The sequence below is a fragment of the Hakea prostrata genome, unplaced genomic scaffold (genome assembly GCF_041222555.1).
Source record: "Hakea prostrata isolate BN-2017 unplaced genomic scaffold, UWA_Hpros_2 contig_13, whole genome shotgun sequence".
In the NCBI taxonomy this organism is placed as follows: Eukaryota; Viridiplantae; Streptophyta; class Magnoliopsida; order Proteales; family Proteaceae; genus Hakea; species Hakea prostrata.
This window is the reverse complement of record NW_028291132.1, coordinates 867,351-1,011,529: the sequence shown is the minus strand read 5'-3', so window position 1 is coordinate 1,011,529 and position 144,179 is coordinate 867,351. Positions and strand designations below refer to the sequence as shown.

At 38.9% G+C, this 144,179-nt stretch overlaps 3 protein-coding genes and 1 pseudogene across 9 annotated transcripts in view; 2 read left to right on the top strand and 2 right to left on the bottom strand.

Moving 5' to 3' along the window:
• Positions 1-607, bottom strand: part of LOC148999361 (rop guanine nucleotide exchange factor 7-like) — a 3,648-nt gene extending 3,041 nt beyond the window's left edge. Inside the window, exon 1 of the mRNA XM_089141231.1 lies at positions 1-607. This exon is cut by the window's left edge and continues 447 nt beyond it. The gene's annotated coding sequence lies outside the window, so the exon portion shown is untranslated.
• A 55,752-nt stretch (positions 608-56,359) lies between these two features.
• Positions 56,360-56,979, bottom strand: LOC148999360 (nuclear transcription factor Y subunit C-1 pseudogene; annotated as a pseudogene).
• A 609-nt stretch (positions 56,980-57,588) lies between these two features.
• Positions 57,589-114,083, top strand: LOC148999359 (guanylyl cyclase 1). 7 transcript variants are annotated; one of them, XM_089141222.1, is made up of 11 exons: positions 57,589-57,970; positions 58,459-58,562; positions 59,287-59,578; positions 59,779-59,903; positions 61,078-61,189; positions 81,233-81,307; positions 83,532-83,620; positions 89,395-89,456; positions 90,027-90,099; positions 90,465-90,540; positions 113,227-114,083. In XM_089141222.1, exons 3-11 carry the CDS (start codon positions 59,408-59,410, stop codon positions 113,257-113,259), a joined length of 816 nt encoding a protein of 271 aa, XP_088997348.1. In that variant the 5' UTR covers positions 57,589-57,970; positions 58,459-58,562; positions 59,287-59,407; the 3' UTR covers positions 113,260-114,083. The 7 variants fall into 7 exon arrangements, with proteins under 7 accessions (XP_088997348.1, XP_088997344.1, XP_088997345.1 ...); XM_089141218.1 differs by having other exon boundaries at positions 113,232-114,080; XM_089141219.1 differs by having other exon boundaries at positions 58,459-58,575; positions 113,232-114,080.
• An 11,448-nt stretch (positions 114,084-125,531) lies between these two features.
• On the top strand, positions 125,532-135,379 carry LOC148999358 (uncharacterized). Its single transcript, XM_089141230.1, has 4 exons — positions 125,532-125,823; positions 131,444-134,104; positions 134,196-134,437; positions 134,552-135,379. The coding sequence occupies exons 2-4, from the start codon at positions 131,543-131,545 to the stop codon at positions 134,553-134,555; spliced, it is 2,808 nt and encodes a 935-aa protein (XP_088997356.1). The 5' UTR covers positions 125,532-125,823; positions 131,444-131,542; the 3' UTR covers positions 134,556-135,379.
• Positions 135,380-144,179: the final 8,800 nt, after the last annotated feature.

The window sequence follows — 144,179 nt, the reverse complement described above, 5'->3', positions numbered from 1 at the left end:
CAAAAGCCTAATGCAGAAAATAGACTGGCGTTCAAAGAGCTTCTGAACTTCACTGGTTCCTGTTCTTCCTTCGCTCTTTCTTATCGTCGTTTCTTGCAAGAAGAGAGTTCTATCCATCAAGACTTAACCATTTTGAAGGGTAAAAGGGGGATAGCATATTGGGATTTTGTTTTTGTTGGATATTTATATTGTGGGGAGGGAAGTGAAGGTAGTCATGATGACTAGAGCTTGCTCTAACACATGATCTCTGTGAGAGTTTAGGAGATGAAGAGCCTTCACCGTCGCTTCTTAATTTCAAGCTGCAATATTCTCTCTCTTTGCTTTAAAAGGACTCTTGTCTTGAAAACACAGAAAGCCAAAAGATATTCCAGAAGTCCTAGTTTCAAAAATTATTAGTTAAGACAGCAGGGGAATCGTGAATATAACGGGAATCAGGGAATGAGAGCCAGAAATTTATTACCTGCTACCCTTTACATTTGAAACTTGAAACTTGAAAGTGTTTTTTAACCGTTTCTGTTTGGCTTGAACTTGGAATGACCCCTATGGGTCCCGGCTGTAGCATTAGAAAACTGTTGGGGCTCAAATGAAGTTAGGTGGTTCAGTACACAAAAACAGCCAAAGAACAAAGAAGTTGCTGAAATGATCGAAGTAGGGTTCTTTGGTAAGGAAACTCTGGTATTTGTAAATACCCCTGAACCCTCTGATCTGATACCCTATGCGTGGGCCCGCCAGAAGTTGCCGTTATATGTTTATGAGTTTATCTTTCCGTAGACGTAATTCTAACTGTCATAAACATAATACAGAGACATTTTGGTAATTGTCTTTTTTTTTTGTTCACATTTTGGTAATTGTCTATCGCGCAGCATTATACCCGCCATGTCCGCAATATATTGCCGACACGAGATGATATATTGTTGTTTCCGTAAGTACCAATACGGAAAGGAGGTGCGACATGAGGTTTATAATTTATTGACGATATATCGCGAGAAATCAACGATAACTTCAAAATACGCTAGGAAATTGCCGAACATATGAAATGTCAATCAAAATCGCTTTCAAACTTCTATGTTTCGAACATTTAAGGCTTCTTCACAACGAAAGACAACATAAACCCAAATGAAGAGGAGAAAGAAATAAAAAAATGGAAATAAAGAGAATGGCTTATTATAATTGCAGAATGAGACGAAGACCAAGTATCCCTCTACATCATCATCTCTATGATGAATATCAAGGACAACAACAATAATAAAATTATGGAAAAAGATTGAAAGAGAAGCAACAGCAGCGGCAGAAGACCCCGATTGATAGAGAAGGAGACGGAAACCCTCGTTGGAACCACAATCTGCAATGTCGAGAACTTTGGGCAAATTATCAGCAAAATTCACTGTCTCGCAAGAGGGCGAAATGGCAAACTTCATCAAGAATTCGCACCTTGTTTATGCCTTGGAATAGGTGATTTAGGGGGAAAAAGAAAAAAGAGGGAGATGAAATCTCATTAGGAGTGGTGGTGTTATAGTAATTTTCATTTTTTTTTTGTCGTCATCAAACCAATTATAAAGATAGGGCCCATAGGCTAGGAGATGAAAGGGAGGTTGACTAATAAGTTCATAACACAAGTGCCCCATCTCTTATGGGAACATTCTTTGGTCTTTCTACATGTAAAGCGTATGAAGTGTGGGGTTTTAGGCTATAATTGTCCCTTTGATCAATAATCGAAAAAAAATCCATTATAACCTATAGGAATTGTGAGGAGAGGTTAAATTTTGAGACCATCTTGGGGGATGAAAGGAAGGAAGCCTAATATCACCAAAGTGACCACATGGTTGATGGCTCATGGTCTTTGATTGGATTGGCAAGCTTTGACTGTGGACTACATCAATATCACTCGTGAAAATATGCTGATAGGGCCTATTGTGCTCACAGTAGAACAACTTCATGTATGTGAATGCATGTGAGAGATATCTAGATGGAATCTACCAGGCATCAATGGTAGTTTCACATATTAAATTTCATTCGAATGTCTCACGTGCATCAACAAACATGAAGATTCAATGGACTCACTCAATCATATTCTATAAGCAGGTCTTTTGATGGATCAGGAAATTTAATTGGATCACCAAATTCGGTCCAATATGGGTTATTGGCTCAAAAGAACTCTGAAATGACATTCCACTACTAAAAGTTTGTTCACTTGGCAACGAGAGACACCTCTTGATAAAGAAGTCACGGATAGTTTTTCCAACAGATCCGTCCAAAATTTGAAATTATACAGGAAAACCTCATTTCCCATTAACAAAAAATTAGTAAATCACCACCAAACCCACTAGTCCACAACTTTGTGAAAACCGCTATAATTTGCTGGTAGGTCCTAAAAAGAATTTGGTGAACATTCACTAATACCTCAAACATCTAGTATTTTTTAGCTTTGCTTGTAAGCTTTTAATTCTCCATATCTTCTCGTTGCTTCTATTTTTCGTCATGATGCTGGTAGTTCTAACAGAACCCCGCCTAACTCCCCTCAGGGCCACATTTTCATAACGGCTACCTGGTTTTGTTTTTTCAGATAAAACTTAAAAGCAAAAAAAAAGAAAAAGAAAAAGAGAGACCCGTTTTGTAGCCGTTCGTAAAGCTGCGGCTTCCATTTTCAAAACGTTAGTTTACTCTTTTACCTACCTGCTCTCCTTTACGGTTGAAATTTGAAATTAGGAATACCAAAAGCGTGGGAGTCATTCAACTCAGTTAGGTTTAGATTTTTGAACTGACGTTTGCTCTGGTGGTCCCGGGTCTGAAAAAGTGTCTAGCTTAAAGTCCCACATTGTGTTAGTTACCTTGCGGATGTCTCTTGTGCGAGATCAAACGAAAAATCCATCGTAGAGGGAAAAATGACCTCTTTGATCCAAGTGAGTTAAGATCCGGAACCCGCAACTGTGAGGGTTGAGAACTGTGTTTGTACACCCTTCAACTATATGAACTAAAGGTGAGCACCCTAAACATGTGATAGAGGGTAAAACAATGATAACATGCCAATGCAGGATTGTTCGATTGGTAGGACACGCCTTAGCGAAGAGATTGTGGGTTCAACTCTTGGTGATGGTATTTGTTATATTCTCATCCCCTATATATAAAAAAATAAGTCTTGTATAAAAAAAATGATATATAAAAAAAGATTATATTCTAAATTTTCTGGTTGAGGGATATTTCCTAAATTTTAGGTTTGATTTATATTTTTTATTTCAAAATTCAAAATGGTTTCCATTAGTGATGGAAGATATGTTGCCAAGCTTATTAGGAAAGATATCATTGACTTTTATCTCACCAACTTTAAGTGCAAAATTACTTCTCAATCAACCTTTAATTATCATTTCCTTTCTTAACTAACATAATCTCACCAACTCTATTATCCATTTTATTAATGTGAGATTTTTGCAATTAAGGTACCTTACTTTATGTTTATTACCACAAAAAATTACTCCGCCGTTATTTCCATGAAAATTGGTTTCCTTTAGAGATCATTACCATTATATAAAAGATTACCCTTTGACTTATGATTACAATTAAAAGTTTATTGCCATCCAAGAATCTTGCCAATTATGATTATTCAATCAAGATTCATGCCGCTAAAGATTAAACAATCAATTTATGTTGCCATGTAAAGATTATGACCGTTGTGGGCACTACCCTATAAATAGAGGGGTTGATTGCTAAGAAAAATCACTGATACTCTCCACTTTTTTTGACTTTATAACGGTTCTATCTTCTCTTATTTTTCTTTTCTCCGAGTTTGATCAAGAGAGTGTCCCTGTTCTTCCTAGAGTTCCTTTGATCTTGCGCTTGGATCTGAGGGGCTATTGCTATTGAATCCTAGAGGTTATTTGGTTGACCTGGTAGCACTGATACAAGGATCGAGGGGCTAAAATATTCCTTAAGGTCATTGACTTTTACGCCACAAAAAATAAGATAAGTTGTTCCAATTGAGTCTTAGATTACTTGTTTTGGTTGTGTCTCTAATCTACTTCCGTTTTAAGATTTGGATTGTCTTCTCTAAGCTCTTGTCAATTCTGGTTAATTTTCTAAACCTAACAATCTTAAGGGATATGGCTTCTGGTGATTCTACAATGCTAACTACCCTTAAGGCTGTAGGTAAAACTCTATATACCTCTATTCAATAACAGAAGGGGAAAGATCATTTACCTAGATTCACTTTCTCGAAATAGAATTACCGTAGCGGAAGTTAATTTGGATTCCACGCCCTTGTTCTTCCACGAACTTGTCACTGGTTTGATTCCACAATCACAAGGAGAGGAAATGTATTCCACAACCCAAATGCTTTGTGGATGGATGGTATAAGATTGAGATCCAAAATAAGAAGAAGAAGATCCTCGAACAATCCCTCATTCCTGCGTTTCTTGAAGAGAGGGAGAGAGAGAGGGAGCCGCCTTTTAGGAAATCTCACGTATGAATAATGTGATCACCCTAGTGATATGGTGGTTACGAAAATATATAACTCTATATTTTGTAACCGCCCTAAAAGTGACTTTTCAATTTTGCCCTGGGCATATAATTATATTAGTAATTAATAAATCCCAACATCTCCCACTTGCACAAAGGCAAGTGTTAATCTCTCTTTCACTGTGTGTCCCAAACACACATGTATATCCTAGATATACATATTTTGATCTCTCTTCTATGTATCCCAGATACATAGACATCTTGTATCACAGACACCAACATCCACAAGTCATACTGGCAAATGGGTTGTGTGACCGGTGATATACCCTCACACGTGAGCCCCAAACTAGAAACCTTCCCAGAAGGCCAAAATGGCACATCACTCAAAGAAACACATCAAATAAGAATTACTATATCACAGTGTCCTAGGTTTATTCAAACTCACCAGACTAAAGGTATCTCGATCCCTCTGAGAGATCACCTTCTTGTCCTTAACATGTTCACTAATGTAACACATACAGTTGGCGCCAACAAACACTTTTAGGATGCAGTTGAATCAAACATTTCCTTTCGCCCCAGACCATCACTACACTTAGGATTGACTCATTTCCTAGTAATGCCCTTTTAGGTCAAATCAATCATGACCATAGGTAACACCCCAAAGTAGCCACATCAACCCTTCGTTTCATGATGTCGTCGAAAGTCACTAAGAACACTAATGGACCATAAGGTCCAGGACTCACACAATGAAAGGAGCAAGGATCCGTCCTCTCATTTCCTATGATTGCCAAGCACACATAGTATAATATACGTGCTATACTGGAGCATTCTATACACAATAGAATGTATGTCCCTCTCAACACCATATAGGTCTTAGTCAAGTCGCAACCCACTGTGCCTAACCTGAGTTTATTTATTGTCGCACCCTAGTGCCACATAAAGTACTCGCACCTGGCTTCTATAGGCAACATAAATAGTGGGAACAATTGTCACATCCCGCCCGGCCGAGTCCCGGTTACCCCCCGACAACCCGTGGGTGCGATCCGTCACAGGATCCACGGTTTTAGTCTATCAATAATAATAAATACAAATACATGTAATCAAGAGCAAGAATAGTGCAATAATCAATTAAAAGGTTAGAAGAGTCCAAAAACTCAAATAAATATCCAAGAACGAACGAAAGAGGGAAAATCAAGAATCAAAAGTAATATCAAGTTCAGAGGAAGCAAAATAAATAACTAAATAATCTTCTTTCTGGTTTTCTTTTATAAATCCAAAAACTAGTTTTCTAACTTAGCAAATAAAGATGTCCTCCAATCTTTCTCCATACGATCATCAAAATCCTGGCAATCTGCCTCCGTCGGCCATCAATGGTGCTAAAAGTGCACACACGCATCTTCAGGAGGCTTCATGCTCTGCAAGTTCATGTACCACTGTCTGTCTCACATCAGCTTCATACGAGAAGGCTCTTTCATATGAATCATCTCCAACTTCGTACATTGTGCAACCATCTCATACGGTTTATATAATACATACAATGAAAGGAATGAGTTCCAACGAACTCGCAAGGAACAAGCAATTCTCATATATATGTCAATACAATCCACGAATGCACGAGATGAAATGATATAGATGGTATGCGAAATATGAATGCTACTAAGATCTAACTATGCAAGTCTCTATTAGCTGACATGCTTTAAGATATACACCAGTTCTCCTCTGGGTAAGTCTCATCACTCTGATCCAGCAAGAACTGGTTACCTATGTAGGGATCTGGGGCAAAAGGGAAAGTCCACACCTGGCTCTCAAACCATGGCTGGTGGTTAAGTCAACACTCTCTCACCACGACCATTGGCAATGAGTACTGGCGCATGTTGGGGTTTCTAATCCAATGCAAGTCATAATGGTAACATACTATATGGAGTCCAGATACCTCCCCTATGGCACCAACCAACTCGGTTCATTATCCTTCGCAACCTAGGAGTGAGAACCCTCATGGACTGGCTACCGCTGTTGGACTCCACTCCTTAACCCTATGGTCATCCACATATTATTGGGGCGGATGCTCTCATGAACCCTCACGACACCCGGTCCGTTCCTTGGACGTCCATGAGCCCAACCCTAACATATGCAACCCTACCATTGCATGACCAACAGTGGACCACTGAGTCTCCGCACGGACTGGTTACCGCTGTAGGATGAAACATAGTCATGTCACCATTGTCACAGGTCACCCGGCTTCAATTCCCCTGCCGAAAGGGTAATAGCATGTGGGGTACCTAGCCATGCAATTCTATACTCTCCTAAGTATGTCATCCAGTAATCATGATAGTTCTAGAGGCATCAGTGAGCATGTGTCCCATACCACAGCACTCTAATATCTCCAGCCAAGATATCCCAATGGAATACCCCTTCCATCACAACTACACTACATCACTCTTTATCATATCATGAACAGTTGTGCAATATCATAAAAGATGAAGTACATTAAGGAACACTACAAACAACGAGTATACAATAAGATTCACATGCTTTATACAATTACAGCAAGTTATATGATCAAAGAATAGTAAATAGAACAGCTGAATCATCATGTATATGTAATTGCATATAAACAAGAATGCATATCCTTACTTGTAATTATGTAAAATTCCTCTAACTTGAATTCCAGAAACTATTATAAGACTTTTATTTGAAACAGAGAACACCTAGGCATAGGGTTACAAGAATATATAAGAGTCAATAGTCAAAACAATACAAAAATCAAACTTACACAGACACTGGAAACCGGCCGGTCGCTTAGGTTGAGCGACCGCCACTAGTGACTGCCCCAAAAACAGAGAGTTTCAAATCAGAAACTCAGGCTTCTGATCATCCGTTTTCAATCCGGATTTCGAGTGATCATGGCCTAAGTCTCGAATCTAATGCTCCTAAAGACAATAGGTGAAGGGAAAACTAACAATCATAAAAAATGGATTACCCAGAAACTCTCCCCTTGACTGGATCTATCCATTAACAAATGCAGGGATTCGTTTCTGGACAGGATCTCATCAAGAACATTGGAAAGGGAGTACAACAAATCAATTGGGTAACCACTAACAAAAAGGGGACGGGTTCATATCAATCAGAGGTTAAAAAGAAGAGAATAGCAGATGGAGATTCATTACCTTAATTAGAATCACCAAGAATAGAAGAGAAAAGGTTCCATATCACTAACAACACTTCAGACCTGAATCCCGCACGTTTCCACAGCCGTCTAACCTCCAAACATAGCAACCACGAATAAAATATTCGTAAAAGAGGCAACGAGGGATAGGGCAAAACCCCGAAAATAGATCGGGCGGTCGCTCCAGGCGGTCGCTTGGTTCAATCGACCGCCACGAGCAACCGCCCCCATGTATATTGCTATACAAGGGTGCTTTGCTCATGGGGTTGAAGACCAAGTACAACCTAACCCAAATGAAGACATGAGGGAGATCTTAGTCCGAAAATGAATCTCAATAGGTCTATAACAAAGGGGTTAGGATTTCATCATACATAACCTATGGCTCTCATGGAAAGGCTAGGGAGAATCAAGATTCACCCTAGGGAAAGAGAAACAAAGAATGCACAATCTAAAAGGGCGTTGGGGAGTTTCCAACAGATAAAAGAACATTAGGGTTTCAGATATGGTTACCTCTGATAAGAGTTGGTTACCTCTCATGAGAGTTACCCATAATTAACTCTCACAAAAATAACCCAAGATAGATAAAGGAATATCTCATTAGTATTTCAAAATCAAGAATGGAATCAGGAAGGGTCTACCAATGAGAGAAAATAAGGTTCTCAATTAAAGTGAAAGGAAAGAAATTCAAATCATACAATTAAGGATTTACTAACAAGGATCCGTGTATCCCACTAAAAGACTAGGGAGAATAAAGATTCACCCTTAGGGCAAAGAATTTACAATCAAGAAAGGTTTTGCGGAGGGTCCAATGAATTAACAGAAATAAAAAGGGTTCCCAAATGGTTACCCTCTCATAAGAGTTACCCAAGAATTTCCCCTCAAAATCTCTCCCTTCTGGTTTTCAATGATCTAAGGAATAATAGGGATCAACTCCTCAATCATGAGGACACAAGGGAAGGTCATGGTAATAATATGAGACCTTCCCCATAATCATAAAGATAGGTAGAAAATTAGGGAAAGTGTCATCAAGATCATTGGTGGAGTCAAATTCAAGGATCATCGCCATATGGCTTCAAGATCATAAAGTGAATTGGGGGATTCACTCTAGGGCTAAAAGAATTTGACAAGAGGTCATTACAGTAGTGTAATACCCCTCTCATAATCAGAAAATCAGAAGTAGAGAAGAAAGAATGAATTAAAGAAGAAACAAATTGAATACCAACCTCATAGAAGAGAAACCGATGAAGAAATCAGAACAGATGCTTGAGGATCTTCCTTGGCTTCGAAGGAGAGGTTCTAGGGCTTTTCCCACGTTCTCCAAGGCTTAGAAACAGATTGAGAGTGAAACACATGGAGTTCCCCCTTTTATATAGCACAAAGAGTTCAAGAATTACTAGGATTTCACCAAACTGACCAAACTGACCCTGTTGGTTGATTGGTTGCCAAAGAGGAAGTTCTAAGGTCCTTCCCTCGCCATCAAGAGGTTTAGAAACATAGTGGGATAGCTTAACACGAATTTCAAAGAAATAAAGCTTTTTAAAAACCTTCAAAACAGAAAATTACCAAAATGCCCCTGCCTGGACAACTTATTCAAAACAAAGGATTTAAAGGGCTTAACTTCAATATTTTTGGATGGGCTTCTTTCAACACATCATACAACTTACCTAGTATGGAGGGATGTCTTCAAACCAGGTCCAACTAAGCTTTAGGCCCATCAACCAAGTTCTTCTTCGCAAATAAATAGTTCAACTCCAAATCAAAAAAGGTTTCCATAAAGAAACACCATCATCAATATCCATGGGTTTTGGGTCAAACACCATATCTTCTACTAAGATGGCCCACAAAGACATCTTCCTCATTTGGGAACATTGGATCAACCCTAAGGGAAAGGTCTGACATGGCTTCCTAAGATTTTCAAAGATAATAAAACTGAAATCACGGTCAAACTTCAAAGTCAACATTAAACAAACCCTACTTCACCCAAAACAGATCGGGTCTTCGGGCTAGATTTGGGCTGGGTGTCACAACAATCATGTCGATTCTCTTCACAATAAAGAAACTCATCTTGTTCCAAATCAAGGCGACATCATGATTATGAATTGACCTACAAAAAGTCATTCACAATCCGTTTCATCTTTGCTTGCCTCCAAGGCGCAAGAGGTGAATGCTTGTGTGAGTGAGCCATTCTCTTGCCTATTGACATATCTTGTTTTATGCTAGAAAAACACAATCACACAGTAAGTGAAAAATAAATCCTAGAATGAACTCATATTACTCAATAATAAAAAAGTTTCAATACAAAAGTAAGTCACAATCTACGCAAGCCCAATGATTTTACATGAGAAATAAAAACATCCTTGGCTACACGTTTGATAAGAGGGTCAGCTATCATCTGACTAGTAGATATGTGCTTAAGTCAACTTTCTTCCTTGATATAATGTCTCTAACAAATGATATCTTAATTGTATATGTTTGGTCTTCCCATAATACTTGGGGTCATTGACATAACTAAGAGCTTTCGTACTATCATAGTAGACAAGGGCAAACTCTTTGGATGTCAACACAAATCTAGTATGTCGTAGGAATCTCCTCAACCAAACATCCTCTTGATCATCAACTGAGCATGCCACATACTCTGCTTCCATGGTCGAGAGTGATATACAAGTCTGCTTCTTGCTACACCACGAAATGGCCCCACCATTCAATAAGAAAGCATATCTAGAGGTTGATTTGCGCTCATCAATGTCTCCAGCCTAGCTAGCTAACCGCAAATTCGATCCTTGGTAACACAGCATGTAGTTACTTGTTCCTTTGAGATATCTCAATTGACTGCTTTCCAGTACTCTATGCCTGAGTTTGATTGGTACCAACTAACCAAACCCATTGCATAATAAATATCCGGCCTAGTACACATCATAGCTTACATAAGGCTACCCACTGCACTGGAATATGGAACTCTTTCCATCTTGGTTTTCTCCTCTGGAGTCTTAAGACCCATATCAAGGCTCAAATGCAAACCCTTCTCCACTGGAGTATCAATTGGTTTGCAGTTGTGCATCTGGTATCTAGTCAAGACATTGTCAATAAGGTCTCTTGAGATAAACCCAGTAATCTCTTTTGCCTATTTCTGACAATCTTGATACCAAGCACATAGCTTGCTTCACCCATGTCCTTCATTTCAAATACGGAGGACAACCATTTCTTAATGGTTTCCAATAGCTCCTTGCTATTGCTAGCCATGAGTATATCATCTACGTACTGTGTCAGTATGACATAATTACCATCAAATCTCTTGGTGTAAACACAATAGTCTTCCTCAAGCATGGAAAAACCATTTACATCATAGCTTGATGGAAGTGCACATTCCACTGTCTAGATGCTTGCTTTAAGCCATATATGGACTTCTTGAGCTTGCACACTTTGTCCTATAGTCCATTGGTTTTAAAGCCTTGAGGTTGATCTATATAGATTTCCTCTTCAAGTTCTCCATTGAGAAAAATAGTCTTTACATCCATCTGATAAAGTTCTAAGTCCAACTGAGCAACAATGGCTAGTGTTAATGACTAAAATGGTCATTCTATATCTTCCGGTCAGAATCCATGACTGCACGATCCGACCAGGTTCGTTAACTAATATGGTTCGACCAGACGTTCATGGTAGGACCGACCATACAACAAGCACATTCACCTAACAAGTTTAGGGAACCTGACAAAGGTAGACTCCTACCATCTATCAACTTGATGGAAAGATAAGTTAGGTAAAGAACTCTGTGTAGAGTTACTTCCCTAGAGCAACTCATCTTAGAGTCACATTCCGAATATAACTCTATTATCATACACTATATAAACACCTCAGGTAAACACTATGGGGTAAGCATTCATATCTTGTGTGATCAATTACTTGAATTCTCTATTGAGCAGTTGAGATCGTATCATTGGTACTGACTTGCTCGTCGGAGACGTACCTCGACCACACAAGGTCGAGCACGTATTCTGCAGGTTCGTGACTAGGAAGGACGAGCGAGATTCCGTATCAACAATTGGTGCCGTCTGTGGGAAACGCATCAAAAAGTCATGGTGCGAGCAAGATCAAAGATCTTGAGCGAAAAGGAAGTCGGGGATGAAGTTGATAAACAAAATCCTATACCAGAAACATTGGAGATTCCCAGCAAAAGGAGAATCCCGACCAAAGGAAGGAGAATCCCAATCAAAGAAAGGAGAATCCTGATCAAAGGAAGGAGAATCCCGAACAAATGGAGCAGTCTAACCAATTCATAACAATGAGTCAGGTTGATAATCTCCAAAAAGTATGGCAAAAGGAACAATCCGAGCTTCGAAAGGAAATCACATCCTTGAATGAACTGATGAGGATGACCATGCGACACCTAGTCGCCCCGGGAGCAAATTCTCAAGAAAATCCAAAGATACCAGAAGGAAGCAAGAATGACCTCCAAATCATTCCTGACCAAACACCTCGACCATCTCAAGGAAGTTGACAAAAGCTAAAAGAGAAAGTGGGAGAAAAGCCTCGAGCATCGAATGAAGCGATTCCAAAGGAAAATTCTCCAACCGACGAGGATAATGATCGAGGTAGCAGCACTAATCTGGCCAAAGAACCAAAAGACAAAAAAAGTGACCTCGGACCGAGTAAGTGTGAGGAGCACATGAGCAAACAAATCAAAGAATTAGATGAAAAGTTGAAGAAGTTGAAGGATCCAAACAAAGACGAGCTATATGCTTTTCTAAAAGAGGATCCTTCATCCGAGCTATCTCCGAAGTTGAGATGCCAAAAAGCTTCAAATGCCCTACTTTTACCTTATTCGATGGATCGCGATGCCCAAAACATCATATTACATACTACAAGTCAACAATGTCCACATACAGACACAATGAAGCGGCTATGTGTCAAAGTTTTCCGGCTTCTCTAACCGATGCGGCATTGGATTGGTTCTTGGCATTACCAAACGGCTCAATAAAGAGTTTCGATCATCTAGGTCGAGTATTCATATTACGCTTTCAGAGCGGAGTCGGAACGAAAAAGAAAGACGATACTTTGTTTTCTATAAAACAAGGTCGAACGGAGTCCATACAAAATTTCCTTCAAAGATTCAACAACCTTACCATGCAGATTGAAAGCTTGGACGAAAAAATTGCTTTCCATGCGTTGTACCAGGGACTTACCCATGAAGGATTGCTCGAGCGACAACTCCTGGATATGCCAAAAACATATGCAGAACTATCCGAAAGATGCCATAAACAAGCGGAGATATTGGAAACCCTAGAATCTCGAAAGAGAGAGCCAAGGGCTGAAAGAAGGAGCAGTCGAGAACGAGCACCTCCGACCAGGATGCTAGGGATAAGCTCGACCAAGAATGGTTGAGCAAAACCCCCCAAAAAAATCAAGAGATCGGTAATCTCCCACTTAATGTAAGAATGTCAGAGATCTTGATGCAAATCAAAGATCAGGGACTTATAAAATGGCCAGGTAAAATCTGAGCACCACCAGGAAATCGTGATAAGAAAAAGTACTGTGAATATCATAAAGATCAAGGTCATTGGACGGACGATTGCAGAAACCTAAAGATGGAGATAGAAAATTTAATTTCACAAGGATACTTGAAGAAGTACATCCAACCTAAGCAGGAAGGCTGACCACATGACAAGTCTACCATGAAGAGAGGGAGGTTGGATAACAAAGAAGAAAGAGGAAGTCCGGCCAAATGCCAACCTGAGCGGATGAAAATCAAAGAAAAAGAAGTCCAGTATACACTGTGTTCGGCGGCCCGGTGGAAGAATCAAGTCGAAAAACAAAGAGAAAGGTACGATATATTGGAAATACTGAAACCAATAAAAATATATCTACTGAGTCAATTACTTTTTCCTCCAAAGATCTATAGGACATCACAATCCCTCATGCTGATGCTCTAGTAATCAAAGTTATCCTAGAAGGAACTGAAGTCCATAGAGTTCTAGTAGATAATGGATCCTCGGCAGACATATTATCGTTGGAGGCATTCAAAAAGATGAAGTTAAAGGAGAATATGCTCATCCCATGTGAAACCTAGCTTTATGGTTTTACTGGATCGTCCACCCGAGCAGAGCAGAAGGCACGATTTGATTAGAGCTGCGTATCGGAGAACATCCAAGAGATAGGATCGTACAATCAAATTTTATGGTTGTACGAGACTTATCGGCATATAATGCTATTCTAGGACGACCAACTCTCTGCACGCTCGAAGCAGTAGTCTCCTCACTACACATGAAGATGAAATTCCCGACCATAGAGGGAATTGGAGAATGTATGGCTGACCAGAAAACTAGCCGCAAAGTTACAACAACTACATGCGAAAGAAGAGAAGGACAAATTCGACAATGACTATTGAAGTCAGAGATGATCGCGATGAAGAAACTTTGCAACGAGATGAGCTAGTGGAAAAGCTAGAAAGAATCCACCTCAATCCCGACTAGGAGGAACAAGGCACCATGATCGGGTCTGAACAAGAAGCAAATTTCAAATCGAAGCTCACGGAGTTTCTAAAGAAAAATTCTGACGTATTCTCTTGGTCGGCTAAAGATATGCCAGGGATTGATAGGGAGGTTGCTGAGCATAAACTCTATATTGATCCACAGGCAATTCCTGTGGTTCAAAAAAGAAGAAATTTCGCCATCGAGAAGCATGAAGCCATTCAAACTGAAGTGCAAAAAACTAAGACAATCTGGCTTTATAAAGCGCACATATCACCTCAAATGGCTGGCTAATGTGGTGATCGTCAAAAAAGCGAACGGGAAGTGGCGGATGTGTACTGATTACACAGATCTCAACAAAGCTTGTCCGAAGGATCACTATCCACTCCCGAGGATCGATCTTCTCATAGATGCAACGGCTGAGCATGAAATGCTCAGTTTTATGGACGCATATTCAGGATACAATTAGATCCTTATGCACCCTGAAGATGAAAAACACACAGCATTTATGACTGACAAGGACAACTATTACTATAAAGTAATACCTTTCGGTCTAAAAAATGCGAGAGCAACATACCAAAGAGCAGTAAATAAAATCTTCACACATCAAATTGGCCGGAACATGGAGGTGTATGTTGATGACATGCTGGTAAAAAGCATCTCAAAGAAAGATCATTTGACTGACCTAGCGAAAGTATTCAAAGTACTTCGAAAATATAAGATGAAACTTAACCCTAAAAGTGCGCTTTTGGGGTGTCTCCGGAAAGTTCCTCGGATTCATGGTGTCTCAAAGAGGAATCAAAGCCAATCCTGAGAAAATCAAAGCAATCTTGGACATGAAACCACCAAGAACCATCAGAGAGGTCCAATGTCTAACTAGTCAAGTGGCAGCACTGAATAGATTTATTTCTAGATCAGGGAAAAAATGCCTGCCATTCTTCAAAGTTTTAAAGCAGGCAGCGAATCTAAAAGGCAACATCTGGAATGATGAGTGTCAGGGAGCATTTGAAGAACAAAAAGAAAAACTATCCCGACCACCTTTGCTCATGATGCCGACTAGCAAAAAGGAGCTATAGCTATACTTAGCTGCTTCATCGGTGGCGATTAGTGTGGTTCTCGCGCAAGAAGAATGTAACATACAACAAACTGTTTATTATGTCAGTCATGTTCTAAATGACGCAGAGACTCGCTATCCAGAAGTGGACAAACAAGCTTTGGCACTAGTTGTAGCGGCCAGAAAGCTCCGTCCATATTTCCAATCTCATCCCATTACAGTGATGACAAATTTACCACTCAAAAAGATTCTTCACCGATTAGACCTGGCTGGGAGGATGGTGACATGGGCGGTAGAATTGAGCGAGCATCAAATAGAATTCAAGCCCCGACCAAGTATCAAAGCTCAATCCCTGGCAGACTTCATTGTTGAAACACAAGAAACAGGCCAGGATGAGGTCGAGCAATTTGTAGATTCAATTAAAATATGGACTTTGTTTGTGGACAGATCAAGCAATTCACAAGGAAGTGGAGCAGGCCTATTAATGAACAGTCCGGGGGGATTTGAAATAAATATGCCCTTCGATTCAAGTTTAAAGCATCTAACAATGAGGCTGAATACGAAGCCATGTTAGTAGGATTGAGAATGGCCAAAGCTCTAAGCATTCAACATCTAGAAATCAAAAGTGACTCACAACTGATTGTAAATCAGGTCAAAGGAGTCTACGGAGCTAAAGAAAGAAGAATGGAGAAATACCTGAACCTGGTCAACAATTACAAACAGTACTTTCAAGAGTTGGAAATAACTCAAATACCAAGGGTTGAAAACGACCAGGCCGATTCATTATCTCGCTTGGCCACAGATGAAATGGATGTTCGAGCACCTGTGGTCTACCTAGAAGAGCTTGCTAGCCCCAGCATAAACATGGTCGACCACATGCAAATTTCAACCAAGCAAGGTTGGATGGAGCCGATCATACATTATCTAGAGAACGACCAGCTTCCAAAAGACCAAAAAGTTGCTCGATCAATAAGACAAAGAGCAGCTCGGTTCACACTCAAGGATGGATTATTATACAAAAGATCCTTCACCCGACCACTGCTAAGATGCCTGGGACCATTAGAAAGTAAAAAAAGTCTTAAGAGAAGTGCACGAAAGGATCTGCAGATCTCACGTAGGATCACGAACACTCTCTAATACAATTTTACATCAAGGATTTTATTGGCCGACTTTAGAAGAAGAGGCCAAAGACTTCTTTAAAAAATGCGACAAGTGCCAGGCACATGCAAAGGTCGTCCACACACCAGCTGTTCCCTTGACATCAATTTTATCCCCGATACCTTTCGCAAGATGGGGAATAGACTTGGTAGGGAAGTTACCAAAAGCCTTGGGAGGAAGAGAATACCTGGTAGTAGCAGTAGACTATTTTACAAAGTGGGTAGAAGCTAAACCCCTTGCAACAATCAATACCGAACAGATGAAGCACTTTGTCAAGCATAACATATTATACAGATATGGAGTCACAAAGATATTAGTGACCGACCACAGCAAACAATTTGAGAATGCAGCATTCACAACATTCTGCAAGGAGCAAGGGATCGAGCACAGGTTTTCCTTAGTAGCATATCCCCAAAGTATCGGCCAGGTTGAGGTTACTAATAGGACCATGCTCGACGGGCTCAAGAAGAGGCTCGACCAGCTCAAAGGATGATGGGTGGACGAATTACCTAGTGTATTGTGGTCATACCGAACAACACCCCTGACGACCACTGGAGAGTCAACATTCCGACTAGCCTACGACGCAGAGGCTAGAGTCCCGGTAGAAATCCAAATTGGATCACTTCGAGAAATAGAATTCGAAGAAAGGGCAAACATCGAAGGAATGCGAACCAATTTAGATCTGATCGACGAGGTAAGAGACAAAGCCCAATTTCGACTTGAAGAATATTAGCGAAGGATAGCAACATATTATAATGCCAAGGTTCGAAACGAACAATACTTGCCTGGTGAACTAGTGCTTCACTGAATGGCTGCTTCAGATCCAACCAATCAAGGGAAATTATCCCCAAATTGGGAGCGATCATACATAGTCATACGACAAGTCGCCCCTGGAGCATATCATTTACAAGATCTAGAAACGAGCGACAAGATCCCTTGATCATGGAATTCAAACAATCTTCGAAAATACTATCAATAAGCATAGTCACCAAGAACGTCGCAGACACGACAAATTTTGTTATTTACTTCAGTCTTGTTATTTACTTCAGTGTATAGTCAACATGGGAGACTCATAATTCCAATATTTCGGATTTTTATTTCATCAAATAAATGAAGACATTCGTACAAGTTACTACTTGACTTCAACTAGACGTACAGAAAGACCTAATTCTCTTAGGCAGATAAGACCTAAGATTCTTAGGCACAAAGACCTAATATATTTAGGCAGAAAGTCCCAAGATTTATTCTTCGCCAGAAAGTCCCAAGATTTATTCTTAGACAGAAAGGACCTAATATAAATAGGCGGAAAAGACTTAAGAATGCTGAAATGCTATGCTTAGGCATAAAGACCTAAATTATTTAGGCAGAAAGTCTTTATTCTTCGGCTGAAAGTCCCAAGATTTATTCTCAGGCAGAAAAGACCTAATATAATTAGGCGGAAAAGACCTGAGATTCTTAGGAAGGCCCTCCGAATCTTAAGACATAAAAGACCTAAAATTAATAGGCAGGAAAGACCTAACATTCCTTAGGCACGAAAACTTCAAATTCAAGATTTTTTCATCATACCAAGTTATCATGCCCAGGGGTAGGGGTTATGACCGAGCAGTTGTTGACGAACAGCTACTTAGTTCATGACCAAACAAACTTTACCTAACCAAACAGTATGGCTTCGAATGATGAATGGAATTTACTTCACATGTTCGGTATCAGCAAGACAATGGTCGGATTTTTTCCAAGGGGGTATTACCGACCATATGTTCCAACCCAACTAAGCTTTTACTTTGGAAGGATGATTGCAACAAACGACCAAGTCACAACATACCGAGCAAATGTACCTCATCGAACAAGTATACTTGGTGGAAAAGAGGATAAATACCAATGATTACAAAAACAAAAATACCAAGCAAAGGTACCAACAAAATAATTTAGTACTCAATATACAAAATATTCAAGTACTAAACATAAAAAAAATTCATTGTTCAAAGACGCCCACAGGAAACTACTCGACAACCACATCATCTGAAGATCCCTGATCGGTGGCTTCAGTGTTCATCGACTGGCCGGCTTGATCTTCCTCCTCAAGGGCCGGCTCCCAGTCGGAGTCAAGAAAATCCTGGACGTCTACATCCTTCAGCCACCCAAATGATTCCTTGCCTACCGCCCAAGCCGGCCGAGGAATTTTCAAGTCATCGTATATGCTCGGATCAACATACTTCTCAAACTTTTGAAGATCAAGATCCCGAAATTCTCCAATAATGCTTAAAAAAGCAGCACGATGACCATATCTAAACCCGGGAGCAACAACTTTAGCTACAAATTGCTGACAACCCTTTGTCCGGACCCATCTGCGAATTACTTCATGACGCAGTTCATTTGGCAGATCCTGAAATGTGGCCGGAGAGGACTGGGCCAGTTGATCGGTCAAATCTTTAATGAAGTGATCCTTCTCAAGCTTTTCTTGCTCGGTGGATGCTATACGAAGATCTTTACTTTCCAAAGACGCCTTAAGGTTATCAACCTTTGATTTATAGGCAGACATCTGATGTTCGGCAGACTTAGCCCAAGCATCTGCTTCAACCTTCTCACCGGCCAACTTTTCCACTTGAATGCTCAAGTCCTTAATCTTATCCTCTAACATATGAATGGCGGACACATCTCATTTGGCAACCTCCAAATTTCCAACCCACGCTTGTGTCAGGGCACACACCAACCTAATGGAGAAAGAAGTGGTCAATAAATCAGTACATAAGGGAAAAGCATAAAGTTGTTCGGGAAGTAGCATACCTCGTGATCATATCTTGTGTATGGGAAGAGCCTATGCCCAACAAAAACTTCTAATTGACAAGAAGAGTTACTCCCGGCAACCACTCCTTCACCACTTCAGTCCCATCTTTTTGATTACTCAAGACATGCGAGGAAGAGTTTAACGACCATGACGGAAAAAGTACCGAAAAAGGGGCGGTTGAAGAGTTGGGAGGAGAAGAGGAGGATAACACATTCTCCTCCAACGAACCGGCAATAAAAGACATAGGACCTTTCTTCTTGCTTGCCTGAGGAGGAAGCTCGGTAGTACTGGTAGGCCTCTTTAGCGCCGCAGAAGCAGAATCCTGTTTGCCTTTAGCACAAATCCGATCAGGTTTGGTTGGAACCCTTTCTTCGGCTTCTGCAGCTTCAACTTCGGTGGCTTGCTTAGTAGCTTTAGGGAGGAGCTTCACTGCACCAAAAAATACATACACTGTTAATCCTGGACAAAGTGACATTCTATAAATAAAGGAATTTATTTATAGAAGTATAACTCACCGGGAAGGAATCCCCAATGACGCAGAACATTGGGATATTCTGAACAGTACCCATGAACAGCAAACATGTTTCTGTCCTCGGAAGGACGATGGCAAATCTTCTCCCTAGCACGCTCCTCGGCTCCAGTTAGCGAGGGAAAGTCATTTGACCACTGAATTGGCCCTCTGACCCAATATATAGGAAAGGAAGGCTTGGAAGAAGGACGGACAAAGAAGTATTTTCGGCGCCACCCTCTGGTGTTGGACGGGAGGGTACTAGTCCCGACAAAATTCCCTTCCCAACCACACTGAGACACTGTTCGTTTGGATAAATAGAACCATCCATCTTGTTCTTGTTTCTTTGCCATAAAAAACGTAAGAAAAAGGGCAAGGGATGGTCGGACATTAACCCTTTTATCCTGACAAAACCCCAAGAAGCAGATAACATTCCGCCAGCTGTTCGAAACGAACATCCCAGGACACATCCCAAAAGGAATCATGATTTCTTGAAACAGGGGATGAACGGGAAGGCAGAAGCCACTCTTAAGGGCATCCTCATATAGAACAAACTCCCCGGGCCTTGGAGAATTGGCTCTTTCTTCAGGGGTCGGCACTCGGAGAATATATTCAGAGGGAATTTCATATTTTTGCCTAAGATAATCTAGTCGTTCCTCACTCATTTGAGAAGGAAGTCTGGACCCGTGGAGTAGGGATCGTAATCTATGTGATCGGGAGTCAACTCTTTCGCTTGCTCGAGCTTATACTCCTCGAGAGTAAGGTTATCCTTCCATTTTTTACGATCGGCTTTGAAACAAGCTCGGGCACTCAAGACAATAGTCCTAGGTCGGGACTCTATTTCAAATTCCTCACCATCGTTACCGGAGGGTTCTCGACCAGTACGATTTTCAACAAGTTCATCGAACCGTTCATTAGTACTGGGTTCGGGATTGCTGGGATGTTTGGTGTCTGTGTTAACCAGAGAAGACGAACTAGAAGGTTCTTTGCCTAAATCTCTCCTAGGTTTCACTAAGGTAGAGCCCTTCTTCACTATTACCATGACTCTCTGTTGGGTTAAAAGGAAGGCGTGAAGGGGAAATAAGAAGGAAAGCACAGACAGAGGGAAAAAATAGAATGGAAAAAAAGCAAAAAGGAAATGAATAAGGTTCTATACGTTACTGTAAACAGAGAATAAAAAGAGAAAAGAAACAAAGACTTACTTGTTTGCAGTCGTTTGGAGAAAGCGAAGAAGACGAACAAGGTAAACAATAAGCCTCCAACAAAGAAAGACCAAAACTCAAAGCAAGGGAAACGACAAGTCTACACAGGGAAAAATCCACAGTTGCAAAAAAAGGATACCCGGAAGCAAAAATGAGAAGAAGAAAGTTGGTTATTGAATTCTAGTCTAGGTTGATTAGAATTTGTTGCTTGGGTGCTCTTGCCCATGAACGAAGATTACTTGGGTGCTCTTGCCCGTGAACAAAGATTGATTGGGTATTCTTGCCCCATAAAAAAGACAAATTTGGATGTTTATATGCTTCAATATGAAAACTTCAAAATGTTAGATAATGAGGATATAACTCCTTTGTACTAGGTTTTCTAACATTATAAATAATAAGTTGCATAGCCTTGGCAAGGAATTTGCAAATGAAGATGTGACAAGAAGAATCCTATGAGCTCTTCCACCATCTTGGAGACCCAAGAAAACAGCAATTGAAGAAGTAGGAAATCTAGAACACATCACACTTGATGAGCTCATGGGATCTCTACTTGCACATGAGGCAAAACTTGAGGAAGACAAGAAGTATGAAGAAAGCCATTCAAAAGAGCAAAAAAAGAAATCCATCGCTCTTAAAAGCTCCATCAAAGATGCTGAAAGTGATGAAGAAGAAAGTGACTCCGACAATGATATTGCCCTTATCACAAGAAAGTTCAGGAAATTTCTAAAAGAAAGGAAAGGAAGATTTCCATCCAAAGGACAAGGGTCAAAAGAATTCAAAGGTAAAAACTCATCAAAAGGTAAAACTCCAACTACTAATAGTCAAGATGTTATTTGCTTTCAATGTAGAAAACCAGGACACTTCAAGAACGAATGTCCTACCAAAGGAAAAAAGAAGGCGTACAAAGCCGAAGTAATCTACACTACAAGTGATGATGATGAAGAAAGTGAAGAGTCCGATGAAGAAAATATCAACTTAGCCTTGGTGGCTAGATCACATGAAGAACAAGATCATGAGGTAAATTCCATATATGATAGTCTTGATTCTATGCATGATCAGAATGATATAGATAACATTGATGAAGAAGACTTAGCTAGTGGTTTTGAAACTCTATATAATTTCAGCAAGAAAATTGAAAAGAAAAACAAAATCTTAGAGGCAGAAGTACTATCTCTAAATGACACCGTAAGTGACTTACGAGAGTACATTAAGAAGATAGAAAAAGAAAATAATGACCTAAACAAAACCATTATGAAATCCACAAGTGAGCAAGAGGACCTAGATGATCTTCTAGGAGAAGTACATTCTCTCAACAACACCGTAATTGAATTACGAGAACACTTTCATTATTCAGTTTTGTTAACAGATTTCAATCTTTAAAATATTATTCTTCCTTGCCATCTTCTTCTGCAAATTTCTTTGTAAAATTTCCACATAGAAGAAAGGAATCAATAAACAAAATTAAGAATTTTTACCCAAAAAAGAATCAAGCATTCATATCATTGAAAGAACTGGATTATGTTCTTTCTACCATTTATCTACTATGCTTTTCAAATGTAGTTTTTCCACTTCTTCAATGTCAAATTTAGTAATTCTATGGTCTATGATCTTGAAATCCAAATCAAATTACCGGATTTATCTTCCTCATCTTCAATTTCTACTTTGAGTTTTCTTCAATCACGTTTTTCTTCAATTCGGCCATTTCTTTTTAGAGAAGAAAATAGATTTATTTACGTCATCTTCAATTTCTATTTTGAGTTTTATTCAATTATTTCTTTCATTTATTTGACTAGAGAAGAAAATAGATTTATTTTCTTAATCTTTAGTTTATATATTTTGAGTTTATTCAATCATTTATTTCCTTTATTTGACAGTTTATTTTAAAAAAAGAAAACGATTTATTTCCCTCATCTAATTTTGAGTTTTATTTGACTAATTCTTTTTAGAGAAGAAAAAGAATTTATGGTTTATTTCCCCTATAGTTAATTAAGGATAGTTCTGTAACTTGATAGAAAAAGACAAATAAGTACACAAAAAATTCCAAGGTTATTTTGGGGTGTTTGAAAAAAATATAAAGATGTCATATTATTAGTAATCTAGTAGAGCTTAACAAAGGGGAACATTAGTAATTATAGATAAAATTAAAGACTACATTATTAGTTGTAAAAAGTACAAGGAATAAAGTAGTAATAAAACCAAAGTATAGGGGGCAAAAATAATGTTGGGATTTAATATTTATTAATTTAAATATATGCCCAAGGGAAAAATTGGAAAATCACCTTTAGGTGGTTACAAAATATAGGGTTATATATTTGTAACCACCGCATCACTTGAGAGTGAATAATTCATGCGTGAGATTTTTTCCAGAGAAAGGCGACAACCTTACTCTCTCTCTTTCCCTCTTCAAGAAAACGCAGGAAGGGTCTTCTTTGAGTAGATTTTTTTCCCTTTGCTTTAGATCTCTATGCCATCCTTCCATAGCATTTGGGTTGTGGAATTTATTCTCTTTCCTAGAGATTGTGGAATCAAAGTGGTGGAGCTTTGGTGGAGGAACGAGGACGTGGATCCAAATTACTTCTGCTGTAGATATTCTATATTTAGGAAAGCGAATCTAGGTAAGAATCTTTCCCCGTCAATTATGTAATTGATAGACATGGAGTATAACCTACATTGGCATCAGAGCCATGGTTCCCACGATTCTCGATTCCTCCCTATTGTTTGTTTTTATTGAATGGATCCAATGGGACGATCCAAGGTTTAATAGGAAACCCATGGGAGAATTGAGAGGGTTTTTAGAAACCCTTATTTTTTGTTCAGATCCGAGAGGGAGGATCCTTTGATTTCCCTTATGAAAAAAATTGCATGAATTGGTAATCCATGAAAATGCATAGTTTTTGTTTAATGTTTGTTGGATTTTTCCATGCATATTTTTGGATGAATTTTTGGGAGGAAAAAAAGTGATTTTCTGTTTTTTTGAAAAAAAATTCATTCAAGAGAAAATGACGCCATTTGGTCACTGTGGACCAGACGGACGTCCGTCTATTGGTCTGATCACAGTGGATCAGACTGTCGTCTATCTGGGCCAGACAGTTGTCCGTCTGGGAGATGGAATTTTTGAGATTTTTGGTCTGTCCAATTCAGAATGTGTTTCTAACTTACTGAACACCAATGGCCCGACAATCTGTATGATGTTTGGGCACTGAGGGCCTAGTGGGAGCTAGTGAGGTAAAAGCATTCTATGTGAACCACCTTATAGCATTAACATGATTGGATGTTTTATTTTATTAAAATTGATTTAATTTTGGGTCTATTAATCATGTTTCTTATACAGAATGAAACTAGTGTATAAGTCTATGTGGGTTTGCGTGAGAATTTGATTGAATGTTTGTTAGCATCTCTTTTGGTTTAAATGCTTATCCCATAGGTTGAGTATGTTAGTGTGATTTGTTGTTGCTTGTGTTGTATTTTATGCTAGAATAGTTGAACTCATCCTTGTATATATTGTCTTTAGTATAATGGCTGCTAAAAAGAGCATAGTTGCTGACCTCAGGAAAGGAGATAAAATGAATTAGAGGAATTATGACCTATGGCACCGAAAGGTGAAGTTACTCCTGGAAGAGCAGCAGGATATGCTGGAAACCATAAACAAAAGCATGTCCCCCCTGAGGAAAGTTTCACTGCACATCATCGCAGGGACCTTGAGCTTTACAATGCCTGGAAGAGGAAAGACCAGGAAGCTAGGATTACTATCCTAAGCTCCATGAGGGATGACCTAATGCTTCGGTTTGAGAAGCATAGGACTGCAAATTCTTTGTGGGAGGCAATGAAGTTCCAGTACGAAGGGACTTCAACCACAAGAGGCCGCCAACTCGGACTCACTTTTGACGGTTATAAGATGCGCCAGGGTCACACCATGAGGCAGCATACAACCATCATGTCCAACATAATTAGTGAGTTGAGCGCATGTGGGCACCAAAAGATAGATGAGGAGCAAGTCTCTGCAGTCATCAGATCATTGCCTAAGTCTTGGGAGCATATGAAGATCTTTTTGACTCATGCTAATGAGGTTAAGACATTTGATCAAACTACCAAGCACCTTGAGCTGGAGGAGGATCGGATGTTCGCTGATGCTCCTCATACTGAAGTACATGCCACTGAAGCTAGCATTAGTAAGGGTGCAGGCTTCAAGCACAAGAAGGAGAAAGCTTAACCTCAGTGGTCCAGGCAAAGTAACCAAGGTGGGAACAAAAACAAGAGTGGCCCCAAGCGTTCAAGGGGGACTAGTGGTTGCAAGAAGAAATCACCTTTATTTGCTTCAACTACCAAAAGCCTGGTCATTTTGCTCGTGATTGCACTGAGCAGGAGGTATGTACTGTATGTTATACCTCATCTTGTTATGTAACAAGTTCTACTATGCTTGCTGAACTAAATCCTTTGTGGAATGTTGATTCAGGCATGACAGAACACATAACAAGGGAACGCTCGAGCTTCGTGGAATACCGTCGTGTTCCATGAGGAAGCAAGAGAATAACGATGGGGAACCGTTCAAGTGTGGAGGTTCATGGCATAAGCACATGCAAATTAGTTTTGTGAGGTGGCTGTACACTGTTACTCCATGATGTGCTATATACTCTAGACATTCGGCAAAATCTTGTCTCTGTTATTTTTCTTATGAGACATGGTTTTAGAGTTGTATTTGAAAACAATTCTTTGGTTTTGTATCTAGGTGATACAGTTTATGGTTATGATTTTCTTCAGAATGGTTTTATTGTATTGGATACAATTGATAATTTATCTAATGTTTGTAATGCTCTTATTTGCCAAAATACTGTGTGTATTGATTCTAATATGTGGCATGCTTGACTAGGACATATTGCCTTAGATAGGATGAACAGGTTGGCAAGAAAAAGTCTCTTAGGCCAAGGTTCACTATCTGATTTGCCAACCTGTGAGTCATGTCTAGCAGGAAAAGCAACTAGAAAACCATTCAAAAAGGCTTTGAGAGCCTCTTCCTCTAGAACTTATTCATTCAGGTGTATGTGGACCCATGAATGTGCATACTAGAAAAGGACATGCTTATTTCATCACATTCATAGATGACTATACACGGTATGGTCATATTTATCTAATTTCTCATAAGTTAGAAGCTCTATAATGTTTTAAGAAATTCATGAGCTTAGTTGAGAATCAATTAGATAAAAGGATTAAAACTCTTAGAACGGATAGAGGTAGAGAGTATCTCTTCAACATGTTCAAAGGGTTATGTGATGAAAAGGGAATATCTAGGCAACTTACTATTCCAGGGACTCCACAACAAAATGGGGTTGCTAAGAGGAGGAATAGAACCTTGCTAGACATGGTGAGATCCATGATGGCGCAAGCATACCTACCCATCTTTTATTGGGGAGATGCTTTGCTGACTATGGCCTATATCCTCAATCGAGTTCCAACCAAATTGGTTCCTTCCATACCATATGAGTTGTGGACCGGAAGGAAGACAGATTTGAGTTACTTGCGCACATGGGGATGTGCAGCATATATTCACTCTACATCTCACCAATATGGGAAGCTTGGACCCAAAGGAAGAAAGTGTATCTTTGTAAGATATTCTAAACTCTCGAAGGGACATGTCTTCATTGGTCTAGATGAGAGAGAAGAGAACGGAACTTGAGTCTAGGGATGCAACATTCTTGGAGAATGATTTTCCATCTCTTTCAGGAGTTAACAAAGAATCATCGGAATTCTTTGGGATACAAGATAGTGATCTTGTCACCCCAGGGATTCAAACTCTGGATAATGAACCTGAGGTTCATCCAGAAGATCCTAGTGGGAGTGGGAATGCAGATGTGATAGCTACCTCAAAGGGTGAGCAATCGACATGCATTTGCGCTGTAGTGGGCACGGGCTAGTTCCTCGTTGACGTTTCGATATAAAGGATGAAGCCTACATGGTAGCTCCTAAAGAGACTAACTATGAGATGACTCCAATAGATGAGTAGGAACTGAAGAGTGTGCATGAAGCTCTTGTGAGAACAAGCTCAAAGGAATGGTTGAAAGCAACAGAGGAAGAGTTGGAGTCGATGAAAGTTAATCATGTATGGACTTGGTTGACTTACCACCGGGCTGAAAGGCAATTGGGAACAAGTGGGTTCTCAAGATCAAGAGAAAGGCAGATGAATCTATTGAGAGATTCAAGGCTCATTTAGTGGCTAAGGGCTACACCCAACGAGAGGGCGTTGATTATGAGGAAACTTTTTCCCATGTGGTTAGGTTTGCCTCCATCCGCCTCATACTAACCATTGTTGCTCAGTTGGACTTGGAGCTTTATTAGATGGATGTAAAAACTGCTTTTCTCTATGGAGAACTTGAAGAAGAGATCTATATGGATCAACCTCAAGGCTTTGAAGCTAATGGACTTGAGCGCAAAGTGTACAAGCTTAAGAAGTCATGCATGGCTTAAAGCAAACATCTAGACAGTGGAATGAGTGTTTCCACCAAGCTATGATGGAAAATGGGTTTTCCATGCTTGAGGAAGACCATTGTGTTTACACCAAGAGATCTAATAGTAATTATGTCATTCTAACATTGTACGTAGATGACACACTCATGGCTAGCAATAGCAAGGAGCTATTGGAAACCATTAAGTAATGGTTGTCCTCTGTATTTGATATGAAGAACATGGATGAAGCAAGCTATGTGCTTGGTGTCAAGATTGTTAGAAATAGGCAAAAGAGATTATTGGGTTTATCTCAGGAGACTTACATTGACAATGTCTTGACAAGATACCAGATGCACAATTGCAAACCAATTGATACTCCAGTGGAGAAGGGTTTGCATTTGAGCCTTGATATGGGGTCTAAGACTCTAGAGGAGAAAACCAAGATGGAAAGAGTTCCATATTCCAGTGTAGTGGGTAGCCTTATGTACGCTATGATGTGTACTAAGCCGGATATTTGTTATGCAGTGGGTTTGGTTAGTCGGTACCAATCAAACCTAGGCATAGAGCACTGGAAAGCAATCAACATAATATTGAGATATCTCAGAGGAATGAGTAACTACATGTTGTGTTACCAAGGATCGGATTTGCGGTTAGTTGGCTATATTTGTGAAATCCAACCCAAACCTTACCTGGGCACCCTATCTGTTTTGGGTGAAGAAGCGCTTGTTTGATGTTTGACCTTGAAGTTGGACCTTAAGTACAGTGTTTTTATCTTTGAAAGGACCTAGGAAGTCAAGTCAGACCTCTCCCTTAGTGTAGATCCAAAGACCCAAAGTGAAGGAAGAAATCTTTGTGGGCCATCTCAATAGAAGACATGGTGCCGAAACCCATGGATATTGATGATGGTGTTCCCTTATGGAAACCTTACTTGATTTGGGGTTGAACTGCTCATTGATGAAGGAGAGCCTGGTTGTTGGACCTAAAGCCTAGTTGGACATGGTTTGAAGGCATTCCTTCATGATAGGTAAGTTGTTTGAGGTGTTGTGAGCATGGAATGCAATTTCGCCGAAATTCGGTGATTTCGGTCCTTACCGAATTGAAACACATGGCCGAAACAAGATTGGCAAGATATCACCGAGACCAATTTATCACCCAACTGGCGATAGTTCGGCGAAATCTGAAAAAATCTCGCCAGAATTGCTCCTCCGGTCGTCCGTCACAGCAGAAAATCCAATGTTGCCTGCAACTTCTCGTTTCCTACTTGAATATATGCAATACACCACGGTTGCCTACTTGCCCTCACCACGGTTTCCTACTTGCCAAGCCTTAGTCAATATAGAGGTGCCGCCACCACCGGATGCAGCTCTGCCGCTGCCCTTTGCAGGTGAAGGTGCGAGTGCAGTTATGGGAGTGCTTATTTGGGTCTTCCGTCTTCCCTCCGCCACTCATAGATCCTGCTGTGTCACCGACTCACCGCCTGCATCGTCAATGACAAAATCGCCGGAGAAGAAAGGTTGAGGCATCGAACCCATTTGCAGGATGAAGTGACGAATACTGCACTGTGCACATATTTGGAATTGAGAGTGGGAGTGGGTTTTTAACTTTTTTATGGAAAACCGTGAAACCTTTGTTTTGTCTTTACTTGAATACATCAAACAACTGTTATATTTTGTTGTAATTTTTAAAGTTTTCATGACACATCGAGAGCACACTTGCACAACACACATATACATATTTGAAATAATTAATGACAATTGACAAAAGCTGGAAATCACGGTAAATGGAAATTGCATTGAAATGTGGGAAGTTAATCGGCGAGATGTCGGCGAGATTTCGCCGATTCGTTGATTTCGACAACATCCGAAACACCGAACTACACCGAACTTTCGTTCCATGGTTGTGAGAAGCCCATCCAAAGATATTTAAGTTAGGCCCATAAAATCCCATTTCTGGAGTTGCTGACATGGTTGGTCGAATGATTGGTCGATAGTCGACCAACCAATCGACCAACAAGGGACGAAATGGTCGAATTGGAAATCCTTGTACTTTAGGGACTTTTTATGCTATTTAAAGGGGGGGGGGAACTCCGTGTTTTTCACTCACAATCAGTTCTAAGCCTCTGGAGAACGTGGGAAGAACCCTAGAACCTCTCCTCCAAAGCCAAGGAAGATCCTCAAGCATCCGTCCGAGTTCCTTCGTTGATTCTTCTTCAAAAAGGTTAGTAATCGATTCGTTTCTTCTTTGTTTTATTCTTTCTTCTATACTTCTGATCTTCTGATTATGAGAAAGGTATTACACTACTGTTATGACCTCTTCTCTGATTCTATTAGCCCTAAAGTGAATCCCCCAATTCACTTAATGTTCTTGAAGCCATATGGCTATGATTCTTGAATTTGACTTTACCTATGATCTTGATCACTCCCTCACTACTTTCTAATGATCTTGATGATTGTGGGAAAGGTCTCACACCAGTGTTACAATCTTTCTTTCTATCCTCATGATTGAGGGGTTGATCCCTTATTTTCATTTTACCATGGGAAACCAAAAGTAGGGTGATTTTGGGAGCAAACCCGTAGGTAACCTTCATGAGAGGATATCCAAATTGGGAAACCCTAATCCTCTTTTAATTTTTTGGATCCTTTCCAATGCTTTCTTTATTGTAAATGTTATGCTTCTCTTTACCTAGGGTGAATCTTTATTCTCCCTAGTCTTTCCGTGGAATACACGGATTCTTGTTTGTAAAACCCTAATTGTATGATTAGAATTCGTTTCCTTTGATTTTATTTGAAACCTTGTTTTCTTTCATTGTTAGACCCTATCCAATTCTTATTCTTGATTTTGAAATACTATTCTTTCTTTCTTAGAGTGAATTCCCCAATTCACTCGATGTTCTTGAAGTTCTTGAAGCCATATGGTGATGTTTCTTGTTTCTTGATTTTACCTGAGTTCTTGATTACTCCCTCATTAATGTTTTTCCCACAAAGTTGGTGATTGAGGGAAAGGTCTCACACTAGTCTTACAACCTTTCCTTGGATCCCCATGATTGGTTGGGTGAATCCCTTTTCTTTCTTACCATGAGAAACCATAGTAATCGATGTTGGGAGGAATACCTTGGGGAACACTCATGAGAGGGTAACCAAATTAGTTAAAATTAATGTTTTTGTTAATTTGATGGATCCTCCCCAATGCCATTCTTGATTTTGAAATACTAATTCTATGTTTCCCTTACCCTCTGTGAACCTACCTTGGGTTATTTTGTAAGAGTTGATTTTGGGTAACCCTCATGAGAGGTAACAAAATTGGGGAATCCAAATCCACTTTTAATTTATTGGATCATCCCCAACACCTTTCTTGATTGTAAATTTTTTTCCCTAAGGGTGAATCTTTAATCTCCTTAGCCTTTCCATGAGAGCCATGGACTATATATGATGAAACCCTAATATTATGGCTCAATCAAGATCCTATCTTTTGGCCATGATTTGATGCTTTGACCTTCTTAGATATTCTTAATATGTTCTAAGAAGCTCCCTTTTGAATTTTGGAGCAATCGGACTTCAAACGAAGAAGTTATGACCAAATTAGGGTTTTATACCCCATTGGTCTACTGGTTGGTCTACTGACCCAATCAACCAACCAAGCTGCCAACCGTAGCAGCAATTGGTTTCTTCGTCTGATTCCATCCGTTTGACTTCTAATCTTCTAGGTCTTGTTCCTAATTATTATTATATGCTTGTTTAGGATTTATTCACTAGTCTTTGACCTCTTCCTCATTATTCTACAGAATTCTACGAAGTTACTTAAGGTAAGGAAAGTTGATCCCTAATAGCCTACTATACATGTCTAATTGTATTTGATTTAGATTACATGATTATATTACTGCTGTATTTAGTTTCTTATAATTATATTGTTGTTGTAGTTCTTCAACTATAGTAGTACTTGTTCTTATAATTCAATTGTTATTTCAATTATGAATGATTATTTACTTATGTTTGTTCCCCTTTTATTTTGGGAACCGGTTGTAATATTTCTCTTGCTTTTGATCTACTTTTCCGCTGCTTCTGTAGAGTAATTTTCCACGACACTCTACATTTGATTTATTCTATTGGTATCATTTTCCGCACTCTTATGTTCTTTTGTGATCCTTCTGATATCATTTCTTGACTTTTATTATTAAATTACTTGAATACAATAATTTGTTCTTGCTTTTGATTATGTTATTGTGCTAAGTGGATATGATCATTCCTAAACTTGATCTTCAGGAGTGTGGATCACTCCTCCGGGTATTCTAGATAGGGTACCGGCTGGCTGGATGTGACAATAGTGATGTTGATTGGGCTGGAGATATTGATGAGCGCAAATCAACCTCTGGATATGCTTTCTTGCTGAATGGCGGGTCATTTCGTGGTGTAGCAAAAAGCAGACTTGTATATCACTCTCGACCATGGAAGCAGAGCATGTGGTATGCTCGGATGCGGTTCAAGAAGTTGTTTGGTTGAGGAGATTCCTACAACATACTGGATTTTTTATGACATCCAAAGAGGTTGCCCTTGTCTATTGTGGTAGTACGGCAGCTATTAGCTATGTCAAGGACCCCAAATATCATGGGAAGACCAAACATATACAGTTGAGATATCATTTTGTTAAAGACATTATATTAAGGAAGAAAATTGTATTTAAGCACATATCAACTAGTCAAATGGTAGCTGGCCGTCTTACCAAACCTATAGCTAAGGATATTTTTATCTCTCATGTAAAATCATTGGGCTTGCATAGATTGTGACTTACTTTTGTACTAAAACTTTCTTATTATTGAGAAATATGAGTTCATTCCAGCATTTTTTTTCTTTTCCACTTTTCTGTGTGACTGTGTTCTTCTAGCATAAAACGAGATATGTGAATAGGCAAGAGAATGGCTCACTCACACGAGTATTCGCCTTTAGCGCCTTGGAGGCTAGCAAAGATGAAACGGATTTTGAATGACTTTGTGTAGGTCAATTCATAATCATGATGTCGCGTTGATTTGAAATCAAGATGAGTTTCTCTATTGTGAAGAGAATCGATATGAATGTTCCCACTATTCATGTTGCCTATAAAAGCTAGGTGTGAGTACTTTATGTGGTGCTAGGGTGGCGGCAATAAAGAAACTTGTGTTAGGTGCAAGAGGTTGCGACTAGACTAAGACCTGTATGGTGTTAAGAGGGACATAATTCTATTGTGTATAGAATGCTCCACCATAGCACGTATATCATACTATATGTGCTTAGAGATCATTGGAAATGAGAGGATGGATCCCTGCTCCTTTCGTTGTGTGAGTCCTGGACCTTATGGTCCATTAGTGTTCTTAGTGACTTTCGACGACATCATGAAACAAAGGGTTGATGTGGCTACTTTGGGTGTTACCTATGGTCATGATTGATTCGACATAAAGGGGCATTACCGAGAGAGGAGTCAATCCTAAGTGTAATGATGGTCTGGGGCAAAAGGAAAGGTTTGATTCAACCGCACCCTAAAAGTGTTTGCTGGCGCCAACTGTATGTGTTACAGTAGTGAACATTTTGAGGACAAGAAAGTGATCTCTCAAAGGGATCAAGATACCTTTAGTCTGGTGAGCTTGAATAAACCTAGGACATTGTGGTATACTAATGCTTATTGATGTGTTTCTTTGAGTGATGTGCCATTCTGGCCTTCTGGGAAGGTTCTAGCACGTGTGCAGGTATATCACCGGTCGCACAACCCATTTGCTAGTATGAATTGTGGATGTTAATGTCTGGGACACAAGAGGTCTATGTATCTAGGATACATAGCAAAGAGATCAATATGTGTATATTTGGGATATACATGTGTGTCCGGGACACAAGAGGTCTATGTATCTGGATACATAGCAGAGATATCGAATGTGTATATCTGGGATTTACATGTGTGTCTGAGACACACTATGACAAAGAGATTAACACTTGCCCTTGTGCAAGTGGGAGATGTTGGGATTTAATATTTATTAATTTAAATATATGCCCAAGGGCAAAACTGGAAAATCACTTTTAGGCGGTCACAAAATATAGGGTTATATATTCGTAACCACTACATCACTTGAGAGTGAATAATTCGTGCGTGAGATTTTTTTTCCAGAGAAAGGCAGCAACCTTACTCTCTCTTTCTCCCTCTTCAAGAAAACACAGGAAGGGTCTTATTTGAGTAGATTTTCTTCCCTTTGCTTTAGATCTCTATACCATCCTTCCACGGCATTTGGGTTGTGGAATTTATTCTCTTTCCTAGATATTGTGGAATCAAACTGGTGGAGCTTTGGTGGAGGAACGAGGACGTGGATCCAAATTACTTCTGATGCAGATATTCTATATTTAGGAAAGCGAATCTAGGTAAGAATCTTTCCCCGTCAATTATGTAATTGATAGACATGGAGTATAACCTACATTGGCATCAGAGCTATGGTTCCCACAATTCTCGATTCCTCCCTATTGTTTGTTTATAGAGACAAGATTCTGCCGAATGTCTAGAGTATCCGGCACATCATGGAGTAACAGTGTCCGGCCACCTCACAAAACTAATTTGCATGTGCCTATGCCATGATGATGGGACAAAACCTTGGTGAAGGGAAAAAAAGTGCAACACGTATTTTACTTCCTCTGATGATAACATCATTGAGTGTCTTTGAGTACGCACATTCCAATATCATATAACAATTTTTCAAACTTTGAAGTAAGTAATGTCTCAGTAAATAAACCTGCCAAATTATCACTTGAGCAAATTCAATGAACATTGATTTCACCATTTTGTTGAAGATCATGAGTGAAGAAGAATTTCGGTAAAATGTATTTCATTCTATCTCATTTGATGTATCATCCCTTTAATTGAGCTATGCATTCATCTTATCATCATATAATATTGTTGAAACCCCTTCTTCTAGTAGAAGACCGTATGCTTACTGAATGTGTTGTATCATTGATCTTAACCAAAGATAGTATCAATTTACTTCCTGAATCACTATTGTCTTTGTATGATTTGAAGAAGTGACAACTATAATTTGTTTTGTGGAACGCCATGAAATAGCTAACCTTCACTTGTGAATAAATAGTCTGTTTGAAGTCTAGTTTTATGTAGATCTAATAAATATCATGGATCTGCATAACAAGTAAGTTGATGTCCACATTCATAAAATAATATCATGTCAATAATTCCTCGAAAGTATTGAAATATATGTTTAATAACATTCCAGTGTCTTTGTATTGGAGAAGAAATAAATCTTCTAATACACTTATAGAAATATATGTGTACTATTAGCAAGATATATTGGTGCCCCAATTGCACTTAGATATGATATTTCAGGACCAAGAAATTCTTCATTGTTTTCTTGGGGTCGAAATGAATATTTCTTTACATCAAGCAATCTCACAACCATTAGGGTACTCAATGGATGTGTCTTATTCACGTAACGTCACTTCAAAACATTCTTTATAGAAGTTGATTGATGAACGAATATTCTATTCGTCAAATGATCAATTTGTAAGCCAAGACAATACATTGTCTCTCCAAGATCTTTCATTTCAAATTCTTTCTCCAAATAGTTTACTGCTTTTGGAAGCTCTTCAGGAATTTCAATGATATTTAAATCATTATCATATACACTTATTAAAATTAGATCCATATCCTTTAATAAAAGCACAATAATAAATTTGATCATTTTTATACATTTCTTTTAGTAAATATCCACTAAGGAGATTATACCATATATGCCCTAATCATCTCTGAAGCCTTATTGAAATAACTTCCTAGGAATTTTTTATTAGCTTCAAGCATTTTGAATCTTTCAAGGATTTTTATGTAAATTTTACACTCGAGTGAGCCATATAAATAGGCTATAATAATATCCATTAGAAGCATGTCAAAATTTTCATGTACTGCGAGATTAAAATATCTGAAGGTGATTGCATCTACTACAAGAGAACATGTTTCCATATAATCAATGCCAGGCCTTTACGAAAATTATTGTGCCATAATTCATGATTTATATATCACGATTTCATTCTTTTTTTCATTTCATTTTCGCACAAAAACTCATTTATACCCCCACTAGCTTTATACCTTGAGATGTATGGACTAAATGTCCAAAAACTTTATTTTTTTGAACGAATTCAATTATACTTGAATTGCATATTTTCATTTTGGCCAATCATTTCTTCATTTACATTCATCAACAACTTTATGCTCAAGATCCTCATTGCATTATTTTAACAATAATATAATATGCAAAAATGTTGTCGACAACTATATCTTTTCAGTTCCATCTTTTTCCTACAATTACATAACTAATCAAAATTTCTTCATTATTTTCAGGTATCTGAACCTCTTCTGATGTTTTATAGAAAGTTATGTCTTCAGAACTTTAATAATCATTTGTCTCCATATTATGACCATCTTGTTCATTTGCTCCTTTCCTTTTTCTAGGATTTTATCCTTTGGAACCGATTGATCTTCCTCGTTTTAAACGTGGTTTAATTTCATCTGCACTAATAGATTGTCCTACTGGGACATCTATGCTAATTGGAGCATTTGCAGCTGGAATTTAAGATTTAATAACACTTAACAGGTTAGCAAATCTAGCAGTTGATTCATAATATTTTGTAAATGCATTATCTTTTGAACTTTCACATTGCACAGTGCGAGGATCTAATGAGATAACGATAATGCATTCCAATAAATTTCTTTTTCCAACTGTTTATTCTCTCTTCCTCATGTTAGAAAAATTAATTCATCAAAATAATAATCAGCAAGTCTTGTTTTAAGTAAATCTCCTATCACTGGCAATATATTTGAATTAAATAAGGAGAATTCATATTCAACATATATTCCCAACTTTAGTTGGGGACTCATCTTTGTGCATTATGGTAGAGCAATTGGAACACAAATCGCACATCCAAAAATTTTAGGATGAGAAATATTTAGCTTCTAACCATAAGCGAATTGTAATGGGAATAATTTATGACAACTTATTGGCCAGATGCGTATAAATGATGTTTTGTTTTCATAAACAATGGTTTAACTATTAATTTGAGACATTTAATAAATGATTTTGCCAAATCATTTTGGATATAAACTTGAGCAACATGCTATTCAACTGTGACCTCAATTGTTATACAATAATCATAAAGCCTGAGATGTAAATTCACCAACATTATCATGACAAACTGTCTTTATCTTATAATCCATAAATTGTGTTATTAATCTAGTTATTTGAGCAAACAATCTAACAATTATCAAATTGCGAATTCATAATGAACATATGTGACCATTTTATAGATACATCTACTAAAACCATATATTATTTGAATAGTTCACATGATGAGTGAATGGGCTCATATATTTCACCCTCTATATGTTTCAAAAACGCAAAATGTTCAATCTCAACTTTAACTAGTAAATATCTAATAATAGATTTTCCTTGAGAACAAGCAACACAAGAAAATTCACTTAATTGCAGAATCTTCTAGCTCTTCAATAGATGACAAATGAATTTTCAATAAATTTTTTTCACATCATACTTGATCCTGGATTGTCTAACCGGTCATGCCAAATAATAAAACTATCGGAATTAATGTTTATTTGATTTACCCAAGCATGTGTTTTAATCATGCGAATATTCATGTAGTACAAATTGGGAGAAAATATTTAACACTTTTGTAATAATGTATAAATATTCACTTTTACCATTATTTGTAGTCTCAATCTGATAATCATTTTGACAAATAGCTTCGAACTTAATAAGTTTCTTTGAAGCTTACTACAAAATAATGAATTATTTATAATCAATTTGATCTCTTAATTAGTAATATATTAGCTCTTCTGGAGCCCTCAATCAATGTTGTACTATCAATTATTGTATGAACATTGGCTTCCGTGTCAATAAATAAAATAAAAAAAAATTCTCTCTTACTATAATATGCGTCATAGCATGAAATAAAATACATCAAAAGATATATAGAAACCATTAAAAAAAATTAGAAAGGAAAAGATCAAATTTAAGATTAACTAATATATTAAATGATATTTGAATGGAAAAGAATTACAAAGTAGCATAATATCAATTTTATTTTTTATTTGAACTCTAGTAGTATATCTTCAAATAAGTCTAAATGTGTAGTACTTGTGAGGCCATCAAAATCATCCTCTTTATTGGCAAATTTTGCTCTAGTATCATTATTTTGGTAAGTCAAATTCATTTCCACATTGTTTTTATTCCTTTAATTGAAACTTGATAAAGCTTAACAAAATATTGTGGAGTATAACAGTCACATGCCCAATGACTTTCATACCACATCGATAACTAATATTATCTTTACTCCTAAAGAGTTAAGTTGAGAATCCTTATCATTCTTTTATTTATTTCAATCATAATGATGGTAATTATTCTGTCTTTTGCCTCGTCCTCTTCCACAGTTATGACCATAATTATAATTTTACCTTATTTCAAGCTTATCATAAATTATTGCATTCACTTCAGGGAATGAAGCAGAACCCATAGAACGAGCTTCATGATTTTTCATTAATAGTTCATGATTTTCTCAGCTGCAAAGAGCCATGATATCAATTCATAGAATCTTTTAAAAGTTTTTTTTTCTCTCTTCATGATATTGCTATTGTAATAGCATATTTGAAGCATGAAAAGTTGAAAAATATTTTTCTTTTCAATAAGTCCTCTTCAATAAAAAAAACTCAATTGAGAACTAATTTAAAAAACTGTAGAACTACATTCATTTATATTTTTAAATTTTGCGATTTCATGTGCATCTGCAGAACTGTATTCATTTAGAGTTTCAAATCTTACCACTTCATATGCATCCAATAATATTTGTGATACAAAATTCGCAACTACAATATACAATAAATAAAATAATCATGTGAAATTAATTAATGATAAACCACAATTGTTAAAGCAACTAAAGTGTTGCATGACCACATAGGTTACTATGAATAATATAATATTATAATTTTATATGATTATTCTTATAAACAATACAAATTCCTTACCAATAAATATTGAGTATCATGCTAGTACAGATCTAATAGGATGGAATCAACAAATAATAAAACAAAGCATGAGATATAAATTATTTGTCAAAAAATGCACACATATACATAACTAACAATTATTATGACACTTAACATATATCAACCTAAATGTCTAAAAACATAAAAGAAAATGTAAGAAAGGATAATAGCAAGCCATTACTTGCTACAGAAAAATTTAAAAATTGAAATATTAAATCATAGGTCATATCTATTGAATTTTCTATTATCACATCGAAGATTTATATATTTTCAGTTTATCATAAGAATAAAATTTCTAAACATATTATAAATAAAATCTTAAATCTTCAAAAGAAAAATATTGACAATCACCAAACTAATTAGAAATAAATAAATAAAAATAAAAAATAAAAAGAAGAAGAAGAAGAAGAAGAAAAATATTCATGCAAGTATCATAATATTTAATTTAATTTAATGTTTTTTTACATATTCAGATATTGAGAAAACTCTCAAATAAATTATATTGTATCAATAAAACTTAATTATATAATATCTTATCATGTATTTGATTCTAAGATTCAATAACTCATATACTTTAATCCCGATGCACTTCCATTACAAGATGGATAAGACAAACTCTATTATTTACATAAACGTGAAGAAAGGTCGATCATCCTTTTCACCTTGGAATATAAGCATAATGATACATAGTCTGTCGTCTTTCTTATCAAAACACAATACTTTAAGCGGAGTCTTGCTGATAACGTATTATAAAATAAAGAAGATATATTGAATACAAAGAAGAAAGACAAAATGAGTTCAACTCTTCTATTGAGTTATTCATTACATATTTATAATGAAACTAGCATATTTTCTTATATAGAAATATCAAAATCTACAAAGAAATACAATATTGTTAAAAAAAATAAAGAAAATATATTGAATACAAAGAAGAAATACAAAATGAGTTCAACTCTTGTATTGAATTACTCATTACATATTTATAATGGAACTAGCATCTTCCCTGATATGAAAATATCAAAATCTACAAAGAAATACAATATATGATTCTTGTACACAATAAGATGCTCTTGATATGGAATGATATATTGTTGTCCAAGATAGAAGGTGCACATAATGGAAATATTGACTGCCAACATTGTGTGTTGAGATGACCGTGATCTTCAATTAGGATGGGAATGTGAATCACCAAGATTGCATGCTGAGGTGGTTGGGATATTCAATTGGAAGTGATATGGAGAAAATATAACCGAACCTGGTTCAATCTTGGTTCAATCCTCGACTCCGGTTGGGACGAAAGGAATCGACTCGCTTCCGAGCGAGCCGGGTCCAGGAGATAGCTTGCTGAGGAAGAAAACTAACTCAATCACAAGCACGCACTAATCCGCTACGATCGGAATAGACTATTCGACAAAGAGACGGGTTGCAACTGTCACTTATCGCTATTATATGGATAACTACCATATAACGATCGTATTATCAAAGGAGTTATCTACTAGTCCAACCTAGTAGGGATCTATCACTCAACGAATCCATCCGTTAAGATCTGACGACTATCCGAAGAAGGGTCAAATACAACCAATGAATGAGATTCGAAGGTACACTCTATATAAGACATCACCTACTCACAAGGTAGAAGGACACATACAATCTGAATCGTATTCTAGTTATTCATTCCTTAGCTTTGTGCTCAAGAAGAGCCGTTTTTTATTAAGTTCATCAACTGACTTAGCCTTCGGAGGTGGACTCCCGATCCCAGGGGTCGGGCCACATCTGACGTTCGTTTTTGCAGGTCATTCTCAGGAGATCTAAGGGCTGAGCAGATTTTGGACACATCATTTGGCACCGTCTATGGGAATCACTTCAGAAAAGCCATGGTGACTAGATCATCGGCAGCAGCGGCTGCTGCGGCCCGCGAGATGGCTGGCGTCCAAATTCCTAGAGTAAACAATCCAAATATCCCAGAGGGGAGTTGACCCCTTGAAGTGCGGGAAGATGGTGGTCAAGGAGGTAATAATCCTCCAGATCCACTCCAGTATCAACTGGATCAACTGAAACTCCAGTTGTTGGAGGTGAGTCAGACGCTTCGTGCGCTGACCAGACAAGTGGTGGCACCGCAAGCGCCTGATCACCGCAATACGGGAAGGCGCGCGTTACAACGGGAGCAAAGATTGATCGATGATCAGAATGTCGGTCAAAATTTCCTGGAAGGCAACCGGTGGCGAGAAAGAGAACCGAGGAGAACGGGAGAACTTCCTAGGCGGGACGATCAGTTCGAAGGACCGCAAGGAAGTACAACTGATTCAAATACGAGGTTGGGTGCAGGAGTACGAACTCACTCACCAACCATTAGACGTGCTACTCAAGAGAATGATCGTGTCGTCGGAGAACGATCCGCACATATTGGTCAAGAATTGGCCAATATCAATCAAAAACTCGGACAACTGGCAAAAGGGAGAATAACCGATGATATTTATTCGGTTATTCGAAAAACTCCGTTTGCCGGACCCATAGCTGGATATCAGTTTTCTCACAATTTTTGTTTGCCGACTTTTTCCACGTTCGATGGTTTGGGAGATCCCACCACTCACATTAGTTATTATCAACGGACTATGGCTGTTGCGAGTAATTCTGATGAAATCCTTTGCAGGGTTTTCGGTTCATCCTTGACTGGAGCAGCTCAAAAGTGGTTTTCGAATCTCCCGTCGGAAAGGATTGTGGATTTTGAAGAATTGGTGCATAAATTTATAGGACGATTCCAAAGCGGAATCCAGATCAAAAAGACCAAGGAGACCTTGTTCACTATCAGACAAGGGAAAAGTGAATCGATTCGGGAGTACCTGAGAAGATTCAACAGGGTCACAATGGGGATAGAGAATCTAGATGAACAAGTGGCTAAAATTGCTCTGTTCACTAGACTCACTAACCGACGACTTTTGGAGTTATTACTTCAAGATATGCCTACCACTTATGCTGAACTGGTGTAAAGATGTCAGAAGCAGGCAGAGGTGACGGAGATCCTAGACGCATGCCAGGGGGATAATAAAGCCTCTACAAGAGAGCAGAAGGCCCCTGAGAACAAGCAGAAGCCAAAGCAAAATGTTCGTGACTGGGTTGGAAAGCCTCACCAGGCGTGGCGACAAAGATCTCCCGGTAAAAGTGAGTATACTCCATTAAATACTTCTCGGGCTGATATTTTAAATATTATCAAGAAACAAAATATCTTGAAATGGCCTCCAAAGCTTCCCACCAAGCCTGGGGAGCAGGATCAAGAAAGGTATTGTCGTTTCCACAAGGATTACGGTCACTATACCAATGATTGTAGACATTTAAAAGCAGATATTGAGAGATTGATATCTCAGGGGCATTTGTCCAATTTCGTCAGAGGAAGACGAGCGGAACAACGAGACACAGGTAACAAAAGGGACCATCGGTTAGCCCAGAACAATTGACGGAGGCTCCAAAATCTAAGAAGGGTAAGGAGGTGATCGATTCCACTCGGTCACCCATACTAACAATATTTGGAGGTCCCGAACCTAAGTCGCTCTTGAAGCTAAAAGCCAAATCCAAGTTTGTTGGAACCGGAGAAACACAAAAGCGTAAAAGGCCGAATGGTGAGGGTTCGATCACCTTCAGCGAGGAATATGAAAGAGGCGTCTGTTTACCTCATGATGATGCCATAGTCATCAGGGTAGAAATTGCACGCCGGGAAGTACATAGGGTGTTAGTTGACACCGGGTCTGCTGCAGACCTTTTATCTTATGCAGCTTATCAAAAGCTTAAGGTGGATGAAGACTTGATGGAGCCGTCATCCACACATCTATATGGCTTTGCGGGATCGTCTGCAATAGCGGAAGGATCAGTACAGCTAGATCTGTCAATTGGAAGCTTCCCCAAAGAGGCTACTATTCGGGTAAACTTCTTGGTGGTTTGAGAGCTTTCGGCTTATAATGTCATCCTTGGAAGGCCATCCTTATCAAAGTTAGGTGCTATCGTTTCAACAAAGCATCTAAAAGTAAAATTCCCGACAGAGATGGGGATCGGTCAAGTCTCATCTGACCAAAGAATCTCTCGACAATGCTATGAAGCATATTTGAAGGATAAGGAGGGCCCAAGAAAGGTAACTGCGTTACCAATAGAAGTACGAGATGATCGGGACGAGGTAGAAATGCAAAGGCTCAAGCCGGTAGAAAAGTTGGAACAAATCCAACTGTATCCCAATGATGAAAAAAGAGTTACTTATATTGGATCTGAGCAGCTGGAAGAATTCAAAAAGGAGTTGAAGTTTTTTCTTCAACAAAACAGTGATGTGTTCGCGTGGTCTGCAGACGATATGCCAGGAATTGATCGACAAGTTGCAGAGCACAAACTTTGGATAGATCCGAAGGTGAAACCAATAATTCAAAAGAGGAGAAATTTCTCCATAGAAAAGTACGAAGCCGTTCGGGGTGAGGTTGAAAAATTGAAGAACTCTGGTTTTATTAAACCCATTGAGTGCCCGATCTGGTTGGCCACAACGTGGTAATGGTCAAAAAGGCAAATGGAAAGTGGAGGATGTGTACAGATTACATAGATCTCAACAAGGCTTGCCCAAAAGACTATTACCCATTGCCCAGGATTGATCTGTTGATAGATGCAACAGCCGGATATGAAACATTGAGTTTCATGGATGCATACTCAGGATACAACCAGATCCTCATGAACAAAGAGGATGAGAAGTTTACGGCTTTCATGACTGATCGTGAGAGTTTTTATTATAAAGTCATGCCGTTTGGTCTGAAAAATGCAGGGGCTACTTATCAGAGGGCCGTCAACAAAATATTTTAAGAATTGATCGGGAAGAACGTGGAAGAGTATGTTGACGATATGCTGGTAAAAAGCACTGCGAGAACAAAACACATTGAAGATTTAGCAGAGGTATTTTCAGTATTGCGGAAATATCAAATGAAGCTGAACCCGGAAAAGTGCGCTTTCGGAGTTTCGTCAGGCAAGTTTTTGGGCTTTATAGTATCACAAAGAGGTATTGAGGCTAACCCAGCCAAAATACAAGCTTTGATTGATATGGAAGCCCTCAAGACTGTTCGAGATGTGCAATGCTTAACGGGGAGAGTAGGTGCGTTGAGTCATTTTATCTCACAGTCAAGAGAAAAGTTGTCACATCCACCCAACCGGTATCCTATCTAGCATACCCGGGATGTGATCCACAGCCCGAAGATCTAGATCGAGCGGCCATGCCTCCCACATACACGATAACATACTCATGAACAATATAATCAATGTTTAAAGTAAGCAATAAACAGATCAAATGAATAAGAAAAGATAATCAATCAGAGTGCGGAAATATCAAGTATCAACTTCTCATAAAAGTAATCTCAAATGGAAAGAGTGATCAGAAGTCACTCCTTCAAAATAGCGGAAAAGTGGTTATTCAAACTTAATTACAAACAGTATTAAGAGTAATTCCATTAGAGTTAAAGACAATATATCCATAAGTTTTACAGTCATCTAGGGAAATGGGGCACTACGCAAAGGTTTCTTCTATCCTAATGAATGTTTCTTCGTAAGTGTGGATGAAATGAACCCAACGGGGCCGCTCCCTCACCATGGTGGGGCTAACCCTGGTACGAACCATAATCCTCCTCAGCACAATATTCCTGACTCTCAACGTAGCCATCACCCGAAGGGTAGTATGCGGGATCATAGCTCGGGTCGTAGAGTGCGCCATCAAAGTCTTCTATACCTGCAGGATAATCTAACAAATTGCAGGAAAGGAATGAGTTCAAAAGAACTCAGCAAGGCAAGTCGTTTCATAATACACAATTCATTCGATACAAGTCACAATATGATGCAATATGATATGAGACAATGATGATATATGATTCTAACCTTAAGTATGCTAGTCTCTAAGGTAGACATGCTTTAAGCCATAGCACCATACTTCTTTGGGTCGTCTGTCACTCCCCCTCAATCATATAGATATCTTGGGTCTGCCGTGGTAATTGGGTAAAGTCCTCATCAAACCATGGTTGGGGATTCAGTCACCACTCTCTCACATCACCATTGGTATAAGTATTGGCGCATGTCACGGCGAAGCCTAGCCCAATGCAAGTCATCTACTCAGTCATATCATGTCAGATCCGGATACTTTCCCTATGGCACCGACCAACTCGGTTCCGTATACTTCACACTAGAGTCAGCATATCCTATGGCACCGACCAACTAGGACTACGGACTCATCAACCCTATTGGTCATCCACAAATGGTAAACGGGAAGCTCTCACGTCCTCTCACGGGTTGGTTACCGATCTTGAGCGTCCGTGAGCCCAGGTCTATCCATTTGCAACCCTACCAATAAATGACCCCTTTCAGGTATCCGCAGTATGGTTTAAGTCCTCTCACGGAGTGGATACCGGTCTTGAGCGCCCATCAACCATACTCTACCACGGGTCGTTCGGTCTCAATACCCTTCCGATTCGGGTCTGTACAACAAGGATAATCCTAACCATACAACTAGACAATCCTATGCATGTCATCCAACAACCCGGGAAAGCGTCGATGGACACCTTTGGAGAATATCCCATACTACTCCCTCCGATGTCCAAGGACACTTCCCAATCCCAAGTCTTACGTGGTCAATCACAAGCTCAATCTCATCATATCATACTTAATCAATGATTCATCATATAAACAAAGGCATATCATAACATGATTGATCATATATAAAATCACAAAGTATAATTAAACATGATATTCCAAATGATATGTAACATACTACTACTAATAAGAATGCATAGAATAGTCATGTATGATAAAGGAATACACATAGGAATATAACCATTGAGTTCTCAAAGTATAAGCATGTTTACATAATTAACATACTTGAGTTAAATAAAATCAATGATCACCAATAACAGTCCCAAAAATCAGTGTTGGTACCCTAGACAACATACAAGTAACATCAGAGAAGAAAGCAATCAAATCGGAGGTCAAATGAATCAATTCGGCCAAGTATAGGGATGTTCTTATATCTTGGTTGACTGGCTTGGTCGACTGTCAGTCGACCAAGCCAGTCAACCAAGACTTGTTAACCAGGGGCAGAAATGAAGACTTGGTCCGAAACTGACCTTCCGGTGATCCGATCAACACGAAATTTGGAGGGCATGTTTATAACAGTATGAGGATACTACACACTAAATTTCATGACGATCCAACGGTCCAATTAAAAATGCCCAATTCGAAGTCTTATGTTCTATATGATAAATATCAAGAATCACATTGGAATTTATTGGAATTGTAAAGAATGATGGGAATCAATCAATTGAATGATAAGAATCAATTTAGAATCCTGAATTCATAGTAATCTAGACCTATCATGCATTTACATATCAGTTTTGAATCAAGACAAGGTTGAAATGAAAGGAATCAAAGTAATGAAGTGCAAGTAATCTTAATGAAATTATAACATAGCAAGAATGGGAGGATGATCATGGAATTGAAAGGGGGAAACTCATGGTTAAGTGTTTGCAAGGTTGCAGCACTTCAACCATGGTTTTAGAATCATAAATTGATAGAATAAAGAATAGATTAGAAGAAGAATAGAATGAATCATACCTTGAGTTGATGATTAATGTGTAATACTAATGATTGGAGTCAAAGATCTTCCCAAACATCAAGAAAAGCCCAAGAGAGTGTCCAACTTCGTGCTCTGGAGTGCAAAGGATTAGCTTAGGTCCTCATTCACGAGTTCCAAAAAGGTAGGGGCAAAATGGGAAGTGATTTTGTAAAAATTCGAATTCCATTACTGCTGGTCGATCGGTGGTCGATCGTCGATCGACCAAGCAGTCGACCAAGGCATGACAGCAACTTCAGGAGTGGATTTGGAAGGCCAGACATATCCAAATTGAGTTGGGTTTTCTCCTACAAGTCAATCAACAAGTCTAGTTTCAAGAAATACCTTCGGATTGATCACGGGGGTCCAATAGGTGCTTCAACTAATTCAATCTTCATCGATGTGCAGATTTTCACTCAACACTGACATTGTGCTTAGGTAAGGGGCATCATCGTCAATGTCCATAGGCTCTGGATCAAGCATCGGATCTTCAACTAAGAGGGCCCACAAGTCTCTTCTACCACCACTTCGGGTCTTCAGACCTCTGCAACAATAAAATCCGAGCCGGGTCAGGGTTAGGATAAGGCCGGATTTTACAAAAGTGCCTACCTTTTTTCAAAGCACTCAAAGACTTGAGGGGGAGTAAGGAGGCAAAATGGACTAATGAGTGTCGTTAGAAGGCTTTCAAAGATCTGAAGGAAACACTGGGAAGACCACCACTATTGTCCCGACCCGAGAAGGGAGAAGTTTTACAGTTGTATTTAGCAGCATCCCCTTCGGCAGTTAGCGCAGTACTCGTTCGGGAAAAAGACAAAAAGCAGTGGCCAATTTATTATGTCAGCCACGTACTACTCGACGCAGAGACACGGTACTCTTAGATCGAAAAGCAGGCTCTGGCTCTTATGATAGCAGCTAGAAAACTACGGCCATACTTTTAGGCTCATCCAATCGAGGTATTTACTACTTTTCCCCTTTGTAAAGTTCTTCATAAACCTGATTTGTCTGGAAGAATGGTAGCTTGGTCGGTTGAACTCAGTGAGTTCCAAGTAAGCTTTAAGCCTCGAACGACAATTAAAGCTCAAACATTGGTCGATTTTGTAGTAGAGACTACTGCACCGGTGGAGGAAATTGCCGAACACACTATTCCAACTGTTTGGGAGGTATACGTGGATGGTTCGAGTAATAACCAAGGAGCAAGGGTTAGAATTCTTCTAAAGAGTCCAGTAGGTTTTATTATTCGATATGCATTAAGATTTGCATTTGAAGCGAGTAACAATGAGGCTGAGTATGAGGCCCTGATAGCTGGACTTCGATTGTCAAAAGCATTGGCAATAGCAGATGCAACTATTTTTAGTGACTCACAGTTTATTGTCAATCAAGTACAAGGGGAGTATGGCGTTAAAGAACCCCGATTACAAAAATATCAAGAGATGGTGCAAGCATTGCAGAAGGAATTTAGGAATTTGAAAGTATGTCAGATCCCAAGAAAAGAAAATACGATGGCAGACAATCTATCAAGACTAGCCAATGCCAAGGAATAGAATTTAGACCCTTCGGTCTACATAGAACAAATAACATTCCCAAGTTATCGGGAGAAGGAAATATCCTATATTGAAGCGAAACGATGCTGGATGGATCCGATCGTGGAATATCTGAGAGATGATAAATTGCCAGAAGATCCGAAAGAAGCAAGACTAATCAAGGTGCGATCCGCACGATTCATTATGCAGAACGGAAGGCTATACAGAAGATCTTATTCTGGACCCCTCTTGAGATGCTTGGGTCCCAAAGGATCGGAATTAGCTCTGGCCAAAGTACATGAAGGAATTTGTGGTGCTCACTTGGGAGGTCGGGCCCTGGCACACAAAATTTTGAGGCTTGGTCTATATTGGCCTAAGCTTCAGCAAGCTGCTATGGAATATGTTCGTCGGTGTAGCAATTGCCAAAATCATGCTACAGTATCTAAACGTTCAGCTGAAACCTTGACTTCGATTCTAGACCCCATTCCTTTCGCGATGTGGGGAATCGATATCATGGGAAAATTCACCAAGGCGTCGGGCGGAAGAGAATATCTCATAGTAGCCATTGACTACTTCACCGAATGGGTCGAGGCTAGCGCCCTGGCAACCATCACTGTACTAAAGGTGGAGAAGTTCATGCTCGAGTCTATCATATATCGGTTCGGGATGCCAAAAATAATCGTGACCGATCATGGCACTCAATTCGATAACCCACAATTTGAACAGTTTTGCGGAACTTATTTGATCGAGCATCGTATATCATTAGTGGCATACCCCCAGAGCAATGGCCAAGTAGAGGTTACAAACCGAACATTACTTGAGGGGATAAAGAGAAGACTCGAAGTTGATAAAGCCTTATGGGTCGAAGAATTGCACAACGTACTGTGGGCCTATCGAACTACTGTTCAAACACCCACAGGAGAAACTCCTTTTAAACTAGCTTATGGATCTGAAGCGTTGGCACTTGTTGAAGTAATGGCTGGAACACTACGGGAAAGAGAGTTCGAGGAAAAAGCGAACGAACAAGGATTGCTAGATAGCCTTGACTTGTTAGATGAAGTTCGTGCAAAAGCAATAGCACGAACTCAACATTATCAATGAAGGATAGCGTCACATTATAATTCCCGAGTGAAGAATCGTCGATACATAGCAGGAGACTTGGTATTAAGGAATACCTTAGCTTCAAATCCACGCCATCAGAGGAAATTGGACCCTTCATAGGAAGGCCCATATATGGTTATTAAACCAGTCAGTTCGAGAGCTTATAAGCTGAAGAACATGACAACACAGAAAGAGCTGGATCATTCATGGAATGCTAGCACTTGAAGAAATATTATCCTTGAAGAGACTATCATTTTCATTCAAGATGTAACAAAATTCAACTCAATCAATACAATTTCAGTTTTCAAACATACTGTCTTTTGATTGGGGGCAACACACAACACTCAAGATCAGATTCAGCGACAAAATCAAAAGGCATCGGTTTAAAACTCGTGTGGGACCTTCTACAAGGCATCGGTTTAAAACCCGAGTGAGTTCCTTCTCAAACTTATTGAATTTCTTCGGAAATCCTTAAGTAAAGGCATTGGTTTAAAACCCGTGTGGGACCTTCTACAAGGCATCGGTTTAAAACCCGAGTGAGTTCCTTCTCAAACTTATTGAATTTCTTCAAAAATCTCTAAGTAAAGGCATTGTTTTGAAACAACTAAGACCTACTGCAACAAAGACTCAAGTGACTGACAAAGTTCAAAGATGAAGTTAATTCTTTATTCCTTCAAAAGACCAGAAGGGGCCAACCTTTACATCAAATATACATATGAGATAACAAGTGTGGAGGTACAATCTTCGTTCGGTCAAAAAGGAAAGTCATCATCAGTGATCGTCAAGAACTCTAACACAAGATCAAAGCAGCTTTGTCAAAAGCAACATAGAGTCAAGAAGAAGAACAGAGTCGGGAAAACATATGTTATCATTTGTTTATCTCCCTCGAAGATTGCGAAGCATTCTGTAAATACAAAATCCTCCGCAATTCCGTACTCTTTATCCAGTTTTTCCGGAAGAAGCCTGATCTTTGATCAAACCTGCATTCAAGGCAAGCTCTTTATAGCTGAATCCTTTAAGAGGAGACAAAGGAGGAGAGTCATCAAGATGATGCATTATATCCGGATCTGGAGGTGGAAGGTCCATCACATCCTTGGCCCAGGCAGGAAGAGGAAGTCCCAACTGTGCAAACACTTCAGGATGACAATTGGCGCGGTGGGGAGACGTGTTGAAATAAGGATTTCTCCTTAGTATCGATTCCCATACCTCGTTCTCACCATCCCGGTATGCCTGCAAGTTATAAGCGTTCAGCATGTCAACAAAATGCTTACTCTGCAAATACTTGAAGATGCAAGCCCTGTGAACATCAGTCGAAAGGGACTCGGGCAAAAGGGTAACAGCTTGCCTTTGAGGCGTTGATACAGCTCCAGACCCTTTCGCCCCTGCTGAAAGCTTTCCAAATTCCCACTCCAGCTGCCGGATCTTCTCGCTGGCACCATCTAAATCCGAACAAAGATGCTCGTTCTCGAAATTCTTCTCTCGAGCAATCTGCCAAGGTTTGTTTCCAAGACGAGCAATCTCAGCATCTTTGGCTTTGGATTCTTCCCGAAGCCTAGAAAGCTCATCACTCAGTCTACTGAGTCTAAAGGCTGCTTCCACTTGATTGTGGAAGTTACCAGTGAGACTCCTGCAACAACTTAAGGGTTAGTCAAGAGCAAAAGAAAATTCTTCAGAACGAAAGGTAATGAAGAAAAACTTACATCACCAGGGATTTTATAAATTCCCTATCCGGGACCGTAGAGAAGGCTTTGCTCTCGGCAGGCATTTGAACAGCAGTGCACCATTCTAGTGCCTTGTCAAAATCGCCTGTCACCAAGTCAGACCTCTTCAACGACAAGGAAGGATGGAACACATCATCCGCTGACCGAGGGCGCTTCCTAGTGGCAAAATCCTTGGCCTCCTGGAAAACCTCCTTGGAAGGATTGGAGGAGGATGCCAAACAAGCACTAGAGTTGGGTTCGAAGGCCTGAACGACTCCTGCGGGGACCACATCTTCCTTAGAAGCTCGAAGGGTCTTCATCATGGAAGAGGACTCTAGCGTAGTGCCAGCAGGGGTTTCAGCAGTGCGAACAACGACGGAGGGAGCCACATCCCCCTTAGGAGACCGAACGGTCTCTCTAGGCAAAGGAGGCATGGGAGAAGCATCAGCAGAAGCTGTGGAATTTGATCTAAAGATTCACCAACAGCAATCTCCCCACATTTAGAAGATTCACCAACAGCAATCACTTCAGAGGGAACAACCTTCGTCAGCACTGGAGCAGTCTTCTTGCAAGATTTCGCCCTAATAATATCCAAGTTAATCCAACAGATATAGCAGAAAAGGGAAAACCCTAGATTTTTGTCGAACAGATGAAGCAACGAATACCTAGCGAGTAACTTCCGTAATGAGCAAACCCCAAGTATGAATACTGTGGAGATTACTCAGGGATAAAACTGAATAACAGATGAGAAAACTTACTTGTTCAGGTTCTGATCTAAGATATTGTTGGAGGACAAGAGTACAGAGACGGCAAAGGAAGACAAAATACTACTTTGCAAATCTAGCAGACAAGGATAGCTTGTGGATAGCGAAGATAAAAATGAAGCACCCTTGAGGAACTTAAATAGCCTCAAGGAGTGATGCGACGGTTGAAAGCCCAAGTTAATCAAGGGATAGGATGGAAGAGATGTTTCGAATTCCGAAAAAAGCAAGATCAACGGTCAGGAGATAACGGCGCTTCAAATTCGAAACTTGAAAGCTTACCTAAATTTCCACATGGAACAATGTGCACCTGATACGAGGATGCTGCCAAATACCAACCGTCGCACCAGTATTACATAAGAAAGTATTTTCAATTCCTTGGGGAAGGGCAACTTGTACGCGAATACAAGGAAACATTTGGGTTTTGTCATAAAGAAGGAGCAGTTGGGAGATAAAGTTCAAGTGTCATAAAAGGTTCAGAAGAGTCAACGATACCAAACGCATCTCTCCCGAACTCATCTCTCTGATGTCCTGAGCGTTGGCTTCAATTAAGGTACAAGTTGATCTACATGATAACTTATCTCATTCTTAAAAATCTCTTGCGTGAGGGAATAGACAAATCCCTGGATACATATGAGAAAGTATTATGATAGCTTCCTATTGGTTTTTTACATTTTCGGCCAAAGGATCGTTGTCTGAGGCAGGCTTTTGAGTTTCTTCGAGAAGAGGCGGCGAATCAGCAAGATACTTCTCGATGTTTGGATCTGCTGGAATGGGGTCCTCTTCCAAAACCCAATCAGGGAAAGGCAGCTCAAGCTTCTCAAAGATTTTCTTGTGACACACCCCCCGAAAGGGAGTTGTGTCAAAGGAAGGGTCAATTTCAAGAATCTTTTTCCAAACATCATTCTGCCCCTCTCGATAAGCTTGAAGGTTGAATGAATCCATCAGGTCAGTGAAAGGAACGCTATTCAGATACTTCTGAATACAGTCCCTCCGAAGATCTTATGAAAGATGTTCGGGCTTGCTAGGAATTGCCATCTTCTTTAGACGTTCGTCATCCAGGGCCTGAAGCTCGAAGCTCTCCTCGAATGCGGTAGCAATATTTTTCTGCTTCTTGGCTTCGCGATTCGGCAGCAGCAGCACGACTGACCGACAAGTCAAGTTCTTTTCTCAAAGAACTCATGGCCTCGTCATTCTTCTCCTTTGACTCTTCGACTGCTTTCTTCAACCGGTCAACCTTAGAATTGGTCTTCGCCAAATTCTCTTCATAGGTCTGCAACAAGGAGCCGCTACGACCGACTCGGCTCAATGCCTCCATGTGTTGATAGAAGCTCAACACAGCATTCCTGGAAAGGCAGGAGAATTATCAAAAAAAATCCCAGGAGAGATCACAAAGCAAGAAGTAAAAACTCAAGAAAAGTAATACCTCGTGGAAAGACCAACCAGAGTGTCGTCTTGCAGGGTTTCGAAGGCCTTCCGATCGGCAAGCATAAGGCCGAGAGAGCTCCATTCAGCAGCCTTCTCGTGGTCCTACGTGACTCGGTCTGTCTCCATCAACGACCACTAAGGGATGAAGATCTCCTCAGAATCCTTATTCTTCTTGGATTTTTTCGGGGCAGAAGCATCGACCGAGTCATGCTTCCTTTTGGTTCGAATGGGAGAGGGGGCCTCAACCTCTTCCACCGTTGGTTTCTTCCCTCTCCCTGAAGCCTCAACCAATGGCTTCAGGTTTCTAATACCCTTGTAAGAAGGGTCTGGAGGAGGCATAGAAGCCACCGTTCCCACAGTTAGTGCTCGGGGAGACCGTTGCTCTGCAGTCACAACGGCCTTAGCAGCCTTCACCCGAAGGTTGTCTGGATTCATTCTGGGAGGCACTACAAAGAAAGACAAAAGTCAAAAAGTTGAAAAAGTTCGTAGTACATTCAAGAAAACGAAACATGGCAGTTAGAAAGCTCACGTCGAGCCAGCCCCCAGTATTGAAGAATGGAGTTGTATTCCATCTCATATCCATGTATCTCTTGATACCATGGAATCAACTTGATCTTCCTGACAGCAGCTCTGTCTTCTTTGGATAGTTGAGGGACCCGATTGCCCTCAGAGTATGAAGTGTACAATTTCCAGGTGGTCGGGAAGTTAAGATCTGATTGAGACGCTCGGCAGAAAAAATACCGCTTGTGCCACCCTTTGTGATTGGAAGGGCAGGTTCCCCTGGCAAGAATGCTGCCCGACCAGTCAAGCTCAACTTTGTTGCGCTTGGAAAGCACAACCCAGCCAGGAGGATGGGAAAGAGAAACAACATGAAAATGTACAAAAAGAGGAAAAGAAGGTATGATGCCGAGTTCAAAACATAAACCCAAGAAGCCAACAATGAGACGCCAGCTATTGGGAAGAAGCATTCCGGGACAAATGTCCCAATGATTTAGAACAGCAGAAAACAAAGTATTGAAGAAGGGAAAGCGAACTCCGCTTTCCAGAGTATCTATATACAGGGAAAATTTGCCAAGAAGGACCAAATCAACCCTCTCATCAAGAGTGGGAGCCCTAAGTTGGTACAAAGAAGGAAAGTCAAAGCGTTGGATCGATAGAGGAAGGTTCTCCTCGGTAAAGGAGGAAGCAACAAAACCAGGTCCATCAGTGGACTTGATAGGTTGTTTGGACTGCCTAGAAGATTCGGCAGTCACCTTCGGAGTCCTGGATGGTCCAGACTTAGGAAGGGCAGAAGAAGCCTCAACTTTTTCTTCTGCTTTTCTTTGTTGGCTAACTTCTGCGAAGTCGCGCCAGAGAGCAGTTAGGGTTTGCTTGTCGCTATCCGACTGCTCGGAGGGAACGGAGGCAAAGGCCTCATCACCAGTATCGCCCTTACCAGCGCTAAGTTCAGGAGGAATTTTAGAGGAAACCCTACCACCCTCCATTACTAAAAAGTCTGATTGTGGTTTCTAGCAAGAAAAAAGAAACCTGGAGACGAAAATACACTTTGCAAATGAGTCAGTAGACTTACTGAATCACTGAAGTAGAACGCTCGAGAGCAAGAAGATCATTAGGGCGCGAAGAAGATGACGAGGTTTCAAAATTCCAGACGAAGAGAATGAAACCTACGAAGACAACTAACCGCTTTTAAGCACTTGCACGAGTGTTCGAGGACATGTATGATCGAGATGGATTCAACATCAACGATCGAGATTTAGAGACGGTTCGAAAGTTTGAACTCACGAATAAAAAACAGGCGTTCAGAAACCGTCATTTCAATTTCGTGAGCAATGATAGTTTCGGCTACAAGGGACGCGTGGCGTCACCCCCCACAAAAAGTGAGAATACTCACAATGCTCGAGGAAAAAGCGACGCAGCCACATTAAATGTGATATGACATTTAATGGGTTGGGGATTATGCAAAACAATTGTTCGACATGGAACCCAGTTAAAAACAAAGCCCTCGGGATCGTCCAAACGCTTGGTCTGGGGGGCTCATGATATGGAGAAAATATAACCGAACCTAGTTCAATATTGGTTTGATCCTCGACTCCGGTTGGGACGAAAGGAATCGACTTGCTTCCGAGCGAGCCGGGTCCAGGAGATAGCTTGCTGAGGAAGAAAACTAACTCAGTCACAAGCACGCCCTAATCCGCTACGATCGAAATAGACTATTCGACAAAGAGACTGGTAGCAACATTTGGCGGCTGTCACTTATCGCTATTATATGGATAACTACCATATAACGATCGTATTATCAAAGGAGTCATCTACTAGTCCAACCTAGTAGGGATCTATCACTCAACAAATCCATCCATTAAGATCTGACAACTATCTGAAGAAGGGTCAAATACAACCAATGAAGGAGATTCGAAGGTACACTCTATATAAGACATCACCTACTCACAAGGTAGAAGGACACATACAATCTGAATCGTATTCTCGTTATTCATTCCTTAGCTCTGTGCTCAAGAAGAGTCATTTGTGATTAAGTTCATCAACTGACTTAGCCTTCGGAGGTGGACTCCCGATCCCAATGGTTGGGCCACATCTGACGTTCGTTTTTGCAGGTCATTCTCAGGAGATCTAAGGGCTGAGCAGATTTTGGACGCATCAAGAAGTATAATCTCTTTAGGGGTGATGGACATTCACAATTAATATTATTTATAACAAATATATGATTTCCATACACAATAAGATGATCTTGATATGGAATGATAGATTGTCATCCAAGATAGAAGGTGCATAACATGAAAATATTGACTGCCAAAGTTATGTAATGAGATGGTTGTGATATTCAATAATATGGGAATGTGAATTACCAAGATTACATCCTGAAGTAATTGAGATCTTCAATTGGAAGTACAATCTCTTTGGGGGTAATGAACATCCATAAATATATATTATTTATAACATACTTCTATTTATTTACTGTTTTTGGTAATATTTTAATCATAACTCTTTTTTCTCTCGTAGAACATATTTAACTCTCTTCTCCCCAATCCAAAACACCCAAAAAAAAAAAAAACCTTACTTAATGATGTCTTGGTTGGTAATACGTTATATTTTCAGAAAAGTATTTATGAGGATTACATTTTTTTTTGGGGTAATTTTCATCTGGATCCCCTAAGGTTTGGTCAATGTCATTTTTAGTCCAAATAAATTGACACTTTGCATCTGCCTCCCCTGAGGTATCCAATAAGATCAATTAATGACAAATTGTGATTTTTATAACCAAAATACCCTTATATCTATTCTACCATACAATTTGCATCATGTCTTCACAATTAAATCTAACGGTGAAAGTCAAAATAATGAGGTAGTTGCAACTTCATTAAAAAGAAAAGTCAGATTTCGATAAGTCCGTCTTCACATTAATTCGTACTGCAAATTCTTCCTTTTCAACTGTCACGATCGTCAGGTCTTCTCATCGTACGAATAAGGCTATCTTGTCTCTTCTTCTTCTTCCTCCTCTTCTCCTTTATCTCTTATTTTTCTTCCGTTATGTCTGTGTTTTGTCTGATTTTCTAATATTTTATTCCTTCAGTTTATTCATTGAATCTATTCACTCTTGCTTCTCTAAATTTCTTCTCCTACTTCTTCGTCATCATTGTTCTTGTTTAATAGTCTCATCCTACACGCTGCAAAAAAAAATTATTTGTTATCCGTGTTATTTATTTCCGGCCCTTCTTTTATTCTTCCAGTTCTAATTTTGTAAGATGTGTTTTTGTACTGATATACGGTTTTGTACAACTTTCGATTTTTAAGAAAACTTGTTTATCACATGCAATGGATTCACTTTCCTATCTGTTCAGTACATTTTGATTCCATTGTACACAAGATTTATGAAAACTCGGGTTTTCTTGAATGGTTTTGGTTCGAATTTTCTTTTATTTTGCTTTTGAATGTCATGATTTCATTTAAAAGCCACATACCCGCCCTGTCCGTCCAAATTAGTCTGTCCACTGATACCACTGCTCCCATACGATCCTTCTTCAGCCGATTGCCATACCGACTGCGACGCCTGAGACAGTGGCTGAGGATACACATCAGGATCCATTCTGGGGCAATGCAGGACAACCAATCATTACTCCCAGCGCCGGCTGACCCATCAGAGGATAATAGTAAGACATTCCACTGGTGGTACTCCTAGGAATTCCAAGCCCTGCTTCATCCTTAATCTCATCCCTCGGGACAATATAAACCAAAAAATCAAAGATTTTGGTACGGGTAATTGCCGTAGCGATATCATTCTTTTGCAATGTCCTACTGCTTGTTCTCCTTCGCGTGAATCCATGAACAGATTGTAAGCTCAAGAATAAAAAGCTCACAAGCCTTCACAAAGAGAATTGGTGCTTCAACAGAGATCATGCGAACATCCTCATCGGCTTTCATGATCTTCTTGATTCGGGCTAAAGGAAGCTGATGATTCTTGAAATCATTCACTTGTTCAATATCTTGACGTTGGTATGTCCAGAACATCTGCAGTTGCTGCTGTTGCTATTGTAGAAGATGATGAAATGGTGGTTGCGTCATTGGAAACGAAGATGACTGAGCTTGCTAGTGGTTGTTCTCCATGTTTCACTCTCTTGTAAGGTTTTCGCTCTTGTGGATTTTGGAAAATGCAAAACCTTAACTGCTCTACTAGACTCTTTTGATTTTCACCATTAGATTTAATTGTGAAGACATGATGCAAATCCTACGGTAGAATAAATATGAGGGTATTTTGGTCATAAAAATCACAATTTGTCCTTAATTGATCTTATTGGATACCTCAAGGGAGGCAGAGGCAAAGTGTCCATTTAGTTTGACTAAAAATGACATGGACCAAACCTCAGGGGTCCAGATGAAAATTACCCCTTTTTTTTTGGTGTCTGAGGTTCATCTGGGACCCGCTGTCACGCACCTCAATTACATCTTTAAGGGGAGTTTTATCGTCCGCAAGGGTTGAACCCATGACCTCTCCACTGAGAAGTATCAATTTTACCATTCTACCAGCATTGACATGAAGATTATATTATTATCAAAAAAAAAAAAAAAAAAACATGAGGATTACACTTGCTTGGGGAAGAATTGTAGAAGGAAAGGCAATCTTACCATTCTACCAGCATTGACATGAGGATTACATTGTTATCAAAAAAAAAAAAAAAAAAAAAAAGGACATGAGGATTACATTTGCTTGGGGAAGAATTGTAGAAGGAAAGGCAACAACGTTGACACTTAAGCGCGAGCCTTCGATTTGATCCCGTGGGAGTGGGAGACGGAAGCGCCATCTGCGTTGAAAGAGTTGTGGAGAGACAAAAGAGAAAAAGGGAAACTGGAAGAATTGTAGAAGGAAAGGCAACAACGTTGACACTTAAGCGCGAGCCTTCGATTTGATCCCGTGGGAGTGGGAGACGGAAGCGCCATCTGCGTTGAAAGAGTTGTGGAGAGACAAAAGAGAAAAAGGGAAACTTTTGGAGTCAATAAAAGCGAATTGCATCCGTTTCGGTCTTGGAGAGAGATTCACATTCATATGCTTCAAGAAGTACGGTTTGTTCTCTCTATATCTCCTCATATTAATGACTCTTTCAATGCTGTTTCCTTTCTTGTTCGTTACTTTTACTTCATTAATGGTTCTTTATTTTTGTGTCATCTGAAATCCATCCCATCCTTTTTCATTTTTTGATCCAAAAGAAAGAAAATTAGAGGAATTCCCAATGAACATGGCTTCGTTTGCTGATTTGATCCCAAATTAGTTCGCGAAATTTCTTGTACCCAAAGAAAAAAAGAAGAAATTTCCAACAATTTGGTGGCAACTAATGCCCATCAAAATCAGTTTCCTGTTTCTGATTTAACTCTTTGTGTTTTGATCCTGTTGTTGTAAATTTGTAATGTCTACAATTTTGATTAATCCACCGATTAAGTGATAAGAGTGCCAAACTAACTCGTTGGATTTGAGACATTTCATGGTGTGAATTTGTAAGTTATTGACTTGCAACTTAAAGTTGATGTTATTCGTACACCTCTGTGCAGGAGATTCTTCTTTTGGCCAGTGCATGGCAGTGGAGCTCTCTCTCACAATATTACGTTGTTTGATTGATCATCTTCGGTATTTGATATGTTGAGTGTCAACAGATGTGGGTGTTTCTTGTGCGTTTTCACTCTTTTTTGGAATAAAGTCGTTTCATGAATTTGAGTGAACGAAAGAACGATTACTTAAATTGGATTACATGCCTATTCCTTTGCTGAAAGCGCTCTGATTGGTTGGATTGTGTGTTCAGAGCCAAAATATGAAAACAACTACATTGTTAAACTGTGAAAATGGGGTTGTGAGATGAGGGTTGTTTTGTTTGGTTGAAAGGCCTGAAAGAGAACATTGTTAGGAGAAGGTGATACCTGTTGGTACTGAATTCAAATGATTCAAAAAGAAAAAAAGAAAAATACTGGTCTTGATTCCATTATGCATGCCTCATGGCTCAACTGCATTGAGTGGCTAGATCACATCCTTAAATAAAAGTATCACTTATGACTGCAATATAAATTAGATTTGAAATGATCTTTGAATAACTCTGGGCCAAGGGTAGAAGGAGAGATCCGATGATTTTAAAGCAAATTGATAACAAACCTCTACTAGTAGCTCATTCATGAATGCCTCACAATTTGCCTTACATCTTGTTTGGATTTGCTTGTATTGATAATTAGTTTTGATGGACTACTGAGGCATACTTATCGTATCTTTTTTTTTTCTTCCCCCTTTCAGTTTGTAAATAAAATAGTTTATTTGCATTTGAAGGCTATATGATTAAGACAACGAGTACGGTTTTCTTTCTACTCTTGTTTTTGACATTTTTTAAACTGCAGGATACTAGGACGCTGTTGTTAATAATTTGAAGCAGAGCTCATTAAGACTCGGTTACCGTGTTACAGATCTTCTATTCACATTCTGTTAAAGGAAAACCACACTTTACTTGGTTATTCATTCATGTGGTCCCTATATCTCATTTTAGAGAAGTTTCTAAAGGCAGAGGATGAAAATGCTGCTTTATCAAATGGAGATCAGTCTACATTACTAGGAGCTTCCTCATTTTCTGGGTGGCCGTTGAATTTTTTAAGAAGCTATGGTGACAGTTTGCCACGTTCACAGTTTGTTGAAGTAAGTGAGGACTGACGGATTCTCCCACCTCTCCCCTCCACCGTTCCCTCCCGCTTTTTTCCCCCTCCCTGTCTCCCCCTTTTCTAACAAGTACTTTTGAATTTTGTAACTTCCGAGTTTCACCAATTGAAGAAAATACAATCTACCATAGTTACCCATCATTGCAGGTTTTTACTTATTCAGCATAGTGATTCTCGTAGGTTCCACACATTAGCCAGCTACATAGTTGGGATTGTGGGCTTGCTTGCGTTTCAATGGTCTTGAAAACTCTTGGCATTGAGCACTGTGACCTTCATTCTCTGGGGAAGCTTTGCTGTACAACAAGGTATTCTTCTTTGCAGAATAAGTTCTCCATATTCTCTCAATTTTCTTTCCAGGATTTAATTTTATTTATTTCTTGAATTGTTTGGTTGCAACATGTAATCTTCTTTTTCACTAACTTAACCATTGCATCACTTGCAGACATTTTAAGATTTGAAATATGCCTTCACAGATAGTGGACTACTGGTGGATCTTTTTTATTTTTTTTATTGAAACTGATTTTTCGGGTCCATATCTTCTCCTCAAATGTTCTAAGGCCTTTTCTGAAATGTTAAACAATTTTTGTGTTTCTGTTCTCCTTTAGGTAGTCAAGTTGATCTGGGTCCTATACCTCTTCTAATTTGATGGTTGAGTGAAAAAATTGTATATGTTGGCCCAAATGGTTATGATTGATGTTTGGTAAGTTGTTGAGTAGTTCTTTTTTTTTCCTTGGTTTCCTTGAAGATGTTACACTGACAGAATTAAGAAACCAAGATAACGTCTAGTGGAGAATCCATTGGTATTCAAGATTTGGCTTTAGATTCATATCCCCCCAATCCCCCCCCCCCCCCAAAAAAAAAAAAAAAAAAAAAAAAAAGAAGGAACAAGAAGAAGATTAGGCTTTAGCTTTTCTAAACTCTGCATATCGTTGGTTCTATGTTGGAGGTATATGGGCCTTGATAGACCCCTGTACTGTGAGGTTTTACCTTGCTTTAGTAGTAGAGAATATGTTCTAGTTTTTCATTGGGTGGTTGTGAGTTGTGACCTCATCCCTTCTCTTAATCAACTCTGGCTAAGCCGCAACATTGTGGTGATTTGAACCATCAGTATTGGTGATCAAATTAAGATGATTTCGAAAAGAATTTTCCATTTGAAAAATTAGGTCACGTCTGTGCTATCATTGATTCTCCAATTCTGGTAGGATCAAAAGAAGAATATGTAGGGCTGCCTGAGCTTTGTCAAAATGCAGCAATTTCAGAAAGTTAATGTTGCCATAACAAATTAAGAATGATGAATGATGATGATGATGATGATGCATTGGACTCCTCATTTGATATAACTATATAAAGTTTATAGATAAATATGTTATTATATCATCCTTAAGTATAGCTCACAATCACTTGAATTTACACGGTTAATCCTAATCACATTTATTTATTTATTTTTTTCTGATGGTATTTCTATGTCCTGCTTTGCAGTGTTTGGACTGTTGACCTGGCATACTTATTGCAGAAATTTTCTGTTAGTTTTTGCTTCTTCACCATAACATTAGGAGTAGATCCAAATTATCATGTTGAGACGTTTTACAAGGTGAGTTATATACTGAAAAGTTCTATGGTTCTTTGCATTATCATGTTCATAAGTCTTTTAACACAGGAACGTTCCATTTAGTTTCATATGATATCATGACCACAGAAGCATGTCTTCAACATTTGTTGTTAGATGCTGCCAATCTCAAGTTGACATGGCCAAACCGGCCCAATCCTGACCGAGTCTTGAAAGAGTTTTCGGTTGGATTAAACTGTTTTGTTGATACATAACCCTTGTTGACTTGGCCAATCTGGCTGATCCTATCCTGATTTTTAAGATCATGGTCACATGACAATGTTTTTCATTGTAGTTTCAAAAACTGGAATGGACTGAGGTGATTAAACCTGAGGCTGGTTCCTTTCCATTTACCCATCTTCTTGGGCAGTTATATTGGTTAACTAGTCTGGATCTTTACTGTTTGGTGTACTATCTCATTATGTAACAGGGTTTCTTGTCCAAGACTTCTGGTTGTCTCCTGAAGCAAGAAGTGTTTGTCTTATTGGAATTTGGCTGTTGTGATGTTGTATATGTAATCACATTTAGGACTGCAAATGAAATTTTACTTTTCACGCCAGGTCAAAACCATACTGTCAAACCCTGGTCAGTTTTGTGTCTAGAATTATTGGCGTCATACTCCTCATGTATATCCATTATCAGCCAAGAAATCTCAGTTCTCATTCCTAACCCTAAGTTCCATCATTTATATCTTCCCCTAGTGGTGCTCAGGTCAAGAATGTGTGATGTAACTAGGATTGGCAACCATGGCGCACCTTGGATTTTGGGCCCAAAAAGACTCCAAGAGGCTCACCTATTGATGTGAACAAGGTTTAGCCCCCCCCTTAATATGGCCCTAAACCCAAACTCAAAAGGTCCAATCCAAAGCTGGCCGAATACCCTAGGGGTATTCTGGTCATTTTCCAGCCCTTTTGGGCTTAGGAAGAGTCTGGTTGGGACCCCCTCGATCCAAGTGTCATGGATCTATCTTTATTTAATTTTTTTAATTTAGCTTATTATTTCAAGTTATTTGAGAGTCGTGTAAGTGAGATTTCCAGTTAGGTTGGGATCCCACAACTTGAGTCTATTTTAATCTCGTAATTGTTAGGATTCCATATCTATTATTAGAATTCGGATTGGGGTCCTCTAGAATTAGTTATTGAGTTTTTGGGGGGGTCAAAATACTTTGTCAATCAGAGTTAAAGATAGAATCCCAATTGGAATCTATTTTAAATTGAGATTCCTATTGGATAATTAGGTGTTATTCTCCAAGATGGTTTCTTTTTATTTGTGGTTATTATTTACTGAGTTGTAAAGGGGATCCTAGTCTATAAGGGGTTTCCTAGTTGAGTCAAGTTAGGTTTCCTTATTAGAGTCTGTAGATTAGAGAGAAATAGGAGGGAAACAGAATTCTGAGAGGGACAAGATGAAAACCAGAGAAAGACTAGGAGGCCTTACTCATTGTGTGAGCCTCCTACAGCCAAAAACTCTATTTATAGATCACTCTAGTGCTTACAGCCAGCAAGGAAACCAATAAGAAACAGAACTCTACACCAATAAGGAAAAAGGGGATTCTCTCAAGACCCTTTCTAATTCTCTAACAGAGTGGAAGTCTTTTCCCTCCACTTGTAAGGCTATAAATAGCCCCCTAATTCATTGTAAGACACGTTGAATTTGATGAATAATATCATGAATTTGGAGGCAAGTAATGTCATGGTCTTCTTGGGAGGGCCAAGGCTTTTGAGTGATTTTCTTCTTCAATTTCAGCAATCAGTCTTCAAGTCCAGCAGCAATTGAACTTTAGCAGCAGCCTACCTTCAACTCCAAGTAAGTAAACAGCAACACCAGCCCCTTCCCAGCCTCTCTTCGCTTTCGCCCTTCCATCCGCAGGCCTCCCCTCCCCTTCAAGCGATAGTAGCCTAACCCCTTCCCCTTGAAACTCCATTACACCTATCCCTTAGGCCCTCCTTTCACCCCTAGAAAAATCGCACCCCTCCCTAGACCCTAGTCCTAGCCTTAGAATGCTCAAGAGACCCTTTCCCATTAGGTTGCAGAATTTTCTGCATTTCATCTTCCTTGAAACCCTCGTTGAAGTATGCGGGAGCACCACTGCTGCCTTGGTGTGCAAGCATGCCTTGATGCTTGTTTCCTTTTTTAGGTATGCTACTTTACTTTCTATTTATAGTGTGGGAATCTTGCTACACAAGTTTTGGGAGTTTCTAGAAAGCATAGTTTATATTTTCTGCTAGTTACTAATTTCAGAACTTCCTTTTCTGTACTTTCTATTTTGGACAGATTTTAGGAGTTACAATACTAGAAAATTCTATCCATGAGTTGTACTCTTTAGTTCCTTTTTAGAGCACAAGTTTCTTGTCTCTCAAGTTGTATGCTTAGCCTTAATTATAAATATAGGAAGCCTGCGATTCTAGTTTTACTTTTGCTAGAATCGTAGGTCTTTTTGTGGTTCTTCTCTCATCTTCTTCCTATTCTTTTTCTTTGTTCTTCTCCTTCGTTTCGGATCTGATTTGGTTCATTAAAGCTTGGTTTTCTAGCATGGCATCAGAGCTTTGTTAATCAAATCAGATTACCTCAAAATCAGCTTCTTCTGAGACAGTTTTTCTGCATACAGTTCTTTGGTTCGCAGCCACCTGTGCAAATAATGTGCTACTTAGATCAGGATTTGATAATGTAAACTGATCTCTTCAATCTATTGTCTTCTTAGATTCTAAAACTTGGATCAGATTAAAAAATAACTACATCTTTTTTTTCACTTTTTTGGTTCTGCATTCTGCGGAATTTTCTTTTGTCCCAAACTTCCAAGTTCTGGACTTCCATTTTGTGTCTTTACTTTGTGACCTCTTCTTTTATCTAACAAGTCTTCAATTACTGGTGATTCGACTACAAATACTGCTGAAATTTAGGGATCTTAAATAGATCTAGTGAATGTTCAGATTACTTCCATCAGACTCAAAGGTGGTTCTAATTATTTGCTTTGGTCCCAAGCTGTTCATGTTTACATACTTGCAAAAGGTAAGCTTCAGTTTATTGAGGCAGAATCTCTTGTGAAGACTTACAAATCTTACTCTAGTTGGACCTAAGATGATGCAATCATCAAACTTGAGATGTGGAATAGCATGAAACCTAATATTGCAGCCAATGTTATGTTCCACTAGATTGCCAAGGGAATATGGGATAACTTGCAAGAGACCCATCCCAAGCTACAAACATGACTTGAATTTTAGTATATATGAAAAACTATTTCGTTTTCAGCAAGTGGACAAGTTGTCGTAGGATTATTACCACTCCTTTAAAGGCATATCGGAGGAGTTGAATGCCTTTCAACCTCTAACTACAAACATAGAGAAACTTAAAGCTCAACGGAATGAGTTTTTTGTCTCTAAGTTTCTTGCAGGATTGGACCTTGAATTAAATATGTAAAAGGACATCTTCTTGTTGGTGAGCATGTCCCCAGCCTTAGTGAAGCATATTCTAGACTTCAATGTAATGCCCTGCCTGAAGGGGGCTCTTTTGGAATTAATTCCAATGGAGAAAATTCTGCATTTACTACATCTTGTGGAAGGGGACGTGGTCGTGGTTCAAGGGGAGTTAGTTGACCTCTTGGAAGCTGTGGTGTTCAACAGTTTGCTAAGGCATCTAGGCTTTTTACTCATTGTGGTAAAATTGGGCACTTGGTGAAAGCTTGGTGGGCCAAACATGGAAAGCCAAAATGGGCAAGCAACTTGCCAATCATGCCGTATCTAATATTGGTATTAACACAGTAGCAAACAACGATAGTTGTTCTTGATCTTCTCTTAGGGACTTATCTAAGACACTTCGAGATGATGTAAGCCAAATACTTCGTCATCTACTAAATATTGAGACCACCGCTTCCACATTTGTTGGTACTTCTGCTACAACTCTTCTCACTTCTATATCCTACCCTTGGATCATTGATTCTGTCTACTTCCCACATGACTGGTAAGTCTTTTTTGAGTTTTTTTCCCCTTCTAAATCTACTACTAATAACTCTGTTTTCATAGTTAATGGAACCTCCATACCTAATAGGCTCTAGAAGTGTTTCTCCTACACCTTCTCTTAGTTTATCTTCTGTACTTCATGTTGCTAATTTTCCCTTCAATTTATTATCTATTAGTCAGTTAACTAAAGTTTTGAATTGCTCCGTAACCTTTACTTCTAATTCTTATATTTTTGAGGACCTTTACACAAGCAAGACAAATTGGTGGAGGGTGTGAAAGGAATGGACTTTACTATCTGGACCATACTGCCCCTACTGTAGCTATTTGTGATGATAATGTAGATGCTTTCTAGTGGCACTGCCGTTTAGGCCATCTTTCCTTAACTAGATTAAAAATTTTATTTCCTTTTTTAAAGTTAATGTCTAGGTTAAATTGCGAGGCGTGTGAGTTAGGGAAGCACCACCGTGCCTCCTATCTTCTATGCTTTGGCCCTCGTAGTGAGTCTTTGTTTTCTTGAGTTCATTCAGATATTTGGGGGCCTTGCAGAGTTAGTGATAGACATGGTTTTTGGTATCTTGTTACTTTTGTGGACGATTTTTCACGTCTTATATGGATGTATCTTTTAAAGGATTGGACTGAGTTCTTGCTTATATTTAAAATTTTTATTCATGAGATAAATACTCACTTTTCCCTTCTTGTTAAAGTTTTTAGTTCCAATGATACTCTAGAATATGTACAAAATGATATATCTAATTGTTGTGATTCTCTTGGAATGATTCATCAAATTAGTTGTTCATTTATTCCCCAACAAAATGGAGTGGCTGAACGCAAAAATCTCTACCTCTTGGAGGTCGTGCATGCTTTTTTAATTCAGATGAACGTTCCCAAGAGTTATTGGTGTGATGCAGTTTTAACTGCTGGTCATTTAATTAACCAAATGCCTATGACTTTACTTTCTGACATATCTCCTTTTTCAATTGTTTTTGCAAATGGAGAAACGTTTTTAGTTCCACCCAAAATTTTTGGTTGTGTTTGCTTTGTTCACATACTGTGGATAAACTTTCTCCTTATTCTGTTAAGTGTATTTTTCTTGGGTACTCTTGTACTCAAAAAGGTTTTCAGTGTCTTGATCCCATTCACCGGAAATAGTTTGTGAGTGCCGATGTGACTTTTTTGAGGATACTCCATATTGTACTAGTCCCTTTTTATTTGCCGAAGATCATATTTTGAATGATGCTCCTCCCATTTCATTTTTAGTTCCTTCAAACGATAGTGTCCCTCTATAGGTTTATTAGTGAGATGTTCCTCCCATTCCATCTTTAGTTCCTTCAAATGATAGTGTCCCTCTACAGGTGTATTAGCGAAGATGTTAGTTGGTGGACTGTATTGTGGCTAGTATGGTCCCTCTTGTTGATACTGGCGGTTCTCTTGTAGTGGAAATTGAGGCTGGTCCTACACAAATTCCCTGTTCATCCTCTCCACTGGCGGATTCTTCTAGTGGAGATCCTACTCCTACTTCAGATGACTTGCCCATTGCCTTGCGAAAAGGTACTCGTAATTGCACTTTACATTCTAATATTGTTGATCCTATTTCTCATTATGTGTCTGTTTCCCATCTACCTCCCTATTGTTGTTGTCTTGCTCTTTTTCTACCTGCTATTCGAATTCCAACCCATTATAATGAGGCCCTTCAAAATCCTGGCTGGAAAGTTGCTGTGGATGTGGAGATGGATGCTTTCCAGTCTTGTCATACATGGTCTTTGGTAGACTTGCCCCCTGGAAAAGATGTGGTCTGTTGTCGGTGGGTATATACCATTAAGTATCATTCTCATTGTACGGTTCAACGGCTTAAGGCTCGTTTGGTGTCTAAAGGTTAATATACAAACGTATGGTGTGGACTACTTTGAGACATTCTCCCGTGGCTAGACTTAATTTTGTCCGTGTGTTGATATCTTTTGCTATTAATTATGATTGGTCTCTCTTACAGCTTGACATAAAGAATGCCTTCTTGTATGGAGATCTTAATGAAGAGGTTTATATAGAGCAACCTCCAAGTTATGTTGCTTAGGGGGAGGATAATGCTTGTGTTTGTAGGTTTCATAAAGCCATTTATGGACTTAAACAGTCACCGTGTGCTTGGTTTGAAAAGTTTAGCAAGACAATGAAATCTTTTGGATTTGTCTAATGTTATTCTGACCACTCTATTTTTGTTAGATGACAGGATACTAGTACTGTCATTATGACAGTTTATGTTAATGACATTATTCTTTCAGATAGTGATATTGGGGCTATAGATACAGTCAAGGCACACATACAGAAGTACTTCCAAACCAAAGACTTGGGTAATCTACAGTTTTCTGAAAATCGAGGTAATTCGTAGTAAACAAAGAGTTACTCTATTATAAAGAAAGTATGTGTTGGATCTTTTGACAAAAATTGGCATGCTTGTATCTAAACCTACTGATATTCCCATGAATCCTCAATTGAAGTTAGGACTAGATGATGGTGACTTGTTGGATAATGTCCATCGTTATAGGAGTCTTATTGGGAAGTTTATTTATCTCACCGTTACTTGTCTTGATATTTTTTACTCTGTTGGTGTGTTGAGTTAGTTTATGCAGTCTTTTAGGAAGGCCCATTGGAACGCTGCAATAAGAGTGCTTCAGTATCTTAAGTGCATGCTCGGGAAGGGCTCATCTATTGACCAAATTGGATTATGGATTTGGTTGCCTTTTCATATGCAGATTGGGCAGGATCTTTAGCTGATCGCCGATTACTACAGGTTATTGTACATTTATTGATGTAAATCTTGTGACTTGGAGGAGTAAAAAACAATTTGCTATTGCCCGATCTAGTGCTGAAGCTAAATATAGAGCTATGGTTCACACGGCTGCCAAGTTAATGTGGCTTTGCTCCTTGTTGGAGGAAATAGGTTTTCTAATCTCTACCCCTATGATGATGTTCTGTTGTAATCAGGTTGCTACTTAAAACGCTAGTAACCCTGTATTCCATGAGAGGACGAAACATATAGAGGTAGAGTGTCACTTTGTCCTTGATGCAATCAAGAAGAAACTGATCGAGACTCCCTTTGTGGGTTCTGCTGATCAGCTCGCTGACTTATTTACTAAAGCTCTATTCAAGCCTAGTTATCAGTCTATTCGTTGCAAGCTGGGAATGGGAGACTTTTATGCTCCAGCTTGAGGGGAAGTGTTGAAGTACCCACAGGACCACCGAGGCTGTGGCCTTGGTGCGCAAGCATGCCTTGATGCTTGCTTCATTTTTTAGATATGTTACTCTACTTTCTATTTATAGTGTAGGAATCTTGCTACACAAATTTTGTGGAGTTTTTAGAAAGCAGAGTTTCTATTTTCTGCTGGTTACTAATTTTACAACTTTCCTTTTTCTGTACTTACTATTTTGGACAGATTTTAGGGCTTAGAATACTAGAAAATTCTGTCCATGAGTTGTACTCTTTATTTCCATTTTAGAGGACAAGTTTCTTGTCGCTCAAGTTGTATGCTTAGCAGTTGAATTCTATAAATAAAGGAAGCCTGCGATTCTAGTTTTACTTTTGCTAGAATCGCAGGTCTTTGTGTGGTTCTTCTCTCATCTTCTTCCTCTTCTTTTTCTTTGTTCTTCTCCTTCATTTCGGATCTGATTTGGTTCATTAAAGCTTGGTTTTCTAACAACCCTAAAACCCTAATTGATATCTCCCTAATCCTGACTCCATTCCCCTTGCCATTCTCCTTGCCCTTTTAGAATTAACCTTCCAACACCTAAAACTATTGGATTAAACCTGAAACTTTGAAGACAGCAACATCAGCCCTTCCCCAAGGCCACTCGAAGCGCTCTAACCCCATTCTTAAGACCAAAGCCCTTAAAACCTTAACCCGGAAATACACTACTGCAGCAGCCAAAACCCTATTTTCTTTATTCAACTCTAAACCCTCCTGCAACCAGTCGCAAGCCAATTCCTAGATCTGAAAATTAATTACAGCAAAACTTAAACCTTCATTCTTTCAATTCCCCAGCCTGGCTGAACCCTTTGAGCGTGCTTGTTAGTTACTTAATTTCTCCAAGAAATCTCCTGTAAGGCTGCTGGTTCACAGAGAGAGGATCTTGGAGTGGAACCCAATTCTAGGGCACTAATCCTACAGGTCGAACTTTAGAATTTGGTTTACATCACCTAAGGGCTGGCCAAACCATATGAAGGGCAAAAGTGGTATTCTACCACCCCCTTTGGAGTCCAAAAGGGTCTAATTAATTCCAGAATAATTTTAGGAACAAGGATCTACTCTTTGTTTTTCAGTTGGTCATTTTAGTTAGAGTGCTTGTCTGAGTAGGAGTCCTCTTTGAAAGTAGGATTCCTTCTTAAAGTTGATTTCTTATTTTACAAGTTGTATTTGCTTAGGAACTCTCACTTAAGAGTCCTTTTTCTAGTTTAGAAGTCTAATTGTACAAGGGAGTTCTAATCCAAATAGGATCCCTTAGTTGAGTCCGAGTAGGTTTCCTTGGTTGAGTCCTAGTTAGTTTCCTTCAATGTAACATGGCTATGAATAGCCCCTCACACCACGTAAAAGATCAGATTTGATGGATTGAATAAACAAGCATTGAAGGAAGACTTGGAGTTATGGGAGACGGCCCACGACCTGGATTTGAGATCTCAAACAATTTCTGCAATTTTTCAATTCTGTCCACCTTCTCAAAGCCTACGGCAGCTTAGGAGCCCCTCAATTTTCAGAATGTTGTTCAAGGGTCTTCAGCCACAAACAAGTAAGCACCATCCCGTTCCTTCCCCTTACTCTATTACCCTTCCCCAACCCTTGCGGAGACCACCCACCCCTCCATCCTTGCAGCACTACAACATTTCAGCCCCCTTCCCCTCCTTAAACCCCTCTTCCCTACTCCCTTTCACCTTCTCACACTCCCAGTAGGATCATACCCCTGTCCCCTCTCCATCCCTACCTTCATCTTAGTTATTAGGCCTCTCTTTATTAGTTTTCAAAGGTTTGCATTCACCTTCTTCCTCTAGAAACCCTAAACCCTAGTTTCATCTAAAATAATCATGTCTCCCTAACCCCTCAGCCAAACCCTAAACCCTCTTAGGATTAACATCTCTCACATCCCCTTCACCTTCGACTTAACCCTAACCCAAACCTAACCCTAGAAACCCTATCAAAAGTTTACAAGCCCTAACTTTGGAAAGTTCCGCATTTAAAGTTGTGTTAAAACAGAATAATTTTCTTTAATCAGACCTAAACCTAGCCTGGCTGAACCCTAAAACCCCGCTTACATTAACCGTAGACCTTTCCTATACCTAGATCCAAGGTTTGGAAATCAAACCAGACCTAGCCGCAGGGTTTTTAGTGTATTTTTGCTGCAAGTTAGCTGCTGTCCATTGAGTTCCAGACCTAGAACTGCAGGGTTTAAGCCCTATAGAGCCTGCTGGCTCTTACTAAAGGATCCTATCACTGGCACTGTAATCCAGTGTTACATCAGTGTGAAGCCTGAACTTTCAAAGATCTTACTTAAATAATGGCAGTTCTGTATTTTGGGTGCATTTAGCTAAGTTGATTTTTATCTGCCGCTGCACATCTGCAAAATCTTTTTTCTGGAAGGTTAATTGATTATTCTTAGATGAATATTCTAGTGGAGCTCTTAAAATTTGGAATCTTGTTTGCTTTCACATTGAAAACTGTTTTTAAAGTGTGGAGTTCTTAAAAAGATCATGAAATATGTACTTTTCTTTTAAGTGTGATCAAAGCTTTGAGATGTCACATGTGCGTCCATCTATTGGAAGGTCTGAATGAAGGAAGATGTGAAAGTCAACCTAGAAGTGGGGGGTGAATAGATTGAGACTAGTGGATTTTACCTTGTCATTACAATTAATTAATAACTAAAAACTAAAGTATAGTTGTCATGGCGACGAGGCGATGCGAGACAGTTTTAGCTAGTTGTGGCGATGAGTCGACGAGGCGCCCTCCAAGGCGCTTTTGAGGCGGTCGAGGCGTTTTAAGTGAAATTTTTACTTTTTAGTGTACATCTCATACACTAATTCATTATAAACCTATCATATCTTATATAATAAAAAAACTAATATTAGCCATTTAGCCTACCTCAAGTCACCCAACATATTACAAACCACACATAGTAGGTCCTAAATAAATTCCAAGTATCATACTATCATTAACAAGAATCAAGATACGATAAAATGTGACTAAATAGTAAAAAAACATCAATCCAGATTCACTTGCAGTAAAAATATGAAGAGAATATGAGGAATTTGTATTGAATTACAGATTCTACTAAATTAGTAGTACTCATGACAAAGAAGACATAATGGCTGCAACATCCTCCATACTAACACTGAAAAGCATAAAGAAACACTTACCAAAGACTGCCCAAATAGCTTTTAGCCTAAACAATAACAAAATCGGGAAACAGGCAATGCAGACTTAAACCAAGAGGAAATCAAAACCAAAATTCCAGAATAACTATGACAGCCCAACAGAGGAGTAAGTCAAATAGAGCATACCCGACATGTAACTATCTAATCAGTTAACAATCTCCAAACAGAAATTAAAAGTAGCAACTTATAACATTGTTACAATGTAGAAGAAAAAAGCATTCTGGCGACATACCGTCGCTTGAGATGGTGACCAAAGTTACTAGAAGCCGCTGCAACTTGGTCGCTGCAAGCCTGCAACCGCAATAGTGAGTCGCACGGTGAACAAAAGGGATTAGGGAAAAAAAAAAGCAGAAGAAAGAAGAAGAAAGTGAGTCGCATGCTGCTGCCGCTGCAAACCTGCAACTGATATGGTGGTTTTTGTTACTTTGTACGAGGGAAAAACAAAAACTGAGTCACACGATGCTGTCGTTGATGATGCTGGCTGTCGCCAGCGTCCCTGATTGTTGCCGTCGATCGAGAGGAAGAGAGTAGCAGAGGGAGAGGCATAGAGAAGAGAGATGGAGGGGTTAGGGCTCAAATGGATTTCACTCGACTTAGTCGAGTGAAATTCTCGTTTTTTCATTTTTTTAAAATGATTTAATGTTACAAATGGTCATATGTATCACTTATATAACCATTCACCCTTTAGTTGCTTTCCGATTGGAATCTACTTTTCAATTCGTTTTTTGGCATTTAATTTGTAATAAAATAAATGACGTTTTAAAAACTCACAAAGGCGACCGCCTAGGGGTCTGAGGCGTCCGAGGCGACGACTCGATGACGCCTCATATCCTGAGGCGACTGCCTTATGTACTTCAACTGAGGCGAGCATTGCCTCAAGCCCTCTGATAGCGCCAAGACGCCAAGAAGTCGCCTGGCGACGCCTAGGCGACGCCTTGACTATGAACTAAAGCAATAAAATAAGCAAAGGAGACAAGACACAAGTATTTATTGTTTTTCAATTCAACTGAATCTACGTCCGCTCCCTCTCCACTAGTATGTCCCTTTTAGATAATGGGTGGGTACACAAACCTTTAGAACCTCTTGATCAAGGCAACAACACCTTTACGAGAATCATTGATTCTGGGCAAGAGCACCCAATTACAAATAAGAATTTAAACAAAAATAAACTTAATTAGTACCTATAGGGTTAATATATGCACTTGTTGTCTCTAACCTCTAATAAATCTATCTCGAGATCAACACCTTAGCCTTCTTGATAAGCGGGATAAACTTTCAAAGGGATTTTGGATTTAAGGGAGACTAGATGGCTAGATCTAAAGCATAATTATAAGAGCAATAATAGCTTTGGTGATGTAACCAGGCCCAGTGAGCATAGGGCCCATCAAACTTGTAAAAAAAACCAGGCCCAATTGGTACATCAAGGAGCTGGCTGAATCATCAGAAGGGCAATCTGGTCATTTGGGACCCTAACACTAAAAGGGTCCAGGAAATTTCAGAATAATTTTATGATGCAATATCTACTTTTTGTTTGTTAGAAAACAAGCATTAAATAATCAAAACAGCAGCTGAACTTGAACAAAGAAAAGAGAGAAGAAGAAGAAGAGAAGAGAAATGAAGAACTAGTAGAAGAGGCTTGTGATTCTTGCTTAAGAGTCTAGAATCACAAAGCCCTTTTATTTATAGCTTCTAATGAATCTAATACAACTTGAGAGACAAGTAATTGTCCTCTAGAAAAAGGAAACAAAAAATTACAACTTTAGTAACTTCCTAGCTCCTAAAATAGAAAATTCTGAAAATAGAAATTACTACCAAAATAGAAACTATGCTTTCTAAAAACTCCCAAAACTTATGTAGCAAGACTCCAACATTAGAAATAGAAAGTAGAGTAGCATCACTAGCATATACTATTCACGTGAACTGTAACACAAATTTTACTGTTCATGTGAACAGTACCGTGAACAGTAGAAACAGATTTTTTACTGTTCACGTGAATAGTGTCGTGAACAGTAAATAGCCTAAGTGTATATACTTCAACACTCCCCCTCAAGCTGGAGTGTACACAAAGAAAACTTCAGCTTGCGCAATAAGAATAAACTTGAAAAGTAGCACCAATCTTGAATCGTGTAGTAATGGCAGATGTCGATAAACACTGATAAAACTTCACCCAAGAGATAATCAACACCAACTTTGAAAAAACTTTAATTCTTCATGTCAATAGAACCATCCAATAGTGAGAACAATCGACGATGTTGAAGACGAACAAAGTCCATAAGTATAGCAGGATCAAAGGCACTATCCATATAATGCCGGTAGTAAGGAGAAATATCCACATTAGATCTTCAAAATTGTAACTCCAAAGTCCATATAAATGCTTCACAAGAACGCAAGTAGTAGGTAGGCAAAAAGCAGTATCCACGTAATGCCGGTAGTAGGGGAGAATATCCACGCTAAATCTTCAAAATTGCAACTCCAATGTCCATATAAATGCTTCACAAGAACGCAAGTAACAGGTAAAGTATGGGTAGGTAAAAGACAATATTGATTATTGTGGACCAAGTTGGTAAGGTAGTATGGGATATTACAGACCAAATAGGTAGGTAAAGGACATTATGAGTTACTGTGAACCAAGTAGGTAAAGTAAAAGATAGTATAGGTTACTGCGAACAAGTAGGTAAGGTAAAAGACAATATGGGTTACTGCGGACCAAGTAGGTAAGGTAAAAGACAATATGGGTTACTGCGGACCAAGTAGGTAAGGTAGTATGGGTTACTACGAACCAAGTAGGTAGGTAAAATACAGTATGGATTACTGCGGATCAAGTAGGTAAGGTAAAAGACAGTATGGGTTACTGCGGACCAAGTAGGTAGGGTAAAAGACAATATGGGTTATTGCGGACCAAGTAGGTAAGGTAAAAGGGCAATATAGGTAAAGATAGGTAATGATATTGTTGTAGAATGCCATAAGTTGAGGGCAAAGATCTTCACAAATAATATCCATCAGCACATCTTGAGTAGATATAGAATAAGGTACCATTCTCCCCCTCACGTGTAGCATTACACGTGGACAATTAATGATGACCAGTGACAAGCATCTTAAAGTATGAGCACAAAAGAAACCCAAGAAGGAAAAGTAGCAGCCACAGAGCAGTGTATTATTCACCAATAAAGCTGATCAAGCACCAGAAAATCGTCTCACAGGACAAAGTCTTGTTCACCAAGGGGGGAAAAAAAATTCTGGACCACCGCTAACCCTTAGGCAGGAGCAAATTAGATCAGGAAAAAAAATATTGAACCAGCTTGGAATCTCAAAATTGCAGTAGTCGCTGCAGCAATCCACTTAAAAGAAGTGCAATAACAGTAGTTGCAGTAGCAAATAATATCAGATCTCGAACCATAGCAACAAACTTCTGCTAGATTTGGAACTCTAACAGATCTTGATATGAAGGAAAAGTGGTCCTCTAGGTCTTTGTAGAAATATTAGATAAAAAGAAGGCTAAACTTGATTCTGAAATAAACAACGGAAGCAGTAGTAAAGCAAGACGATAGCAGCAGAATTTTTCAGAACGGAGAAATTCATTGAAACAGGGTACTAGTATACGACTTGCAGCAGAACTTATAGCACAAACAATGGAAGACAATACTTAGGTCTTGCAATCTGAATTATGGGCATATCTTCACAAGAATCAAGAGGAATCCCAAGACATCAGTATAATGCAGATTGAACTTCAGATTTGCACACAAAAAAAGGGTAGTAGTAGCCTCAGTTGAATCAAATAGGTAGACATATCCCTAGAAAGCTTAGGGCCTTTTTGTAGTATTAATACATTGATACTTGGTGCTTCAAAAGTTAAAGAAGAAGGACAGCCATGCACAATTACTGCAGCGAAGGTTGGGGCTGCCCTAGATAAGAAAAAGAAAAAAAAAGAAGAAAAAAAACTGGGCAGCCAAGAGAGAGAAAACGGTCCCTAAGTTGATTAAACTTGCTCTGATGCCATGTTAGAAAACAAGCATTAAATAATCAAAACAGCAGCTGAACTTGAACAAAGAAAAGAGAGAAGAAGAAAAAGAGAAGAGAGATGAAGAACTAGTAGAAGAGGCTTGTGATTCTTGCTTAAGAGTCTAGAATCACAAAGCCCTTTTATTTATAGCTTCTAATGAATCTAATACAACTTGAGAGACAAGTAATTGTCCTCTAGAAAAAGGAAACAAAAAATTACAACTTTAGTAACTTCCTAGCTCCTAAAATAGAAAATTCTGAAAATAGAAACTACTACCAAAATAGTAACTATGCTTTCTAAAAACTCCCAAAACTTATGTAGCAAGACTCCAACATTAGAAATAGAAAGTAGAGTAGCATCACTAGCATACATGGTGGGAGATCTCGCTCTCGAGCGAGATCTCGCTACCATGAAAAACCGAGATCTCGACCATCTCGGCGAGATCTCGGTCGAGATATGCCATTTTTTGGGCGTCAACTCGGTAGCCCATCTTGGTGGGTTTTAGGGTCCCAGTTAGGCTAAAACTTGGTATTTAGCCTATTTGATGCCTTTTGAACACACTAGTGGCCTTGGATTTGTGAGAAAACAGCCCTAAGTATGATTTCTAAGTCTACCCATATTGTGAAACTGAAATGCTCTATGATTAGAGAATGCAATGTTATATAGCATATAATATAAAACCATTAATGCTATAGAATTAGAGAATGCAAGGTTATATAACATGTAATATAAAACCTTAAGGCATATAAATGAAAATCATGTGTATCAAATACATCAAATAACTTCAATGTCATCAAGATAACATTCATATGAGTATTACAATCTTAACTATCGAGAATAGAATGATAAAAGTACACAACCGTTAGAAGTTTTATATAAGTCATTAACGCATAAGTTCATAAGACAAGTAGAGGATGATTGAGCTTTCTTTGATGTTGTAGATGTGCTAAGAGTAGTTGCAAGTGAAACTTTGGCTGAAATCTACAAAAAATTTGGTAAAAAATGAGAGTTCCAGCGAGATATGGCGAGATTTGGGGCGAGATATGGCGAGATATGGCGAGATATGGCGAGATATAGCGAGATATGGCGAGATATGGCGAGATCTTGAGCGAGATATCCCATCTCGCAGATCTCGCCCTTGATCTCGTCTCGGTTTATGAAAAAACCGAGATATCTCGCGAGATCTCGCGAGATCTCCCACCATGCTAGCATATACTATTCACGTGAACAGTAACACAGATTTTACTGTTCACGTGAACAGTAAAAACAGATTTTTTACTGTTTACGTGAATAGTGTCGTGAACAGTAAATGGCCCAAGTGTATATACTTCAACAAATTTTCAATTGGACTAGGAGTTAGAGTCCTTGTCTGAATAGGAGTCCAAGTTGGACTCCAATTTCCAAGTAGGATTCCTTATGGAAGTTGGTTACTTATTTTTGCAAGTTGTTTTTGATTCAAAGATGAGGTTTCCCAAAGAATTAAAATAGGGTGGATGAAGTGGAGAGGTGCGTCCGGGGTCTTATGTGATCGGCGTATTCCATTAAAGCTTAAAGGAAAATTTTATAGGACTGTTGTTCGACCAGCTATGATGTACGGTGCAGAGTGTTGGGCTGTTAAAAAGAATCATATAGATAAACTCAGTGTAGTAGAAATGAGGATGCTAAGATGGATGAGTGGCAAAACTAGGATGGATAAGATAAGAAACGATCATATTAGAGTTGGGCTGGGAGTTGCTCCCATAAGTGATAAGCTTAGAGAAAGTCGTTTGAGGTGGCACGGCCACGTTCAACGGAGACCTATAAATGCTCCTTTACGGAGAAGTGATATAATCCATATTGAAGGAACTAGAAGAGCTAGGGGTAGACCTAAGATAACCTTAGGAGAAGTGGTGAGAAAGGATATGTATAGCTTAGGCCTTGTATCTAGCATGGCCTCGAATAGAACTGATTGGAGGGCAAGAATCCATGTAGCCGACCCCATTTAGTTGGGACAAGGCTTATTGTTGTTGTTGTTGTTGTTATTTTTGATTCAAAGATCTCTAGAAAATTCCTTTCTAGTTTGTTTATCAAGTTGTTGAGTTGTTAAGGGAATTCCAATCCAAAGTGGATTTCCTAGTTTGAGTTCCATTATGTTTCCTAGATTGATTCCTAGTCCATTTCCCTCAAGGTCTCTAGTGTAAGGCTATATAAAGCCCCCACCTCATTGTAATCAAATCAGTTGAAGAATTAATAAAAATTAGAGACTTGGGAGTTGTTGGAAGTTTTCCCACACCTGGGTTTGAGGAATTAAGAGTGAATTCTACAATTTCAGCATTAACCTTTCATCTTCTTCAAGCCTGCAGCAACCCCAGGAGCATCTTCAACTCAATTTTCATTCAACAGTCCCCTTCCTACTCAAGTAAGTGTGATCACAGCCCATTTCCCAACCCCATTCCACTATCCCAAGCTGTGCCTAGCCCTCTCCCTTCTCCCTACACCTTGGGGCACCACCCCCCCACACCAAACCCTAGTTCTAGGAATCCCCAGTCCCTATACTGCAGCCCTTCTTCCCCTCCCCTAGGACCCCAAGGTTAGGTCCTTCCCTTTCCTCAATCCCCTCCCTTACATTCCCCTTACTCCCCAGCCCCTTATCTCCCTTTTTCTTTTTCTTGTTATTCTTTTCTCACTTGTGGCAGAATCTGGAAATTCCTGAATTTGCAAATTCCCATATGACCTTAAACCCTAGAAGCATAATTAACCCTAAACCCTAAATCCCTACCCCTTTTAAATTCAGCCTTATAACTAGCATCCCCAGCCCTTTACCCTACCTTCGATCCCTATGCTTACCCTACTAGAAACCCTGGAATTCTTAAAACCCTAGAAAATCACAAAATCAACCATAAGATTCTGCAAGTACATATTTATGAGAACATAATATTTTCTCTTAAATCAAATCTAAATCTTACCCTAAACATAACCCTAAATCTCCCTTTACAATATGCAAGGTTTGGAACTCAACCTAACCATAGCTACAGGGCTTTTAGACGTTTTTGAGTAGAGTTTTACTGCTGTTCATTTATTTTCTGATTTGGACAGCAAGGACCAAATCTAAGTGACCTATTGAGAGGATATTTGAAAGATTAGCTGCTGTACCCTAATTGCAGACCTTGACAGCAGGGTTATAAGCCTATAACTACTGCTTTCCTTTGGAGATGTTGACTCCAAACAGCAAGGTATTGAACCCTAGATTATTGCCCGCTGCTTTCTTAGAAATGATCCTACTACTGGCCCTGTAATCCAGGGTTACATCATTTGGAATTCGTGCTTCATCATTAGAACCCTATCTATAGCCAAATGATTGAATTTGAATTGGGTCCCAACGGATAGAAAACAGTCAGTTTTGAACTTGCAGTTGACCTCTTTATTCTCACAGTTGACTGGCTCAATATAGCCATTCAAAACTAGGCATTAGGCCGTTAGGTTGATTCATGGTTGACCGTGGGCTGGCGGTTGACCAAGACCTTCCACAGTACATACAATAGAAAAAAATTTGAGGGAAACTCAAGTTTTGACCAGGTGAAACTGGGAACCTAGGTGGGAAACTGGGAAATTTTGAGGAAACTTAGGATTTTTGTGTGCAAGTTTTGACAGGTTTTAAGGAGTATTTTAGGGTGGGACTCTTCATTTAAGCTAATTAGAGCATAAATAACACATTGGCTGTATTTTGCTAAAAAAGTCAATGTAGATATGTCATTCAATGTACATAACATCAATGTAGAGTTGTCCGAGAAGTACACTATAAACTTAACTACTTTAGTACATAACAATATAACGTTTAATATATAATTTCTAACTTCAAAACATCAAATACAAAGTAACTGACAATAAAAGGAAAGTACAACTTAGTGCCAAGAGGAGTGCCTCGGTGGATCCATCCTATGAGCTGAGTAGTACTATGCATGTAACATCCTCTCCTCTAACCAATGAACATAGACATCCCATGACATTTTATGCCTATGGTTGTCAAGGTAATAGAAAACTGTAACTTTAAGTCTGGCCATCAACATGCCTAAGATAACTAGTTTGAGGGAATAGGCAATTTGGATATGGAAGTCCTGATAGAGGGGGTATTTGTTGTGGTATTTGGTGAAACATGAAAGAAACAAAAAGATGGAAAATTTGGAAAAGCTACGAAACATGCAGGAAAAAGTCTTAGGTTTCCACGAAATTTCCCATGTTTCCCATGAAATTTGGGAATATTTTTTCTTCTCATGAACCAGCTGGTCCAGTTGGGTTAAACAAGGTTTCAAGGTTTTGACAAGTTTGGATGAAATTTTGACGGTTTCGATCGAAACTTGGGATTTTTTTTCGTGCCCCAATTTTTTGTTGCGAGGTTCCTAAAATGGGAAAAGTTTCGACCGAATTTTGTTCTATGGTACATACCATGAGGTCACTAGAATTCTATTAGTCGATCAAGCCAATTCGGATCTTGTTGACCGACACTTAGTTTGTGGGCTTTTGTAGGGCTTTCCAAAGTAGTTTTCAAATTCTTTTTATACCCCCATGGACTGACCTAATATACTCCTTTGTGCATGTGATTAGTTTTATAAAACTTCAACCTGAAAAATGCATGCTTTTACAGTTGGCACTTTACTATTGTATATGCATGGTCTTCAAGCTTGTCTTGTCTTTATTGTTGAGTCTTTGGAGTGTACTTATATGTGGGTAGGTCCATCCCTTAGTCCTCCATGTCTTGAGTCCCTTAATCTTGGTCTTTATGTGCCACTCAAACTGCTTCAGTGCCATGCATGCTCTCTACTTGAAGGTATCCTCTAGTATTCTATTTGGGCTAACTTAATCACAAGAGTAGATTGTTAGATCTTTGTTCTATGTGTTTGTGATCATCAGATGGTCACTTCCTTAACAACATGTCCACCCAATCATCCATTGGTCTTTACACCGTCAGCTTTGACCATTAGCCCCAATCTCACTAAAAAGAACCAATTAGTATTCTAGGTTGCTTCATCCACTGAAGTATCTGAAACAGTGCATTGGAAATCCACTTTCATTTGGATTCCAGTTAGAAATCTTCATGTCCCAACTTTCTTGGAAGATTTAGATTAGAAAAGTTATTTTACTGTTTCATCCATTTTCTTGATCTTCAGGGTTTTACCTCTTAATTGGATCATATATTTGTCCATATACATCCTCTTACGTGCAGCTGACTGCAGGTAAATCAATGAGAACAGAAAGTCTTGACAATATCTGTATGCATCTTACTTCTTGTGTTGTCTACCTATGTGGAATCACTTCACTGTGCTTAAGTCCCAACAAAAGCTTGTGTGTAACTTGAGAATCTTTCTGTGAGTGCTTAAATGAAAGTGGGTTTGTCCGCCTATCAGCCTCACTCTTACTCTGCCCTGCACTGTATGAGTTCGATAATGTCCTTCCTACTGTTTCTTATACCATGCCAAGATGCACAAATCCATGGATGTGATTTTCCATTCACCACTGGTGTGGGAGAACTGTCTTCTTCCCTGTGTACTGTTAGGTGTCATAAAATGCAGCATATTATTTGTTGTGTATAGATGGATATATATATATATATATATATATATATTTTAACTCTCCTCACTGCTGGGCCAGTTAGTAATTTCCACAACCTTGCCTTTGAAATAATGCAGGAGCAGTTGTCAGATGACCTGGTACGTGTGGATAGACTATTTCAGCAAGCTGTAGAAGCTGGAATCGATATACAGGTACATTATTTTCGTCTTACCAGCTTGAATGTGCGTGTGTTTGATGTTTAGTAGGGAACACCCATATGCTGACAAGCCTGAAATATGTTTGCATGGTCTGTATACCCTAATTAAAAGCCATCCTTTTTCTTTGGCAAGAATTAGAAGCCATCCCTGTGCACAAGGCTGTACTGCAGGTCTGGGAGGGGCAAACATATGCAGCCTTACCCCCTGCTTCATAAAAGAGGCTGTTTCCAAGTTTGAACCCACAACTGACAGGATATGAGGATACAACAGTGAACTTGGCCATTGTGTCAAGTCTTGCCCACAAGCCTATATACCCTAAATAAGGGTAATTCTAAAGATTTGAACAAAGTTATGGTTAAGTACCAAGTTAGATTCATAGTTATCAACAGTGTATGCGAAAAAAAATGTATGCTTTGTCTCTAGGCAATGCCTTGTGGGATGAGTGGTTGTTTTTTCAACATTTTTTACTGAGATTTTTTTTTTTGGGGGGGGGGGGGGGGGTTACATGACTAAAATTTATTTCACAACACTACATAATACTGGTGGTTCAGCTTGTTACCATGAAACAAGAAGCATGAGATAATCTTAAGATTTAAAGAAACAGGGTCAAATGAGGGCTAAAGTCATCTGCAGAATACCTTATATATATATATATATATATATATATATATATATATATATATATATATATATATATATATATATATATATATATATATATATATATATATATATATATATATATTATAACCAAAGTTCAAATTTTGGTTTTTTGCCCAGCCGATATAAACCCTGAAGGGAGAATTTTTCTTCTTTGGTTTTGGGACATCTTGGTCAAAATATTAACCAAATCTCAACCATCTCGACTATTTGGGTCCATCTTCTTCCATTTTGATGATATCTGCATATTTCACAGATCTCGTCTCGGTGCTACGCCTCCGGTTTCACCAATTTCGACCTAAAATCCAACTTTTTGGTTCAAGTCCCTGTTTCTCCCTCCAATTCCTACACTCCATAGGGCAGCTGTCAGTCATTGCCATGTTGATCAAAGTGCTTTTTTTATTTAAATTATATAAAATCTTAGTTTGGCACAGAAGGGGCAAGACTTGGCACAATGGTCGGCGGACCATGGTTGTAGCAGTCAAGGCATTGAAACAGCCTCTTGGCAAAATTGCTGAGGTAAGGTTGCATAGGAGAATTGCCCCCCTCCCTGGACTCTACGTGTGCAAAATGCCTTTGGCACCAAGTTCATCTTTTTATTTAGTTTGGCACAAGTGACACTAAAAATTGTATAATTTTACTTATATGCGAAATAATTATTAGAGATCCTACCTATGAAAGATACTCATCAAATAATAAACATAATAATAACTACATTTATCATATTTTTATAGCCCTGCCCATGTGGGTTTGGGGTCAGTATGGACCAATAGGATGGTCGGGCCAAAATCTTGAACACTTGTGTTAGGAGGGGGAAAAAAAGGAAAATCATACTCATATAAATATGTTGATCTTTAAAAATTTGACTGGTCAAATAATTTTCTTTTTCCATGAGATTTTTTCTCACTGGATCAAGCACAAACTAACTTTCCAAAAATTCAAACCTACTCAAGTCTAATTTATTCTGAAGTATTACGTCCTGCTCAAACTTTGTATGGTGTGCACGAATGTTTCTTTTGATTAGTGCTCTAAGAAATATCTAATAGATACCCAAGAAAGTTTGTATTTTACCACCTTTTTGGTTTTTAGCAATGGTGTAACATGTTAAGGTTTATGAAATATTAGATTTGAGAAAAGTTCCCTTTACTAGAAAGTTAAAAAATTACACCTACTGATAAAAATCTAGTTTTTATTATTGAGATGGGGGTTAGCCTTTTTTTCCCCGCATTTTGGGATTTGATTTTCTAATTATTTTGGTTGGATTTAAATTTGGGGTATTTGCATATATAATTTAGCCAAATGATATTAGGCATAAATAAGGTCCAACATAGGATTTGATACTAATATAAATAGGTCAAGATGTGTTGCAATAAAGCAACCAACTGCACACATACCACGTTATTCAGCTTTTTATTGATCATGTTGTGCATATGTGCTTGAAAACTTAGCGCTGCCAGTCTCTTTTTTTTTTTTTGGGTATTTATTAGTCAATTTTAAATGTGCATGTTCAGGTTTAATGAGATTGTAGTAGGTTTGATGAATTTCACTTGGTTTACAGTGCAGATCAATTAATGGTGAAGAGCTTTCTATCCTCATGTTGTCAGGGAAATATATTGCGATTGCTTTGGTTGACCAGTACAAAATGGAGTATGGCTAATGTTTTGAGATTTTATTTATGCCCCTCATCTATTTGATTGGCTATTATTGTGTACTATTTTGTCTCTAGAGTATGGATAGGTTGATTGAGTTAGATACAGAGTACAGAGGCTACCCGCATCACAATTAATACACAAGAAACAATAATGCATGGATTTGCATGTTGGTGCTGGTGTTAGGAAACAGTTACTTATAGGAGTTTGATCTGTCTACAAATATAGATTCAGTCACATGACTTAGCTATTGTGGCTCTTCAAATTATGTTTTCCCTTTTTGTATCTAATAAAAATAAAAGGAACATTGGGAATGGAATAATGCATTTTTGAACTTGTGACAGTTGGATTTCCATTTCTGGACTGGCTTGACCCAGTTTGTAAACCCAGATATCAAAGAACCAAACCTGTACCCATACTTCTTCTGGCAGCCTCATCATCATCAGACTCCTCATCCACATCCACGGAGGGCCTCTTTAAGGCTACCTCCTCGAACTCCCTCTGTTGCCTTTCCTTATCTACCCTCTTCAGTCTACCTTCTTTTAAGCTGGCAGCAATTGCTTTTGTGTATTTTGTATAGCACTTTAGGTCACTTCGCCACATCCCTGTAAGCTTTTTGGTCTTGTGGCACCACCAGAATTTAGCTCCTTCAAGCTATATTTGTGTCTTGACTTCTTATGGATGGTTAGGCCTCACCATGTTGCCAAGCATTGTCAAAAGCCTTAGTGCTACTACTAGCTCTACGATCAGCTAATAAACAAGATAAATACATTCACCCATATCATCATATACAGTTATGTATTAAAAAAAAAAATGTAAACTACTAAACCATTCGCACACACAAATATATTCAATGCTAAACTATTAAACTATTAAACTAATATAATAACATATCTAACAAGTAACAACTAAAAACACAAAATAATGAAAATATATTTTTAGTTTCATTAAAAACTTATAATTTTTTTTTTATTACAAGAAATACAAACTTTTTTGTAAAGCCACAAACGTATAAATACTGATATTTAAAAAAAAAAAAAAAAACAACATAAGTGTCAAATTTTTTTCGTATAAATTAAAATATTTTCCTAATCATTATAATTAATTTACTATATTTGAAAATAAAAATAAAAAGAAAAGAAATGCAACAACTATGAAAAAAAATAAAAATTTACTCCACGAGATTGTAGCCCTTCCAATAGTCTAACATATATTAGAATCATTATCATAACCTATGTCGACTCCGTGAAAAGGGTTTGGCTAGATTTTATTTTCGGTGTCGGCTCCAACTTAACGCACAAACCTCCTCCTTTACCCAAGCTTTGGATTGGCAACAAACATTGCCGCAGTTAAAAGACATTCAAGACGAGGTTCTTTGGTATATGCTTTTTGCTAATGATATTGTGTTAATAGATGAGACTCAAGGAGGGATTAATACCAAGTTAGAATCATGGAGAGCAACTTGGAATCGAAAGGCTTTAAACTAAGTAGAACGAAGACAATTCTTTTGTGTTGTAACTTTGGTCATGATTAGGCAGACGATGAGATGGTGAAATTTGATGATAAGGAGATTCCTAAGAGCAATTTTTTTAGGTACCTTGGTTCAATTATAAATAATAAAAGTTATATGAAGGATGATGTTTCCCAAAGATTAAAATATGGTGGATGAAATAGAGAGGTGCGTCTGGGGTCTTGTATGATCGACTTATTCCTTTAGAGCTTAAAGGAAAATTCTATAGTATCGTCGTTCGACCAGCTATGACGCATGGTGCAAAGTGTTGGGCTGTTAAAAAGAATCATATAGATAAACTCAGTGTAATAGAAATGGGGATGTTAAGATGAATGAATAGCAAAACTAGGAAGGATAGATAAAAAATGATCATATTAGAGGTGGTTTGGGGGTAGCTTATGTAAGTGATAAGCTACGAGAATGTCGTTTGAGGTGGCACGACTATTGTTTGCAAAATAAAAGTAACCGCAAGTGCACGGTATCGTGTAGCTAACGGTCGATCTCAAGAAGATATACCACTTTAGAATAACTTCTTAATGGTAACACAAGAGTGCAAGGATGTCAAATTTTTTTAAACTAATTAATTAAACTAAATTAACAAATCTAAATGAGCGGTTTTAACATATACATCTAATGTGATCAAATTGAAAATAAAAATAAAAGAAACATAATCTATCCATTCATCATCTAATAAATAAATAGAAAATGCATAAATAAAAAGTAGGAATAAAAAAATGCGAAAAATAAATAAATAAACAAATAAAAGGGAAGTGATTCGAGTGTCAACTCTGGATCGAGGGAAGGGGAGTATGACTAGGATGACTTTGACCTTGGACCCTTTGCCTGAGCTTACAGTCCACCGATCAGGGGAACAAATCTTAAAGAAAAAAATACAGAAAGTAAATAAGAAAACAAATAACAATAACAAAACAATAAATGGAAAAGAGAAACCTTAACCAAAGAGAGACACGATTGTTCTAGTAATCGAATGGGCCGGTTTGTAGACACGAAAAAGTAAAAGTAAGAACTCAACGGGACCCTACCTCTCGAATCAGAAAAAGAGAGGTAGGGTCCCGACATCTTTGATCAAGGACCCAAGGGGAAAAGAAAACAATAAATAAATACTGAAAAGTAAATCCTAAGTTAAGAATATAGAGGGGTAGATAGAAGCGGGAATGGAGGGGGGGGGGAGAGAAGATTATTGACGAAGACAACTTACTTGAGTTCTCGAATCTCGAATGAAAAAAAAAAAAACCTTGAACAATTGATTCGAATCTCAACCAACCCTATCAACCAGATCTGGAATGATCCAAATCTACAATTGCTAGACCTAGAGAAAATGAATCCTCTTGAATATTGAAGCTTGAAACTTGAAGCTTGAACTTGAAATTGAAATTGAAATTGCATTGATCAAACGAAAGAAAATACACTTGCATAAAATAAACTAAATAACTTGAATATTCATTGCTTTACATAGAAAAATTGAACTTAAACATTCAATCTAGAAATGAGAACCCCACAAAGCAATCAAAGAACCGGAGAAAACCTAAAGAAGCTAAAGAGAATAGAAGGTGTAAACCTAGGTCTAAGGGAGAGGGTATATTTACAGGACATGGTGAATGATTTACAAATAAGGAAAGAAATAATAATAAAAAAGAATAATAATTATGAAAATTAAATCAAAGAATAAATAAAAAAAGTAGAAAACTTGGAGATAGAAAGAATAGAGATAAAAAAAATAGTAATAAAAAGAAAAACGTCTGGAATGGAGAGAGAGAGAGAGAGAGAGAGAGAGAGAGAGAGAGAGAGAGAGAGAGAGAGAGAGAGAGAGAGAGAGAGAGAGAGAGAATAAGTGGAGAAAAAAAAATATTTTAGAAGTGGAGAATAAAGTGGAGAGGAAAGAGAAAAAAATACATATATTTTATTAACAAAAGGAAATGGGTTTATTAAGGAAATAATAAAGTAAAAGAAATAGAAAGTGGGGAGAGAGAGAGAGAAAAAAAATAATTAGGAAAAGAAATAAAATCTGTTGGGGACCTCGTCAGGCTCGAAGCGGGGTAGTTGCTGGCTACATTATAAGAAATATTAGTAGCACTGTATCCACAGGTCTGGACTTTTGGAGCAACGGCAAGCGCTTGATCCTACAAGTGGTACCAGAGCTAGGAGGTCTCGTGTTTAAATCCTTATGGTGCTATTTGGGGGGATTTTCGGAGGATTTTAGGGCCTCGCCAGGGTTGTGCTGAGGTTCAGTTATCCAAAAATCTCGCCTTGGATCTGGGGGGATTGTTAGGGACCTTGCCAGGCTGTGCTGAGGTTGCCCAAGGTCCTGCCCAGATCCAGGTTCGAAGCGGAGTAGTTGTTGGCTACATTATAAGAAATATTAGTAGCACCGTATCCACAGGTCCGGACTTTTGGAGCAACGGCAAGTGTTTGATCCTACAAAATCTAATAAAATAAAATCTTCTAGAAAATCTTAATCTTTTACTACTTGTTGGCCCCATACATTTTTCAATTACAATAAAGTAAAATAAAGTAAAATAAAATAAAATAAAATCCTAACTAATCTCAACCGTAGATCAAAATTGGCTTATTTATTTCTAAGATATTTTGGAGTTGTCCCATAATTGCATCTGTAGCCCATCATGTTCCAAATCAAGCATTTTTTGCACTTGAGAATTTGAACGGACCTCTTGACGTGTAAAATTGCATGTTTCATACCCAAAACTCCAAATATTTGCTTAAATCCTGAAAAATTCTAAAATCTGTAAAAACAACATAAAACCCAAGGTAGCTCCACTTTAAGTGTGTAAATGCATGCTTCATGCCCTAAGATTTCACACATAAATGTGTTCATTAGCTATGTTCAACAAAGGCCTGTAAATGCCCTTATTTGGAGAAGTGATAAATCTATATTGAAGGAATTAGAAGAGCTAGGGGCAGACCTAAGATAACCTTGAGAGAAGTGGTGAGAAGGGATATGCATAGCTTAGGCCTTGTATTTAGTGTGGCCTCAAACAAAGTTGATTGGAAGGCAAGAATCCATTATTTTTTAAATTTTATTCTTAAAAATATATTTTTTAAATCCAAAAATAATTAATAACAGAAAATTTAAAATTTTCCATGAAAGTGTAAATCGGACAAAGATGTTCATAAATGAAATTTGCAGAAAAAGTTCACTTTCCTTGAAGAACACCTTTAAAAACCCTTCATTGATGTCGACCTCTATTGTAGATGAGCTAAGGTGAGATTAAAAGTGTTGCAGGCAAAGCTCCAACATGTTTCCAGCAAAAAATGAAGAACATAGCTAATGGTGTCGAGATGAGGCCGAGAGCAGTTGAGATTAGGAAATCTTGTCTGGACTCAATTGAGTTGGGGTGTAACAGCAATGAAATTTCAACTCGACCGAGATGTTGAACTTTTTGGAACTTGCAATAGATCTTGTCTCTATTTTTTTTTTCTTTTTTCAGTTGATATTCTGAGATCTCATATGACCTCGAACCATGCTATCGTCGTGGTTGGAACTATGCCCCTTCTTATTGAGGCGCATCAATGAAGGGAAGTAAATGTATGTGACACCATTGTCTTTCCATGTAGTTGGTGGGTAAATATATTCATTTAATCAGCCTCTTAGAGTTGTGGACATGGTGAACAGAGGGCCATTTTGAGGCCCCATTAGATGGGAACCTTGTGCATTGGCAACACTCGGATTTTGTTTTCCACCTTCATTATGTGGCATGCCATTTAGACGGCTTTTTCTGTTGAAAGTATATAGCATTGTAGTTTGTGTATGGAGATTTTATAGGTTTGGTTTGAATGAGCATTTATGGGGCTGTAGCCTTTAGGTGAGTATGACATCCCAAATATTCAGTCCCTCACCACCCTCTTTTCATCCTTCAAGGTCCCAAACTAGTTAACTTACAAAATCAACAAGGCACGCGCATGCTTAAGGTGGAGGGTGGGGGGTTTAGGGATGACCACAACTTAATTACGTTTGATTTGGTATTATCCAAACTCATATAAGCCCATTGTCCTGCCCTTGCTTTTGATTGGTCTTTCTAATAGTAAAATCCCGGGTCAACCCCTTAATGCTGCATTTCTGATGAAATCTTTCATTACTGGCACAGTTTTTATCAAGAGATCCTATTGTTTGCTATCATTATTAAATTCTCTTGCATTGATTGAACTGAAGGCTTACTTTGTGATTTTAATTTTCTTAGTGTAAGGGTTCTTTTCTTCTCATGTGTCAAAATTTGTTGATGCAGTCGGTTTTGGCTCGAGGATATTTGTGTCTCTGGGTTCTATGCTGGAGACTCAGGTTACACTGGTGAGATATGAAATTCTTTTCTTATGCATAATTGACTTGATTAGACATTGTGGTTATACCTTAGGGCAAAATATGTAATTTGGTCTTAACTGAAGCTGTTTTGGATAAAGTCTCCTTTTTTCCCTGTCTTTCTTGTTGTACGTTTAACAGAAATTGGTAGAACTTCCAACAAAAAATTTGCTCATGATTAAAGGTAGACTGTTAACAGTTTCCAACCCAGGACTACCACTAATGATGAAATAAAACTGGGAGACACAGAATAAATGAAAGGCTGCACTGGGAGGGTACTACTGTTTGGATAATTGTTTATGATGGAAAACATACAGATAAGATTTATCTATTCTATCCTTAAAAAGTGGTGACTGCACATTTTCTTGAAAGAGTTGCCGGATAGTTGTTTTACATTTTCTGGAGCATGTATATCCTCGTGATTAGATCTCAGTGGAAATCCAGTTGTTTGTTGTAAGGTCATGGTGATGGTGTTGTATTTTATGTTCCGAGGCTTGAAAATTGATATACTAATGAGTCCTTCCTCTCCCCTTCCTACATTTCATTTTCTCTCCTCTGTAGGTCACTATATTGTTGTATGTGGTTATGATGCCGACAGAGATGAATTTGAAATTAGAGATCCATCAAGCTCTAGGTAAATTATCTTCATTTTTCCTCACTCCATGTTTCATAGAATCTCTCTATTAATAATTCTTGCTTATGTGAAAAAAGATGATAGGGAGGTGAGTATTCTATCTGCAGCCCGGCATTGGATTGCTCCCGTCTACTGTATCTCCTTGCATGAAATGGTTCCAATGAATTATCACCATCCAATATTCCAGATTCTTTTTTGAAGCTTATAGATATGTGTCCTAGAATCTGAAAGAAGTTAACAACCAGAACATTAGTTTTCATCGAACTACTTCAGTCTTGACCAAAACTTTGATGCACATGAATTGAGTGGTGACAAATTTAACTTGTTCTTTTGTTACAAAAAATTAACAATTTTAACTGTTGTAGGAAATCTATCAGGATCTCCATGCAGTGCCTAGATGAGGCCCGCAAATCCTTTGGTACCGATGAGGATCTAATCCTGGTAAGCTACTGATATTATTCCCCGAGAAAATTAATTGATACTGAATAGATGTTGCCATCTCTTTTGTCATAGATGAGGGGCAATTTTTCTCTTGCTATTCTGGATATCTCAGGAACATCTGATGCAAATGCTCCATTCTTTCTGAAATGTTTTGGGTGTGGACGAATATCCAGGCTAATTCATTACTGTATATGAAACATACTTGTTGTCCATACCACAGCTGACTCCATCCTTCCACAACAACAAGCTTTGTCCCAGCTAACTGGGGTCAGCTATGTGCTTGCTTCCAATCCTGACTCCATCCTTCCCAACTCCTATATATCCCAAATAACGAACCGTGATCCCATTGATTACCAGATTCCAGTCTATATATCCACCTCTTGGATTGGCCACAGCCTCAAATTGGAGCAACTGTATGTGCGAAGCCATCCTAAATTTTTCTTTCGCGATCATTAGTTATCACATTGTGATGTAAAATAGATTAGGGTTTGTACATAAAACAAAGAATTGGGATTTTGTTTGATGTTGACTTGTTTTCTGATATAAACATCACCTGGGAATTGTTCTTTTCATTTTCCTCAATGATAAGTGGCAAGTGTTAATTGGTTAGATATTCCAGTAGGTTAATGAGGGCTACCATTTTCTGTGCACATTCAAAACATCTACACACATTCCAGTTGGATCCAAGCTTATGCACTCAGAAAGGAGGGTTTCAGGAAATTGGGCCAAGTTGAAGACTTCAGTTTTGACCATGGCCAAAATGACTGACAGGACTGAATATAGTGGTCTGTTTGGTGAAAAAAACTTCCAATGCCTTTTTGTTTCAACTAGTTTTGGCTGTAACATAGAAGAAAATTTGACTGAAATTGTCGAAATTTCGGTCGAAATTTTTGCATTTTTAAAAAACGAAACTAATTTCCAATTATTTCGGAAAAATGTCAAATTTCGACCGAAATTTTAGAGATTTTGACCATTTCGGAGGTTTCGACCGAAATTTCGACCATTTCAACAATTCATCTTGTTTTTCTTTAGTTTTTGTTGATTGCTATCCCATTTTCATCTAATTTCCATGACTGCTTTGCCTTCGAAAACCTCTTTTGCTCATTTTTTGCCTCTAAACACCTCCTAAGCCACAACAGCTACAAAGGAAACTCTGACAACAATGGAATGTGAAGCATGAGCCATATCCAACAGTTCCAAACTTCCCCTTTTTTATTTTTGTTTTGTTCATGCCTTAAATGATCTTGTATTGCCTTAAAATTAATATATGTTTAGCCTAGGACTATGATCTATGATTGTGTTTTGTTAAACTTATCTTTTTATTATTTGTTACCATTTTTTCATTTTCTAGATTTTAATAATTATTTTCTAAAGTTATGTATTTTTATTTAATGTCTATATGATATATAAGCTTTAACTTAATATATGTGAGACACCATCCGTTGATCTAGTCGGTCATTTTATTTTGTTTGACTTGTTGTATATGTAACCATTTTACCCTTGTATGCAATACAGTTTGCACTTGTCGGACCCAGTCATTTGTTAGTATACTTGAATGATAAAGTTTCAATGATTTTTTTTTTTTTGGGCAAAATACTAGTTCCATTGTGTTTACTATGCTTGAAATAGGTAGTATGCAAGAATCTAAATCATTTTGAGTCCATAAGAGGCCCGAAATTGAAGTTCCAATTACCAGAAAAAGGTGTCCAGTTTGACTGAAACATCGAAATTTCGGCCGGCCTTTTGCAAGGTTGAAATTCCTGTTTCGGTTGAATTTTCTTCCTTGGACTGTAATATTGCCATAATTTTTATACTTAGATTTTAGGAAAAGGCCCCTCATTTTGCATTCCAGTTGACAGTGATTGCTTAAAATTTAAAACTTGGGAACCATAGTGTTAATACCTCTTCATGTGCAAGCTAGTGTTAAACGTAGTGGATTAACATAATGTGGCAAGGCTTCTGGTGCCTAGGTGTACGTAGGGTCTATACCTTCCCTACTGAAATGGCTCTATTTTACGTAAGTTTACATGACTATCAGATCAGAAAAGATATAGACATTATTTTGTTATAACGATTGCATTGTAAGTTTTATATATTAGCGTACAAAAGATGCTAGTCAGTGACTGAAACATAATGGAGTATTACAAAGGGATCTAGAATTCTAACTTGAGTGGAAACGTAATCACTTGCAAATACATGGGGAATCGAGATTTTATGGTAAGGGCACTATACCATGTGTTAATGGGAATATACCTAAAGAATTGTTAGACCACCTCAAGTGGAAGGTCAATGTGAGTGGATCTTCAACTTGCCTCTTAATTCTTAGGAATCGAAAAGCATACTAGATAGTGGCTTGGTCATAATGTTACCAACCTGGTCATGTGTAGAAAAAAATTGAACTGAAAGCTGCTTGTTAGTGACCCTCTCATGAACAAAGTGGAAGTTGAAATCTCCATGTGCTTGCATGGTTGTCAAGGCATTGCGTAAGCGTTGCCTAGGCTTCCTGGCCCTTTTTTGGGTCAAGGTGATGCCTTATCGCCTTGGTTTTTGTTGCTCCCTATTGCCTCACCTCGCCTTGTTGCCTTGACAACCTTGCATGCTTGGTGGTGGCATGGAACACCAGGTTTTGGAAAGGTTGATGCAGGACGCAGGTGGAAAGCCAAGCCCCTAGAATTGTTGCCAGCAGCTCAGGTTCCATATTATAGTATTTTATACCTGCTTTATCTTAGTCCAATGATTAATAAATTTTGATTGGGCAGTAGTATTCTTGTTATTCTGCACAACTATTGAGTCAGTTACAGAATGGTCTTTTTAGGGTCCAGCAATCTTTTATTTGAAGTCCTTTAGTTTTTCATTGTGAAGCTATCTACATATAAGACAGCCATGATTTAGGCTGCCAAGTATTAGTCAAAGTCCAAATACTATCCTGGTTATTAGTTCTATTTTCAGTCAGTCTTTTTAGTGCTAGACTGCTAATAAGCCATAAATACACCCCACTTGATGGCGGCTAATATGGATTGATTATCCAATTATTTCTTTCCAAGCTTGAGTGCTTTTGTGCATGATTGCGGTAGTGCTGTAGTGCATTGCTGGTTTAATTCAATTTTGGTAAAAAAACCTCTTTAAGGATTGGAAAATTTAGGATTCTTGGTCAGAGCAAGTGAGATCCTTGCTGTGGTTGAGCTGGCAGCCTTCAAGGCATTCCACTCAACCCATTCTTCGCAAGGCTTCCCCATCCAAGTATCTGACATTCTACACCTATCTCTGTTCTCCTACCTTAGCCATTATTTTGAATGCTGGAGTTAAATTCTGACCTAAGATCTTGGTAGTTTGGCCTTAATTCAATTGAGACTACTTTAAAGATTATGCAGCTTAGTATAAGGAGTTTGGGGCCGATTTGAAACACTAGAAACGATGTCTTGGACCTAATGGGGGACAGGATATAGAAGAAAGAAGGATATAAAGAAGATAGGGGGAAGAAGAGAAATCTTAGAAGAATTAGTCTTGAAGAAGAGGAAGAGCGAGGAGAACACTCATAAGAAGAAAAGAAGAAGAAGAAAAGAGGAGAGAAGGGGGGCTGCAAACGCACAAAGCTCAAGCTTCAATTCATTTTTTTCTATTCCATCTTAATAAGCTGATTACAAGTGTTTAAATAACAAAACAAACATACTTGATACGAAAACAGACTATAATAGGACTCTTGGTAATTTAAAACTAACAAAAGACTGATCCTACAAGGACTCTTAGGAATTTAAAACTAACTAAAACTTATCCTCGATATCCTACCCAAATAAAAAAAATTTTGATTACATGATTATCCCAATAATAAATAATAAAATTCTAAATTATCTCTAGAACTCCCACGAAAACAGATCCTATTTTATCTCCTTGGAAGCTGGAGTTTGGGCCCACCAAATTTGAATCTATTTCCATGCAAGCTAGACTTGGGGTCCACCAAATATGAAAAATATCAATCTAGGTTACTGTTCACGCTACTGTAGCGTGAACAGTAATTTCTGGTTGTGCTGCATCAGGACCTCATCCTGAAGAGCATATTATACTCAATTGGCTTGAGCGCAATACTAGATGCATCAAAGTTCATGAAAAACTGATTTGGGATGCTGAAGAAGTAAGAGACACATATTAGGTTTTTTGGCATGGATTTGCAGATAAAGATGGATGGACATGAGGCATTTGATAGATGCTGTGCCGTAGGCTTTGTGTAACGTAGACCAGCATCCGTAGCTTCTTTCGTTGTCCAACATTATATGAACTAGATTCTCAAACAAGGAGGCCGCTAACAAGTTTTGCTTGTCCAAATGGAAGTAGCAGTAAGGTTGGTGGGGGCATGGATTGGATGCATCAAGAGCCAAATAAGACTTATCCCTCCAAGAAGTGCACAGCTGAGAAGATTTCTGTGTGTTTGTTTTATGGATAAAAAGTGGTTAGCCAAGGGGAATGTAAGTGGTATATTGAGTGAAGAAGATACTTAGATGATGGAGAGAAGGATGATTTAGTGACCATTTTGGTGAGAGAACACCAACTAGAGGAGATAAGAAGGGCACTGCCACAAGATTTGATCACCAGGCCTGTTGGAGCTGAATAATACTGTTGAAATCTTGAGAGAATCTTGACTTATGTCCTATGTGACATAGTAGGGCTTTATATATAATAATATTTATGAGTGAACAAGTACAATGTTCCCCAATGTGGGACTAAAAACATAAATAATAAACACTGTCTAATAGACCAAACTCCCAACTGGACTCAAACTCCCAACTGGACTCAAACTCCTAACTGAACTCAACTTATGACTTACAACACTCCCCCTCAAGTTGGTGCATAGATATCTATGGTGGGAGATCTCGCAAGATATCTCGCTAAAATGGGATGGCGAGACGGGAGGATAGTCGAGATGGGAGATCTCGCCAAAATGTAGTCCAACCACATGCTTTAGGGGGTTTTAAAACCCCCTATCTCATGTGAGAGAGGCAGATCTCGCCTCTCTCTCGCTGCAACTCTTAAAAGTTGTTGGACCCCCTATTATTGGCAGGAATTTTTTGGGGATTCAACTTCTAAACATCCTTAATACATCTACAACATTATATTATCATCATTCAATCCTATTTCAACTAGATCTTCAACAAAGGTAAGATTTTTCCTCCAAATTTGAGTTTTTTTCAATTAGAATGTTCTACAATGGGTGTGTGAGTCCAGTATAAATACATGTTGATCTACTAGCTTCGATCTACATTTTCATGGGAACAAATTTAATTTTCTGCTATTAATTTATTTTTTGAATTTTCGTATTTAAAAAATATAATATCAAAAAAATTAAAATAAAAAAATTTAAAAAATACTTATGATATGAATGTGATTATCACTTATGTTAAACTACATTGAGAGGGCTACAACCCATGTAGTCATATTTTGATTATCATGCTTCCTGTATTTATTTATTTATTTAAATAATTAAATAAAATAATTATAAAAAATGACATTTTATTCAAAAATATCTATTATTTTTCTTAAATGATGCTCATATTATGTAGTGTATTTTAAAAATACAAACATGTCTGTTTGAGCATTGTATATATGTTATCTTATAACATAGTGTTTGTTTTGTTGTTTAATGAATTGTTTTTACATGTTATTAATTATCTAAAAATTATTCTAATGATTATTTGGGAACATTCATGTATGTATTTCAGTGTTGTAGACTTGTAGCTTAAAGTGACATTTGCAGTGGGACTCAGGACATTGTTTGACAATATGGGGACTACTAACTGTTGACAAGAAAAAATCCCAATGCAAGTATTGCCTCAAGACCTTGAATTCCAGTGGTCTAAATAGATTAAAGTAACATTTGGTTGGTGGCTACAAAGATGTTGCCAAGTGTCCTAAGGTTCCTTATGAAGTGCAAAAAGCAATTGCAACAACTTTAAAGGGAGGGAGATAAAAAAAGGATGAGATGGCACAAATGCAAAGGGAATTTGAGGATGCAGTGTTGTGTAGACCTTTTGTTGATGTTGATGAGGAGTCAGATGACGATGAGGAGAGGAGGAGGGTTATAGGTATTGAGTCACAGGCCGAGTGGAGACAGATGAAGGTTGTAATGGAAGCTAGCAGACAGTCCTTATATTTTGAGAATGTGAGGCAATATGAACAGACGAGAGGAGTAGGTGGTTTGGGGTCAGGGACATCCATGCCGCCTAGACATAGTTTTCATGGAAGTGAGAGGACTGAAAGGAGGAAGACTGCACATTATGATGCCACATTTGACCAAGACCCCTCCCTCTTAAGGTATCAAGACACCTATCAAAGAAGCATTCCATATATGTTTGCTGGAGGTAGAGAAGGCAATAGGGAGGAGGAAGCTAGGTTGGTGATCAACAAATTCATGCTCTACAACAACATTGCAGCCAATGTAGCCAAAACACCATACTATCAGGGGATGATTAATGCAGTTGCTAGGGCAGGTGTAGGGGTTAAAGGCCCAAGAACTTTGGAAGTAATGAATAAATATTTACCAAAGGTGAAGCAGGAGGTGGAGGAATACATTGGTTCATTGAAGGAAAGATGGACAACATATGGTGTTACTATGATGGCTGATGGATGGACTAGTCCTACTAGACAATCCATCATTAATTTCATGTTGAGCTGTAATGAAAAGACATCCTTCCTTAAGTCAGTGGATGCCTCAAATAAAATCAAAGATGCTGACTACCTTTACAAGCTTCTTGGGCAGGTGGTCCTCGAGGTAGGGTCAAACAATTTTGTCCAAATTGTTATACATAACGGTGCTAACTTCAAGAAAGCTGGTAAAATGTTGATGAAGAAGAAGAGCAGCATGATCCACTTCTTTTGGACACCATGTGCAGCACACTTGATTAATCTTACGTTGAAGGACTTGAGGAAGAGAGAGTCAATTAATGCTGTGGTTCACAGGGCTAGAAGGGTCAATAATTTTATTTATAACCATGGTTATATGCTGAAGATGATGAGGATCCATTGTAAGGGTGATCTAGTTAGACCTAGATTGACTAGATTCACCACCAACTATGTAGCTCTGAAAAGCTTCCAGAAGAAAGTGGTGAGTCTATGGCAAGTGAGGAGTGGTTTAATTGGCGTGTATCTAGCAATTCTGATGCAATAGTTGTCCAACAAACCATTGCTGATGATTCCTTTTAGAGGCAGATGAATAGGACAATGGGCATTTTAGAGCCTATTGTGCTTGTTTTAAGGATGTTGGATTCGGAGAAGAAGCCCACAATGCGCCACATATTTGTTGCCCTCTAGCAAATGAAAGAGTTGGTTAGAGCTGTTGCCCCTGGCTCCTTCAAATCCTATGAGAGGATCATCGATGATAGATGGGAGACGCACTTGATGCATCCTTTGCACTTGGCTGGTGAGTCACTTTTAAATCTATAAATTTTTTTTGTATACTTTTTTACATTGTTAATTTGTTACAGGTTATAACTTATAATTTATAAACAAGTAAACAACCAAATCACTAATCAAAATTTTTATTTCCACAATACAAGTTTACTACCTTAACCCAAAGTACCATTATAAGAATGATCTGGGGCTTAATGTAAGGTTGATGAATGCGGTGCAAGACGTGTTGGAGAAGTTTGTGCCAAATCTTGTCATGCAGGGGACAATTAATGGAGAGGTGAGAACTTATTCAATTGTTTCTTCAACTTCTTGCATCAGTGCATATACAGTAGTAAAAGTACAATAATTGAACAATTGGCGTACATATTAGGGAGTTTAGGGATGCCTCTGGGAGTTTTTAAAAGCCTTTTGTGGTTGCAACTAGGCAAAAAGTTAATCCTGGTAAATAGTCCATTACTATAAGTGATAACTGATAAGTTATTTAAGTATTAAGATTTACTTGCCTAATGCATTATAATATTTGGTTATGCAGCTGACTGGTGGGTTTTATATGGAACTAGTTCGCCAAATCTCAAGGACATGGGAATTTAAGTACTCTCACATACTTGCTCATCCTTTGGTTGCGAGAGGAACTGGAGCACCTTCTCGCTCATCCATAGTAAGGTACAAAATAGATTGGGGAGTAAGAGGTTCGAAGACTTAGTGTATGTGCACTACAACATGAGATTGAGAGTAGGGCACATACAAGATGATATGGATGACGAAAATCGAGAACCGATTGAGTTGATTGATATATTCCACAAGCCCCCCGCAGAGGATGAGGAAGATGATGTTATATATCGGTGGGTTAGGGATCGAGGTGGCCTAGTGTTGGATGGGCCAAGAGGGCAGTTGGATCCTACCATTGCTATTGCCATGGGCCCATATGTTGTGGTCGACCACATAGTCTTTTGATGAGGAGGCTGCTGTAGTAGCATCAGCAGGACCAAGTGTACCATTTGTGGAGCCACCTGGTCGACTTGAAACAGCTGTAGTGATGTCTAGTAGTGGGAGTTTAGATGATGCTAATGATAGCATCCCTCCAAGTCAGCCATTGAGTCATGGAGGCAGTTAGGTTGGTGGTGTTGCTGGTGGAAGTCAGGGTCAACAAAGGGAGTCACTTCCACCAGGTCCGAGTCATCCGACACATGTGAGCCACAGTTCCCTTATCTCCAGGACTTATACTAGAAGTAGGAAGAGCAAATCAAACCAGGGGCAAACGAATGATGATGTGAGCATGCAGGATCTTGAATTGAACATGGGATGCATGAGCCTAGATCATGGTCATAGTGGTTCACAACAGTAGAGTTTGGCTAGTTGGTAGTCATCAGAGTACCTATATGGGGATCACATCACCAGGTCAGATTACATTGGGTATTCTGCTTATGGAGATCATACTATTCCTCAAGACCTTGCACCTGAAGAGTACACATATGGGAGTGAAGGTGGGCTTTTGACTAAATGGTATAGAAACCCCTACCCATATATTCAGCAGCAACACGAACAACAAGAGCAGCAATGGCTCTTTCACCCACCCACAATTGACGGTTACCCTAGAGTGCTATTCCTCCAATATTCTGACATGGAGACATATTGGTCCCACATTAACTGATATGTGACATACTACAGTGATGAGTTGACTTAGGAGTCATATGTGACCACTGTTCAGAATCAGTTGATGTAGAATGCTGAGTGATACACTTGCTGTCTTGTAGTCTTGTTACTCTTGTACTCTTGTGAACTTATGGATTATGATTTATGACTTGCTAAAAGTCTAAAACTTCTTACGGTTGTAAAATTTTGAAGACATTTTAAGTTCTTCGATAGTTGGATGTGTAATTTATTTGATACTTAATAGTTGATAACTTAAATTACTTGATATCTCTACATTACATGTTTAACCTTGCATTTTATAGCATTTCGGTTTTACACATAGGGTCGACTTAGAAGACATACTTAGGGTTATTTTCTCACAAATCCAAGGGCATAAGTGTGTTCAAAAAGCCTTAAATAGGCTAAATACCAAGTTTCAGCCGAATCAGGACCCTAAAACCCACCGAGATGGGCCACTGAGTTTACACCAGAAAATTGGTATATCTTGACTGAGATCTTGATTTTTGTAAGTGGCGAGATCTCCCACCATGTAGATATCTATCATGCCCAATTTGCTAACAATTCTACTAAATAACTTGACACTCAAAACTTTTTGTGAAAATATCAGCACGCTAGTTATTAGTGGTAACAAAAGAAATCTGAACCAGACTAGACTCATTTTTTTTTTTTCTTTTCCTTTTCCCCTCCCCCCTTCCCCTCCCTCCTTCCCCCCTTTTTGGGGGGGGGGTGGGTGGGGGGGTTGTTTTGTGTTTGATTCCTTTCTTGCTTCCTCGGGTCCTCCCCCCGGTTTTTGGAGGCGCCCCTCCCCCCTCCCCCTTCCCCATTTCCTTGGGCTGGGGTGATGTGGTCCTGGGGGGGGGGGGGGGGGGGGGCCGTATTTGAATGATCAAAACAGTAGCCAAATAGGACCTTTCACAGGGAATCAACTTTAGATTTGATAAGACTTAAGATAAATAAAATTCAGATATAAAGATAGGCTGAAAACCGGAGTGGTAGAACGAGGATATTGGTTTAAGAACAAGGACTAAATAGGTCTTCAAAACAGCAGTAGACTATAAAGAAGAAAAGGATGGAACAATATAAGAGAATTAAGAGAACAATAAGGACAACAAAGTAACACCCGGGCTTCACACCGCAAGGTGGATCGATTGGATCAAACACCAACCTACCTTGATCAAACACAAGGGTTCTCCAAAAAGGAAGAATGCTAGCAAGCAATTTGATTTCAATTCATAAGTTGTCTCTTCACCACTTACATAAGTCTCTTTATATAGCATTCTAAAGAGACATAAACATTAATGGCAACATCCAACCACTAGCTAACACCACCTACCTATTAATGACTCAACTACTACCTAACTCTTGACAAAGGAGAACTCCTTTGACAATGAGTTCTCTTATTTTCAAACTAAAGCCCCTTTTATTGACTTTCTAAAAACTAGACTTAGGCTTAGGTCTAGACTATGAAGTTCAACAAATGTGGGCTAACTTTAACCCACTAAAACAGCCCTAGCCCATGAAAGCCATGGGCTGATTCAGGTGACAACTTTAGGCCTTTGATGGGCCTAACCCAATGGGCTTCTTCTTTCGTAAATATGTCTTCAATTCTGCATCAACTCTCCCCGGCTTGAAAACATTCGTCTCCGACGAATGAACGAAGGACATGTAACGTTCATACAAATCAGGATCGAGTTTCTTGAAATCATCAGCATGAATCCAAGTACTATCATGTCGTGGACGAATCTTCCATTTGACGAGGAAAGCATGGTATCCCGCACCCCCCCAGTGCGTGGTTTTGTAAGAGTCATCCAAAACCTCTTCAATGATGTCAGTGATTGGTGGCTTGAGTTGGGGCAGCCTCAACATTTGTTCAGTGTCTCCATCATCAGAGTGGTGTCCTTGTATGGACCCATCTTCTTTGGATGGAGTTTGTTGTTGACCCCATGTTGGAACCTTTCTGGGTTGACACGAACCATCACCATGTCTCCTGGTTGAAACTCCACATATCGTCGATGATGATCTGCTGTAGCCTTGTAGACATCATTGTTGAGAGCTATTCTTCGGCGAACATCAGCATGTACCTCTGTGATATGGCGCAGAAACTCGTCAGCCTCAATACTCACACGTGCTTGTGGTGGTAATGGAATGAGGTCTATAGGCCGTCGGGGTTGAACTCCAAGTAGAATCTCAAAAGGAGTACGACCTGTCGTACGATTAACTGAGCTGTTGTAAGCAAACTCAGCTATGTCGAGTATGGACGGCCATGTCTTCTCATAGTCACGAACCAAACACCTCAGTAAGTTTCCCAAGCTTCTATTCACCACTTCTGTCTGCCCGTCAGTTTGTGGATGGAATGCGGTTGAAAACTGTAACTTTGTGTTACTTTTCAGCCACAATGTCTTCCAAAAGTAGCTCGTGAACTTGACGTCACGATCTGAGACAATGCTACTTGGTAGTCCATGTAGTCGTACAACCTCCTTAAAGAATATCTTTGCAATATGAGATGCATCAAAGGTCTTTCGACATGGTATAAAATGAGCCATCTTTGAGAATCGGTCAACCACAACCATGATGGAGTCGGATCGCTCTTTTGTGGAGGGTAGCCCAAGTACGAAATCCATACTAATATCAATCCAAGGTGCATGAGGAACTGGTAATGGTGAGTACAAACCTGTATTTTGCTTGGTTCCCTTGGCTAGCTGACAGACTCTGCATCTTTTGATTACATGATCAACATCCTTTGCAATATGGGGCCAATAATACCGATCGGTAACTTGTATGATAGTCTTATCCTTGCCAAAGTGACCTCCCAAACCTCCGCCATGCAGCTCCCGTATGATGTGATGTCGTAGGGAAGAATTTGGAATGCATAACCGAGTTCCCAAAAACAAATACCCATCGTGAAGTGAGTATTTATGATGTTGCTTGCCTTGCTGTAACTCCTTGTATGGCATGTTGAAATCTTCATCAGATGCATACTCATCACGTATCTGATCAATGCTAACTGCATGTGCTGAGAATGTGCTAAGAGTAAGTACTTTTCGACTCAATGCATCAGCCACCGTATTCTCCTTTCCTGCCTTGTACTTCATTGCGAACACAAACTCTTGGAGATAAGCAACCCATTTAGCGTGCCTGTTGCTTATCGACTTCTGTGAATGTAGATACTTCAGCGCCTCATGATCGGTATAGAGAATGAACTCTTTGCCGATGAGATAATGTCTCCAATGGCGTAATACCTGAACAACAGCATAGAGCTCTAGATCATATGTCGAATAGCGTCGCTTGGCATCATTGAGTTTCTCGCTGTAGAAAGCGATAGGGTGCCCTCCTTGCATCGATACACCTCCTAGACCAATATGTGAGGCATCAGTTGCTACCTCAAATATACAATCAAAATCTGGCAGGCGAAGTATTGGAGCCTCTGTCATCTTTTGCTTGATAAGATGAAAGGCTTTGGTTGCCGCTGCTGTCCACTTGAACTCACCTTTGCCTTGCTTCAAACACTCGGTAATAGGTGCCATGACTGCACTAAAGTTCCGAATGAATCTCTTGTAAAACGATGCAAGTCCATGAAAACTACGAACCTCAGTGATTGTCTTTGGTGTGGCCCAATCTATTATACTTGTTATCTTCTCTGGATCAGCTTCAACCCCCTGTGATGAGACAATAAAACCAAGGAACACAACCTTTGGCAGCATAAAGGAGCATTTCTTGAGATTGACGTATAGCTTCTCATGGCGAAGCACTCTCAAGACTTGCTGTAGATGATCGATGTGATCATCTGGATGCTTGCTGTAGATCAATATATCATCAAAGTATACGACCAAAAATCGACCAATAAAAGGACGGAGTACCTGTGTCATCACCCTCATGAATGTACTAGGTGCATTCGTCAGACCAAAAGGCATGACTTTCCATTCGAATAGTCCATCCTTGGTCTTGAAGGCAATCTTCCACTCATCTCCAGGCCGAATACGAATCTGATGATAGCCACTTCTAAGATCCAATTTAGAAAAGATCTTAGCCCCGGATAGCATGTCCAACATGTCATCAAGCCGCGGTATAGGAAACCTATACTTAACTGTAATCTTGTTGATTGCTCTACTGTCCACACACATGCGCCATGAGCCATCCTTCTTTGGAGTCAGTAATGCTGGTACAGCACATGGACTTAAGCTCTCCTGAATGAATCCTTTATGTAGCAACTCATTCACCTGTCTTTTGAGTTCATTGTGCTCTGTTGGGCTAAGGCGATAAGCCGGTAGGTTTGGTAACACCGAACCCGGTACCAAATCAATGGCATGTTGAATATCGCGCATAAGCGGTAGCTCATTAGGCAACTCATCAGGAACCACATCAGAAAAATCAGAAAGTAACTCTTTGATGGGTGGAGGGAATGTCGCCTCAGGTGGAGGCGTGACTACCCTTGTAACAAGAGCCAATACCAGCCCTGTATCATGGCTAGTGTGAATGAACTCCTTGTGAGGAACAACCAGCAGCTTCTTTTGCGGTATGGACAACAACTTTTGTGCTTCATCGATCCCCCTTTGGTTGGTCCTCAAGGACCTCCGTTGACGCATTTCAGCTGGGACATTGACTGGGTGGAGGACAGTGTGAAGTCCTTTGAACTTGAATACACATTGGTTTTTTTTCCCCCGACCATAACATCATTATCATACATCCATGGTCGACCAAACAAAACATCAGTAAGATGCATAGGGATTACATCACACCATACCTCTTCCTCATATCGATGGAGCTTCAGTGGTACGGAACACCGTTGATTTACCTCCAGAGTATTCCCATTCAGCAAGGATACCCGATATGGTTGAGGGTGCTTCTCCACCTTCAAGTTTGCTTTCTTTGCAAAGGTGTTTGAAGTAACGTTGACACAGCTCCCACTGTCAACTATCACCAAAGCGGTATTATCTCCGGACTTCATACGGCTGTAGAAGATACAATTGCGCCGCCAGTCCTCTCCTTTGGTTTCAGCCACCAAGATGCGGCTTACTATATGAATGCCATAAGCATCACCTCTATTAGCATCATCCTCATCATATGCAGCTCCGTCATAGTCGCCATAATCGAGCGGGTATGGGAATAGATCAGGATCTGCTTCCTCTGCTGACTTTTCTATCTCAGCAACAACATTAATCTTTTGACGGTGTGGGCAATATTTAGCATAATGTCCAACCTCTTGACAGTGAAAACATTGTGCTTGGCTGCCACTAGTCATAGGAACCTTGCCCTTATCTTGTCGGGTAGGAAATGTGGGTTGAGTAGGGGTTGTTGTTGTAGGTTTTGGTGTTGGAAAATTTCGCCTAGCCTCCCCGGCTTGGTATCCAAACCTTTTGTTGTTGGATGCCAATAATTCTTCCGCACGTAGGGCCTTTTCAAAACAATCCCGCACGTTCTCTACATCCACAACGCCAATGGCCCTATTGATTTCAGGCCGTAAACCCAATCTGAAACGTGACAAGATTTGGATCTCCCTCTCTCGAATTCCTGTACGAGAAGAAAGAGAGTCAAATTGTTCCATATATTCTGCAACTGACAAGTTCCCTTGGCGAAGAGAATTTAACTTGTCTTGTAGTCGCAATCGAAAAGTAGATGACAAGTACTTTTCTCTCAGTTCTTCCTTCATTTCCTCCCACGTAGTAGGAGCTCTACCACGATCTTCCAATTCATATTCGCGAGTTCTCCACCATTCACGTGCAGCTCCAACTAGCTTGGTACGTGCTAGCTTCATCTTTCGTACCTCCGAGAGTTCATACCAATCAAAATAGTCATCCAACGCTGCCAACCAATCATAAAAGACTTGAGGATCATGCTTACCCGAGTATTCTTTGAGTTCAAGCTTAACCCTGTGAGAGTCACCAACATGCTTATTGAATGTAGGTTGTTCTCCAGCAAAATAACTTCGTACGTGCTCCTCAAAAGTTGGTTGCACAACTGGAATCCTTTGGGGTCCTCTCCCCATATTTCTTCGAGCAGGAAAATTGGCTACAGAATGAGCAGGATGGAATTCTTCACCAAGTGGAGGGTGAGGAACATGAGTAGAGGCAGCAACTCTGGCCTCCATTTCTGAGAACCTCTCGTCCATTTGCTTCTGGTTCGCAGTGATTTGGTTGCTCAGTTGTTGAACCATCTCCATCATTGTTGCCATAGGATTAGTTGGACTGGATGGTCCAGAATTTTCACTCCCTGTCATGGCTCTGATACCAAATAATGTAGTACTGTATTTGAATGATCAAAACAGTAGCCAAATAGGACCTTTCACAGGGAATCAACTTTAGATTTGATAAGACTTAAGATAAATAAAATTCAGATATAAAGATAGGCTGAAAACCGGAGTGGTAGAACAAGGATATTGGTTTAAGAACAAGGACTAAATAGGTCTTCAAAACAGCAGTAGACTATAAAGAAGAAAAGGATGAAACAATATAAGAGAATTAAGAGAACAATAAGGACAACAAAGTAACACCCGGGCTTCACACCGCAAGGTGGATCGATTGGATCAAACACCAACCTACCTTGATCAAACACAAGGGTTCTCCAAAGAGGAAGAATGCTAGCAAGCAATTTGATTTCAATTCATAAGTTGTCTCTTCACCACTTACATAAGTCTCTTTATATAGCATTCTAAAGAGACAAACATTAATGGCAACATCCAACCACTAGCTAACACCACCTACCTATTAATGATTCAACTACTACCTAACTCTTGACAAAGGAGAACTCCTTTGACAATGAGTTCTCTTATTTTCAAACTAAAGCCCCTTTTATTGACTTTCTAAAAACTAGACTTAGGCTTAGGTCTAGACTATGAAGTTCAACAAATGTGGGCTAACTTTAACCCACTAAAACAGCCCTAGCCCATGAAAGCCATGGGCTGATTCAGGTGACAACTTTAGGCCTTTGATGGGCCTAACCCAATGGGCTTCTTCTTTCGTAAATATGTCTTCACCCCAACCCAACCACCCCACCCCCCCCCCCCCCCCCCCCCCCCCCCCCCCCCCTCACCTTTTTTTCCCCCCCCCCCCCCCCCCCCCCCCCCCCCCCCCCCCAAACAACAGCAGGCCCCCCCCCCCCCCCCCCCACCCCCCCCCCACCATAAATATTTTCTTCCCCCTTTTAAAAACCCCCCCAAGAAGAGTTAAAAACCCCCCCCCCCGAGACCCCCCCAAATACCTTAAAATACAATTTATTGCATTAAAATGTGAAGATTAAGGATCTTGCATGTACTAACTTAGAAGGCTGACTACAAAGATGATATGTGGCCTATTATGTGACAAATAAATGAACTTCCCAACTAATTTTTGGTAGCTGGTTTTGTCAATTGGTTCTCCTTCCTTAGTTTTCAATTGCTGATTAGGCTCCACTGGGTCTTTGCAGGTCTACACCCTAGCATTCTAGTCTCTTCTAAATGGTCCAAGGTGTAATTTCTCTAAGAGAGTGAGACACCATTAGCAGAGTAGGCCAACTCTAACCCGAGAAAGTACTGAAGTTTGCCCATATCTTTTATCTCAAACTCTGTCCCCAAGAATGTCTTCGAGGCTGTAATTTCGTCTTCACTGTTTCCTGCGCTGACAATATCATCCACACATATACAAGGAATACTATAGTATGAGATTTATCCCGCTTGATAAACGATATGGTCTACGTTACTTTGCTTGTTGCCATAGGAGATCATTGCCTTGTGAAATCTTCGAAACCATGCCCTAGGAGACTGCTTTAGACCATATAGAGCTCTCTTTAACCTGCACACCTTCCCATGGGTCTCTGAACTAGAATAACTAAGGGGCACATACATATATACTTCTTCCTTCAGCTCTCTATGTAGGAAAGCATTATTCACATTCAATTGTTGAAGACTCCACCCTTGGTTTACAACATATGGCCGGACAATATGCATTTTAGCAACAGGAGCAAATGTCTCTTCTTGGTAGTCAATGCTATAGGTTTGAGTAAAGCCCTTGGCTACCAGTCTTTCTTTATATCTCTCAACGGTCCCATCTGGTTTGTGTTTTATTACAAACTCCCATTTACATCCAATAGTCTTCTTCCCTGAAGGCAAGGATACTAGATCCCATGTCTTATTTTTTCCCAGGGCTTGCATTTTCTCATCCATAGGTTTCTTCTAGTATAAGTGAGACACTACGTCTTGTCATGAATTAGGGATAGAGGTGGAAGACAGAGGAAATAAAGCTTTGAAATTCTATGGATAGGGAATGATATGGTATATGGTGTTTGGTGCAAGTATGTGGCTGTTTTTTTTAATACAATGGGCAAATCAAGATCAAAGACAGACTCAGCAGGAGGAATGGTTGCTTCAGGACTAGGATTTGGTGCTTTCAATTGTCGTGGCTCAGAGGAGGGCTTTTGCTTCCTTTGGTCGGTCTTTAGAGGAGGTCTAGACTTTCCCTACACATCATCCATCTGTTGTTTCTGTCCAGTCCCTCCATCTTCCAATAGGAAATCTGCCAAAGGAGACTCAATAGTAGGAACTTCAAGAGGAATCTCGAGGAGCACCAGAACTTCTTCACTAAGATTCTCCCCCTGAAAAAGAGGAGGAAAAAAGGGAACCTATTCCTGAAAAAACATCTATGAACACAAAAAATCGATGAGATCCAAGATGGTACCATTTATAACCTTTTTGTGTAGGGGGATAGTCCAAGAATATACACCGTAACCCTCTGGGATCAAGCTTACCATGACTATAATGGTTGCGAACAAATGCGACACATCCAAAGACCTTAGGGGGTATAGTAAAATTTGTTATACTTAGGAGAACTACAAGAGGATAGCATTGATCTAAGACACGTGAAGGCATCCTATTAATGAGATAGGTGGCAATTTGAACCACATCACCCATAATTGAGGTGGCACATGCATAGTAAACATAAGGGATCGTGCCACCTCCAAGAGATGCCTATTTTTGTGCTCTGCAACCCCATTTTAAGGAGGTGTATCAACACAACTAGTTTGATGGATAATCCCATGATCAAAATAGTAAGAGGGAAAGCTGCCACCCGAATATTTAGTCTCATTATCTATCCTAAGGATTTGTATTACAGCCCCAAACTAGATCTTAACCAAATTTTGGAAACAGGAGAACACATCACTTTTTTTATGCAAGAGATAAACTCAAGTAGTGCGGGTGCAACAATCAATGAACGTAACAAACCAACGATGGTCGGATATAGTCACAGTTCGAAAAGGACCCCATACATCGAGTGAATAACCAGAAAAATGAACTTTACTTCTATTATCTGAAATGGGATAAATATGTCTTGTTTGCTTGGCCAAAATATAAGCATCACAACGAAAATCATTCAAATGACACTTTTTAACCAAATCAGGAAAGAGTCTAAGACAAAATTGACATAGAATGTGGCCAAGACGATTATGCCACTATAATAAAGACACTAATGCAAGAGAGGATGATGCAAAAACTGTAGAAAGAGTAGATGGAGAACTAGAACCATCCAATAGGTAGAGCCCCTCCTTCTGTTTATGACTACCAATTGTACGCCTTGTCTCCAGGTCTTGAAAAACACAATGAGATAGAAAGAATGTTATTTTGCAGTTTATATCACGGGTTAGGCTATTAATGGATAATAACTTAGTTGAAAATTTAGGAACATGCAAAACAGAGGAAATGGTGAGGTTAGGTGAACAGATGATGGAGTATTTTCCAGAAATAGGGGACAGAAATCCATCATCTCTTCGAACATTCTGAACAGGTGGAATAGAAGAATAAGTGTGGAATAAAGAAGATGAGCTTGTCATGTGGTCGGTTGCCCTAGAGTCAATTATCCAGGAGAGAGAATTGACATTGTGACAATTGAAAATATCTGTAGGAGGCTGGGAACCAAAGGTAGAGGCAATGACAGATGCAACACCCGTACTAGGAGTCAAACTAGAAGAGGATTCGTTAAGTCTGGTCATAAGTTGACGAAAAAGATTATGGATATTGTCTATGGAAGTAGGTGCTGGAGTACTCTGTATGTCTGGAATAGCCTGATTTGTTGATACTTGATTGCTGCCCCTACTACCACTCTTTCCTCCTCCACGAGAATTGGTTGGACGTTTATGTAATTTCCAACATTTATCCTTTGTATGGTGTTCCTTCCCACAATACACACACTTCACAGGAGGTCGAGAGTTACCAAAACTAAGCTTAGAATTACCAAAACCAGCAGCTAATGCAGACCTATCAAGAGTCTTGTGTATGTACGATAGCTATTTGTCGACTGTCTTTTTTATCTACCATGGCAAAAGCTTGAGCCAGAGAAGGGAAAGGCTCTTTAGAAAGGATCTGTGCATGAATTTGATCAATTCTATATTAAATTTTGACAAAAATTCATAAACTCTTTGTTTGTCTTCCCATTGTTGATAGACAATAGCATCTTCAACATTCTTCGGTTTAAACTTCCCATAGAAATCTGAAGTTTGGAATATCCCCAATGAGTGTTATAGTACTGAGAAAAGAGTAAGGTCCTTCAGTTGCAATTGATTGATCTTCCGTTTAATTTCAAAGCATTGTGTATCATTGCCTACTCTAGAGTATCCATAGTTAGAAACTGTCTGCTATGCTTGATTCAATGGAGTTGATGAGAAAACCCATGACCAAACATTCGTCTGTGTACCACTTGGAAAGTTGCGGACCAGGTGTGGAAGGTTTGGTAGAAGTTCCATCAAGATGGCCAATAAGACCACAAGCACCAACAACATGGGAAACTGAACGAGATCATCTAAGATAATTTGTTCCATTAAGTTTCACAGTGGTCATCTAAAGTGGAAAAAATGATCCCTATGAATGGAAGACATGGGAGACTTTTCAGATGTACCAAACAAGGGAGATGTGTTGAAATCAACCATCGAAGGAACAAAAAGTCACTCAAATTTCACAAAGAGCTCCCTGAAATTATTTGAATTTACAAACAGCCTTGGAACTATGTGAAATTAGAAAGAGTTCCCTGGAACTATCCAAATTTACAAAAAAACTCCTTGATAAGATTTGAGTTTGCAAATTTACAAAACAACTCCCTGTGAAATCTCAGAACCACGATCCACCTCAAAAATCTGATCATGGAAGGAAGCCTGCGATGGTCCTAGAAACACCCTTGAGAGACATCGATGGTTCTAGGAGCATTCAAAAGATCTGGTTAGGTCAGGCAATAGGTTCTAAAGGGACTTTTGAATCATAAAAAACCTTCTAAACCCTTCTAGCAACTATTGCAGGTAAGAGGAAGAAGAAGGGAGACAACTGAGAGATATTTTTTTCTTAAAAGGGATGTCAATCATCCTAGGAGAGTCGCTGCATCACAGAAGAGTCGCAAATGATGCAACGAGACTCCTAGGGTCAATCGCTCAGTGTTGGAAGGGTAGTTGGTGGTTCGGTTTAGGTTGGAATGGTGTTGAAGGCTTAGGCAATGGCTGTTATGGGTGGTGAAGAGCTGTTGGAGGTGTTGATGATGGTAGGTGTGGAGATTCAGAGGTGGAAGCTTTTTCTGAATTTTCTGACTTACCTGGAATCTGCGATGGGGTGTTGGTGCCCTAGATTTGGCATGGCTCTGATACCATGTTGAAATCTTGAGAGAATCTTGACTTATGTCCTGTGTGACATAGCAGAGCTTTATTTATGATAATAGTTATGAATGAACAAGTACAATGTTCCCTGATGTGGGACTTAAAACATAAACAATAAAGACTCTCTAATAGACCAAACTCCCAACTGGACTCATACTCCTAACTGAACTCAACTTATGACTTACAACAAATACTCGACTCATTGGAGTAGGAGGAGACTCATGATACCATATTGAATCAAAAGAGATCTAATTCAGTAGTTGTGTTGAAACAATTACATTATAGATTGTTACATGTCAGTGTATGGAAGAGATGCTAGACAGTGATTGAAATACTATGAAGAATTGCAAAAGGACATAGAATCCTAAATTGAATGTTAAGTGTTCTGTGCCACATTTTCCCCCTTAGGGAAGTCCTAAGATCTGTTGATTATTACAAATATCCAAAGAGTGGATTAAATATAAGTTAGGGCCTTGGAGGTCAACCTTAGAAAAAAAGAGCATTTAAGATTAGTAAAATGAAGACTGGAGTAAATATTCTATAATTTTATTACAATATCGTGAATATTGATACTGCAAGATGACTTCTTTAGGTATCTGGTGTCAATCATAAGTAAGAAGGTGACAAGAGGATAATGTTGCCAGAGTGCAGTGACTGATCCATTCCTTTATACCTTATAGGCAAGTTCTGTAGAATGGTTGTTCGATTGCCTACGTTGTATTATGCAAATGTTGAACAGTTAAAAGATGTCATTTTGATAAGCATCCATAGCAAAGACGAGGATTTTAAGACAGATGTGTGGAAAAACAAAGAGGGATGATGTATGAAATGGATGTATTAGAACAGACTCCAGAATAACCTCCATCTATGACAAGCTCCGATAGATCATTTGAGTATAGTCATATTCAATCAAGACCTAGGAATTCTTCTATTAAGAGGAGTGATAGGATTCTGATTGGAGGAATTAAAATAGTTTAGTTTCTTTTTTCTTTTCTTTTTTTTTTTTAACTGAGGAACGAGTTGCATAGCCTAGATATTTTGCCAACTATGATTGCAGGTGGTACATATTGAGCTCAAGGATCTATGTAGCAGGTCCATTTAATTGAGATTCTCCTAATGTGTTCTGTTGTGCCTCTTTCCTCTCTTTGAATTTAATCTTTTCATTCTTCTACTTATCTCCATCTTTCATCTATTGTTCATTTTTCATCTCTTTTTCCCATCCCTCTTTTCCAGTCCCCTGTTTCCTTTTTTTGGTTAGAACTCAGTATTGCATCTTTTGTTTTGTCTGGACCCATGTACTTGACCATATCTGTTGTTATTGTTACTTTTGTTTATATTATGAATGGCGAAAACAAACATAAATGACAAAAATTAGCTGATTGTTACAGCAATTGATTAGTGAACGGATAACATTAGTCAGCTATGCAATAAAAGAACTTGACGAGGAGAAAATAATAGATTTAGAAGTTGAAGCATAAATTTTTAACACAAACGGGTTATGATACATGTTCTTTCTTAAAAAAGGGGTCTGATCGCAAAGTTTAACTTGCTCACAAAGACACAAAGGGCATTAAAGTACTACAAAGGGCTCTCACTGCAGTGAATTATTTCCAGGGCAATGCAATAAGATTTAATGGACATCATTCCTTGGGTCCTACTTGATTTTGTGCATGCCGAAAAACTTGAAAAGGTAGTGTTTTTCGAGCTTCCGAACAACTGATATCTTTAAGTCATGGTGATCCCCCTATGGTACATGGGCCATTAGACCAGTTGGTTCTGCTGCTGACCAAAAAAAACTATTCTTATCTGGTCTAGTTCATGGCTGCGCCTTCCTCGAAAACTGTTGCCTTATGAATGAGCGCACTTTGGACAGCATGATCTAAAGTAAATTAGTTGCCCTCCTCCAACCCCTCTCCCCACACACTTTGTTTCGACTGTTAACTTGACCCTTTACAAATGTGATAAGGTTTTCTTTTTTTATTCCCGTCTTTTAAGTGTCTGCTAATATCAAGGCTCTAATTGTTTCTAACTGTTTAGTGCAGATCTCATTGGAGAAGAAAGATGGCATGAATAGCGATTGTAATTTGGACGAGTCTTGAAACACAGATTTTCCACTTCTGTAGCAATTGGATTGTACAGTTGCAATTGTCTTCGGTTCTGTATGTATCATTTGTATATTAGTGTAAAATGGTACATATTAATTGGATACGCTCATGTTAGATATTCATGAAAGCCAATAAAGAAGTAATATTCTGTATGTTACAGCTGAACATCAGGTTGAAGTTTTCCACTTCATGTGTACATTAGAAAATAAAAAAGATAGATGTGCTTCTTATTCAGTTTCATTTGATTCAATTCTTTCTAAACCTTAGGAAGTGCAATATATAAATGGACGTCGGGTTGCCCGTGACAGTTTTTCAGGGAGCTTAAAGATTGTTTAGAAGTAGTGTAATATCGAGCTATTGTAGTTTTTCGGTGAATGGGCAAGTGTAGTTTTTCTATTTTCGGTGAAATGGGCAATTGTAATCAGAGATATACTAGATTAAACAAACACTAAACACTACGAAATAATGAATTAAAAAAAAAAAAAGAAATATAGCGAAAATAAGTAGAGATTTAATGTGGTTAATATACCAATATGATGGGTTATGTCCACGAGTAAAGATGAAGAGTTTTTCAATATGTAGATAAAGTACATAAGGAAATTTTACAACTAGTCGTCAAAAAAAGGGCATTACTAATTCTCAATGATACTAGTAAACGAACATGAGATACATATATATGAACTCTAATCGGATAAACGAGTTGATCCATTGGGTCAGGATGTACGGTCCAAGCTCTCCACTTTTACAATTGATTTTCAAAAATGGGTCATTTGGGTTACCCACCAAAATATGGCGGTGTGGGTCCATGTTCAAGACCAAATACAAAAATTCAGATCACAACATAACACTACTATTTTTAATTATACAATTGACAAGAAAGACTCAACTGTTTCAATTGAAAAAAATAACTCAACTGTATCAATTGAAAAAAATAAGGGTATGGCTGTGAATGTTATGGGAGAGTTTTTCAAAATCATGATCTTGGAACCTAAATATTTGTTAATATGTTGAAGCACTTTTTCTCTAGTTCATCCGGGCTTAACTTAAGTGTACATTAATTACATTCTCGAGGTAACTTTTATATATATAATTTAAATATATCATCAAAGAGTATCTAACTTTAAGAGGCACGAATCAACTCTTTGGTGGTGATTATGTTACTTTTGTAAGGAGCATGCAAGTCCACCATTTGTTCTTAATAGCCAAATGGTAAACTTGTACATGAAATATTTGTATTATAATTATTAGTGAAAATTCACATGCATATGCACTTAGGTATTTGTTGCTTCACTAACATTAATTATATTATATTTTTCCCTTTGCTTTGCTGCTGGAAATATATTATTCATTTTCAAAGTACCATATGTTGTCCCCTTATGATATAAGATCCGATTGGATGCATACACAACGTTTTTTGAATTCGGCATTACAAATGTTTTGAAATAAGATATTTCCATAAAAAGTGACAGTGTATCACCATCCTAAATGCTTCCTTTTTTTTTTATTATTTTTTTTGGGATAATTACTGTTGCCCCCCTGTACTTTGATTTTATTACTAATAAAACCATGTTCTTTACAAAATTACTGTTGCCCCCTTCCTTATAACGGTGTTAAGTAGCCGTTAAGTTTGAATACGTAATGTCCACTTTGTCCTTCATTAAGATTAAGAAATCAAAAGACGATAGTACCCCATTTATAAAAACCAGATTAAATGTCAATTTTACCCTAACTTCATTTATTTTGAATTAAAAAAATATTGGTTTTCCACCTTCACTAAACTTATTTATTTTGAATTAAAGAAATTGGCAAAATTCAAATTCGATTTGGTTTCCCACCTTCTCCTCTAGCATACGTAGGGAAGGAAACCACAAATTTTCTTTTTTTTTTTTTTTTTTTTTTGGGGGGGGGGGGGGGGGGACTGGTGCTTTTTTAATATTGGAAACGAAATGTAACACCTCCCCATGGGAGTTTAGATTTTTAACCGCTTTACTAACCCACCATTGACGAAACCACAAAATCTTGCCAAAGAAGGAATTAACGAAGTAGGTGATATTCAGTTTCCAAATTTGAGTTGAATTCTATCCTCCCTCCTCTTCGGTTTCTATTTTAATTTCATTCAATTATTATTTCTTTATTTTGGTGATTTTTTTTTAGAGTAAAACAGATTATGATTATTTTTTTCTCTACAATTAATTAAGGGTATTACTGTAACTTGACAAAGGGGTAAATAAGTAAAGAGATAAGTAAAAGGGTATTTTGGGATTTTTAAAAAATATGGAGATGCCACATCATCAGTAAACTAACGGAACTTAACAGTAGGTGGGCATTAGTAATTATAGACAAAGTTAAAGGTTGGATTAGTAATTTTGCAAAATACAGGGGATACATTAGTAATAAAATCAAAGTATAGGGGGGCAATAGTAATTATCCCTTATTTTTTTCATCATGCTATTCCTTCTTAACTATAAGTTATTTTAATTATCTAGTTTATGGCTTTGATTTTGTAAATTTAATTATTATTATAAATATTGATTGTAGATGTCCATGACCCCTAAATAGATAATACTTCCAATTAGAGATTTCAACCAACTCAGCATGCAATCTTGGTAATTCACATTCCCATCTTAATTAAAAATCATAGTTATCTCAACACACAATGTTGGCAGTCAACATTTCTATTCTATGCATCTTCTATTTTGGGTAGCAATCTATCTTTCCATATCAGAAAAGATGTTACTTCTACTATAAATATGTAATGCACTTAACTCAATAAATAATTTTGATTGATCTCATTCTAATTTTCTTCTTTGTCTCTAATATAATTCCTTTATTTTATAACACGTTATCAGCACAACTTCGTTCAAAGTATTGCGTTTTGAGAAGAAAGACGACAGAAGATGTATCATTATGCTTTCTATTCAAAGGTGAAAAGGATGATCGACTTCTCCCACATTTCTATAAACGATGGAGTTTGCCTTGTCCATCCTATAATGTAAGTGCATCGTGATTAAGATATGTGATTTATTGAATTTAATTAAACAAATAATAAAATATTATGTTGCATTAACAATTTTAGTTTGTCATTAATCAATATCAACATGATGATTTTATTTATTATACATAGTGGTCGCTAATTTTGCACCACAAATATTATTGGATGCATTTGAAGTTGCAAAACTTGAAACTGTAAATGAATACAATTTTACAGATGCACCTAAAGTTCCAAGATTTAAAACTGTAAATGCAGTTATGCAATTTTTAAAATTAATTTTCAATTGAAATTATGTGAAAAAAAATATTATTGATGAGGACTTACTGAAAAGAAAAATAATTTTTGACTTTTGATGCTTCAAATGTGCTATTAGAAATATCATGAAAAATAGTGTTAAGAAATACTATGAATGATATTATGCCTTTTTTATGGCTGAGTAAAATAATGGACTTTAAATGAAGAATCATGAAGCTCACCTTATTGGTTCTGCTTCTTCCTTGAAGTGAATGCAGCAATTCGTGATAAGCTTGAAATAAGACAAAATTATAATTATGGCCATGACTGTGAAAATGGATGATGCAAAAGACAGAATAATTATCATTCTTATGATGAAAATAAATAAGAGAATAACAAGAATTTTCAATGTGGTTCTTTAAGGAGTAAAAATAATATTTGTCATCAATGTAGTATGAAATATTATTCTTTATCAAAATGAAATAAAATGCATTAATATGTATTTGTTGTATTCCACAATATTTCGTTAAACTTTTTCAAGCTTTAATTAAAAGAATAAAAATCATGTGGAGATAAATTAGACTTTTCAAAATAGTGATACTGAAACAAATTTTGCCTATAAATAAGATGATTTTGATGGCCTGACAAATATTATACATTTAGATTTTGTAGACTCTTTTGAAGATATGTTACTGGAATTCAAATAAAAATAAAATTGATATTATGTTAATTTGTTTATCTTAGTTTGTTTATAATAAATGTAATTCTTTTTCCCTTCTAATTTTTTTTTATTAAGTTGATTTTCTACATATTAATTGATATATTTTATTTCATTTTGATAAAGAATATTATATTATTGCAAACTTCATATTATCATTTGATCTTGCACTCTGCTCAATTCTAACAGGTGGAACATTAAACCATTGATCATCTTGCAACTTTCTTTAAAGCATTGAAGAACTTGAATGCTTAGAATGAATTCAGATGGACAGAGGAATACCAAACATCTTCTGAAGAGTTAAAGAAATGACTAACCTGAGAATGTATCGCCACCTGTGAATGGAGGAAATCCCAGTAGATGGATTTTCCACGTTGACGGCTTGAGTCACTCTCAAGTCGTCAAATGTCGCAGCAAGTGGAAGATGAACTAGGGAAAGCAAAGGTGAGACATTATGTCCAGAGGGCAGGACTGACTCAGCTGCCCCCTCTGTATTCCTTTCACCCCCAAGATTATCTTCCTCTGCACACCATTTTTCTCGTCAGCCAAATTGGTTTCTCATCAGCCATGAAGGTTCTCGTCAGCCAAAACGGTTCCTCATCAGCCATAAAAGTTCTCGTCAGCCGTTTTCTTTAAAGGCTTCTGATCATCCATTTTTTATATAGGCGAAGGACCATCAAAGCTTTTCGAAGCTGATCATGGATCATGCCTTCTGAGAATGATCAGGACTTTCTGTTAGTCAGGCTTTCCGAAGCTAAGCCTTCCGAGGCTGATCACGCTTTCCAAAGCTGATCATGGATCATACCTTCTGAGGATGATCAGGACTTTCCATAAGTCAGGCTTTTTTAAGCTAAGCCTTCCGAGGTTGATCACGCTTTCCGAAGCTGATCAAGGATGTCACATCCACCCAGCCAGTACCCTATTTGAAATACCCGAGTGTGTGATCCACAGCCCCAAAGATTCAGTATTCGAGGAAATTATCCTCCCACATTTACAATAATATAATCAAGAACAAGATTAAATCAAATGTTAATTTTATTAATTAAAAGATCAAGATAAGGTTCAAGAATACAATCAGAGTGCGGAAAATGATACCAATAGAATAAATCAAAATGTAGAGTGAGGCAGAAACTCACTCCATAGCAGCAGCGGAAAAGTAGATCAAAAAGAAAGATTACAACCGATTTCCAAAATAAAAGGGGAACAAACAACTAAGGTCTCAATGAATCTAATAAAGATCAAAAAGAGAAGAGACGATGTCCCATTGTTGGCACTCAAGTGCTAGAGTCGAACTAATCCTGATGAGTATCAGCCTTGTACTGGCAGTCTTCACCAATGTAGTCACCGTAGTCAGTACCTTGAGTGCCATATGAATCATCAACTTGGTCTTCATAGTATTGACCATCATAATCATCAGTTATTGCAGATAAGTCTAACAAAAGATGTTGCAAAAAGGAGTGAGTTCAAAAGAACTCAGCAAGGCAAATCATTCCATAATAACATAATAACACATGATAGCAAATCATATAGACAAAAATATGATATGAAACAGACAATGCAAATATGCTTCTAACTCTATGTATGCTAGTCTCTATTGGCAGACATGCTTTAAGTCATAACACCATACTCCCATAGGTAAGGTGTCACATCCTGCAAAAATCCACCCAGGGGGTACCCTATCTGGATTACTCGGGGGAGTGATCCACAGCCCAAAAGATCAAATTTAGGAACGATCATATCCACTTAGCACAATAACTTAATCAAAAGCAAGAACAAATCATAGTTTTCAAGTAATTTAATAATAAAAGTCAAGAAAGGATCTCAGAAGGATCACAAAGAACATCAGAGTGCGGAAAATGATACCAATAGAATAAATAGTCAAAGTGCGATATAAAAGGGTAAACCAATTCTACAATAACAACGGAAGGTAAATCGAATAAAAGTAAATGTTACAACCAGTTCTCAAAAGAAGGGAAAGAAAAAGGTAAGCAACTAAGTTACAATTTCTTCTAACATATAAAATGTTTCCCCATAAGATAATCATAAGAAACTAGACAAGGCCGAATTTGCTCCTGACAAATATCAGTCTCAAACTAATAGTCTTCACCAATGTAGTCGCCGTAACCAGTATTGTATGAGTCACCAACTTGGTCTTCAAAGTGTTGACCATTATAATCAACAGTGGTAGTACTTGCAGGAAAGTCTAACAAAAGATGTTGCAAAAAGGAGTGAGTTCAAAAGAACTCAGCAAGGTAGTTATTCCATAATACATAAGCCATATGATACAAGTCATAACATGATGCAGTATGATATGAAACTCATGATCCAAGTATGATTCTAACTCTATGAATGCTGGTCTCTATGGTAGACATGCTTTAAGTCATAGCACCATACTCGTCTGTCACTCCCCATCAACCATTTAAGGTATCTTGGGTCTGCCGGGATAGTTGGGTAAAGTCCTCGTAAACCATAGCTGGGGATTTGGTCACCACTCTCACACATCATCATTGGTATAAGTATTGGCGCATGTCATGGTAAAGCCTAGCCCAATGCAAGTCATCTACTCAGTCATGTCAACTCAAATCCGGATACTTCCATTCCTCCTCAACCATTTAAGATATCTTGGGATCCTTTCCAGTATCCTTCACACTAGAGTCACATATCCTATGGCTCCAACCAACTCGGACTACGGACTCATCAACCCTATTGGTCGTCCACAAATAGTAGACAGGAAGCTCTCACGTCCTCTCACGGGTTGGTTACCGGTCTTAAGAGCCCGTGAACCCAAGTCTATCCATTTGCAACCCTACCAATAAATGGCCCCCATAATGTGATTCATGTCCTCTCACGTGTTGGTTACCGGTCTTGAGTGCCCACAAATCCCCATTGCTACCTCGGGTCTGACACGACAGGGACATCCTAGCCAAACACCACTAGACTAGTCCTATGTATGTCATCCAATAATCCGGGAAAGTGTCAATGGGCACCTTCGGAGAACATCCCATACTATTCTCTCCGATGCCCAAGGACAGAAACGTCAATAGGACACTTCCCAATTCCAAATTATACCTAAGCAATCACATGCTCAAATCCATCATACCATAAATAATTCATACATCATCATAATAGAAGTTAAGTCATAACATCGAAATGATTCATCATATATATAAATAACAAGAATGACTAATCATTATAACAAGAACATATATAAACACAATGTTACCGTTCTAAAGCATGTACAACAGTCCTATGATATCCAAAAGCTATGTTCACTAAGTTATGAATATCAAGGGATAAGCACATAGCCTATGTATTTATGGCGATAACCATCCTTACCTTAAGTTGAGTTGATGATGATCCAGGAGTCACAAAAGAGTGATCCAATAATAGTGTTTAGACCCTAAACAAACATAAATGAAAGATTAGAGAAGAAATCGGGAAAATCGGAGGTCGAACGGGTCAAAACGGCAAAGGATACAGTTCAATAGCATGTTTGGTCGATGGGATTGACCAAAGAGGATCGACCAAGACAGTCTCGGGCTGCATATTGGATTTTGGGATTTTTTGTCCTAAATCGGTCTTCCAGGGCTCGGATCGATCCGAAACTTGGAGGAATGATTAATAACAATGTAAGAACACTACCTAGCAAGTATTATCATAATCCAATGGCCCAAATGAAAACCCCCAAATTGAAACCCCAAGTTTAAAGACAAGAATCCTAGCATTCATGAGAAATTGATGTAATTGAAAAGGAAGTTAGAGAATTAGTTGGGGAATGGGTTAGGAACAAGGTTACAATCATTTGCAAGCTAGAAATTAGACTAATCATACTCCACGTTCAGTCTAGTATAAGAAATCAAGTTGCTAAGCAAGGAATCATGGTAATGCATATGCAAGGATCAAGATGCAAGTGAGGCATAGCAAGAATGAAGGAAAATCAATGTAAATGGGAAGAGACATTCATGGCAAGGTGTTTGCAAGGTTGTAGCACCTTGGCCATGGTCTCATCAGTAAAAAGAAGAAGAGAAGTGAGTAGGATAGAGAGCAAGAGAGAGAATCATACCTTAGAAGATGATAATTAGAGAAGAGAGACAATGATTGCAATGATTGGGGGCAAGAATCCTTCACAAATACCAAGAGAGTGCCTTGGGAAGCTCCACTCTAGTTCTCAGTGGCTTAGATGAGTGCAATAGAGTTCAAAACACAAGGCTAGCATATATAGATGAGAGAATATTCCAAAATGCATCTTTTACTCGAATCTGGGCAGTCTTGGTTGATGCTCTTGGTCGATGACATCGACCAAAGACAGTTCAGCAGAAAAATCAGTATTAGTTCAGCAACTTCGAACAGGTATTCGGAGGGCTATACGAGGTCAAATTGAGTGGGGTTTTCTTCTACAACTCAATCAAGAAGTCTAGTTTCAGGAAATACCTTCGGATTGAGCACGGGAGTTCATTTGGTACTTCAACTAATTCAACCTTCTTTGATGCACAAAATTCCACTAAACACTGACAATGTACTCAAATAAGGGGCATCATCATCAATGTCCATGGGTTTCGGGTCAAACACCATGTCTTCCATAACGAGGGCCCACAAGGACTTCTTCCTTCACCTTGAGACATTAGATCTACCCTAAGGAAAAGGTCGGACATGACCTCCTAAGGCTTTCAAAGATAATAACACTAAAATCAAGGTCTAACATTAAGGTCTAACATCAAACAAGTCTTTCTTTATCTTACAACAAATAGGGTGTCCTAGTTAGGTTTGGCTGGATTTCACAGTTACCATTACCCATTTTTTGAAGAAATAAACAGAAAAAGAATATTGTGTGAAAGCAGGAAAAGAGAACAAAAGAAAAAACAAAGTAAGGGAGACGAAACTTACTTGTGATTTCAGGATTCAGAAGAACAGAGCTTGAATCGCGCAAGTTGAAAATTGAAGACTCGAAAGAACACAAGTTAAGAAGCAGAGAAGTAAAAAGAAGAAATAAGGCATGAGGAACCTTTTATAGATTCAAAAGGTGAATGAACAAGTAAAATTAAGTCTAATCGATGGACAAGGGCATGCATTGGTTCAAGAGAAAAGATCAGACAATTCGTAAAGTTTTAATGGTCTGTAGTCACTAGCGATTCAAAAAATCTTCGTCATGATGAGATAAAATTGAGATACGACGGTTCGAACGATAGGGCGTAACGTTCGCACCTCCCCGACAACCAAGTGGCCCACTACGCACAGGCAACAAGGCGTCAGAATGTTTCGACGGCACCTCGCTGGAAAGAGATGTCAGCAGCATTAAAGACAGATATTTTTACTCGAAAAGATATTCCGTACCCACTCATGATCGGTAAATGTACCAAACCAGACCAAGCGTTCCACGCCATTGCTCGAACGCTTGGCCTGCGAGGCAAATGATATGAGGAAAATTGCACCGAACCCGTGAACCAGGTTCAGGATCTTCAGCCATGTTAGATCATAACTAGGGACCCACCAAACCCTAATCTAATGGTTATAAAGGCGCTGCATTTTTGGTTATCAGTCCGGTAGGATCTCCCGAACCTTGCGGTAGACGAAGTTGACTTGTAGGAAACAACTATTATCAAAGCTGTGAGGAAATCGTGCCATGATTGGTAACTACTTGCGCCCTCGAATATCTAGAAGAAACCCTACAATCGGATGATCACGAATAGAGATCGAAACTTCACTCAACGGTCGAGAATTGGAGGTAAAATCTATATAAACGAGTGATCCCCTCACTCCAGAGGTATCCGAATCGTTTTTCAATTTACGTATTCATTAGTATGCTCTGCAACTTGCCAGAGCTTTGGTGATTAGTTCAGCAACTGACTTAAGCTTTGGAGGTGGCCTCCCGACCCCAGCGGTCGGGCCACGTCTAACTTTATTTTGCAGATCATCTTCATAGATCCGGAGGCTTAACAATTTTCTGGACGCATTAGGAATGAATCTAGTATACTTTATAAATCAAAAACATTGAAAGATCATACATCTATGAAAATCTCATAAGATCTCACCCTAAAATCAGGTTATGTGGATCATAGAAGCATTGGACTAAATGGAGATTCACTCACAACTACAGAGATTAAGGAAGAGGTGTTTGCATGGATATGAAACCATCTTTATAATCACATAGATGAGAAGAAATTAATAGAAGAGTAGATCAGTGGAAAAGAATAGGAGTAATTATCAACCTTAATTAAGAAGGATTGCCGAAAAACTTGAGAATTCGCAAAGAATCTTCCACAATTCGAAAGAATAGGCTTGAGAGAGGCTTCCCACATTCTCCAGATGCTCTAGAAACAAGTGGGGTTGAAACCACGTAGTCCCATTGAATAAAGCATCAAAAACCCCAAAAATCAGAATTTCACGCATAAGCCCCAGTGTCTGTGGGTTGATTGGCCCAGTCTACCCAAGTAGTCGACCCAGTGACAAGGAAGCCCAAAATAGGGAATTGAAGCTCCGAACCTCAAAATTTTTGATGGGGCTTCTCCCAACTCAACAAGCAACTGACCTAGCATTGAGGGATCCCTTCAAACCATGTCCAACTAGGCTTCCAGTCCATCAACTAAGCTCTTCTTCTTCAAGGTGCAATTTATTCTCCAACTTTGATAAGGTTTCCAAGTATGGAACTCCATCATTAATCTCCATGGGTTTTGGGTCAAACACCATGTTTTTCCATTGAGATGACCCACAATTGTCTTCTTCCTTCACTTCGGGTCTTCGAATCTACAAACAAATGGGTTTCCAAGTTAGGTTTAGGGCTAGATTTCACAGGGACTACCTGAGTTTCAACCCGATCTGCATCTCGAGTGGAATGCTGGCCTCCATCTTCTCAAAGGTTTTGATCGTCTGGGTTTTGATCCCCCGTCGCGGTATTTTGCCTGGTAGCTCGTCGGACATTGTTTGTTTGTCTTGTCATTATTTGTTATTCTAGTTCCCATAGGCAACGCCAAAGACTGTTGCGTCTTAGATCTGACCAACATCCCGACTGAAGTCTGATCAATGTCCCGATCTACAGATGAATGAATCCTACAAAAAGAAGTTAGACGCGGGCCGATTAGGATGCTGGACAACCGCCGTCGATGGCTAAGCCAGTCGGGGATCAAATTAGGATTCTGAGCAAGTGTTGCTTAGAGATTATCCAAAAAAGTTTGTGTCCTTACCTAAGGATTGGAACCTTATTATATAGTGTGCAAATTACCTTTCTTAGAGCTGACAACATCTTGCATACCTGCTCGTCTAGCTATTTGTGGAATGAATCCCCAATTAGGAATTTCCATCCATGTCATGTCCTTTTTTGCCTTAGCGTGAGTGCAACATTCCTTATTGGTTTTATTCAACTGGGGAGTGTCCCGACTATTAAGCCGAGTGATAGGCCGAGCGACATATCGACCACGTACATGTATGTGTCCACACATGTGCGTTTCATTTGTAACAAAAACTATATATTAACACAATGTATTAAATAACCTGAGGGACACTTTGGTGCTTTCATGTTTGAAATTTGAATATACTTAACGGCGACTAATGATGTTAGTCTGCTTGAGACCCATAGGTAATATATTACGTTAAGGGGACACAACATTAGTTTATGATCCACTACAGGACCCATATATAAAAATCTCTACTTTAAATCTTCAAAATACAAAATACAAAATAAGAAATAATAAATGTTAAACAACAAAAAGACGTATATACCCATATATAACCGACATTTAGACAAAGTACACAAAACACGGTCATATTTCATCAAAAGGCCCTTACATTACCGACAGTTTTTAAAAGGCTTAGATACCCCTAGTATAAGCGACTATTTTTCTTTTGGGGCTAGGAGTATAAGCGACCTTTCAAGAACCATATAAAACACGGTTTTATCTCATCATAAGGTCAAAAACGAGTAAAAAAAAGTGTCAACAATGCAGAAAAGACGTAGATGCCCCTACCAATGAAAGATCGTTGTATCTTTCCGGAATCCGGATTAGCTCTCCGGTAGAACAATGCGTTCCTGCCTTTATGTGTCCAATCCTTTATTGTATAATTGTATTGTTTAAAATTATTAGAAAAGCATACTGTTCTCCCTGTGAGGAGGAGGTGATCTAAACTTTTTTTTTTTGGTAAACCGAGGTGATCTAAACTAATCGTATGACTTATGGAGAGTGGAGCCCACGAGATCCCTACAGCATGTCTCAAATATCAATATTAATTCCATAGGGACCACTTCAAACAAAATTTTATTCCATGCCAACATCGACCTCAGTGTTTACCGTACTCATTTTCCACTAATGCACTCTCTCTCTCTCTTACTTTCTACCCATCTTGACGAGAACGAAAGCTTCATTGTCTTACTCGGTCCTTTAGAATCTGTCTCAGACATCTCTGCGTGATTTTCTCCTCATCATCACAACTTTTGGAAGATAACGCAATCAAATTTCGAGGCCACCAATTGTCTCCCTGTTCACACACACATTGTTTCAATCGTCGCTCACTGCATCTGTTGTGCATTTCTTTGCTTTTTTAACCACTACATTTGTTGGAATGCGCCTTGGATCTTCACTGAAGATCGTTTGACGGTAAGTTTTCGCTCGACTTCTTTTGAATTAGATTTTCTGAGGAGAATTCTTTCTGGTTTTTTTTCTTCTTTTCTTTGAATTCATATTCATAGGTTTCAGCTCATCCTCCTTGAATGTATATGTTAACAGATGGTTTTAGATCTATCAAGTTACAGTTAGAGTATTGATTGTTGATTCTCACTCTGGTTAACAAAGATCCTGCTGCTGAGTAGAGTTTGTGAATCTTGTATATGTTAAGTAATTTTGTGAATAATTTTATTGACCCTTGCTGCTGCCATGAAGTAGAAAAATTCTTCTGGAACCGGAGAAGTGGCAGGGTAAAATGGTTGCTTTTTTCTCATTCGTTTGTTCTTCGGGAAGTTTTCTTGTGTTCGTTCCCTGTGGATGCAAATTCATTTCCTTTTTTTTTAATGCTTTGTTTATAGCTAATTCAGACGAAGCGATGGTGAAAGGGGAAAATAAGAGTCAGTTTATACGTTGTTCTCCAAAATTATCTTGAGAACCGTATCGAATGTTGCTAGACTCTTGTTGGCGCTATCGTTTCTCTTTCGAAGCTTTCAATTGTATCACCGTTTGTCTATATTTCGCCTTTTGCTTAATGCTTAACTATCAATACGATGCTACTATCACTCTGCATGAAGACACCTTTTTCTCACTCTATTCTGCCGGAGTAGATGTTTTTAGGGGTTGAACGGAAAAAGATATTTAAAAAAAACAAGAAAAAAAAGGCCAAAGAGATGACTTCGAACGAAACAAATGACTTTTGCGTTTAAAGGGCCACTTTAATTTATAATGAGAAAAACAATTAGAGTACATAGAGGTAACTGTACTAAGCCAATCATGCACTGCAAACTACCTATGATTGCTCTGCGGGTTCTCCTACCTTAAGCAATGCCATCAGGGGAGAGAGAATCTGCTATCATAGTTTAACTAATGTGATAAACTGTGATTTCTTGGTCTAGATTGAGCATCAACTAAAAGCTCATAATTTGCTGAGCCAATTGGAGAAAACAGAACAAGCAGCAAAACGGTATATATATGGACCAAGAACAAATCTATGGGTAACAAATCATCTGAATTTTCCAATTTGATGATCACAGATAGAGCAGGAAGAACCTGCTAAGACTCTCTTTTTGGAAAACACTTAGCCCCTTGAAACAATAGTTCAGGAACTGTCATTCTAGACTTGGTAAAGCAAGGAGAAGAGAAAGACTAACATGCAGAATGTGGAGGAATGAACATACCTTTCTTGGATCCACTTTCATGAGGCAAACTTTCCACGATCTCTCCAAAGAGACGACAGAGAAGTTGTCAGCCTCAGAGGAAAGATTCCATGGAGTAATGCAAGACTGCAAAGCAGGGGTAACAATTCAAGTATGATGTTAAAGCTTCAATAAAAAATCAGTCACTAAATCAAATTAGAAGCAAATGAAGATTTGTAACTTAGGAAATAGATAGGGCACCAAGCTCAAATTGAATGTTGATTGTGAAGAAGGGAAGACATGCTGAAAGTCTCTCCAACTTCTGGTGGTGCACTGAGAATATATTTCGTAACTTAGTAAATAGGGTCAGCCAATAGAAGACGACCAAACATAGTCTGAATGTTGATTGTAAAGAAGGAAGACATACTGAAAGTCTCTCCAACTTCTGGTGGTGCAATGAGAAGATATGCTGCAGTTCCCAAATTAGTAACTAATGGGTCTGCAGGCCAAAGTATCCAGTTGAATGTCCTCAGCCTTGGATCGGATGGTGTGCTTGTAGCAATGAAGACCTGCTGTGAACTTGGCTCAATTGAAGGTGCTATGAAAGAGATAGTTTAACGAATGTGTTTGAGTCAACTAATGGATGCATAACATGAGTGGGTGGCTTGAATGGAGGAGGAGATGGGATTGAAAGCAGTTTTAAGCCTGGCTGGATTTGGTGAGTGGAGGGAAATAGAATTTGGGGGGGGGGGGGGGGGGAATCTTGTGTTGTAAAAATCCACCAAATCTCATTACAGCAGCAGTCTTGCTCGATTGAGAGAAATAACATTAGCAGCAAACTAATGTTAGCGTCGATGACTGAAGGAGTCAGTGGCAGTCGTCGATGAGAGCTTCTTCAGTACTTGAACAGTATAGCAGCACTAGTAGCAAGGAAAATTTGACTGGGAGAAAAAGAGGTAGAATAGAAGATAGGATAGAAATTAATGAATAAACAACTATTAAAGGTTGCAATATAAAAGTAGAAACATACTAAACTCTTAATTCCTTCTAATGGGGGGACTTGTAGGGAGAAGAGGGAAATTGCTAGGGAAGGGAAAGGAAGCAAACAAGCACAAACTCCAAAAATTAACTGAAGCTTCTATTCAATTCTCTCAAATAATGGCCGAGTTACAACCAAATATATTAAGGAAATAGCAAGATTCCTAATAAGACAGTGAAACTGAATTAACAACTTGGATACAGTTCAAACTCTAACTTATTCCTATGTAGGTGACCCAAAACGAATAAAAATATTAAAAATAAAATACTGAAATAATTTAAATAATTATGTCCAATCCTTTTTGCACGAAAACCCATTGGGCTGGTTGTTTTTTTGGGGTTGGGCCTCCAAAGCCTGGCATGAGGATCCAACCAGTGTGATTCTGCACCACTCCCTTGCATAAAGCCTCTGTGTAATTTGATCTTGGGCCCCACAAATCTTTTAGGAATATTCCCACTTAAGTCAAATATAGGGCTGTGACCATTTTCATGTTAAACAGTGTTTTGGCCTTCTTTCTGGCCCTTGTAGAAGACCACTGGGGCTGATTGGGTTGGCTTGAATTGTCCTGGTCCAATTAGTCCTAGTTTCATGGTCTTTTTTCTTGTTCTTCTGTCCAGCCTTTGATTCTACATGATGAAGGCTCAGAAGGAAGGGTTGAAGGTGAAATTGTGCCTTTTTCCCTCCAAACTTCAAATGCGAAGTTAACTAAGTCATCAGGAAGAGAGTATCTTTTAATTTTTTCTTGCTTCAATCTCCTTATTCAGAAGGACGATTCTCTACTAAATTTACTAGATATGGTTAGAACTCTAACTCGAAATCAGCAACTGATTCGTCCAATTAAGTTCCTTCCTTTTGACCTCAGCATATAATATAGCAATCTGTACCACTTCAACCCAAGCCACATGGATTCAAAATTTGAATCACATTCATAATTCCCAAGATATCAAAAAGTATTAGTTCTAACTTCAAATTCAATATGAAAATATTCCAGCTTGGCACCACCTTAATCTCCATTTCGTACCACCAAAAGTGGTTGTATATCACCTACTTTTTACTAGTTGGTGGTAAACCCTCCTCATCCATCACGGTTGGAGAATCTTCTGTAGTTAATGTCCTCAGCTTTTCTCTCAGTAATGGTACTAACTTGGATCCATGCTTTTTGAGCTAGGCATCGATGTTGGCCCTGCACAATTCTCTGAGGAGTGCCCAAAACCTAAGGGGTGAGGGGTGTGCCATTCATATATGTTCATCTGACAGAAGCTTTAAACATATTTTTCAAATAACATGGTGGAGTTGGGAAACACAGAATTAGTGGACAATACAATACATATTCTGTCAAAGGAGTCACTCCTTGCAACAGGTCATGTTGTCTCAACAAACAGGCTCTCAAAAGATGCTACAGGCATCCTCAGTCCAAATGTGGAAAGGAGGTCTTGGTGCCTTATCTAGACCAGCAGAGTACAAGGTTCTACAGAGGTACAGGGGAGACCTCGGCTTAAATAAGAAAGGTCACCGCTGAATCAACTAAGGAACGCCTCCAAGTGCATTGAGCTTATCCTCCTCCAGAGCAAAACTTAAGATAAAGTCTCTGTCCAGCAATAAGATATTGACCTGCAGGCTTCTGTGGTTGCATTGTGTCCTTGATCACAGAAAACATAGTGGCATTTAATAAACTGGCTGGCAGAATTGTTTCCTCGTTTTGCCAGCCCTCTGCTGTAGACCTTGTTCAGGCCCACCCAGCAGCCCAAAGGTGCAGGATAGAAGTCATTTGATTACCTCACAGTGCAAAGCCCGCTCAACACACCCTGGGGACCACCATGTGTGACTCCAAACTAGCCAACACCAACCCCCTGTACAGCCTTGGAGCAACCCTGCTTCACAACAAAGCCATTAACCCGGCCTAGGAGAACCTCTGAAATTCACCCTGCAAGGTGCCTTGCCATACAAGCAAATCTCAAGAGAACTCTCAAGCACCACATGTGAACAGATCTCTATCTGAATTCACTAGCTAGATCATTTCAGTTTTCAGATTTCCCCCAAACCAACCCTGAACTAGAATCGGAATGGAAAACAATACCCTCTCCCGCAAGCTCTTATTGTCACTGTAATGGATCTGAGATGCTGGTCTGAAACAGATTAGAGATACAGCAGTTGTTGTTGGGTTTTTTTTTTTTTTTTTCAAACTGTGCTGCTCTGTATCCAATCTGTGAGGGAGTGTTGAGGATGAGGTAGCTGGTGCTGCGAGAATGAGGGTTACAACTGTGGATTTACTCTTCTTTCATCTAAACTATGGGTTTCTATCTTAAAGTGTGTTTTGATTGCATTCTCTTCTTAACGTTGCCAAAACCTGAGTAAGGATTTTCTTGATCTGGTCTAGCTGACATTTGTCAGGGTTTTGTGGAATTTTTTGACAGTAAGCTTTTGATTCACACACATGGTTTGATGCTTTCTAGTGCAATTTCCTGATTCGCAGAAAAAGCTCATGTTGAGGAACAAGGGCAATGTCATAACTTATGCAAAAAACTACATGAGCTCAGGTTCATTAGGCATAAATAATCATTTTGAAATTGTGACCAGACAGATTGAAAACATAGTACTTAAGGTTTCATAAGGTTGACTGCTTTTTCCTTTTTTTAACGGTGAAAGAAAGTAAAAAGTTTGTCTAAGTTAAGGCACTAGTATTAGACTGTCTACATCTTCCATGTAATTGAACATAAGAGTTAACAGAATTATAAAAGACATAATAAGAATACAACATTTCCTTAGAGATCTCGAATATTTGTTCCCGTATCTTCTCGCCTGATAATACTTAGTTACTGGGATTGGGTACTCTGAGTCTAGTTTAAATACAATTTGAATAAAATTTGTCATCAGAAGTACCTGAACAACTTCTTTGGGCAATATTAACACACAAGTTGAAGTACCATGAGGCTCATTTCCCTGCATTTTCAGTAGCCTGTCATCTAATCCATTGTATGTGGTGTCTTTGTGGTGGTTTATTTAAGTTAGTTATTTGTTTTATGATAAACTGACTTTTGTTATTACTAGGCAACTGTATGAATTCTGTATAGTGTTAGTCCATTTCATTCTCAACACTGGGCCTATATTGTGGGTGGTTATCTTTGCTTTTTATTTTTACTAATAAAATTGGGATGGAGTCTTCATTAATTTTATCCGTTTTTCTAATAATGCTATTGGGCACTATTTCTACATTGGCTTAGATAGTAGTTTCTTGAAGCCATTGATTCCAATACTTGCATTATGGTGACACATCAGTTTCCATTGTTAAAGTCTTCTCAGAGGAGCATCAAGTCCCCTCGTTTATTTGTGATATATCAGGTCAAATGAGAAAAATGACTGAGCCATTTTTTATACACAGAAATTGCAGAATGAGGAATTACAGTAAAGGGTGAGAATATCTGATTTTGATATCATTGAATTGACAAGCAAGTAATGTGTTCTCAGAACATTTAAGGAAATGGAACACAATGTAAAGCTCAAAAGGAGTTCAAGACATCAGAATACGTCAAAAGCTGCCAAGGAGGGGATTCTGTTGCAACAAGCATGCTATAATGTGAAGCTGCAGGACAAGTTAAAAACTGCGCAGCTCACCAATCAGTTGAATAAAGAACCCCATTACAGGAGATCACAGGAGATAGTCCGTTACAAAGGAAAACAGGATGATAATCATAGGCTGTTGATCTCTCCTAAATCATCAGAGAATCATAAAAAACAACTGACTGATAGTGAAGGAACTCAAAATGATGAGCTTCTAAAGTACATGTCAAGTTTACCCTTTTATTTGCAACACTTGGAGAGAGGAAAAGACCCCCAAGAGAAGGCTTTGAATTTTGGAGTGCTTGATTGGGAACATCTGGAGAAATGGAAGTACAAGAAAAAACTGATCCCAAGCAGAAGTATGACATATTATTCATCAACTAGTGATGCTTCCTCTTCATACACAACTGTTGGGTCATCCACTTCTTCTGGTAGAAGTCGTTGTGCAACTTGTGCCCTCCTGAAGAAGCAATCTCATTCATCCTTTTCTAATCTAAACTCTACTCTACATGGTGAAGTCAATCAAAGACTGAAATCAACTTGGGGAGATGTCAACATTCTTCAAGAAACTAGAACCGGCCCCAAAAATTCATTGCGTGGAACTCAAAAGCTCATTGCATCAGATCAATTTTTTTGCCAAAATTCAGATATTGAACGAGAGAAGAAGGTTAAGAGAAAAGATTTGGTGGCCAAGGTTATTCCAGAAAAGATAATACCATCGTCTAGATTGAAAGACTGTGGTGTCTCGTTCTGTCCTAAGGGAGAGATGACGGTTTCAGATGGTAAATTTGAAAGGAGATCAGAGTTGCATCAGCTGACTTTCACTCTTCCCGACAACCCATGCCCTGGCAGACACAAAAATATCATTCTCGTTTTGCCCAGAGATTGCTCGCCAAGCAGTTCGTCAGGGATCTCCAACTGGGTCAAATCCTCCGTTTCAGCTGATGGAAAATCATCAGAAGTGGGTCGTAAAAGCTTTTCAGATTGTCTTCATCAGAAAGAGGAGGTTAACTTTTCAGATCTCTTAACTGATGTTCCACGCTCATGCCCACTTCCTTGTAGATTTGAAGAAAGCAAAGAGTCTGACACGAAATTGCCCGTCGCAAAATTGCCAAACTCTTTATGTGTCAAAGGTAAAGAAGTTCAATCAGATGAAAGTGGTCTGACTGTACTTTCAAATGAGGTACCAAATGGGAACGACTATGATGTAGAAGAAAACAGGCCACTGAGTTCAATTACTCTTGAGTCTAAATGTAGATTGGATCCAAATGCTGCTGAAGTTAGAAATGCATTACCTAATCATCAGCTCACTGTGGGCTTTAGTAGGTTGAGCAGAAGTTTCAGTTCTGAAGGTGTTTCGGCCATTCCACAGTTGAGATCATCATATGTTGGTGCTAAATCTGGTCCAGAGAGATCCAGTGTTCCTGCTTTTTCGGATGATTCAGCTAATGATAAACCAAACACTAACAGAAGAGGCAGATCCAGTCCTTTGAGAAGGCTGTTGGAGCCACTGCTGAAGCCAAAGGCAGGAAATTGCCCTGATCCATTACTAAAGGAGTCAAAGTCAAACCATAGAGATTGCAAGTCATTTGATGGTCAACCACATTCTTCTACTGTTCAATCCATGAGAAAAAAATTAAATCAGCCTGTAAGTGTCGATGATTCATGTCCAAGTAAACATGTAGAACCAATGATGCATGCTCTTATGCAAGTCACAGTTAAGAATGGATTGCCTCTCTTTACATTTGTATCAGACAGTACTACAGATGTTCTTGTAGCCACAGTGAGGAAAGAAAGCACCACTGTGAAGGATAGCTCCAGTTGGGTTTACACAATTTGCAGTGTTCATGAAATTAAGAAGAAAAGTGGAATTTGGGCAAATCATGGAAGCAGAGGAAAAAATCATGGTTATGCCTCTAGTGTTGTTGGACAAATTAAGCTTTCTCTATCTCAATGCCCTATGCTGAAGGACGACGACTCTAAGGATCACTTTCAGGTGAAAGAATTTGTTTTGTTTGGTGTTGAACCAAGACAGGCAGACCATGAAACCTTGGATTTTCACCCAAACCATGAGCTTGCTGCCATTGTATTCAAACTTCTGGAAGAGAACCCAGGAACTTTTGGAAATGATGGCCGGCAGAGAAACAAAAATAAAGACATATCAGATATGGGGTTGAGCAGTAGCATGCCAGAGGGGAGATGCTCGTGCAATGCTGATGAGGACCTTGAGAGTGAACATAATCCAGGAACTAAAAGGGTTACCCGCACTGAGGTCATAATCCCAAGTGGTGTTCACAGCTTGCCAAGTACAGGAGTACCTACATCTCTTGTTGACCGATGGAAGTCTGGTGGATCATGTGATTGTGGGGGTTGGGATATGGGTTGCAGTCTCAGAATTCTTGCTAACCATGGTCAATGCAGTGACAACTTTACTTCATTCAAAGCTTCTTCCACCCCTGATCATTTTGATCTTTTCATTCAGGTGCATATTCCTTTTTTTCTTATTAGTGTCAACATTGCCCTCCAACCTTGTATTTGGTAAGTTTGCTGATCATCTTTTCTCTGTTTCCTAGGGAGGTTCTCAAGAAAGCAAACCTGTTTTCAGCTTGGCCCCATTCAAAAAAGGCATTTTCTCAGTCGATTTCCATGGTTCACTAACTTTACTGCAAGCATTCTCCATCTGTGTAGCAGTTGTTAATAATAGAAAGCCATACAATCCATCAGAAGCGAGTAATATGTTTGAAGCAAAAGATCCCCAGGAAACAATATCAACCGAAAATGATGGAATAAATGCGGACTTTGAAAGTTGGAACATGTAAGTTATGTTCCTTTTCCACTTCCCTCTGCGGTTGTGAGGGTCTCGTTTCATTAAGCTCTCTTATTATTAGGTAATGGGTCTTTATAATCAGTTCCGGTGGCAACTGTACAGCTAGAAGTTTTAAACAGATACTTCATGGATGGAGTTAGCGAAAGTGACATGAGCAGCCAAGAGACGCAACTGTTTAACTCTAGCACTAAGTCAAGAGAATAATGGTCTAATTGTGGATAGATTTGTGAATGATGTATTTATGACTAGAATCCCATTTTGTCAAGAAAATTATGTCAGAAATGAGTCCATAAAGGTTTTGTTAAACTGTTTATTTTTGTTTACGATGGATTGATATTAACGGGTTCTGATTGTCTACAGAATAGTTTACAGCAAGCAAGGGATAAAATTAGGGCATTCTTCTCTTCGTGCGGTCATCATGTTGTGTGCTTTTTTAGGAATATGGATTCTGAGGCACAAGCCTGAATGTAAATGCATGTATACATTGAATTGGAGTACATGCAAATCTGGAATAGGCTGCTATCGATTATTGAGGAATAATATTTTTATTGATAGTTTACTAGTGTCCTTTGGCCTAAAATCAGAAGATGGCCTTATGATTGTAGTTGGACATTATGAGCTTAATGTGTCATGATTCTTGGGCATATATTTGTTCTGAATTCTTGGTATTTGATTGTAATTATGAAGGAAGCTGAACAATATTGGTGAAGATTTTGTTGGGGTCTGTGAACCGAGAATCTTATACCATACCTATTAGATCTGGCTTGATCTGATCGAAACTCGCACTCTCCTACAAGACGAACAAAAGACTGTGAGAAACAGAGTCGATCAGCTGGATCGGTGCTTCGTCTTCGACGGTCAAGTCAGTGATGGGCAGAGAATTAGGGTTGCACAGCTCTCTGGGACCTTCTGAAGAGCTTCAATGTATAAGAGCGGGAAAGTGCAAGTTCTTATGAACGAATTTGAAATGTCTTACCTATCATGCATGTCACAACCTTATTTATAGACTACTTCAGTCGATTTGAGCCACCAGCGACCGTCAATTTGATGGTTTAACTTGGATGGCTAGGATTGGATCCTTGTATGGCCTTCGAGTGGACCCGCTAGCTGGTTCGTATCATTGGTCGATCCAGGTCGGGCCAGTATGAACCGGATTTAGGATAATTTATTCACAACACGAGCCCCCAAGCCTGCTGATCAGGTTGAAATCAGATTGAAACTCTAGTCACGAGGTTTTAACCTTGCTTCTGATGAGTAAAACTGCTTTTGCTTGGAAAATTCTTAATTCATCTCTTCATCTAGCCTGGGTTGTGAGAATTCTTTAGTACTTGAGCTCATCTCCAGTCATGAGGAATCGTTTGAACGCTGAGTTCATCCTTCAGTTGAGAGAGTTCATCAGGAATTATGAGTTCAATCTATTGCATTGTAGAGCTCATCAGAATTTTGAGCACATTGCCAACCTGTGGAGCTCATCAGAAACTGTCGAGCTCATCTTTCGATCAAACAAGTTCATCAGAGATTCTTAGTTCAATCTATTATATTGTAAAGCTCATCAGAATCCTGATCTCATCATTTGATCTTGGGAGTTCATTAGGTATCGTTAGGTTCAACTCTGAGTTGGAGAGGCCATCAATGGATATTGGATTCAATCAGAGCCATTCCTTTTTTGCATATACTTTTGAAGTTGACCGTTCCTGTTCAAGTACTCAATTTTGAATGTTGATTCTCAATTCTGCCTTCCACATGGTGAAATTCAGATTCGTCAACGTTTGAATTTCTAAAACCACCAAAATTAATTTCTGAAATCGTTGAAAACAAACTTATCTAGAACCAAAATTATGATTTACGGCTTGAATTCCATCGAAAATGAACTTTTCTTGTCACTGAAAATGCTTAGCCTCTGTAATCATTTAAAAAACAGAGCCCAGTCCCCAAACCATCTCAAATATCTGATGAGGATCTCCGCTTGTCAGCCTTTTCCCCTTCATAAATGCAGGGTTTCAGTTTTCTACAGATGTTGTTTATCTTCCTATGCATGATTCCAAGATGTTATTTATCCTCCAATGCATGATTCCGATGCCTTTTTCTTGACTTACCCACTTCTTCCACGTGTTCAGTTGTACCGTTCCAAAATGAAGTAATTAATCTTAGATGTCAATTTGGATCAATCATGGCCATTGATTTGAATCATTGTGTATTTTCCCTCCAAATTTCGAGAGTTTCCAATCACGTCGCCCTGCTTCCTATATTTACTCGTCTTTCGTCACCTCTTTTCTTCTTCATCCTTCACTCGACTTCCTTTTCTTTCCTCAGTTGTCTACTACTTGCTTTATCATTCTGCTGAATAATATTTGAACCTTCATTATTTTCTTTTCTTCTTTTCCATGGATCACTCCACCGATCCTTCTGATCCCAGTTCTTCAACCAAGACAGGGGCTCCGTCAAAGGTTGACTCGGTCTTCGGACCAAGCTCCATTAGATTGGGATCCTATCCCTTATGCTCATGAGGAGGTGATAGTTCCTTACCATTCTTTAGATGTTGTAAAAGAAAAGAAGAACCCAAAAATTGCTGGGAAAAAGTGGTACCCTTCTAAAATCAAGAAGTCCAAACTATCTTCTTACTTACAGAATTATTGCTTTCCCTCGAGGTTAAAGCTTGCACTCCAGAAGCCTCTGATCATGCTTACTTGACTGACCTTGGAGTTATTGCTGTTTACCTCTGTGAAACCCAGCCCTGACCCTAATCCGGAAACTTTGTTATTTGTAGGTCTAGTGACCCGAAGTAAGGCAAGAAGTCATCTTTGGGCCATTTCTGTTGAAGACTTGATGGCTGGATTGGAATCCATGAGTGTTGATGCTAGTGTTCCAATGGTGGAAACTGCACCCTGATGAAGATTGGATTAGTTGATGGTCTTGGAGTGGTCTCTGTATTGATTCAAAGGCATTTCTAACTCCTAGGTATGTCACTCTAGGTGTGTGCAAAACCCCTTGATGTTTGGACTTGATCAGAGCCTTCAAATCCACATTTTGAAGTTGCTGTCTTGATTGGTCGACTCATTGGTCGATTGGACCAATCGACCAATCAATCGACCAATTGATTCTGTTTTTGAAAATTTGAATCCTGTCTCTTCTATTAAGTCTAATCTCAGGAATACTTCGCCTCATCTGCCTCCTAAGCCTCTGGAACGAGTTAGAACCCTAATCTAACCCATTCCCTTGCATTCTTTGGTGATCTCTTACAAAGACTTGAAGAATTCTTTATCCTCTTACAGCAAATGTATGATTTCACTCACTCTTTCTTCTATCTCTGATTTTCTTTCTTTAATTCTGTTCTTCGTTGAGATCAGGAAGAAGATGATGCACTCTTGCAACCATCTATTCCATGATCTCATCATGTTCTTTAAGATCCATGATCATCATCATGATCTTAACCTCAGCCAGTGGAATCTTCGAAACCCTAACCCTAATCCTTTGAAACCCTAACCTGTGTGATCATCTGGAGAACTTTTGGTAACCTCCCTTGTGAAGGAAAACCTCTTGGGTGACATTTGTGTTAACCTAAACTTCATCATTGAATGACCCTTCTTGTTATTTTTGGCTAACAATTTATCTCCCTTCATCTAGAGCTCTCAATTATTTTTCCGAGGGAGCCAAAAAGGGTGAAACCCTAATTTTTCTGGAATCAAATCAAGAACCCCTAGTTTGATCATGGTAACCCAATTAATGTGTTTTCCTTACTATATCTGTAATCTTCATATCCTAGTTCTTTTACCTTTGATTATAATATTTTTCCCTCATAATCTATGTTTGACCTAGTAGGTTAACCTTTTTGTTCCTAGGTTACAACTTGGGAACTTGATTTGATTTATGATTTGATATCCTCTATACCCTAGAATACTACCATGATAATTTCCCTCTGATTTGTACCCTTTTGAACCATCAAATTCGGTTCTTGATTCTCAAAATTCGGATTCTTGTAGGCCACTGTCTGCATTGGTCGACTCATTGGTCAACTGGTCCAGTAGACCAATCAATCGACCAATGAGTACAGCAACCTCATTCTTGGTCTGTTTCGATTGATTTATGATCTTTTCCTTATGCATCTTTCCTAACATGTTGTATGCACTTGTTTAGGACTGTTTTCTCAGGTTTAGTCAAGATCATACTTGGTTCTTTAAGATCCTATCCAAGTTAGAAGGTAAGGACAATTAATTCCTTAACTACATAGATTGCTTGTTCTCTGGTTTCTACTTTATGAAACTATGAGATTACCTACTATTGTTGTACTTTAATTCTGATCTCCTACTGTGGGAACAGTAGCACTTGTTTATATTGTCTTTTTATTATTCATGATATATGAATTACTTATTATTGCCTAATCTGATTTTTGCTTTTACATTCTCTTGTATATGATGAACTGCTGGTTGTGTATGTCATGACTGTTCTGAGAATGTGTTTGCTTAAGTTTGGTTTGGGATTGGGGAGTATCCTTTTGATGCTTCTGTCCTTGGACATCGGAGGGAATAGTATGGGATGTTCTCCGAAGATGCCCATCGATGCTTTCCCGAATCATTGGTTGTCATTCCTAGGGATGTCTAGCAGTGTTTGGCTAGGATATACCCTTGTTATATCAGACCCGATTCGGAAGGGTATTGAGACCGAATGACCCGTGGTAGCAATGGGGATTCATGGGTGCTCAAGACAGGTGAGTTATATCCGTGAGAGGACGGAAATCACATTGTGGGGGCCATTTATTGGAGGGTTGCATATGGTTAGACTTGGGCTTATGGGCGCTCGAGACCGGTGAGTTATATCCGTGAGAGGACATGAGAGCTTCCCGTTTACCATATGTAGATAACCAATAGGGTTGACGAGTCCGGTGAGTAATATCCGTGACTCTAGTGGAAAGGATACCGGAAAGGATCGCCCGGGGCGAGGAATGGAAGTATCTGGACCTGAGTTGATGTAACTGACTAGATGACTTGCATTGGGCTAGGCTTTTCCCTAACATGCGCCGGTACTTATGCCAAATGGTTGTGAGAGAGTGTGTTGACTTAACCTCCTGCCATGGTTTGTCCTGAGGGATGCTGGACCCACTACCAACAGGAGCCATATGCGTGACCTACCCAAAGAAGTACGATGCTATGACTTAAAGCATGTCTACCATAGAGACCAGCATACATAGAGTTTAGATGCATTCATACTTTATCTGTTTCATACTGCATTGCATCATGTTATGTTTTGCCACATGTTATCTATGATGTTATGGATTAACTACCTTACTAAGTTTCTTTGAAACTCATTCCTTTTTGTATATTCTTTGTTTAGATTATCCTGCAGGTACAAATTATTATGACGAGCAGTACAGTGAAGTGCAAGCCGATGAAGCGTATTACACGCAAGGTGCTGGCGACGATCAAGATTACTCTGATGATCCCCCGGCGGATCAAGCTGCGTACTACTTTTGAAAAAAGCATAGAGTTAGAACGGATTCATTGGATTGACGAAGTCCATACTTATGAAGACGTTATCTATAAACTAGAAGACGCTTGATCTTAGTTTATTTCTTAGTACATTTGTTTCAGTTGTAATTCCTTTTGACTTTCATACTGCATTCCGCTATATTGGTGGAGTGAGTTTCCGCCTCACTTTACTCTTTTTGATATCATTGGATATCTGGTATCTTTTCCGCACTCTGATTATATTGATTATTCATTATTGTTTTGAACCTTTGTTTATAATATTAAACCTTGATTATTTCCTGTTTATGATTATGTTATTGTATATGTGGGAGGATGATTTCCTCGATACTTGATCTTCGGGGCTGTGGATCACACTCTCGGGTATGCCAGTTAGGGTACCGGTTGGGAGGATGTGACAACCTCAGCCACCTTGAAGCCGGATTCAGAATCCCTTTGATTCCTTTACTCCAATATCTTCTTGATTACTACCGAATTTGTCCATGCAAACTAACTCTGAATAGTTGGAGACTTGTTTACTGTTTTTTTGGTTTTGTTCGAAAAATGGGACACCATTCCTTTGTTGACCTTTTCAGGAATTATCACACATTGAAAGTTGGAAGCAAGAGCGGTTATCTCCATTTTACAAGGAGAACCAGCATTGCCATTGAGTTGGGCAACTGCTCTATCTTTACTGACTCATCCATTATGCATGACAATAAAGGTTGGAGGCATAAATACTTCTTCTGTGCCATTCGTTTCTAAAATATCGTTCTCGTTGGTGCTTGCATACTCTCGAATCTCTATCCCCTTTGAATCATCGACCTCTTCTTAGTGAATATGACCAACATACTTGGAGTTTACTTTCCATCCGGGAGCGAATTGATGTGAGTGATTCCATATGGGTTAGCCTGTCACAGCCTCTTACCAGGTATATCATCTTTGTTTCCTCTCTCTATTTGTATATACCTTTCTTCTTATTCTCCATTTTGATTTAATATTTCTCTTAGGAATTGGGGTTTGGAGAGCCCTCAACCTTGTTGAAATTCAAGAGGAAGTTCATGCTGAAAAGAAGCTGGTACTATGTGTCACATCCACCCAGCCGGTACCCCATTTGGAATACCCGGGATGTGATCCACAATCCAAGGATCAATGATCTGAGGTCCATGCCTCCCACATACACGGTAACACAATCATGAACAATAATAATCAATGGTAAAAACAGTTAATACTAAATATCATGAATAAGATAAGACTAAATAAATCAGAGTGCGGAAGGCAATAACATTAAAGCATAATCATAAGGGTGAGAGAAGGTATGACAACCACTCTCTCAGAACAGCGGAAAAGAAGTGTGATAACGTCAAATACATGTCTAAGTGTCAAAAGGGTAAACTCAAAGATAAGTTAGTTACAAGACCAATGGTTCCACAAATACACTAGGGGAATGGGGCACTATGCTAGGGTTTCTTCTATACTAATAGTAGTCTCCTCAACAGTACGGATGAAGTAAACCCAGCGTTGCCGCTCCCGCACAACTGTGGGGCTAACCCTGGTGCGAATAATAATCCTCCTCGGCTCCAATATACGAATCCTCACCGACGCCACTACCCGGAGGGTAGTATGTGGAATCATAGTCCGCCTCATAGGAGGTGCCATCGTAATCTTTGGTACCTGGAATGTAATCTAAAACATTTGCACAAAAGGAATGAGTTCGAAGAACTCAGCAAGGAAGTTATTCCATAATTAGAAATCATACACATTCAGAACATATAATAATGCAATGTGATATGGAACATATGATGCAGATATGAGCCTAACTCTATGAACGCTGGTCTCTAAGGTAGACATGCTTTAAGTCATAGCATCGTACTTCTTTGGGTCGTCAGTCACTCTCCCATTTCCATATCTTGGGAATGCCCGGGGAAGATTGGTAAAATCATCAAAACCATGGTAAGGGGAATCGGTCACCGCTCTCTCACATCACCATTTGGTCAAGAAATCTTGGCGCATGTCACGGTAAAGCCTAGCCCAATGCAAGTCATCTACTCGATCGGTCAAGTCGATTCAGATACGTCCATTCCTCGCCCCCGGCGATCCTTTCCGGTATCCTTCACACTAGAGTCGCGAAATCCCGGATTTCGGACTCATCAACCCTATTGGTCATCCACATATAGTAAACGGGAAGCTCTCACGTCCTCTCACGGATTGGTTACCGGTCTTGAGCGCCCGTGAGCCCAAGTCTATCCATATGCAACCCTACCAATAAATGGCCCCTTTCAGGTATCCGTAGCATGGTTTATGTCCCCTACCGGATTGGCTACCGGCCTAGAGCGCCCATCCAACCATACACTACCACGGGTTGTTCAGTCTCAATGCCCTTCCGATTCGGGTCTGACACGACAAGGATGAACCTAGCCACACCACTAGACACTCCTATGTATGTCATCCAATAACTCGGGAGAGTGTCGATAGGCACCATCGGAGAATATCCCATACTATTCCCTCCGATGCCCAAGGACAGAAGTGTCAGTAGGACACCCTCCGATCCCAAGTCATACGTAAGCAATCACACATCAGATCTCATCATTTCTCATGCATCCAATGCATATTCATAATAGTACTCAAATCATGATATTGAAACGAATCATTATAAACATAAGCAAATCAAAATGATAGAGTAACACAACAATTGTATAAAGATTTGAATATTACTTGTTCCAACACATATGTATCAAGTATCATAATGATTGAAAGAATTTAGGGACTTCATTCTTTGAATAAAGCATAGTTCAATATTTGATGACTTATATGTTTATGGATATAACCATCCTTACCTTGGATGAGTTGATGATGAATTGAGAATACCAAGAATAGTCCAATAACAGTGTTAAGGCCCTAAACAAACATCAATAATAAGTTAGAAAAGAAGTCGGGAAGATCGGATATCATTCGAGTCAAAAGCGACCAAGGTTGTTGTCGAAGCAACAACTTTGGTCAATGGTTTTGGTCGATGGTATCGACCAAAATGATCGACCAAAATAGTCCTCGGGCAGAATAGTGGATTTTGGGGATTTTTGGTCCGAAATGAGTCTTCCGGTGTTCGGATCAATCTGGAACTTGGAGGCATACTTAACAACAGTAGTAGGACACTATAAATCAAGGAATTAACCCAATCCAATGGTCTAATTAAAAAGCCCCAATTTGAGCTATCAAGTTCAAGTGATAAACATCATGGCATGAGTTGGAATTGATTGCATTGATGAGGAATAGCATGCAATAGTTAGAGGAACTAATAGAAATTCGATTGGAATCATATGGCAATGTTAAACATGAACATAATACACTTTATAGCTCAGTTTGATATCAAATGGTATGATGTTAATAGGTAAAGCATGGAATACATATGCTAGGCATGAGATATAAGCATTAGCATCAATGAATGGCTAAGGGAATCATGGATTGAGCAGGAGTAGGCACTTGGAGTGGTGGTTGCAAGGTTGCAGCACCATTCCAAATGTCCCATCAGCAAGATGACAATAGAAAGGAGTAGAAAATGGTAGGGTAGAGAGTGGAATGAAGAGTCTTACCTTAGTGTAGAAGATGAAGGCAAGAATCAATGATAAACTAAGTGTCTTTGATGAGATACCCTTCACACTAACCAAGGAGCTGCTTTGGGAAGCTCTCCCCACGTTCCCAGTGAGAAAAATGATTGCAAAAGGCTCAAGGCTCGAGGTCATATTAAATAGAAAAGGAATATTCCATGGAATCATTAACTTGGCAGACTGGGACATTTTGGTCGATGCTTTTGGTCGATGGTATCGACCAAAATGATTGACCAAGATGATTTCAGCAGAAAACTCAGGTTTAGAACAGCAACTTCAAGTAGGGATTTGAAAGGCTATACAAGGTCAAATTGAGTGAGGTTTTCTTCCACAATTCAATCAAGAAGTCTAGTTTCGGGGAATACCTTCGGATTGTGCACAGGAGGTCATTTGGTACATCAACCATATTAATCTTCTCCGATGCGCAGACTTTCCCTAAACACTGACAATGCATTTAAGCAAGGGGTATCATTGTCAATGTCCATGGACTCGGTCTCCAAATCATGATCATCAATCAGGATGGTCCATAGATCTCTTCTTCCACCGCTTCGGGTCCTCGGACCTGAATACAACAGTGGATCCGGGTCAGGGTCAAGGTTAGAATAGGGCTTGATATTACATTCTCCCCCCTTAAAAGAATTTCGTCCTCGAAATTGAAAGCGTACC

Bases quoted from the DNA above. Each gene is read 5' to 3' on its own strand.
- LOC148999359 (XM_089141220.1), top strand. From the start codon at position 59,408: ATGTGGTCCCTATATCTCATTTTAGAGAAGTTTCTAAAGGCAGAGGAT. The intron at 59,904-61,077 runs GTATTCTTCTTT...CCTGCTTTGCAG, and splicing joins AAGCTTTGCTGTACAACAAG to TGTTTGGACTGTTGACCTGG. The intron at 89,457-90,026 runs GTGAGATATGAA...TCTCCTCTGTAG, and splicing joins TGGAGACTCAGGTTACACTG to GTCACTATATTGTTGTATGT.
- LOC148999358 (XM_089141230.1), top strand. From the start codon at position 131,543: ATGGAACACAATGTAAAGCTCAAAAGGAGTTCAAGACATCAGAATACG. The intron at 134,105-134,195 runs GTGCATATTCCT...TCTGTTTCCTAG, and splicing joins ATTTTGATCTTTTCATTCAG to GGAGGTTCTCAAGAAAGCAA.